Source organism: Epinephelus lanceolatus, chromosome 11 (assembly GCF_041903045.1).
Source record: "Epinephelus lanceolatus isolate andai-2023 chromosome 11, ASM4190304v1, whole genome shotgun sequence".
NCBI classification, from domain to species: domain Eukaryota; kingdom Metazoa; phylum Chordata; class Actinopteri; order Perciformes; family Serranidae; genus Epinephelus; species Epinephelus lanceolatus.
The window spans coordinates 23277642-23421820 of record NC_135744.1 but is presented as its reverse complement, the minus strand read 5'-3'; the positions used below and the strand labels follow the sequence as shown (position 1 = coordinate 23421820).

At 39.8% G+C, this 144179-nt stretch overlaps 8 protein-coding genes and 1 long non-coding RNA gene across 10 annotated transcripts in view; 4 read left to right on the top strand and 5 right to left on the bottom strand.

Annotated features, from left to right (window-relative positions):
- gusb (glucuronidase, beta) overlaps nucleotides 1–6481 on the top strand; it is a 16145-nt gene extending 9664 nt beyond the window's left edge. Inside the window, exons 10-12 of the mRNA XM_033610466.2 lie at nucleotides 2570–2746; nucleotides 2941–3076; nucleotides 4499–6481. Coding sequence (XP_033466357.1) covers nucleotides 2570–2746; nucleotides 2941–3076; nucleotides 4499–4650 — 465 coding nt within the window. The 3' untranslated portion in view covers nucleotides 4651–6481. The remainder of the gene's footprint in view (nucleotides 1–2569; nucleotides 2747–2940; nucleotides 3077–4498) is intronic.
- Nucleotides 6482–16036: 9555 nt separating this feature from the next.
- vkorc1l1 (vitamin K epoxide reductase complex, subunit 1L1) lies at nucleotides 16037–26790 on the bottom strand. The gene is made up of 3 exons (XM_033643308.2): nucleotides 26528–26790; nucleotides 20355–20464; nucleotides 16037–16405 (listed from the first exon to the last, which is right to left on the bottom strand). Exons 1-3 carry the CDS (start codon nucleotides 26716–26718, stop codon nucleotides 16179–16181), a joined length of 528 nt encoding a protein of 175 aa, XP_033499199.1. The 5' UTR covers nucleotides 26719–26790; the 3' UTR covers nucleotides 16037–16178.
- A 12127-nt stretch (nucleotides 26791–38917) lies between these two features.
- Nucleotides 38918–41408, top strand: LOC144464659 (uncharacterized). Its single transcript, XR_013492327.1, has 2 exons — nucleotides 38918–39249; nucleotides 41122–41408. It is a non-coding gene; the product is annotated as an uncharacterized LOC144464659 (long non-coding RNA).
- A 6958-nt stretch (nucleotides 41409–48366) lies between these two features.
- On the top strand, nucleotides 48367–50607 carry znhit3 (zinc finger, HIT-type containing 3). The gene is made up of 5 exons (XM_033651342.2): nucleotides 48367–48549; nucleotides 49106–49137; nucleotides 49253–49318; nucleotides 49477–49554; nucleotides 50240–50607. The coding sequence occupies exons 1-5, from the start codon at nucleotides 48482–48484 to the stop codon at nucleotides 50434–50436; spliced, it is 441 nt and encodes a 146-aa protein (XP_033507233.2). The 5' UTR covers nucleotides 48367–48481; the 3' UTR covers nucleotides 50437–50607.
- A 95-nt stretch (nucleotides 50608–50702) lies between these two features.
- myo19 (myosin XIX) lies at nucleotides 50703–72269 on the bottom strand. Its single transcript, XM_033651329.2, has 24 exons — nucleotides 72039–72269; nucleotides 69159–69306; nucleotides 67489–67637; nucleotides 67241–67354; nucleotides 65597–65729; nucleotides 65439–65508; nucleotides 65259–65361; nucleotides 65081–65177; nucleotides 64351–64427; nucleotides 64150–64240; nucleotides 61044–61209; nucleotides 60728–60801; nucleotides 59143–59264; nucleotides 58914–59027; nucleotides 58590–58766; nucleotides 58221–58358; nucleotides 58017–58124; nucleotides 57855–57925; nucleotides 56586–56665; nucleotides 55179–55342; nucleotides 54936–55065; nucleotides 54592–54677; nucleotides 53121–53444; nucleotides 50703–53034 (listed from the first exon to the last, which is right to left on the bottom strand). Exons 1-24 carry the CDS (start codon nucleotides 72084–72086, stop codon nucleotides 52921–52923), a joined length of 2898 nt encoding a protein of 965 aa, XP_033507220.1. The 5' UTR covers nucleotides 72087–72269; the 3' UTR covers nucleotides 50703–52920.
- A 3314-nt stretch (nucleotides 72270–75583) lies between these two features.
- pigw (phosphatidylinositol glycan anchor biosynthesis, class W) lies at nucleotides 75584–79293 on the bottom strand. The gene is made up of 2 exons (XM_033638805.2): nucleotides 79155–79293; nucleotides 75584–77269 (listed from the first exon to the last, which is right to left on the bottom strand). Exon 2 carries the CDS (start codon nucleotides 77264–77266, stop codon nucleotides 75794–75796), a length of 1473 nt encoding a protein of 490 aa, XP_033494696.2. The 5' UTR covers nucleotides 77267–77269; nucleotides 79155–79293; the 3' UTR covers nucleotides 75584–75793.
- A 1361-nt stretch (nucleotides 79294–80654) lies between these two features.
- ggnbp2 (gametogenetin binding protein 2) lies at nucleotides 80655–91460 on the bottom strand. Of its 2 annotated transcripts, none has more exons than XM_033633526.2 (14): nucleotides 91348–91460; nucleotides 90474–90603; nucleotides 88373–88453; nucleotides 88032–88285; nucleotides 87679–87777; nucleotides 86079–86192; nucleotides 85779–85988; nucleotides 85500–85674; nucleotides 85201–85389; nucleotides 84979–85099; nucleotides 83600–83725; nucleotides 83364–83512; nucleotides 83066–83278; nucleotides 80655–81419 (listed from the first exon to the last, which is right to left on the bottom strand). In XM_033633526.2, the coding sequence occupies exons 2-14, from the start codon at nucleotides 90564–90566 to the stop codon at nucleotides 81216–81218; spliced, it is 2028 nt and encodes a 675-aa protein (XP_033489417.1). In that variant the 5' UTR covers nucleotides 90567–90603; nucleotides 91348–91460; the 3' UTR covers nucleotides 80655–81215. The 2 variants fall into 2 exon arrangements, with proteins under 2 accessions (XP_033489417.1, XP_033489425.1); XM_033633534.2 differs by having other exon boundaries at nucleotides 85785–85988.
- A 1455-nt stretch (nucleotides 91461–92915) lies between these two features.
- dhrs11a (dehydrogenase/reductase 11a) lies at nucleotides 92916–128741 on the top strand. The gene is made up of 7 exons (XM_033644277.2): nucleotides 92916–93301; nucleotides 119695–119904; nucleotides 122465–122559; nucleotides 123111–123240; nucleotides 123972–124064; nucleotides 124162–124227; nucleotides 125426–128741. Exons 1-7 carry the CDS (start codon nucleotides 93170–93172, stop codon nucleotides 125465–125467), a joined length of 768 nt encoding a protein of 255 aa, XP_033500168.1. The 5' UTR covers nucleotides 92916–93169; the 3' UTR covers nucleotides 125468–128741.
- On the bottom strand, nucleotides 128178–143169 carry LOC117271540 (sodium- and chloride-dependent GABA transporter ine). Its single transcript, XM_033649770.2, has 13 exons — nucleotides 142970–143169; nucleotides 141051–141185; nucleotides 140753–140957; nucleotides 136861–136993; nucleotides 136626–136760; nucleotides 135470–135573; nucleotides 135254–135378; nucleotides 132294–132406; nucleotides 132061–132201; nucleotides 131856–131955; nucleotides 131117–131217; nucleotides 130833–131000; nucleotides 128178–129111 (listed from the first exon to the last, which is right to left on the bottom strand). Exons 1-13 carry the CDS (start codon nucleotides 143115–143117, stop codon nucleotides 128959–128961), a joined length of 1761 nt encoding a protein of 586 aa, XP_033505661.2. The 5' UTR covers nucleotides 143118–143169; the 3' UTR covers nucleotides 128178–128958.
- Nucleotides 143170–144179: the final 1010 nt, after the last annotated feature.

Here is a 144179-nt window from a genome sequence, read left to right as displayed (position 1 = left end):
AACGTTTAATGCGGAATTTATGCTTCTACATTGAATCGACACTATAATAAAATGTTTGTTTTGTGCTTGCTTGTGCTTATAATGTTAGCATGTTGTATTTGTCTGGAAAATGTGTTAAGTATAAGACAGTTGTTTTGTCAGTGAACCTTGTGAGTTGCAATTAAGCCGAATTATGTACCGTTACCTTTGTTAAATGTTGCTGTTTTCCCTGGTTTTATATGAGAAGAGGAAAAGATTGCTAGCTGCTAGGCTGTAGACTGTGTAAAAGAAGAGTGGCACAGTAGTGCAGTGGTTAGCATTGCTGCCTCATAGCAAGAGGGTTCCTGGTTTGAACCCTTGGGCGGGGAAACCCCTCTACAAAGACATGCAAAATTTGCCTGTAGGTGTGAATGTGAGCGTGGATGGTTGTCTGTCTCTATGTGTTAGCCTTGGGATTGTCTGGTGACCTTTTCAGGGTTAACCCCACCTCTCGCCACAATGTTAGCAGGGTTTACTGGGTTTGTTTTGTTTTTTGGCGCCAGAGGGGACCATGTTTGGGCGGAGAAAGTGGCGAGGAGATCAAGGTAGCTAGCTTTTAACAAAGTGCTTTCATAATCAGGATGTTATTTTGGGTAGCGAAAACAGGTTTTAAAATGAACAGCTGACTTCTGAGAGTGAGTGAGACCAAAATATTACAACTAACATTGATGACCTGAGAACACACTGTAAAAGGGTCAAAGCTGAAAGACAAAAACAGGGGCAACACCCAAAAACAGGTTCACAGCTGTTTAAATGTACACAGTGCCATGATAACACATTGCTACGCCTCTCCTGAATGACAGGTCGCGACTTGTCAGTCTCAAGGTTATGTAGGGTGAAGAAACATTTGCAGAAAAGAAGAGCAAAATTGTGTCTCTCAGTACAGCAAGTCAGATCATGACACTCACCATGACTGTATGTTAATATAACAGCCTGATGAAGACTAAAGGAGGAAGAGTCAAACTGTCAAACTGTCTCACTGAGCTTCAGAGGTTGTTGACTTACTTGTTGACATGCCTCACATTCCTGTGCTATGTGGAATCTCTTCCAGGGCATACTTTGCGGCTTAAAAGTATTATTTAGTTTACAGTCCCCGACTACCTGCAGCCACTATTTACTCACCTGAGAGCGAAAGACTGTGGAACATGTGAAAAGTTACTGCTGCTGCACTATTTCATGGCCTAATGTGAGAAAACTCCATTGCAAGATTCTAAAAGTCTTGAATTCAGTTAGTTTTCTTTTTATTTTAGTTGTAACTTTTCATTTTAGTTTGGTTTTAATTGGCTTTCAGAGTGTTTGCTAATTTTAGTTTAGTTTTTCAGAGGGATTTGGTTTTTAAATATTTAGTTTTACAGTTGTTTTAATTTATTTTTTGTTAGGGCCAGGTGTAATATCTCAGAAATACAACAGCATCATGTCCTTGAATGTTAATTCTGTTCAGTTTCTTTGGCTTAGTGTCACAAGAGTTGATAGGAAGTCATGCAGTTTCCTTTTTCAGTTGCGATGTATCAGGGCTGTCAACATATATTTTAATTCAATAATATAATCTAATTGTAAATAAACAAGACATTTAACTGTGGAGAGAAAAGCAGCACTACAGTGTCTCTCTGCCTCACAAGTTCTCACTATCCAGGGTTCCCACCGTCATGGAAAACCTGAAAAAGTCATGGAATTTCACAGGCCTGGAAAAGTCATGGGATTCTGTTGTGTGAAATTAATTTGTCACAGTAATCTTCCGGGTATAACTTTCCACCCAATTTAAGATAACGGCAAATTTGTTATCTGTAGCTGTTGAGATAACGTAGCTCTAATATGCGTCAGTGTGTGACGTGTCCTGTGTCTCCCTTGAGTTTTGCCAGCTAACTGAAAGTATTATTCCTGACAGCTGACAACAAGAGGTGAAAACAAAAATCCTCCATCATACACAACCATACAAACGCCAGCCCCTACACAAATTAAGTGACACAGGATTATGTTAGCATAAAATAAACTTATAAACAGCTTAACAGCGCTAAAACACACAAAATATTACGATCGTACTGTCGCTTACCTCTCCCATGGAGCACAACAGCAAAAGGGGGAGAGGTAAGGCAGGAGACACCCCTTTATAGGTGGGGGACCCCCCAAGGTGAATGCAGGGGTGTAGGTCAGCCCTGTGATAGTCTGGCGACCTGTCCAGGGTGTACCCTGCCTCTTGCCCAGTGTCAGCTGGGATAGGCTCCAGCCCCCGTGACCACTAACAGGATAAGCGGTTACGGAAAATGAATGAATGACGATAAAGACCCTGCTCTATAGTTCGTAATATTGGAAAATACGGGGGAAAAACATTCACTCTGGTGTTGTGGAATGAATGGTTCGCATTTAGCCCCATTACGGGTGATTGCTGCTACTAGAAAATCTGATGCTTCACTATGAATTAATAAATTAATCAATAAAACGGATTATTAGCACAATCTTTTTTTTTAATGTATACTCATAAAGAAATGTTCAAACTGTGTTTACCAACAAGAATGTCATGGGTTTCATATTTTGTCTCTTATGTGGTCTCTAGGCTCCCTATGTGGATGTAATCTGTGTGAACAGTTACTTCTCCTGGTACCATGACCCAGGACACCTGGAGGTCATCCCCATCCAGCTCAACTCTCAGTTTGAGAACTGGTATGGAAAGTACCAGAAACCCATCATCCAGAGCGAATACGGAGCAGACGCAGTGCCGGGACTCCACAGTGTGAGGATTCACACACACACACACACACACACACACACACACGCACACACTCATACACACACACACTCTTCAATTAACTCCAGATTTTTCTAAACCTCAGCCTTCCCACATCAGTCTCAGTGTTTCTGATTGCAACACATTTCCCCAGAAACGTGTTAACGTCAGGGTTAAGAAGCTCTCTGTTCACTCTCCAGGATCCACCTGTGATGTTTTCTGAGGAATACCAGAAGGTCGTGCTGCAGAGCTACCACAGCGTGTTGGACCAGAAGAGGAAGCAGTATGTCATTGGTGAACTCATCTGGAACTTTGCTGACTTCTTGACTGCACAAGGTACTGCCTGCATCTGGAGTTCAACATAACCTGTAGAACCAGAATGGCTGTCGTTGACCTTACTCTATACAATGAATCCTGTTAATGTGCTGAGTGAATTCTGCCATTTATTTCCCTGCAGTATATTGAGGGTTCTGTTAATGATACAGACAGGGCTGTGTTTTTTGGCGGTCACCTACAGCGCCACCAGCTGGAGTGAGGAGCCTACATCTCTGTGCCAAACACACAAGCACTGTAGCTTCAGCTAAAGAGAAAGTTATGACGTCACTCACAGGACTTTTGGACATGTAGTTGTTCTAATTACATATTTTCACAGTCCTTTACCAGATGTTACAACAAACTGCAACTTTTTTGACTTGCAAATTACACAAATGTCATCTTGCACTCAAGAATAAAGTGATTAGAATTTGGTGGTTGAAGGTCAAATGCCAAGGTCACTGTGACCCCACGTATGTCTCATTCTTGTGAATGTGATATCTCAAGAACAGCTTGAGTGAATATCTTTAACATTGGCACAAATGTCATCTTGCACTCAAGAATGAACTGATAAGAATTTGGTGGTCGAAGGTCAATGTCACTGTGACCTTGCATCCGTCTCTTTCTCCTGAACGCAATGTCTTAAGAAGGCGGTGGTCGAAGGTCACTGTCACCGTGACCTTGCATTCGTCTCTTTCTCCTGAACACACTGTCTTAAGAAGGCCTTGAGGGAGTTTCCTAAGATTTGGCACAAATGTCATCTTGCTCTCAAGAATGAACTGTTTACAATTTGGTGGTCAAAGGTCAAGGTCACTGTGACCTCACAAAACATGTTTTTAGCCATGACTCAAGATTTCCTCCGTTAAATATGACAAAAGTTCACACAGATGTCTAATAGGATGTAATTAATAACTTCATATCCAAAAGGTCAAGGTTCAACTTCACTGTGACATCATAATATTCTGCATAAACACTTTTCTGGCCATCTTTCAACGTCATAACTCAGGAACAGAGGGGGAGACATTTGGTCAGACCTGAACTGGTGACACTAATCTTGGGTGTCCACCTTGAAACTGTGCTGATTGTATAGATCTTTCATGCTGCTGGGTGGAGGGTGTGTGGCTAATGCTAAGATTAAATAGAGTCTGACTAAATCCTGTTCGACCCCCTATAGCAGATTCTCACTGAACTCCTTTCTCTATGGATATTATAGGAAATACTACACAGAAAATCACAGGACACAATGCAGCACAATTGAGCTGTAAAACATAAAAAACACAAGTCAAAGACACTCCTGCACCGAGGATCAGTAACCTGATAATGTTAGAATCATACAGGGATAATTATTACCAGGTTTCTTTTGTTCCATAATATTTTAAAAGGCTCCTCTGTATTTGTTCCCCGTGCATGACGAGGTTTTCGTTGATCCCGCTTGTGTCTCTGCAGGGATCACTCGTGTGGTGGGGAACAAGAAGGGTGTATTCACCAGACAGCGGCAGCCCAAAGCAGCAGCATTCATCCTGAAGGAGAGATACTGGAGACTGGCAAATGAAACGAGGAGACTACCTCCGTGGACCAAGTACCCCTGCCCACTCTGACACCCGCAGGTTGGAGCGCCCATCCCAGGACAGGCTTGATCCCATGTAAACAAACACTGTGCCTCATGGAAAAAGGTTGTTAATTTCTCGAGGCAGTTCAGCACATTCTGAAAAATTCCTTTGAAGACACTTCAGTGTGTATACATATGACCAAACTACCATGTAACACCATTTAGTTTTGCTTTTCTTATGGTCTACAAATACAAGATAAACTACAAATATGGAATATTTTCAGAATATAAAAGCAATTTTTTGGTGCTGATCAAATTTGGTGTCTAGTGCCTCATCATGCTGCATTCACAAGGAATCAGACAGACTGTAGACGACAAACAGGATATCAATTTAATGGACGAGAGCAGCGTGATAGGTGAGGCTGGCAAAGAATACTGGCAACAACAGCAGACAGCATTGATGTCCAAAGTTTAAATATTTTAACTGTTGTCCTCCACAACAGAAATTACAAGTGGACGTTACATAGCTCCCTCATGAAAGGCAGTGACATATGATGGATTTACTGTTTCTCAGACTACAAGTAAGACAAAAATTAGCAAGCGAGCACAGCCTGATACCCCCTGCCTTACTCCCGGCCACAAGGACACTACATTCCTGGGAGGAGAGTGAGCAGCAGCTCAGACTTAAGCTGCTGTAGGAACATGAATTCAGCCAACTCTAAGGTTCACAGCAAGCCGGTGGCCAGCGGCCTATCCCATGTAATGGCAGCAACAGAAAATTAGCTGGTCAAATCCCCGCTGCTCAGTCACGCTCTGGCTGAATTTTAGTTGCTACAAGGTACTAAATGAAGATCCGTCTTTGCCAGGCCGCTGCTGCAAAATTGCTAAAATGAAAACATAGCATGTGTGGACTCTGTGTTTTGGTGAGTGCCAGCCGTTTATTGACGTTAGCACACTTCATTTCTTAGCTCACATTAGTGCTGTAGCGGAGCTGAAGAGAGTTAAGACACGGGAACGCGCATAGATGTCACATCGTTTGGATTTTCCTGGAAAATCTGTCCCGAGTCCTTTACATAGAAGTCAGTCTTCAGGTTGCTATGGGCAACAAAGAAAGTCTCGTTTTTTTAAGGTCAATAAAACCTGTTCACCCATCAGCAATAAAAAACAAACAATACATATAAATAATTACATACAGAACCTTTAATGATAATATTCAGTTTGCAATATAATATTAACAGAAAAATAGAATAAAATAATAACGAAATAATTTAATTTAACCTGATATATTTTATTTCATTCTTTGTTAACAATACATCATCATAGCAACATATCGTCACGCATGTTCCGTTTTGTCGTTTATTCCATCCAGAAAGGGTTCTCCATCTGCCTGAATTCATGTGAATGCACCATCAATAGTGAAATCCACATTTTCTAATAATAATCATACTTGTGATATGGCTTCCAAGGATACACCTGACTGATGGTGTCACACTTTATTACAGGACACTCTGATACACATCTGTGAGGCGGTGCTTTCCATTGATATCATAAAAAGGTCAAGGTCACATACCAATCAAATTCCTTCATAGGTGATTGGCTGTCCTCCAGTTAGCTGATACGAGTTACACCTGGCACAGACAGCACATCAAAATACAAAGACACTGTACTATTTTCCTTTCCTCCATATGTTTGTTTGAGGGATTATTTTCAGTGTTTTAGTAGTTTGATATAAAAACTGTTGGGGAGTTTTAGTGTTTCCCAAGGATACTTAATACATGTTGATGTGAATCGCAATGCTGAACCTAATCATAGAAGTGTTTTATTTTTATATGTGAAATTTTGATATGAATCAAGCTATTAAAGACAAAACATGGACCCAATATGCAAACATTTTTTATTTTTCAAAGCACTCCTGACGTTAGTTTTGTACTAAGCAGCCTTTGTGCTGTTCCTCTAAGTCACTGTGACTGAATGTTCTCAAAAACTCAGCACGCACCTAAAGGGTTAGGTTCGTGTTGGTTGTTGATGGTGGCGTGACTGTAATCATACAATTTTTTACTATCAGTGACTCTGCATGCTCCCTCATCACACCACCAACCTTCATGTAACAGCTGGACGAATACTGAATAGATTTATTGTTGACATACAGTAGCCACCAGAGCAGTAAACATTCACAGGATGTCACTGACATTTTAAAAGCAATAAAAACAGTCCTTTTAGTATTTGTGATGCTTTTATAGATTTGATCCAGCTGTACTCGCCATTTACACAATAACTGTTGCACAACTTGAGATTAATGAGTCATTTAACACACAGTGCTTTGAACAACTTCCTTAAGACATTAATCTAATGAACTGAATCTGTATCAGTCACAGTGACACAGGGTTCAGACACATGGTTCACTTGGCAGCCGGAGAGATACTGTGTACTTAGTTTTAATATCCTCTGTCACATATGGTTGGTGTTCAATAGCATTTTATTGCATTTGCAGCCAGTAGTTTTTCCTGTTGATGAATCTGATTCCTTCAGTGCCTTATTAAATCTATATGGCTTAGGTTTCTGAAAATTCGTAGATGTAAATAAGTGTAAAAATAAAAACTTAAATAAATGATATTCAAAGTACTAAAAACCCAAGCATTGTCTGATGTAGGGGGTTACTTTAGCTAAATTGCTACCTAATTACAATTTTTGAAATAGGTCCGGTACTGAGGGAAAACACTGCAGACTGCAGCAGCTAAACAGGCTGCAATGTAACCACTTGGGGCATGTTTGCATCATCAATTTACATCCACCAAAAGTATTTGTTTTTGACACTGACAGGCTTAGACATAGCCCCGGGGCCTCCTTGATTTACTAGTCCATCTACGTCCCAATTTTTCCCAATTTCCAATTTACGTCCAGTGAAAGTGCTCCGTCTTCACCCGGTGCAGTTTGTCAGCTGACAAAGTTATTGAAATGGACAGTGTGTAAATAACCAACAGACTGCTGTTACGCACAGACAAACACGCTGCTCGCACAGCAGCTCAGCACGGCACTCATGCAGCGCTTGTGTTGCGTTCAGGTGTTGTCACGTAAATAACAACTTCCAACACTTAAATAGGTCATAGCACAAAACAGCAGCATGTCAAGTGTCTTTTTACTTTATTATATTAAATAAAATTGTATGTTCCTAAATCTTGAGACACCTCATATGTAAGCTAGACAGACATTTCACCTGCTCATTACTGTGCACACATGTACTGTATGTACTTAGTCCTAAAGAGCCCTTCTGGTGCCAGCAGATACATAGAAACATCCCAACAGGCTGTGCTTTGCAAGCATACAAAAAAGTTTCACGCATGTGAAAATTATTTTTCATGCGTGTGCTTCACCTCCGCTGCTACAACTCCATCCTAGGGGAAACACTGCTGTGTGCGTTTTGTGCAACAGGTGGATGTGGTAGTCTACTGGTAGAGTAGAGAGAGAGCAAAGTAGCGTTGAAGTACAGTAGAGCAGTGCAGACAGATGGAAGCAAAAATATATTAAACCCGGTGTTAATACAGCAGAACTGGAAAGAGGGGTGAAAAATAAATAGAGGTGGGCATGGCTCAAGTAGGGCGCAAAATTATAGACGGGGAACGATTGACAAATTTTTCACTTTAAGCCCTTTTTGTGTAGGAATTAAGCTACAATACATGACATATGTTGTTTTAATTAATAAATACAGTGTGAATAAAGATTATATAACATAAAAATAACTGCAGTCTTTGTTATTTGATAGCCGCTTAAATTAAACAATTTTTATAGGGCAAGTAAAAACTGACTTCGGGCAAGTAGATCTCTGACCAACTTGCCCGACCGGGCAAGTGAAAAAAAACCTTAGCGTTGAACTCCGTTTTGTTTGTTTTTACAAATTTGTTTTGCCTAGAGTTGGTTCGTGTTCTCACAGCAGCATTTACAAGGGACCAGTTTAAAAGCCTGCATGAGAAAGCTGCTCTTGATGAAGTAAACAAAACGTTGAAGAAGAGTACACTTGAAAGATAAATGTGACACTTTCTAATGTCACAATGGAGGGACAACTATGCAGGTTGATTTTAGCGCTGCTCATCGTGGACTATATTTCTGTCATTGTTCATTTTAGTCAAAGCATACAGTTTGAAAACGAGGCGCGGCTCCAACTAGAAAACAATGTTTTGATGCATTGGATGTGCTGAATGTGCATATTAAGGCAGTACAGGAGGAGGTGCACATTAATAATCCTCCAGGACTGTAACATGTTCATGTTTAACCCAAACAATGTGTCATGTGACTGCAGTTGGTTAAGATCGAGGTCGCCACAAACGAACCGCACCAGAGTTCGCTTGTAATCAGACCACCTCCACAAGAAAGTCTCGGTCCGGTTGTTTTGGAGCTCACCCGAGTGCGATTGCTGTGTTCACATCTGCCCAAACAACACACTTAGGGGGCAAACTAACTTGCATTCAATTGAACCGAACCAAAGAGGGCAGGTGTGAAAGCACCCTTATATTGTTTCTGTTGACTTTGAATTAAGTGTTTTATGATGATAAAATTGCTGTTTATTTAGATGGAATCTGATTTTTTTTTTTTATTCGTTTATTTTTTTTATCAGGGACCATGTACAGAGAACATTGGACTCAACAGAGTAAAGATGCACTGCACCAGATTATAGCTTTTTAGCTAGTTTCCATCTGCAGTCCCTGAGGCAGGCAAAAGAAGAAATAACAAGAGAAAAATTAAAATATTACATGATGGGATTAATGATAACGGGGCTGTTTCTGGTCAAACAAAAAGGATTTTACTCTCACAAAAAGGTCTGTCTCTGTAGGGATCCCTTTCATAATGTTGTCACTTAAAGTAACAATCTAAGTCTGTCAGTGACAAAACAAGCACTTCTAGAAGATGTAAACTGATAGTGCAAACATGCCCTGCGTGGTTACACTGCAGCATGTTTTCATTGCTGCTGGCTGTAGTGCTCTCGCTCAATATTGGACCAGTTTCAAAAATTGTTGATCCCATTAGTCAAATAGACACAAAAACACAGGGAAACAGGATCCAGGTTGAAAAAATGTCAATTACATTGTGAAAACTGTAGGATGTGATGGTTTTTGACGCTAGAGTCGCCATATGTATCTTGAAACTGTTTTTTCATCCCTCTTGTTCTTGCTGGCCATTGCAAGATGGCATGTTCCCAATCACAACAAAATTGTTCCACAGCAGTGGTACTCGTTCAGTTTAGTCACTCTACTTTAAGCATTTCATTTAATTCAAATAACGTAAAATGACAGGTAGTTTCAGAGGGAATGTTTTAATGGTAGATCATTTTTCACATGACAATGACACAATTAAAAATGTTCTCATGTCAACCTTTTCCACAGTTTTCCCTTAAGGTAAGATGGATTTGAACAGATTAATTTTTTTGCACCCTCCTACCATTCATGTAACACTTTTCCATGTAAGAAAATACAGCATTTTAAAACATATTTGGCAATACAGAAGCAAACCCAGTAAGTTTTCCTCCACAAAGAAATTTAATAAACATTTGATGCTGACACATGGATTCCTAGCCCTCCAACCCCTCAACTTTTTAAGTTTTTTTTTTACTAAAATAACCCAGAATGTTAACAGTCTATACAGCTAAAGGGCATAATTAATGATGAAAAAAGAACATTACAATCATGTAGTTTGAACAGAGTGTATTCTCAACTAACAAACATGTCCTAGCTAGACAAAATAATTATATGGTGGAGTTCAGGAAGGAAAAAAAGGGAATGACCATTGATTTTAACAGGGCGTTTTGTCTGGTTACTTCTGAATGGATCTTTGCACCGATATATACTGGACATCAGATGTTTGGGAATGACCAATTTATCAGATTACATTTTGAGGAAGGCAAGCAGAAGTGCCTGTTACAGTTACCATTCTTCATTTTACAAGGCTATCACTGTTGCTCGTCTTTGGCTCAAGGCCTAGTGATCAAACAGAAGGCACTTTTGTTGGCATTGGTGATGCAACTAACATGGCAGTTATACCTCAGGGCCTAAATGAGTATTTATGAGAATGCATTATCGATCGTTTTGACCTTCTTTTTCCACATTAAAATCGTCAACACAGCACGTGTTACCAGCCAAAGATTTCAAACATTTGACTCGACATCCAAATTCCTGAACCATTTTCTTTAAAGTAACTGCACACAGCTAGTATAATAGGCTTGCATATGACTGGACTCATGAATGATAGGCTACCTACTGTCGTCAGTTCTGTGGTCGATACTCACAGGAGGACCCAGAGCTGTTGCCACAAAAATTATGTCAGTTTGACTTGTGCAAGTGAATCCATAGGAGACTTGTCTTGAGTGCACAGGTTTTCCCAGACAAAGGACAAAGACAAAACAGTTGTTAATGTCATTAGACGAAAAAGAACCTGATGTAAGCCCGACAAGGCAATACTGTATAATGAAGGTCTTAACTTGCTAAGGAATGATGCAAACATTTAAATTATTCAATACAGTCTGTTAAATAGGACTGTACTGGTGCGCACATGTTTTTGCCAGTTTACTACCAATCATGCAGCTTAACTGTTAACCATTTTCCAAAGCAAACCTTAGTGTTTTAAATGAGTTTTTCTTCCAGGCAGCCATTGGTTCCCATTCATTTCTGTATGACATAAAAAACATAGACTGTATAAAAAGACAGGCAATGTGTCTCCACAAAATGAAGCCAAATATCCCAGATACAGGCACTGCCATCTTTGTCATTTGGAGCCAGAGTCTGCACAGTCATGATCAGGAAGTGGTGCAGCCACTTTGGTTGCAACCTGTCCAACCCAATCACGAGTTGCGCCATTGATCATGAGCCCACCAGTTGGCACACACAGCTGTCAAACATGACGCTGTACCCACTTTTCATTGCATCAAATAACTAATTAAAACCAAACTTACAAGAAAAATGAACACTTGAACATATATCAACGTGAAAATGACAGGAACCATCTTTGGGGGAAAAAATTTTACAGCCTGTGTCCCATCTTCTAGCACGGAGGGGGCGGGGTTATGACCTATACAGCCAGCAGGGGGCCACTTTGATTGCAGTTACAATAAATTAAATTACATTCTGTCTATAAGTGCCATTTTGACTAATCTCTTGTAGGTATGTACAAGCTGTGTTTTGGCAAGAATCTGGTAATGCGATACATATGATATAGCACTGAATACATTTTATAGGAGTGTATGGTAAATTAGTGGACTACTCCTTCAAGTAAGAGTGAAACTGAAGTCTAGGCTTGGCTTGCAGGCTGCCCAACTTTATTACATTTATCAGTTAATCTGTAACCCAATGGTCAAGCACTGACATAGGGATAAGAATCTAATACAAATTGCCCAATCCACCCGAATCATATCCCTCCTTATCAGCTCCTTTTATTGATGCCGGCATGTTTTTTTTCTGACAGTTGCACACAGCAGAATAATGACCTCAAACTTGTGCATCTATGCTGCTGGAAACTTGCAACAGGGAGTCGTATCAGAGAGGAAGAAATGCTCCAAAGTGTGGCTTTATTTCACGAAGACAGATGACAACAGTGCTGCTGTCTGTAAAATTAGACTTTCAAATAAGGGTGGAAACACCAGCGCAATGCTGAAACATCCTTCGATGCAACATGGGCTTGAATTACAGGAATCCCACATATTTGACACTCTACGCATCAGTGCCACTGCTTCCCAACCGAGGAGCACATCCGTTACCGAGGGTAAAAATCCTGTTATGATAGTAATATTGGCGCCAGCAGGAGGGCCAAGCAGATTTTTGGTTTATAAATTTACAATAAAGCAGTTGTGTTGATGCTGAAAACCTGTAGAGGCCTCTTTTCCACACAGAAGACTGATCAGGAATCAGTAAGGGAATCCATAAAGAACCAGCTCAATAAGTAGAATCGATAACGGGATTGGTATCAATGAAATCTTATATGAATGGAAACCATTGTGAGCCTGGTATGTAGGAAAAACAATATCAAATATACAATGCACATTATGCTTTGGAAAATGGGTAATAATAATGTAACACAGCCTTTATATGATAAGTAGTAAATTGGTTACAACACGAATGAACAGACAATTTCATTTTGACATTATCCTGGGGAAAAAAACAACTAAATTTCCATTTTCATAGACAAGCAGTGACTTCATATGTTATCACAGGAAGCACGATGTCACTTCTTAGATTACTTTCCTGGCAGTTGCTATCGTCAATACTTTACCAACCCTCACCCCACAAAGAAAACTGTCAGGGAGAACTTCTATTTAAGTGAAAGGGCATGGAAACTAGCAGTGATGGAAACTATTAACAAGCTGGTTCAACACCACACATGAATCACATTATTACAGTTATTATACCAAGACTGTTGTGGATCTTTGACAGTGTGTGTAAGATTGTCCGATGGCCAACATACGCTTAAAGCCAGGAGATAGTGTACCATGCATCTGGATGCTTTAAAGGGTAACTTAAGTTTTTTTCAACCTGGACCCTATTTACCCATGTTTTTGTGTCAAAGTGACTGATGGGAACAACAGTATTTTAAATTGGTCCAGTATTGAGCGAGACCACTGCAGCCAGCAGCTGCGAAACAAGCTGCAATGTAACTACTTGGGGTATGTTCCTACCATCAGTTTACGTCCACTAGAAGTGCTTGTTTTTGCCACTGACAGGCTCAGGCTTTTGTTCACAACATATGGAAAGGCTCTCTAAAGAGAATTTACATTTTTGTTAAAGCGTAGGGTCCTTTTTATTTAACCAGAAACAGCCCGAAATTGCTGTTGCCAAACACGCCAGACTCCATTTAAATAAACAGTCATTTGTTCTGTGATAACAAAAAAAAATTTCATTCAAAGTTGACAGAAACAAATTAAAACTCACAAAAATGTCTTGGTTTATATTTCCCGTTCCAACAGTCAATCAGCTCTGGTTTGGTTGAAATGAACCCTTAATTCACCCAGTTAGATGTGAAAATATGCTGGCTCTATACACGCTAAAATAACTATTTCTTTAAATGGAGTCTGGTGGGTTTGGAGATGCCAATGTCAGGGCTGTTTCTGATTGGGATTCTTTCCATGATGTCATATTTATGATAATAATCTGAGCCTGTCAGTGGCAAACACAGGCTGCAATGTAACCACTCAAGGCATGTCTGCACCATCAATTTAGGTCCAATAAAGTGCTTGTTTTTGCCACTGACAGGATCCAATTTTTTTCATTCAAGTGTCTGACAACATTTATGGAAAGGATCCCAACAGAGATACACTTTTTTTGTTTAAGATTTTTTTGTTTAACCAGAAACATCTCCAAAATTGCCATCGCCAAACTCACTAGACTCACTTTAAATAAAAACATTTAGCATTTTAGCATGTCTGATAGTCTGATGGGTTTGGTGAAAATGCTTTCGGGGCTTATTCTGGTTAAACAAAAAGGTCTATCTCTGTAGGGATCCTTTCCATAATGTTAACAGACACTTAGAATAACAATCTGAGCCTGACATTGGCAAAACAAGCACTTTTAGTGGATGTACACTGGCGATGTGGGTTACACTGCAGCTGTTTCGCAGCTGCCGACTGCAGCGCTGTTGCCCAATACTGGTCCGATTTAAAAATTGCTGTTTCCATTGGTCACTTGGTCACACACACGGGGAAAACAGAGTCCACGTTGAAAATACTGTAGTTACCCTTTAATAAGTGTATTCTGGATGCAAAAGAAACAATGGCCCTACTCTGTCACTAAACTGACAATACTGTGGATTTCCAGCAAAGTCACTACAAGCTGTGGTTGCTTTTTCCATACTGTGATCTACCTCTGTACAAACCCTTCCATGTTAGATCAAGCGCGTCATGAAAAGCTTCAGCATCTGCAGCTGTTCGCCTTAGAAAACCATCACCTGGACATCTTTCCTGCCGCTGCAATAATCCCACAAACTCCACATATGGCTTGACAAACTATTTTTGTTTTCTTACAGAATCTTACACTTTGTAACGCCTCTGCTGCTCATGTCAACATAAATAAAGCATGACATTTTCCAAGTTTTGTTCACATCCTGCAAATGAACTGTAACTCAGCTTGGCAAGATCACCGTTACTGTTCAATTGACATCAAATGTATACAGGCTGGACGGTGAACAAAAGCCAGAGGAGCATTTTAAAAGAGCGAGATGAGGAGATGCCTCTGCCACCAGGCCACTTCAGCAGACAATCACAGTGTAGCAGCCTTTGCTACCTCATGAGGGAGAAAACACTTCACTGGTATCTTAATTTACAAAACTGTGATCATAAAAATAAAGCCTCGGACCTGTGACAATAAAACAACAAGCGGTGTTAACATGACATTACTCCCCGCCCGCCCACCCACGCCCAAAACATTAACAAAAAAAAAAGAAGAAGAAAAAAAAAAAGAAAGATAATTCACCTTAACACTCCTTTAGGCACATAAGTCTTTATGGATCCCACTTGTGTGGTGGTCAGGAATGCTTTTCACACAATAACCAAAAACAAACAAAAAAAAGAGTGAGGGTGCCTTTTATGCAAACTTGGTGAAAAGAACCCATGTTTTAAAAGACTTGTGTCGGTGGCTTCAGATGAAACAATAACCACTTACAACAACACAACTCTGAACTGCATGCCTGACCAGGATTACAGGACGGAAGATGTCCCGAGCACATCTTCACCCACCTAACTGTGACCTTTACCACATTTTGTTCCATGTTTACTGATGTTTTCTCCTGTTTTGTTGGTGTTATTTTTTGTCCTTAAAAGATTTGTGTCGACACTAAAATCACAATCTAGCCTGGAGTATTGCTCAGCAGCTATTTACAGAATTGCAAAACAAACAATCTGACTGATCTACACACAATATCTCACATTGTCCTGTGTTTATTTTTAGTGGTCCTCTTCATAAAAGAAACGTACTACAAAGTGTAAACATGAAAAGAAACTACTCTGTATAAATGTTAATCCTTTTGCCCCCCCCCCCCCCCCCCCCCTTTCCACCCCACCCAGCCATTGAACCTTATCTGCAAACTGTACGATGACCTAATGAGTGTTTTTTTTAATTTTTGGGACCCTTTACTCATTTCCAAGTTTTAAGTGCAGATCCGCTGTGCAGTAAAAGGACCTCTCTAACCGTTTCAAGTAAACCCCTTTAATGTCCTGTGTTCTTCCATTCTGCGATCCTTTTTGTTCAAAAGAGAGCTGTCCTCCGTCGGTCTGTTTTGTGGCCTTCTGCATCTGCTTGCTCGGGTTGACACACACACACGACACACTCACTCACACACAGCCCCTTCCTTAAGTGAATAAAATGTTAAACAAGGAAAAAGAAACTAAAGAAAATCACCTTTCACTTACAAATCCTTCCGTGTTTGCAACATTGAGATGTCAGGCCCCAACATTTAAGTTAAATTTCTTCATTTTTTTTTGAACACACAGCAGAATAAACATTGTTTGGAAGCAAGGTCTCCTGGTGGCAAGTCAAAATGTTCAGAGGTCACATTTCTTTTTTTTCTCTTTTGTTTGTTTATCTTGTTTTTCTTGCCGTTCTCGACAGCTTAGTCCTGCTTGGCCTGAAGCTGCTGCTTCCAGGCCTCGTTCAAGTAAACCAGTCGCTTGTAGTTGAGAATAAAGAGAATGAAGTTCAGCGCATATGTGGTGATGCAGATGATGCAGAAGTCCTTTAGGACAAAGTAGAGGATGTAGCCCAGGTAGAGCGAACCCACCACCGACAAGATGGATGTCGTCATGAGAATAAGGGCGGCCATTGCACTGACAGTCATTCCTATGGCAAGAAACACAAACTAAAGCTTAAGGGGAAAAAAGGCACAACCTTAGAACACACAAGTAACCTGATGAGTCTGCTCTTTCCTCAGACAGTTCTCTATTTATGTGACCAGCCTCCTCGTGATGACTTTCAGCTCAAACACTGAACAGACTGGGCTTATTATTCTGTGGTCACATGAGGTGCAGTCAGAACTCTGACGCTAAGTTTCATCAGTGTTTGTGCTTGTGATATTTCATTAGTCCTCTAACAATCTGGCTTTCTAGACCTGAGATGTAATGGTATTGTATCCGGCAGGTGGGCAGTGCTCGGTGCATCGCTCAGCGCATCGCTTGACTGTTTCCAACATGGTGGTCAGGTCATAAACGTTCTCAGTTTTACAGCTAAACAGTACACTACAATATGTTTCTGGAAACATTTGGGGTGAGAAATAGGCAAAGCAGTGACAGAATTTTGATTAATATCCAAAACATAGGACCATTCTGCATTATGCCTTCTTTTACCTTGTATTTTCGTACTTAATTGAACTTTGAATGCTTTCTACATTGTAGTAGAGCTGGGCGACATAACGACCATGTATGATATATTGATATATATATTTTCAAGCAAGATATAAATTTCGACAACATTTATACTGATATAGGGTCAAGTTGCGTTACATGATACGCACCACTGTGAATCTCTCCATCTACACTCAGAGAGACACAGAGCTGCTCCTCAGTTTAATCTGTCTGTTCATTAGTCTACAGTGCGACATCGGTCTATATGTTACACATGCTACACTAAATCAGTCTGTGAGATGAATGAAATTAATGCAGCACGCGTGCATCCAGCGCTGCGCTGCTAGTTTGTGTGTGAGGTGGACCATAGTGTGTCGCCGTTCTTCTTGGTAGTTGTAGTCTATTGTGTGATATGGAGACAGTGCCTGGATGCAGGTGACAGATCTGTTTTTATAAAATGCAGCAACAACACAGACGTTTTATATACAAGACGTTTATAACGAGGACAAAGTGTCTCTTGCTCCTTCCCTCCCTCGGCCTCTCTGATGATGCTCTGTGCATAAATAAGATTAATAACCTAAATAGATAAAAAGATTTAAATCATTTTCCAGCACTAGATTAATTTAAAAGGCAAAGAATTATTTCAGACTCTAATGGGTTTAGGCCTACTTGATACTTTTATACTCATGTCATAGTTTAGTGTCCTGTGCTGCAAACCTTTAAACCTCTGTAGCTCCAGTGCTATGTGCAAAAATTAACGTACACTGTAAATAGATATGAACTTCTGTCCATATCGCCCAGCCCTACATTGTAGTATTACAACTTTTTACTAAGGTACAAGATCGAAGTACTACTGGGGGTGTCACACAGATGGTACCATCCATCACTACCACACATTTAGACAGTTGTGGCAGTACAGGAGAAGTCTTTTATCATGGGAAATAACCAGGATGATATATATATCCTAGTATATACCATGAGGTGAAATAAATGTGTCAACTGTCAAAGATTTTTCCATAACATGTGTGCCGTGTAACTATTAATACCTCTGGGTGCATTAGACCAGTGTGGGCAACGTCGTAAATCATTGAGCAGAACTGCATCATGAACAGATTGTACTTTTTATCTCGACAGTTTTCAAATGGATGTTAGGTATTTTTGTGTTGTTTACGTGTTTTGATGTGTTTCATGTGTCTTCTGCAGCTGTCACTACGCCGACCCAGAAACGCACAAACTGGCACATTTACAGAAATGTGTCTACAGCTATCAGACACTTACATTTTATGCTTTTTTAAGACCTATTAAAGATAATTTTTAGCCAAATTTGAGACAGATTTTTGGACAAATCATGTTCTTTTATTCAAGTATAGCAGGTATTAATAAAGGTTAGTATAAAGGTAAGTATGTGGTCCTGTGCAGAGGAAGGTTTAATGTAGAAATGTGGTTATTATAATGAGTTACATTAATTTACATTTTGTCAACAGGTAAGTGCATGTGTAAAGTAAAAAGACACTATTAGGTTCAGTGTGAGGGTTAAAGATGTGTAACATTAGAAGTGTGGACTTTCACACAGAAGAGCTCAACTTTTTTTTGACAAAAAGAAGTTAAAAGAGGTATAAATAAAATTATATTAAAATATCTGTGGCAATGAAGACTTCACAGATTCAACCTGCACTGTCCCTGTAACTTTAAACTGTGTTGACCGGATTACTGTCACGTTGAGCTAAAAACAACTCTTATTTTTCTTTTATCATTTTCAGCTGTAACTGTAACGTTTAAAGATATATAGTTAAACACGCTGGTCCAAACTAACTGATGTTTCTGCTGTGCTAATTTTATGTATCGTGTTGCTCTGCTAGCATCCTTGATAAACACACAGCAAACCGTGTTTTAACCACCTAAAATAATCAATATCAGTTTAAGTGTATGCTATATATGGAATATTTTCTTTACCTTAGACACTGCCCGATAGAGGCAGTGTCTAAAACTCACGTGTCCCGTGAAGTAAAATTACTTATAACGTCTTCAGATCCCTGTCGGAAAAGGCTGTCTGACAACAAGGTATAGTGGCAAAAATATTCTAAATATTGCAAATACTTAATCTGATATTGATTTGTTGTGGCTAAACAATTGAACATGGAACTGTTTCTACTGGCACTTTATTCATATTAATTAGTCTCTTATAGCCTTAAAGCTTTAGCTTATTTATTATTGCTCTTATTTATTCATTTTTTTGTTTTGTTTTTTTTTGCTTTTATTGGTGGCGTGTGTGAAACACTATTTTGTGTTTATGTGGAGCATAAAAATGACAAATAAAGAAATCTGAATTTTGCTCTGAAGTTTGCTCAGCACCGTTTGATTTTATGTGCGTGACGTGGGGATTTTCAACTCTAAGCTACTGTAAAAAAAAACATTGAGATTCTATCTATAAATAAAGTAGTTGGTTTTTAGATACTCCAGCAAATTCAATACCAGAAAATAGAACATTATTGGTGGTTATTCTGGTTATTGAATTAATTTACAGTTTCTCAATTGGATTTTATATCATGATATTTTGACATGAAGTGTGACAGAGGATTTTATCCATATAGCCTGCCCCTACTGTCTTCATAACACTAAATTAAAATAAAGGAAAATATAACATGAAAAGGCAAAGCTTCTTTCCAACATTAAAGTGTACAGTCAAGTAGTCCCATGCTGCACAGACTCTGCAGACTCTGGAGTCGTCCTAGCTAACAAATATTAAACAGTCCGAGGCTGTGAGAATAATGAAACTCCTTAAACTGAGTGATCTTGCGTTTAATATGGAAATCTTGACCCGCTGTAGCAGTTTGGCTAAACTGGGCTGCTATTGTGTTAGTCAAATGAGTGGTAACTGCTGTGGCTAAAAGGACCTCTTGTTCTGAGCCAGCGCCAGGTGGCCAGGCGAGCCTACAGGCCACTCGGCAGGCAAACATGTCAAACCAGCATGACTGAGTCAGCAGCGACATCGACGTACTGAGGGGAGGAGAATGTGACTGTGAGTGTGACCCAGTTAAAACAAGTCACACATAAGGAAAAATACATATGATTACTGAGAACTATCAGTGTCAGATTACACTGTGATAAACATAAAATAATGACTCTGTAGAAACATTATTGCTTATTATAACTTTTACTACACTAAATCTCTGCAGAAATTAATTTAAATCAAGCCAAAACAACCCAAAATTCTGATTGCAGTTGAGTCAGTTGAGCTTTAAATACAAGCATCCTGTTTAACTGTAGAATTAAATTTAGACATGGTGACGAAATATGATGTCAGTGTCATGTGAGTCAGGTTTTGGCAAATACAGCAATGTCAGAGGAAGGCAGAGTGTTGAGTCAGCCCTAGGTGCTGCTCGTGCAATGGCTCGGGATATTTGTCACCTGAATCTGCGACACTGACCCCGAACAGAGTGACAGCTTACCTAGAAGGAGCTGAAAGGCATAAAAGACAATTCCGTAGACACTGTTGGGTTGGTTCAGTGCGCTGTCATTTCCAAAAATTGAGCCCAGGAGTCCAAATCCTTGACCCCACCTAAACCACACGGAAACATCAGCAAAGTTAGAGGAAACCAGTGGCAGACTAAACAGACTGAATCACAGCTGAAGACTATCGAAACCAGAGTCGGACTGAATAAGTGGATATAAAAATAAACAGTACACAGCAATCAGGCCCAGATCTTCTTAATGTTTGTTTTCCAGGAACCTGTGGTACCTGCAGGGTGAACTGCTTTTTAGCTGATGGGCGGGCAAATTATAACTTACAGAAAACTATTTTCGTGTTTGTTGAGCTAGAGCTATAACGAATAATCAATTTTCTCATTTTTTTGGTACACAAAATGTCACAAAACGGTTAAAAAATGTCCATGACAGTTTGCCAGAGACGGAGGTAACGTTTTAAAATGTAATTTTGTTCAAAGCAATGGTTCAGATTTAATTTTCTGTCGATCAAATAATCAATTACAGTGTTTCCCACTCAGCACAATGGAGGTTAAATTTCACCTTCACTGTGCCTGGCTTTTTGGGGCTCCTTCTGTGCCTAGAGTATGCTCTGTGCTCCGAAAGAGTGGTGAAGTGGCTATTCAAATGGCGTATATATTCCAACAGCGCTGCTAATGAACCAGCTCCAAAAATAACAAATCAATACGTGTCAGCAGATGTTGATATAGTGGCAGGCCACCACAAATAAATGACCACTTAGAAAATCCTGAATTAGTTTAGTTGGACTTTTCGGAGGAGAAAACAAACGTCATCAAGCCTGAGTTGTCCCACCAAGTTCTTTTGAGCATGTAAGACATGAGAGCCCGTAAAAGGAAACTCCTGTATTAAGTTTGACTGGTTTTCAAGCAATCATGACCTGCTTATTCAAGATAATCCACAGACCTTGTTGTGAGCAGTTTTATGCTTGAACTATTTTCTTTCTACCAAACTACACCCGCCAACCGAATCACTGTGCAGGTGGAAGTGTGCATGTACTCATGGACAGGAGGCATGCGCAGGATGTAAACATCTTCCTCAGCTGAGCTGTAACGTTAGTGGGAGTGGGGGAAAAATCAATATAGCATAGGATTGTGATACTTTGTGCAGTAATATTAGATAAATGATTAACACGGCAAATACAAATTGAACTTTTGGTAGCCAACTAAAACAACAAAATCATTTGCTTTTTCAGTTCACTAGTTACATTTTGCTGCAATACAAATGACTGAAGTGGGAAAAAAAACATATTTTATTAGATAAAACAGGTGTTGACATAGTTTTCCTTTAGGGACATAATTTAGAGTTAAAATAAAGTGAGTAAATTGCAATATATTGGTATTTATGTTATCACAATACTCAGTATAGAGCAAAACATTAAAATTGCAATAATATTTCATGACTAAAGTACCATTAAAATATTTTATCGCGTGGCCTCTGTAGATTTCCACCCCTAAACGTTAGCTAGCTCAGTGGTACTAGGTGAGCTAGCAGCAGATGCACGCTTACTTGGCGGGTGTAATTCGGTAGAGAGAAAATAGTCCTGAGATGAAACTGCTCACAACAAGGACTGTGGATTATCTTGAGTAACCGGGTCATGATTTCTGGAAAGAGACATTGCTGTTGAGTTTTTCATATGTATTTTTGCCACTTTGAGCACCACAAGCTGAGTGACATCTAGTTCCATTATATTGGAGAGAAGGCAGACATCTCTACGGCTTATACCTTTAACACTCTGCAACTCACACCAAAATGATCTTGATTAATAAATAGCACTACAGGCACAAGGAAAAATGAGTACTTCTGATTTTTGCGATGAACTGTCACTTTAAGAGCTCTGTCTCAAAAGGGGGACATTTAATTTATCTGTATTTCTGTGGCACAGACGCTGGTGTGGCGGAAATATTCCCTCGCCCCCACCTGTTGTTCACCACTAACTTCAACCTCATTTCAGTTTGTGCCCCAGTAAAACTGCTATGAAGAGGTTTGTCTTTAGTTTGTTTCTATTTATGGCAAATTTCAACATCACTTTGACGTGCCAAGAGGTTTCTTCAAAAGAAAAACCTCAAACACCAGTGCAGCAAAAGATAAGAAAAATGTGCACTTTTTTTTGTTGAATCAAAAACAGTACAAATGTTCAACATGTTCAGTGAACATATTACTGCTTTTCACAGAGTTGGAAACGGTCTTTCTGCTCTGCCACAAACATTTCAAGGATGCATTTCATTTCTTGTATGATCTCAAAGAATGTGATCTTGTTTAGTTGGATGCTACTGTCATATGACCCTCAATATACACTGATCCATTCGCTGACGATTCAAAGTGTAGTACAACTACACAGGTATATTCATACATTAATTATTCCTTATCATATTTTTATTATGTTTCAGTAAACATTAGAGTGAATTCAATAAAGTTTTCCATGACTCATTTGAGGCTATACAGCAGGAACATGGAGATAAGATGCTGGTTTAATAACTCAGACCTTTGTTTGATTTCTTCTCATTTACTACAACAATGTGTTCAGCCAGGCCGCAGTCGACTTCTAAACATCATGCTGTAAAATACTTGGGAATAATGCTAGTAGGAGTTGGGGATAATATCAGTATAAAAACCTCTGCGCAAGTACATGACCATTTTAAATATTTCTATGCATCCATTAGTGTGCAATAAATTAAGCAATCTCATTTCATTTACACTTTGTGGAAGCTTATGCACCTTGTGTATAATAAATAATGTTTTCCCACACTGCAGGCGTCCATGCTTTCCATTATTTTAAGACTTTCTGGTTAGTGTTTCAAGGCTTTATCTCAAAAAGATAAGCATTTGAGGAGGCATGCAAGGATACATAACAAACACAATGATATGCATCACCAAATATAGTGTTTTTACTCTACAGCCCTTGATTGCGTTAGACATGATTAGACTACTGGAATCTGAGCTTGTTTGGCTGAAGTAGAAACTGTTAACTTTCCTTCAGTCATTCACTATCATTTATAAAGACATTCAGTCACTGATGGTTCACAACTCATTTTAGCTGACAAAGGCGAGACTGTGTCTAATACTCAGACAGTGAATTCACCCACTCATCTTACAAATATGTATTAAGTCCTAGACAGGTTACATTCCAGCCATGCTGTGAGTATCAGTCCAAGGCCTGCTAAGACTCTCATTCGATGAGATTCAATAGGTCAAGCTGGTATGGGAACTTCACAGCATTGCTTTTATACAAGCGCTATCAGTGTCAGAAATTAGCAAGGGCCATGGGCCATTTGGCCCGCAATTTATCCAAGAATGCCCCCAAAAGCCACGTTCCAGGGGCCAAAATTGCCCCCAAGTTTTCGAAACAACTATATGTATTTATATTTTTAACAGTATTACAATCTGACATTAAAGTATAATTTTATTTTCATTAAATTAATTTACCGTCACGTCTACAACTCATTTTCCAGACATAATCAACGAAATTGCACTGATTACGTGAGAGTAATCTGACAGAGAAGGGGAGGGGGCTTTGCTGTACCATAAGTATAAATTAACCATTTCTTGGGTGATCTGTGTCTACACAATGACAAATTAATGAAAAATTAAGGTAGAATGAATGTTAAATTTTAAATTAACTTACTTCCAGGATTGCATCTAAGGAATTTATAGTAATTTGGCCTTTTTAACAGTAAAAGTAACCGTAATGTGGTCAAACATTAGTACTGCTATCAGTAGATTAATGGTTAAATCATCACATTTAAACTGGTTAAATTATAGGAAATCTGAGTGATATTTTGCAACCATAACTTTATGTAACCCATTATTTATTTCATTTATAGTGGTTTCTACTGAAGAGTGAAGACACTATCTTAGTTGGTTTTTCTTTTCATGTGCTTATTGTTAAAACATAATTACAATTTTTTGATGGCCCCCAAACATTTTGAAAATGCCCCCATTTTTTAGACCGTGGGGGCCATAATTGCCCCCAAAATATTTTTTTAATTTCATACCCTGAGCACTATGATTGTAAGACTGTGAATGGATGATATTCTCAATGACTGATTGCTTGCAAACGCGTCCTTGTGAGTGAACCAACTCAGATATATTTCTGATGATCACATGGCTTCTGTAAAACTCAGCAGCTTTATTTGTGAAGCTGTGGGAATTTAGCTTTAGTCCCCTTTGCTGACCTATGGAGCAGCTCTGTGCACTGCACTTTAGGCAGCTAAGGTGTAGAGTTAAAGCCTGTGGGCTGACTGATAGCTGCCTGGTGACATCTGCATGGCAGCTAATGACAGCAGCATGAAAGCTAACATGAGTGCTGGTGATAGGTTAAAAAGTTACACCAGATTATCAACATTGAGCAAGCTAACCACCAAAAATAATTTTGGTTGCTGGAATGAGTGGACTAGGGCTGCAACTAATGATTGTTGTGGATTATTTTCTCCAATAATCAATTAATGTTTTGGTCTAAAAATATTGCAAAACGATACAGCCATACTGTAATTCAATGTTTAATGTGCCTGATGAAAACAGTCCCAATAGTACCAGTAATGCATGAAGTAAAAGATGCCAAACCTAGTGGCTAATGTGGCAACTTTTGTCTAAGTTGTTTGAGAATAGTTGCACCAGCGATTATACGTTACAGATTAATTTGTACATTATTTTCTCGATTCATTGTTTCGATCTGTTAGAAATCAGTGAGAAAAGCCTGTTGCAATATCCAAGAGCCTACAGTGACATCATCAAAAGCTTTGTTTTATCCAACCAACATTTTCAAACCCAAAAACATTAAATTTACTATAATGTAAGACCAGGGAAAGCAGCAAATCCTCACATTTGAGAACCTGGGCACATTTTTTGGGGTCATTTTTTTGCTTGAAAAGTGACTTAAAGGTCATCATGGCGGACTCTGTAGAAGAGGACCCGCTCTGTATGTAGATACAAACGACTCACTCTGCGGTAATGAAAACATGACGGTTTTTATTATAAGATAATTATAAATGCCATATTCTATTTCAGCCAATCACTCAAGACCTTTAAAAGTTTCCAATTAATTTCCTGTTGATTCAACATTTCATTAACTGACTAATCGTTGCAGCTCTAGAATAGAGTAATCCCGCAACAACACACATGCAACCATAACATGAGTCTGAACAAGCTATTGTCACCTTTTGTGCTGAAGTTGGTGTTACAGATGTGTTACCATTTTATAAACAGAGAGCACACAGAGGACCACTCAGTAACTTATCAGCTGATTTAATTTAACAATGCTGACAACCACTGATAGCTAACTGGGGGTCACCCCTGTGTTCCCAGGCTCCTGTGTCTCTTGATATAAACAAACAGTGGCAAAATTTTGGAGTTCAAATGGCAAAAGGAAGAAAGAACATAGATGTTTCAAATGCAACTGGAATGGTAAACATCTGTTCAGCCACTGTGGAGTTATCAGTGTCTTGCCCATACAATTGAGGGCGTAACATTTGATTTCAAGGAGGAGCTGAAAACATAAAACCTATTGAAAGGTTACCTTCATGTGTCATATAAAGGGGACACTGTGCAGAGGAGCAGAGGAGCCTGTAACACAGCAATGCTCAGGTTTGTAGGTTATAAAGTTAACCCAAAATTATCAACATTCACCCAGCTAACTACCAGATATCCTAGTTTTGGTGGACGGAATGAATGGACTCATCCGTCAACACACAACAATACTGTTAGTCTCAACAAGCTAGCGCCAACTTTTGTTAGCTTAAAGTTGGTGTTAACAGATGTGTTAGCTTTTCCAACACAGAGCGCACACAGTGTGATCGATAGCTATCAGAAAGTCATCGATTGATTGAATTTAACACTGTTGTCGGCTCAGTGTTGATAGCTAACTGGCTGAGAAGTGTATCAAATGGGTTGCGTTAGCTAACGGTTAGCAAAGATAGCTCCATCGAGCTACATAGCTAATATTGTACTTATTAAATGATGAGCTAACAGTACAGTTATCCCACTCAGGTTATTAAGCTAACCGGCAGCTAGCATCGGGCCGGCAGTCACAGTTAGCAGTTAGCTTGGGAGCATCTGACAGTTTGAACCGCCACAATAGCAGCACAGCAGCTTCATTGAGCGCTCTTTGCTGAATTCAAATTACCTTGAGCTGAACACTTTTGAACAGCTGATGGAGCTGCTCACGTCGCACATAGCCTTGTAACTGGGGTCCCGGGCCTTTTCCCTCTCGACGTGGAAGGCATATAGAGACAGCAGTATGCCCAGCAGGCAGACGAGAAGCCTGGCTATTCTTTCCCACCGAGGGGTGGACACTCTCAGGACGGGCGCCGCCATCACTCTCTGGCCTAGCTGGAGACACGCATACACACGCAGCGAGTTCGCCTGTGAGACGGAACTGCGACGTGGAAAAGCGTCAGGACGTGACACACCGTCAGGGGCGGGCCGGCGCGAGCTCCCAGGAACACAACATTAGACAGGAGATGTCATAAAAAATATTACATGTCTTTAGTCTGCCTTATACAGTGGGAGAGAGCATGGAAAATTGGTTAGAAATACTGCATCAATAACAATTTAATGAAGTGCATTTTAAGATATTATAAACTAAGCACAAAATGTAAGGAAATTTGTGTTTGGTAGATTGTTTCATTGTTGTGACAATGCTTCTTGGCAATAAATCTTATACTGCTGGAAAAGCTGTTTATTTCCCCTTTAAATGGTGCCACATTTGTAAGGAACATGCATTTGTGGGATGAGCAGCAGAGCTGAGTATGTGGGTTGCGCCCATGAAAAATTTGCCAAATCTTTCTGCCAATGCCAAACAGCTTTTTTTGGCTGTTGCTACTGACTCTTGTTTTGAGCTTCTGGGCCCTGCTACAGTGGTCAGTTGGTGTCTGCTCCAAGAATCGGCATGCCACGTTCGACTGATCTGGATAGGGTCCGTACGATAGGGCAACTTCAAGCTGGTGTTCCGCAAAACCAAGTTGCGATGTTATTTGGAGTGAGCCCTACCATCTGCAACCTGAAGGCCAAGACGACACCCCAAGAAGACTGTTAACTCATTCTGTCAGCGCTTATGCACTGGCAGTCTTCTACAGATTTGCTGTCAAGGTTTTCAGGATGAAATGGCTGACGGCTCTCTGCCTAGACAATCCAGAACAGACTGCACATAGTGTGACTAGTGTCGGCAACACGTGCACTGGAACCTGAACATGTGGAGAAACGTTATGTTCAGCGATGAGTTCAGATTCTGCCTACAGCAGTTGGAGCGTTTGAGAACGCTTTGCTGATTGCTGCACCAATAGAGTAGCATCTTTTGGTGGAGGCAGTGTGATGGTGTGGGGCAGCATCTCCCTCAAAGGGAAATTCAGCTGTTCAGCAGCTCATAAAAGACAAAAAACAACAACCACACTTCCCCTCATCAACAACAACACAGTGGTATTAAAATAGACAAAAAAATAAAACAAGTCAAAAAGGGTGCATAAATAAAAATAGTAAAATACAAGTACAATAATAAAATAAAATGAAAATAATAACATTGTCCATTCCACAGTCCAGTCCAGTTGTGGTTAATATGATATGTGTGAGTGTGTGTGACGAAGGATCTCCTGAGACGCTCTGTTCTGCAATGCAGTAAATAAAACACAATAAAACTGTGTTAGAAAGATTTAAACAAAATTAACACATAAGGTAAATCACAACAATACATAATAATAATACACTGTGATGTCTGTGGGCCATGTATTTTTTCACTGTATACAAGAATATTGTGGATTGATGTGGCAAACTTTCTGAAAAGGAAACTTCAGATAAATGTTGAAATAAATCTGTTTCATGCTATAGCAAACTTTGTGTCGTCTTTTATTCATGTGCCTGATGCATAAGCAGAACATACGTATTGTAATTTACTGTCAATACATACAAAATGATATACACATAGTTTACAGTACCTGTAGTACTGTAGTACCTGTAGTATGTTTAACCTGCAGTATGTAGCACCTGTAGTATGTTTAACCTGCAGTATGTAGTACCTGTAGTATGTTTAACCTGCAGTATGTAGCACCTGTAGTATGTTTAACCTGCAGTATGTAGTACCTGTAGTATGTTTAACCTGCAGTATGCAGCACCTGTAGTATGTTTAACCTGCAGTATGTAGCACCTGTAGTATGTTTAACCTGCAGCATGTAATACCTGTAGTATGTTTAACCTGCAGTATGTAGCACCTGTAGTATGTTTAACCTGCAGTATGTGGTACGTGTAGCATGTTTAACCTGCAGTATGTAGTACGTGGTATGTTTAACCTGCAGTTTGTAGCACCTGTAGTATGTTTAACCTGCAGTATGTAGTACCTGTAGTATGTTTAACCTGCAGTATGTAGTACGTGTAGCATGTTTAACCTGCAGTATGTAGTACGTGGTATGTTTAACCTGCAGTTTGTAGCACCTGTAGTATGTTTAACCTGCAGTATATAGTACCTGTAGTATGTTTAACCTGTAGTATGTTTAACCTGCAGCATGTAGTACCTGTAGTATGTTTAACCTGCAGTATGTAGTACGTGTAGTATGTTTAACCTGCAGTATGTAGTACGTGGTATGTTTAACCTGCAGTATGTAGCACCTGTAGTATGTTTAACCTGCAGTATGTAGTACCTGTAGTATGTTTAACCTGCAGTATGTAGTACCTGTAGTATGTTTAACCTGCAGTATGTGGTACGTGTAGCATGTTTAACCTGCAGTATGTAGTACGTGGTATGTTTAACCTGCAGTATGTAGTACCTGTAGTATGTTTAACCTGCAGTATGTTTAACCTGCAGTATGTAGTACCTGTAGTATGTTTAACCTGCAGTATGTTTAACCTGCAGTATGTAGCACCTGTAGTATGTTTAACCTGCAGTATATAGTACCTGTAGTATGTTTAACCTGCAGTATGTAGTACCTGTAGTATGTTTAACCTGCAGCATGTAGTACCTGTAGTATGTTTAACCTGCAGTATGTAGTACGTGTAGTATGTTTAACCTGCAGTATGTAGTACGTGGTATGTTTAACCTGCAGTATGTAGCACCTGTAGTATGTTTAACCTGCAGTACGTAGTACCTGTAGTATGTTTAACCTGCAGTATGTAGTACCTGTAGTATGTTTAACCTGCAGTATGTAGTACGTGTAGCATGTTTAACCTGCAGTATGTAGTACGTGGTATGTTTAACCTGCAGTTTGTAGCACCTGTAATATGTTTAACCTGCAGTATGTAGTACCTGTAGTATGTTTAACCTGCAGTATGTAGTACCTGTAGTATGTTTAACTTGCAGTATGTAGCACCTGTATTATGTTTAACCTGCAGTATGTAGTACCTGTAGTATGTTTAACCTGCAGTATGTAGTACGTGTAGCATGTTTAACCTGCAGTATGTAGTACGTGGTATGTTTAACCTGCAGTTTGTAGCACCTGTAGTATGTTTAACCTGCAGTATGTAGCACCTGTAGTATGTTTAACCTGCAGTATGTTTAACCTGCAGTATGTAGTACCTGTAGTATGTTTAACCTGCAGTATGTAGTACCTGTAGTATGTTTAACCTGCAGTATGTGGTACGTGTAGTATGTTTAACCTGCAGTATGTAGTACCTGTAGTATGTTTAACCTGCAGCATGTAGTACCTGTAGTATGTTTAACCTGCAGTATGTAGTACGTGTAGTATGTTTAACCTGCAGTATGTAGTACGTGGTATGTTTAACCTGCAGTTTGTAGCACCTGTAGTATGTTTAACCTGCAGTTTGTAGCACCTGTAGTATGTTTAACCTGCAGCATGTAATACCTGTAGTATGTTTAACCTGCAGTATGTAGCACCTGTAGTATGTTTAACCTGCAGTATGTAGTACCTGTAGTATGTTTAACCTGCAGTATGTAGCACCTGTAGTATGTTTAACCTGCAGTATGTAGTACCTGTAGTATGTTTAACCTGCAGTATGTAGTACGTGTAGCATGTTTAACCTGCAGTATGTAGTACGTGGTATGTTTAACCTGCAGTTTGTAGCACCTGTAGTATGTTTAACCTGCAGTATATAGTACCTGTAGTATGTTTAACCTGCAGTATGTAGTACCTGTAGTATGTTTAACCTGCAGCATGTAGTACCTGTAGTATGTTTAACCTGCAGTATGTAGTACGTGTAGTATGTTTAACCTGCAGTATGTAGTACGTGGTATGTTTAACCTGCAGTATGTAGCACCTGTAGTATGTTTAACCTGCAGTACGTAGTACCTGTAGTATGTTTAACCTGCAGTATGTAGTACCTGTAGTATGTTTAACCTGCAGTATGTAGTACGTGTAGCATGTTTAACCTGCAGTATGTAGTACGTGGTATGTTTAACCTGCAGTTTGTAGCGCCTGTAATATGTTTAACCTGCAGTATGTAGTACCTGTAGTATGTTTAACCTGCAGTATGTAGTACCTGTAGTATGTTTAACTTGCAGTATGTAGCACCTGTAGTATGTTTAACCTGCAGTATGTAGTACCTGTAGTATGTTTAACCTGCAGTATGTAGTATGTGTAGCATGTTTAACCTGCAGTATGTAGTACGTGGTATGTTTAACCTGCAGTTTGTAGCACCTGTAGTATGTTTAACCTGCAGTATGTAGTACCTGTAGTATGTTTAACCTGCAGTATGTTTAACCTGCAGTATGTAGTACCTGTAGTATGTTTAACCTGCAGTATGTGGTACGTGTAGTATGTTTAACCTGCAGTATGTAGTACCTGTAGTATGTTTAACCTGCAGCATGTAGTACCTGTAGTATGTTTAACCTGCAGTATGTAGTACGTGTAGTATGTTTAACCTGCAGTATGTAGTACGTGGTATGTTTAACCTGCAGTTTGTAGCACCTGTAGTATGTTTAACCTGCAGTATGTAGCACCTGTAGTATGTTTAACCTGCAGTATGTGGTACGTGTAGTATGTTTAACCTGCAGTATGTAGTACGTGTAGTATGTTTAACCTGCAGTATGTAGTACCTGTAGTATGTTTAACCTGCAGTATGTAGTACGTGTAGTATGTTTAACCTGCAGTATGTAGTACCTGTAGTATGTTTAACCTGCAGTATGTTTAACCTGCAGTATGTAGTACGTGTAGTATGTTTAACCTGCAGTATGTGGTACGTGTAGTATGTTTAACCTGCAGTATGTAGTACGTGTAGTATGTTTAACCTGCAGTATGTAGTACGTGTAGTATGTTTAACCTGCAGTATGTGGTACGTGGTATGTTTAACCTGCAGTTTGTAGCACCTGTAGTATGTTTAACCTGCAGTATGTAGTACCTGTAGTATGTTTAACCTGCAGTATGTTTAACCTGCAGTATGTAGTACCTGTAGTATGTTTAACCTGCAGCATGTAGTACCTGTAGTATGTTTAACCTGCAGTATGTAGTACGTGTAGTATGTTTAACCTGCAGTATGTACTACGTGGTATGTTTAACCTGCAGTTTGTAGCACCTGTAGTATGTTTAACCTGCAGTATGTAGTACCTGTAGTATGTTTAACCTGCAGTATGTTTAACCTGCAGTATGTAGTACCTGTAGTATGTTTAACCTGCAGTATGTGGTACATGTAGTATGTTTAACCTGCAGTATGTAGTACCTGTAGTATGTTTAACCTGCAGCATGTAGTACCTGTAGTATGTTTAACCTGCAGTATGTAGTACGTGTAGTATGTTTAACCTGCAGTATGTAGTACGTGGTATGTTTAACCTGCAGTATGTAGCACCTGTAGTATGTTTAACCTGCAGTACGTAGTACCTGTAGTATGTTTAACCTGCAGTATGTAGTACCTGTAGTATGTTTAACCTGCAGTATGTAGTACGTGTAGCATGTTTAACCTGCAGTATGTAGTACGTGGTATGTTTAACCTGCAGTTTGTAGCGCCTGTAATATGTTTAACCTGCAGTATGTAGTACCTGTAGTATGTTTAACCTGCAGTATGTAGTACCTGTAGTATGTTTAACTTGCAGTATGTAGCACCTGTAGTATGTTTAACCTGCAGTATGTAGTACCTGTAGTATGTTTAACCTGCAGTATGTAGTACGTGTAGCATGTTTAACCTGCAGTATGTAGTACGTGGTATGTTTAACCTGCAGTTTGTAGCACCTGTAGTATGTTTAACCTGCAGTATGTAGTACCTGTAGTATGTTTAACCTGCAGTATGTTTAACCTGCAGTATGTAGTACCTGTAGTATGTTTAACCTGCAGTATGTGGTACGTGTAGTATGTTTAACCTGCAGTATGTAGTACCTGTAGTATGTTTAACCTGCAGCATGTAGTACCTGTAGTATGTTTAACCTGCAGTATGTAGTACGTGTAGTATGTTTAACCTGCAGTATGTAGTACGTGGTATGTTTAACCTGCAGTTTGTAGCACCTGTAGTATGTTTAACCTGCAGTATGTAGCACCTGTAGTATGTTTAACCTGCAGTATGTGGTACGTGTAGTATGTTTAACCTGCAGTATGTAGTACGTGTAGTATGTTTAACCTGCAGTATGTAGTACGTGGTATGTTTAACCTGCAGTTTGTAGCACCTGTAGTATGATTAACCTGCAGTATATAGTACGTGTAGTATGTTTAACCTGCAGTATGTAGTACATGTAGTATGATTAACCTGCAGTATGTAGTACATGTAGTATGTTTAACCTGCAGTATATAGTACCTGTAGTATGTTTAACCTGCAGTATGTAGCACCTGTAGTATGTTTAACCTGCAGTATGTAGTACGTGTAGTATGTTTAACCTGCAGTATGTGGTACATGGTATGTTTAACCTGCAGTTTGTAGCACCTGTAGTATGTTTAACCTGCAGTATGTAGTACCTGTAGTATGTTTAACCTGCAGTATGTTTAACCTGCAGTATGTAGTACCTGTAGTATGTTTAACCTGCAGCATGTAGTACCTGTAGTATGTTTAACCTGCAGTATGTAGTACGTGTAGTATGTTTAACCTGCAGTATGTACTACGTGGTATGTTTAACCTGCAGTTTGTAGCACCTGTAGTATGTTTAACCTGCAGTATGTAGTACCTGTAGTATGTTTAACCTGCAGTATGTTTAACCTGCAGTATGTAGTACCTGTAGTATGTTTAACCTGCAGTATGTGGTACATGTAGTATGTTTAACCTGCAGTATGTAGTACGTGTAGTATGTTTAACCTGCAGTATGTAGCACCTGTAGTATGATTAACCTGCAGTATATAGTACGTGTAGTATGTTTAACCTGCAGTATGTAGTACATGTAGTATGATTAACCTGCAGTATGTAGTACATGTAGTATGTTTAACCTGCAGTATATAGTACCTGTAGTATGTTTAACCTGCAGTATGTAGCACCTGTAGTATGTTTAACCTGCAGTATGTAGTACGTGTAGTATGTTTAACCTGCAGTATGTAGTACATGGTATGTTTAACCTGCAGTTTGTAGCACCTGTAGTATGTTTAACCTGCAGTATGTAGTACCTGTAGTATGTTTAACCTGCAGTATGTAGCACCTGTAGTATGTTTAACCTGCAGTATGTCTAACCTGCAGTTTGTAGCAGAGATGGGGACTCGAGTCACTGTGACTTGGATTCGAGTCGACTTGAGTCGCTGTTTTGATGACTTGTGACTTGACTTGACAAAAAATAAAAGACTTGAGACCTGACTTGGACTTGGAAGTTAAAGACTCGGGACTTGACTTGAGACACGATGACTTGAATGACTTGAGTGTTATTCACATCATGTTTTCGGTTAGAATATAAAATTGATCAATTAATTTAAAAAATAATGTTGATTACCCGGTAGGAGCGCAGGCTGAGAATGGCGTTGTCATGATTGGATCACTACCCTGTCAATCAGTCACGCCCTCTCTACGTACCTTACGTGTTTATTGGAGAAACAGGCCCTCTTATATCAAATAGGCATCAACATGTCAGTGGGAGGGGTACCGAGAGTCATTGTCTTCGGCTTTCGGAATTACCATTATTACGGCAAAAGACGAACAGCACAGTGCAAGACATGCGGCATAAACATCTCGGACAGCCAGGTGACAACTTCAAGCTTTGTTCGTCATTTGAAGAGCCATTCTGCCCAGTAAGTGCTTGTCAATTAGCTAATATTATCTGGTTAGTCGGTAGTTAGCTAACCTTAGCTTGATACGATAAGGGGTGGGGTGGGGGGTTGGGCCGGTTTGGTGGAACTTGTTTTTTAATTTATTTGCTAACATTAACCCGAGAAAACGTGAGCAAACATTCCGACTGGTTCATCACAAGACCGGCTGTACGTTTTATGAACGAGCAACCCAGGGTTAAATGAGCTAAATGGGTGATTTTGGCTGCTGCCTTTGTTAGTGTGTGTGTGTGTGTGTGTGTGTGTGTGTGTGTGTGTGTGCGCATGCGCGCACGCATGGGGGTCATCCCTGCAAAGTAAACATTGCAGCGATGAAGTCAGTGTTTACTGACAGTTACTTATATCTTGTCTTTTCACTTTATTAAGATCAGATTCTGCAGGTAAAATTACAATAATAAGGTGACTTGACTTGGACTTGACTTGACTTGCCCAAGAAAAAATGACTTGGGACTTACTTGAGACTTGAAGGTTAAGACTTGAGACTTACTTGAGACTTGCACATGTGTGACTTGGTCCCATCTCTGGTATGTAGTACGTGTAGTATGTTAAACCTGCAGTATGTAGCACCTGTAGTATGATTAACCTGCAGTATATAGTACGTGTAGTATGTTTAACCTGCAGTATGTAGTACATGTAGTATGATTAACCTGCAGTATATAGTACGTGTAGTATGTTTAACCTGCAGTATGTAGTACGTGTAGTATGTTTAACCTGCAGTATGTAGTACATGTAGTATGTTTAACCTGCAGTATGTGGTACGTGTAGTATGTTTAACCTGCAGCATGTGGTACGTGTAGTATGTTTAACCTGCAGCATGTGGTACGTGTAGTATGTTTAACCTGCAGTATGTAGTACGTGTAGTATGTTTAACCTGCAGTATGTAGTACATGTAGTATGATTAACCTGCAGTATGTGGTACGTGTAGTATGTTTAACCTGCAGTATATAGTACGTGTAGTATGTTTAACCTGCAGTATATAGTACCTGTAGTATGTTTAACCTGCAGTATATAGTACCTGTAGTATGTTTAACCTGCAGTATGTAGTACATGTAGTATGATTAACCTGCAGTATATAGTACGTGTAGTATGTTTAACCTGCAGTATGTAGTACGTGTAGTATGTTTAACCTGCAGTATGTAGTACATGTAGTATGTTTAACCTGCAGCATGTGGTACGTGTAGTATGTTTAACCTGCAGCATGTGGTACGTGTAGTATGTTTAACCTGCAGCATGTGGTACGTGTAGTATGTTTAACCTGCAGTATGTAGTACGTGTAGTATGTTTAACCTGCAGTATGTAGTACATGTAGTATGATTAACCTGCAGTATGTGGTACGTGTAGTATGTTTAACCTGCAGTATATAGTACGTGTAGTATGTTTAACCTGCAGTATATAGTACCTGTAGTATGTTTAACCTGCAGTATATAGTACCTGTAGTATGTTTAACCTGCAGTATGTAGTACCTGTAGTATGTTTAACCTGCAGTATGTAGTACCTGTAGTATGTTTAACCTGCAGTATGTAGTACATGTAGTATGTTTAACCCGCAGTTTGGCCACTGTGATATATCATTGGCTCCTCTGTTATTGCTCCACTTATATACTAAATCCCCCTGTGGCCTATAGGCATACTAAGGATGAAACAACAACAACAAACAGGACATCTTCCTCTTCTTCTTTGGAGTTTTACAGCAGCTGGCATCCTCAGTGTTGCAGTGCTGCCACCCTCTGGATCTGGTCCATTTCTGCACCATCTTCAGTTTAGATCCTTTTCTAGTCCAGAGTCTCTCCAGAAGACTTGACTTGGACTTGACTTGACTTGCCCAAGAAAAAATGACTTGGGACTTACTTGAGACTTGAAGGTTAAGACTTGAGACTTACTTGAGACTTGCACATGTGTGACTTGGTCCCATCTCTGGTATGTAGTACGTGTAGTATGTTTAACCTGCAGTATGTAGCACCTGTAGTATGATTAACCTGCACTATATAGTACGTGTAGTATGTTTAACCTGCAGTATGTAGTACATGTAGTATGATTAACCTGCAGTATGTAGTACATGTAGTATGTTTAACCTGCAGTATATAGTATGTGTAGTATGTTTAACCTGCAGTATGTAGTACGTGTAGTATGTTTAACCTGCAGTATATAGTATGTGTAGTATGTTTAACCTGCAGTATGTAGTACATGTAGTATGTTTAACCTGCAGTATATAGTATGTGTAGTATGTTTAACCTGCAGTATGTAGTACATGTAGTATGTTTAACCTGCAGTATATAGTATGTGTAGTATGTTTAACCTGCAGTATGTAGTACGTGTAGTATGTTTAACCTGCAGTATGTAGTACATGTAGTATGTTTAACCTGCAGTATGTGGTACGTGTAGTATGTTTAACCTGCAGCATGTAGTACGTGTAGTATGTTTAACCTGCAGTATGTAGTACGTGTAGTATGTTTAACCTGCAGCATGTGGTACGTGTAGTATGTTTAACCTGCAGTATGTGGTACGTGTAGTATGTTTAACCTGCAGTATGTAGTACGTGTAGTATGTTTAACCTGCAGTATGTGGTACGTGTAGTATGTTTAACCTGCAGTATGTGGTACATGTAGTATGTTTAACCTGCAGTATGTAGTACGTGTAGTATGTTTAACCTGCAGTATGTAGTACATGTAGTATGATTAACCTGCAGTATGTGGTACGTGTAGTATGTTTAACCTGCAGTATATAGTACCTGTAGTATGTTTAACCTGCAGTATGTAGTACCTGTAGTATGTTTAACCTGCAGTATGTAGTACCTGTAGTATGTTTAACCTGCAGTATGTAGTACATGTAGTATGTTTAACCCGCAGTTTGGCCACTGTGATATATCATTGGCTCCTCTGTTATTGCTCCACTTATATACTAAATCCCCCTGTGGCCTATAGGCATACTAAGGATGAAACAACAACAACAAAGAGGACATCTTCCTCTTCTTCTTTGGAGTTTTACAGCAGCTGGCATCCTCAGTGTTGCAGTGCTGCCACCCTCTGGATCTGGTCCATTTCTGCACCATCTTCAGTTTAGATCCTTTTCTAGTCCAGAGTCTCTCCAGAAGTCACACAGTCATTTCTGCTCCTGTCCTTTCCCTCCCTGCTCTAAAATGCTCCTCACTGATATTTCTGTAAACCCCAGCTCCCTCATTTCAGTTAACCACACTTCTCTTTCAGCCCTGCACCTCCCACATGTCTCAGGTACATGCTGTACTGTCTCTGCGCTGCTGGCACTGCCTCGCATAGCCCAGGTGGGTGCGTCTCATTAAAGCTGATCCTGACTCGTCTGATCCAAAAATAAAAAATAAAAACATAAAAAAGATTCTTCTGATCCCTTAGATATTCAGCTATCCCAAACACATTTCAGTCACTAAGGGTCAGTAAATTACTTACATGTGCACTAACAACGACGTTATTACAACAATTTAGACTTTTATTTTTCCAACAGTGATTTGATATGAATGGAGTTTAGTTTACCATACATAACACACTTGTTCATATACAGAGGAAGAAAAAAGACTTCGGAAACAATAAATACATGAATAAATATATAAATACAGGAATGAATGAACAGAAACTAATTTTAAAAATAAATAAAAGTTGAAACAAAAATGCAAATAAATAAATAAGATAAATAATAAATCAATCAATCAATCAATAAATAATGAAAAAATAAATATAGAATAGGGAATAAGGGAATAAATAAATAAATGTTGAAACAAATATGGAAATAAATAATTAAATGCATGAACGCAGAAATAAATGCATATTTAAAAACAAATAAATACAGGCATTAGAAAATTCAAAAATAAATATAAAAAGACAAAACAAAAAATAAATGTTGAAACAAATATAGAAAAAATAGATACATTCATTAAATTAAATAAATAAATAAAAGTTGGTAATAAGAAGATATTAAAAAATATATCTTAAATGTATATCCACTTCTGTACAACTACATTTATTTATTTATGCATTTCTGTGTATTTCTATATGTAAATGAGGTAGGAGGGCCTAATCTCTCATTTATGTATTTATCTATTTATTTATTCCAGCATTTTTTCCGTATTTATTTATTTCAGCATTTATGTGTTTCGGTAATTAATTATTTCATTTCAGCAATTACATATTTCTGTATTTGTTTAATTATTTATTCATTCATTCATACTTATGACAGTTGTCCTTCCTCCATATAAAAATGTTCACGAAATACAAAAACAAAGGTTCACGCGAGGACACGAATGCATACAAGATTAGGGTTAGTGAAATAACATAAACATCAATATCCAGTATCCAGTACAACAGTAAAGCACACAGCACGCATAGCAGGTATTAAAGCACATAGGCTCGCGCATGTTTCCTGAGTCAGAAGTGGCACAGCCGCGGTCACGTGACTCCGTGTATATAAACACAGAGTGACCTCATCTGTTTACTCGCTGAGACTCGTCTGCTTCACTAAACTGCTGCATTCCGTCTCCAAATGGCGACAGACATGGAAAGATTTGTCTCCTTCGAGGAGGCTTATTATGATCAATACGACTATTATAACCTGCTCGAGTACTCGTGTCACGCGTGTGGAAAAGGCAGATCCAAGAAGGAGATCGAGCTGAACACAAACCGCCATTGCCCCGCAGGACACGAGAGGAAGATTGCAGAGAAATTTCACAACAGCCAAATGAAGCGCAGGAGAACTAAGAGCGCTTCTTCTTGATGCTTTGACAGGTAACAGTGAGGCTCTGTAGTCTGAATATAATCTTTATTTATCTCTGCAACGAGCGGCCTTTGTGTTGAAAACACTGCCTCCCACTTGGATATTTGCATAACGAGATCCTGCAAGATTACAGCCATGAATGTCAGGTGAACAACGCCTGCTTGTGTGATCGGTGTAATCTGTGCTCGGAAATTCATGTTTACATACTGGGTCACTCTCAGGTGGAGACATGTTGAGCAGACTTTTTTTTTGCATGTTTTTATTCACCTAATCTGTTGCATTAAGCAATTTCGCCCAGGTGGAATAACTGCTTTGATACTTCTGATATCCTAAATTGTATTATTATTATTATTATCATTATTATTGTTCCACTTGTTAGTCTTGTCTGACCAACAGTCTAAAGGCCAAAGACAGTCAATAAAATAAATCTGGAAACAGTGAATGTGCTTTAACCATCTGAAACCTGGAGCTACATCACTTTTCTGCTACTTTCAGATGCCTTTCGCAAGTATTTTAAAACCTTCGAACCCTGAGCACAGTGGTGTGGTTTCTTTCACAAACATGGGGGGGGAAAAAGGCAATGACCAACTTGGTACAAAAATGGCCCTAAAATTGCAAATAATAAATAAATTAATTAATTAAGTTAATTTAATTTAGAAAAATTTAAAGAAAAAAAAACATGAAAAAGGTCCACAAATTGCAAAAAAAAATAAATAAATAAATAAAAGAAAATAAAAATTAATTTTGAAAAATATATAAAAATCTTTCTTTAGTTTTTAACTTTTTTTTCCTACAAATTTTCTTCTTTTTTTTTCAAAAATGTTTTGTTTTTAATTTTCTCTTTTTACTAATTTCCTGCTAATTTGTTCAGGTCATTTCTTCTTTTATTGCTCACTGCATTCTTTTTCCAAGTGTTGAATTATGACACAAACGAATAATCGATTATCTAAATTATGGACGATTAATTTTGCTGCGAGATGACCAACTGAATTGATATGTTTAGTGAGGACGCTAATACATAATAGAAGATAACAGTGGAAAGAAAACAACAAACAACAAACAAAAGAATACTCAAAAAAAAAAACAGCGTGCACATCCAAAAATAAATACTGGGAGCTGGACAGAAGAACAAATACAAAAACAAGTCCGCACCCCAGAAACTGCTCCTTTTGGAAATGTAATCGTATCACCACGTGACATTTCATCAAACAACAAACAACAACAGCAATGAAACATACATATACAGATAAATAAATGCATTGATAATAACCACATTACGAAGCACTGGGAGGGCTTTAAAAAGAAGTCGTCGACATAACTCAGACCAGCATAGCCTCAAAAAACAACAACAGAAAACGATTAATTAATTAGTCAACTGACAGACAATTAATCAGCGATAAATTAGGTAATCGATAACTGGTTTGTGTCTTTTTTTTTAAGCAAAAAATGCCAATCATTCACAGTTTCCAGCGTCTCAAATGTGAGATTTCTTTAGTTTTTCCTGCTGTGTGTCATTGCAAACTGACTATCTTTGTTTTTTGTTTTTTTTTAAAGATATTTTTTGGTTTTTTTTTTAGCCTTTAATGTATAGGACAGACAAGCGTAAGGGGGGGGGGGGGCAGTGACATGCAGCGGGGGGCCACAGGCTGGAGTCGAGCCCCGGCCACTGCGGCAACGGCCTTGTACATGGGCCACCTGCTCTACCACTAAGCCACCGGCGCCCCCTATCTTTGGTTTTTAGACTAAAACTAACAGGTGGAAGATGTTAACATGCACTGAACTAAATGAGTAATTAAAAAAATAACCCACAGATGGATAGATGATGAAACTAGTACAGCAGGATGAGATTTGTGACGACCCTTTACATTCTGTTTTCCACACAGACCCGGACACAAAGTTGGATTCCTGATGTTGACTATGGCCAAGGTTTTGTTGTTTTCCCTGACCCAGTGAGCGGAGCGCTGTGACACCGGGAACGTGCCCAGCGATCGGTCACCAGACGGCTCCCCATTCCAAACTCTGTAACAAGACCTGCCCCGATCAAGTTACAGCTGTGCAAGAATAGTTTATGTTGAGCTATGTAGGTCAGTGGTGTGTGTGCTTGTCATTTCTCTGGGTGCAGAAGATATTATACTGTATTTTGATTCAATAAAATGTGATGTTAACTAAAGCAGCTTGGGTTTATTTTTATTTTTTGTTGTTCATAACTGAATACAAATTGTATTTGAATACCGCTGGCTTAGTTCTGTTAAGTAGGCTGCAACAGCAGATGTTATTCCTCCATATAATCAAGGCCTGCTCTGTTTACTTTTTGTATTCCAAAGGAGTGTCATGCACATCCGGACACCAAGGTCGATGGGCAGTTCCTCTAAAAATGGCAAAGGACACAGCCTGCAGCCAGAGAGGAGATTCGTTTGTGCATTTTAAACTGCATGATCATTTTATCTATTATGAGCTATTTGCTGTCACTTCACTTAATTGCAGAAACTGACTACAAACCACATTTGCTTCACCCAACAAGGTTCCTAAATCCATGTCTTTCACTGCATGATGAGCAGTGACAGTTAATCTGCATCTGCAGGTTGTGGAAAGTACATCACTGATAAAAAAAAACCAGAGGCTCACCACTATCAGCATTTGGGTTTAATTAGTGTTTGACTACTGGCTGAACTGTGAACGCAGAAAAAAATGCATGTTTAAATAAATAAATATAGTGATAAATAAATTCATAGATAAATAATAAAAAAAAAAATAAATAAATAAATGTTGAAACAATTATGGGAATAGATAAATGCATGAGCGCAGAAATAAATACATATTCAAAATCGATTTTTTTTTAAAGTTCCTTTACTTGTTTATAAAGCTTTAAATGACATCACTTCCTCCCTACATCAGAGATTTTCTTTCATTGGATGCTCCAGCCAGATCACTGAGGTCCTCCACTGCTTTGCCTTTAAATGTTCCTTATGTGTCTCAAAAAATTCCCAGAAAATCCCAGATAATTTGCACTATTTCCACGTCAGGTTATACATACATATATATATATATATATATATATATATATACACGTACACATTCCTAATCATACTTAATTACATATATACATACATATCCATATTATTTATATTTATACTGTGTGACATAGCTGTGCAATTCGTACTGTGCAATATTTGATCTCTTGCAATAATATTTATAGGCTGTATTTCATTACAGTAAAAATACCACACACCATGTGTGTATGTCAGTCACCCTGTGCAGCTATCAATCATGGACATACAGTATCCATATGTGTGTGTAAGTGAGTGTATGTAGTGTACAAAGATTACATATATTTCTTAATTTTATCTAGATCTAATTTATATTTATTGTAATTTTTTAAAGCAGTTTTTAGCACTCATCACTTTTTTGTTTCTTTCTCGTGCTTATGACTCTTGTGCTGCTGTTATGTGCACATTTCCCTGTTATGGGATTAATAGTCTTTAAGTGTTCACGTTATCATTTTGATCTGGTTTTTAATTTGGAGTTATGTTATAGCCCTTGTCTTTAAGCTCAAGTCAGTTTTTTGTTGGGTTTATGGTTGTTGTTGTTTTTTTTTTTAAATATTATTTTCATCTTCATCTTTTTCTATTTTTTTCTCTATATTTTGTTTTATTGTTGTACTTTTTAGTCGCGATACATTTTTTATTTTATTTTATTTTATTTAGTCTGTGTTGATTCGGGTATGTTTGTATGGAAATAAATTGAAGTTATCTCAAATGCTTTTATTTTGAGAGGCGGAACACCACGTTGGTTAGTGAGCAGGTTGGCGACGTTGGAGAGAGTTGCGGGAGGTTTGAATTTTGTTACGGTGAATTTGCGGACTGTTTTTTTTTTTTTTAATATATGTATGACTGAATAACGACTTTTGACTTCGGATTTGCGGACATTGGGACTTGGTAGAAACAGAATTAGTTGTGGGGGGGGATTTTGTTGGAATATCGACCGACGGCCTGTATAGGTCCGGAACGGTATTCTTGCACTGTTCCTCTTTGCAAAATCTGACAGGATGTCAGACAGGGAGACAGAGAGGGACAACATGGAAATCAATGAGGGAGAGGAATGGACAGAGGAGGGTTGGGAGTTTGCGAAAGAGAGGGGAGAAAGGAAGAGTCGCCATAAGAGAAGGAAAGAAAATCAAAGCTCAAGTGGAACAGAGAGTGAGAGGAGGGATCGAAAGCAGGAGTAGGACTAATCGTAGTAGTGAGATTTGAGGGAGAGGGAGGAGTAAAGAAAATTGATCCATTGAAACTAACAAAAATCATCAAAGGACAAGTCGGAGACGTGAAGTATGCGAGAGTTTTGAGTGATGGAAACTTGCTGATACGATGCAGTAATCAAGTGCAGATGGAAAAGGCAAAGAAAATGAATAATGTTGGAAAAGTTAAAGTATCCAGAATAATAAGAGTGGGAGAGAAGAGGGCTGAGGGTGGATGTAAGGGGGTGATTTCTGGAATACCTCTTTCAGTCAGCATGAAGGATTTGGTGGAGAACTTGGGGGAGCATAATAGTCTAATCAAAAGTGCTAAAAGAATGACTAGGGGAGCAGAGAAGAAAGAGACTGAGACCATCTTGATAGAATTTAAAACAAAGGTTATTCCAAGTGAGCTACATTGTGGATTCATGAAATACAGAGTTAGGGAGTTCATTCCAAAGCCAATGAGATGTTTTAATTGCCAGGAATTTGGGCATGTGGCAATGGTGTGTAAAGGTAAGAAAAGATGTGCTAGATGTGGAGGGGAACATGAGTATGGGAAGTGTGGAGAAGGAGTGAAACCCAAGTGCTGTAACTGTGGAGGAAATCACAGTGTGGCCTATTGGGGATGTGAAGTGTTGAGAAGAGAGGTGGAAGTGCAACAGATAAGAGTGAAGGAAAAAGTCTCTTATGCAGAGGCAGTTAAGAGGGCTGGACCAGGAAAACAGAGCAGAGCATATGGGCAAAATGAAGGGAAAATTACAGTGAATACAGAGCAGGAGGATAGAAGGAAGAAGTGGGAAGAAAAGAAGAGAATGGTGACATTTATAGCAGGAGTGATAAATGCCACAGCGGAGATCAAATCCAAAACTGACAGGATTCAAATAATTGTGAAAGCAGCTGTGCATCATCTTGAAATAAAGGGTTTGAAATGGGAGGAAGTGAGAGACAGTCTCAGTGAAAAAGCAAGTAGTGAGGCATCATGTGTGGGTTAATACTAATCATCATTTTAATACTCCAATGGAACGCAAGGAGTCTGATAGCTAATGGACAGGACTTTAAGCAATTTATAGGCAGTAGGAGGGAGAAACCAGATGTATTATGTATTCAGGAGTCATGGCTGAAACCCAATTTAGATTTCGTCATGCATGGATATGTGGCAGTTAGGAGGGATAGGAAAGATGGGGTAGGAGGAGGCTGTGTAACATTTATAAAACAAAGTATTCCTTATAGAGTGTTGGGTATTGGGAAAGAACTGGAGTATATAGTAGTGGAAGTATGGGCGGGAAGAAAGGAAATAGTGGTGGTAAATTATTATAATCCATGTAAGAAACTAGAACTAAATAAGCTAGAAGAAATAGAAGGGAAAAATAGAGCAAGCATTGTGTGGTGTGGGGACTTCAATGCACATAACACATTATGGGGGAGTGAAAAAACTGATGTTAATGGCCAGGTGATGGAGGAAATGTTAGATGAGAGGAGTCTAATCTGCTTAAATGATGGTAGCAAAACAAGAATAGATGTAAACACAGGAAAGGAATCGAGTCTGGACCTTACAGTGGTATCGAATAATATTGCTCCCAGGTGTGATTGGAAAGTGTATAATGAGGGAACCATTGGTAGTGATCATTATCGGGTTTTATGTAAGGTAAACATTAATGCAGAAATGAATGAAGGGGCCAGGGGCGGAAAATGGGTGTTTGGGAAAGCTGAGTGGGAGAAGTTTAAAGAAGTAAGTGATCAGTATCTGAGCCAGATTAATGCTGATATGAACATAGAAACTTTGGAAAAGGAAATAGCTAGTGGTATTAGAGTAGCTGCAATGAGATCTATTCCTAAGAGTAAAGGTGAAGTAAAGAAGAGGGCTGTTCCATGGTGGGATGAGAAATGTAAAGAAGCTGTTAAAAATAGAAACAAGGCATTTAAGATACTGAAAAGAACTCATAACTTTCAACATATGATAGAATATAAAAAAGCTCAGGCTGTAGTAAGAAGGACGATAAGACAGGCAAAAAGAATGTACTGGAGGAAGTTTTGTGACTCCATTGGGAACACAACCCCAGTGGGAGAGGTATGGGGGATGATAAGAAAGATGAGAGGAGATAGAAGGGACTGGAGTTATCCTGTGTTAACAGAGGACAATGAAATAGCAGTAACGAATAAAGAAAAAGCTGAGATGTTGGCCAACACGTTTGTGAAGGTACATAGTTCAAGCAATTTGTCTGAAGAGGGAAAAAGGGGTAGGGAGAAAACAAAGTCTGAAAACATGGAGGCCTTAAGGAGAAAGGAAATAGATGATACCAGAGATGAGCAGAGTGTACCGTTTAATATGGGAGAGTTAAAAAGGGCACTGGATAAAGCTCGTATGACTGCGCCAGGGAAGGACGAGATATGTTACGTGATGATAAAGCACTTAAGTGAAGAATGTTTGGAAAAGTTGTTATTGTTGTATAACAAGGTGTGGGAGGAAGGTAAAATACCAGAGAGTTGGAAGGAGGCAGTCATTGTTCCCATAAGGAAACCAGGGAAAGATGCTAGTAAACCAACAAGTTACAGACCAATAGCATTAACATCAAATATCTGCAAACTCATGGAGAGAATGGTAAATGAAAGACTGATGTCTTTTTTAGAGAAACACGGTTTAATTGCAGGATGTCAAAGTGGATTTAGGAAAGGGAGGAGTACTTTGGATCCAATTGTGAGTTTAGAGGATGAAGTAAGGAAAGCACAAATCAATAAAGAAATAGTAGCAGCAGTGTTCTTTGATGTTGAAAAAGCATATGATATGTTATGGAAGGAGGGGCTTTTGATAAAGTTACATAAAATGGGAATTGGGAGCAGAGTTTTTAATTGGGTAATGGACTTTTTGAATAAGAGAACCATACAGGTGAAAATAGGGTCAGAAATCTCTAATTAGTATGAGATAGAAAATGGAACACCACAGGGGAGTGTGATTAGTCCTATATTATTCTCTATTATGATAAATGACATATTTGAAAATGTAACAGTAGATATGGGAAGATCATTATTTGCAGATGATGGGGCTATGTGGAAGAGAGGGAGAAATATAAACCATGTTGTAAGGAAGTTGCAGGAAGGAATAAATCAAGTTGAGAACTGGGGAAATAAATGGGCTTTTAAGTTTTCAGTTGAGAAAACAAAGGTTATGTTTTTCACCAGAAAGAGGATTCAAGAAAATACTATTTTGAAATTGTATGGTAATAATTTAGAAAGAGTTGAATCATTTAGATTCTTAGGAGTATATTTTGATACCAGACTAACATGGAGGGAACATATTAAAAATATTGCTGACAAATGTAAAAAAGTTATAAATGTAATGAGATGCCTTGTGGGTTTGGACTGGGGAGCAGATGTGGCATCCTTGAAATATATTTACGTTGCATTAATTAGATCAAGGATGGATTATGGAAGTGTAGTGTATGGTTCTGCTGCAAGAACTGCATTGGCAGTATTAGATGTGATCCAGGCTCGGGCTCTTAGGCTGTGTGTTGGGGCAACAAGAACATCACCTGTGTGTGCCTTGCAAGTTGAAGCAGGAGAAATGCCGCTGTCTTTACGTAGGAAGCAGCTAAGAGCTAATTATTGGATGAATTTAAGAGGACATGAACAAAATCACCCAACCAGAAAAGTGTTAGAACAATGTTGGGAAAGGGAGAGAGCAATGAATTTAAGTTTTGGATGGACAGGAGATGAAACAGCAAGAGACCTGGGGGTGTATGAAATGGAGTTCTGCCCGACAGTATTGTGGCCTACAACCCCTGTGTGGATGTTAGAGGGACTGACGGTGGATTTAGAGCTGCTTCAGGTTAAAGCAAGAAATAAAAATGTAGATTGTGTACATGAATTTTATAGATATACAGAAAGTAGTTATATGGGTTATGTTCAAGTATTTACAGATGGTTCCAAAAATCCATCAACAGGCAGCACTGGGGCTGCTGTTGCAGTTCCTAGTAGAAGAGTGGAAGTTGGTAAAAGAATGTCAAATGATTTAAGTGTGTATACAGTTGAACTGTTTGCTATTGTGATGGTGCTAGAGTGGATAGAGCAAGCCAGACCAAACCACGCGCTTATATGTAGTGACTCAGCATCTGCTTTGTGGAGTTTAAAGCGAGGTACTTCCACAAATCGACAAGATATATTGTATGAAATTTTGAAAATGCATTCAAGAATAATAGGACAAGGTATAGTAGTTAAATTTATTTGGGTTCCAGCACATATGGGCATTGTGGGTAATGAGAAAGTTGATCTTATAGCCAAGCAAGCAGTTAAAAAAGAAAATATAGATATCATAATCAAGTTATCAAAACTGGAAGGAAAGAACATTGTACGGAAGAAAACAAGTGAAAAATGGCAGCAGCACTGGGAACAGGAGGTGAGAGGGAGACACCTATATGCACTACAGAAGAGAGTGGGCGCTGGGAGACGCAGGGGAGGAAACAGGAGAGAGGAGACAGTGATGACAAGACTGAGAATTGGACATAGTAATCTGAATGGGACACTTCACATTGTCGGGAAACATGTAAATGGATTATGTGACTGTTGCCAGATATCAGAAACAGTGGAACATGTGATTACCAACTGCAACAAATACAGAGAGGAATGGAAGGAAATGCTGGAGGAGATGAGGGGAGAAGGACTCACAGGATCAAGCTTAAAGGACATACTGGCGTGTGGTGAGACTGGGAAAGGCAGAAAGTGTTTGATGTGTTTTTTTAAAAAGAACTGGACTGATATGGAAGATATGAGACACTGGATAATATAGGAGTCAAATAACTCCAGAAGAGGGCGGTAATGCAACGTTAAGGATGCAAGCTGCCGTTAAACCCCAGAGAAGAAGAAGAAGAAGAAGAAGCTTTTATTTTGAAGGACGGACAAGGACGGACATACCAACCGGAAGTACTATCATTCACTTCCTGGTCTTTACGCATATCCGAGCTGCTAGGATTTTGACCACTTTGTACGTCCTATATTTATATTTTGTAACCGCCAGGATGCAGATTTGCAGCGTGTGCAGCGAACATCCACCGAAATACAGATGTCCAGCCTGCAAAATAAGATAGTGAGTAACTTTAAAGAGAATAAATACTATATTAGCTTTAGCTGCCGAGAGCTAGCGGCAAAGCTGAACTACGACTCAGAGATAGTGCTGTAACTTACCTTGTGTTTGGTTACTTTAAAACATGGAAACCCTGACAAATAAAAATCCAAATGTGCTCATATGTACAGACAGTGCCATTATCCTAAAGTAATGTCCTAAAAGTTACACGTGTAAACAAATGTGGACATCAACACCACATGGGATTGCAGCCTATTAGGAGCATTAGCGCCACCTTCTGGTCCGGAGTGTGCATCACATATTAAATCTTATACATAAACCCTGTTCTTCCCATAGTATAAAATATTAAAAACTGCACTCCACTTTACCAGTTCATTTATGATTTTATATTAGCATGGCGTCCATTGCCTTTCTTGTTCACACTGAATGGCTAAAACTAATTATTATTTTCAATATTGATTTATCTACCCATTATTTTCTTGATTGATCATCAGTAAAATGTCAGAAGACAGTGGAACACGCCCTGTGTTATTAATTACTGTGTTTTTTCCTCTCACAGTTGTTCACTCGGCTGTTACAAGAGGCATAAAGGTAAGTCTGATCTCAGTATTGTAATGAAGTCATAATGTGCTGTTTTGATGAGATATGATCATACGTAGATGACATATTAGACGGATCCACCATCTAATTCTTTATTTGTCCATAGACACTTGTCTTCCTGTTGAGCAGCCTGCACTGTCTGATCCTGAGACTAAGGAGCCTTTCAGCACTGGTATGTTAATATGTCTCTGAAGACTCCTGTGAGTCTGGTTCTTAATTAGCGTCAGTATCAGCCAGCATGAGCACTAATAATGTAACATAATGTAAAAGGTGGTGAAAGACTGGTGATACTACACTCAGGAATGTCTGTGTGCTTCACTGTGTTTGCAGAAACGTGGACTGTTGATGATCTTCTGCATGAAGATGACATCACTGACAAAGTACCTCTGCAGAAGCTTCAGCTGCTAGGTATTAATGCAACTGTACCTTTCATCTGCTCTTTAGGGATAGTTTGGATTTTTGAAGTGGGGTTCTATGAGGTTCTTATCCATAGTCAGTGTGTTACCTACAGTAGATGGTGGTCGGCACACCCCCAGTCTGGAGAAGCAGGCAGGAGTACTGACACAGAAGCTAAGCAATGTACTGCTGTGGACGGGGGCAGCAGCAAAACAAATTTTTCAGTATAAGGCCCTGTCTACGTGTATAAAGATATTTTTTAAAAAGGATATTTTCTTCTACTGTTTGGCTTCATGTCTTCACACACAAAGTGTTAAGTCACTTAAATTGAGATTTTTTTTTAAAACAACCTCAAAGTGCAGATGTTTCAAAACTCTGTTCACTTTGTATCTGTGCAGAAGTGTAAAACGGAGTGTTTGGAAAATGATTACGTAATTTTCTCCATGTGCTCATGTCAATTTTTGCTTTGTGTAGTGAGTGAACGCCAGAAATGACAATGGTGGATTTCTGGTTTGTTTAAGTGTTGTCAGCCAGCTAGTGTTTTGGACGTGTAACTGCAGAGTGACACAGACACACTACCGCACAAGTATAAATGCTCACAACGGCGTAGGGTCAGCCGCACAACTACATATATCCCGCTTAAGTTTTTAAAAAAAGTCAAACGTGGATCCTTAATATTTTCCTATTTCCTCTACAGGTCAGTCAAAAGAGCTCAGAGATCTTCTCTGTAACCCCCACCTGAGACAGTTACTGCGCTCCGTTGACAGCGCGGACAGCAAAGCCGACGCGATGAAGGCCGCCATGCAGGAGCCTCTGTTTGTTGAATTTTCAGACCAGTGTTTGAAAACTGTAGAAAATGAAGCGTTAACATCCAGTGAAGCGGGTGATTTGTAAAATGGTGCCTGCATTAGTTTTCTATCAGATCATTTTTTTTTAATATTTTTGTATGAAGTTTTGGAATAGGCATGTTGTGCAATTATTGTTGATCTAAGTTCCTGTCCCGTGCCTTGTCATGCTACAATATGTATATATATGTTCAAATAAATGCTGAAATGTTTTATATCAGCTCCTGAGTCAACGCTAAAGTTTTTACAGTCTAGTTAAAGAAGTCACTTGAGAAAAGGCTGATCATGCAAACAAAGTTTGAGTTGTAAGGAAAATGTTGTAACACTGACATTTATTTCAACAAAACATTTAAACATGTTTCAAGTTGTACATCGATCCCGTAGTATCCCTGACAGAACAGTATACAGATTTCAAATCAGTCATAATGACTCAATGACACATTTCAGTCAGTCTAAAGCTGGCAAATGTTAAATATTTAGCGAGCAAATGAAGATATGCAACAAATCAACAGAGCTGTCCCTGTGGGTAATGTGTTGGATCAAAAGCTAAAACAATAAACATCAGTGTTGAGTTACATTAATACATTTTTATGACATCACTTATTACAAAGATAATAAAATCCGATGGCTATAGTGTTTGTTCTCCCACAGAAAACACTAGTGTCAAAATACTTTGGTATGTTTTACAGTACTTGCTTAATGCTTTGGACTGCAGCAGATTAAATCCACACAGGAAGTGGTTTCTTAGAACGACCCTTTATCAAAACAAAAAGCAGCAATTTAAATAAACCTGGCTTCATCATTTCCCTGTTTCACATGAGTGTGTCTTCATGTGTCTGTTGCTGTGTGTGAGCAGGTGTGTGGTTTTAATGTGCAATATGTGCTTTACATGTGCAATACTTGCTTAATTTCTTTTTTTCCTCCGGCATAAATCACACTCAAAATTATGGAAGCCAGTTTCTGCAAATGTGTTGAAAAAAATCTTGTGAGTCATGATGAGAAACTTAGAATAATTATGATGTAGTATCTGAAAATAAGCAACTCTTTCATACAGCATACCAGAAGAAAATGTTGTCATTGTACATTTGTGGCATCGTATTATCCTCCAAACATGGGTTTTGTTTTTAGGGACTGTTACTGTATTTCCAGCTGCTTTTTCAGCCTTAAAATGCTGTTGTGGTTTTCAGTGAACCGAGGCTGGTTTTCCAGCGGTTTTTAGCCCCCAAATGTGGGGGTATCCTAGGGACCCCTAGCTGTTTTCCCAGCGGCTTTTTAACCCCTAAATGTGGGTTGTGTTTTTTGAGCCCCCCATTGCTGTTTTTTCAGCTGCTTTTCAGCCCCCAAATACAGATATTTTTTTGGTGACCCATAGCTAATTTTTTAGCAGTATTTTGCCCCCCAAACGTGGGGGTAGTTTAGGGACCCGTGGCTCTTTTTCCAGCAGCTTTTCAGTGCCCAACTGTGGGAATTGTGAACAAACTGGCTGTTTTTTGAGCGACATTTTACCTACCATCAGGCCTAAATCAAAATATTGAGAAAGTCTAAGACTAAGTCGAATTTTGAGATACTTTTTTTTCATCACATTGGCAGAAATGGGCTTCCATACTAAATAAATGGTGGATGTTGTTATAACATCTGCAATCGTATCTGCATCTGGCCCACTTGTTTTTACACCCGAAATAAGTCTATAAAATCACACATAAATAATCACCCTTAAATAAATACATATACTAACAGCCCATTTGTGATTTGAGTGTAGATTCAGAGAAAGGCACTCGTAGTTTGATCAACAGTCAGACATTCGAAAAAGGGAACAATAAAACAAAAACCTGCAGTCCTCTGTTTATGAAGGTGCTGAGGCTGTGCAGTGTCATTTCAGCTCTCCAGACAACACTAATTTTAAACATTTTTCCGTCTTGTTCTTGTCCTACAGTGACATCATTGTTTTCTACATGTCTATTCTCAGATGTGGCAGCTTAGTGGTCAGTGTTTCTGGACAGTCTACTGACTGAGATTTTAGATTAGAGATGATTTTTTTTTAGTTCATGGAACCTGAACACCACTAGAGATGATTTATGATGAGAAGGTCAGGTTCACATTGTAGTGCATTATTACAGAACTCCTCAAGGATCATGGTAAGATTTTTTTTTCCGTTCCCTCACATTACGTCTTGCATTCCCTTGCAACAGTTTATAAGGTGAAAACAGTGGCAGTTGGCAGCAAGGGGAAAGAAAAGGGAATGCAAAGAAATAATCTCACTATGACACTTGTATATCATGTTACCTGGCCTCCTCATAGGTTTAAATATTTTGCCAGGGTGCAGGTCTTTGCACCCTTGTATAACAGAACAAGGTTAACTTTGGCATTCTAAGTCGGACCTGAAAATAATCACTTCAAACACAAAATGGCAGCATAAAACACCAGGTTTGTTCCCTCTGTGTCAGATTATGGAAGAGCAGCTGCTTCACTGCAACACCTCGGTGCCAGATCAGTCTGTGTCCGTGAAATCAACATTTAGTGTTCTGCATAACTCTTACAAAGTCTTCTCTAGCAGGATGGCGTTGAACCCCGTCACGTCGCTCTTAATGCCTGGTTGCCTGTCAGCGTAGAGGAGTGGAGATCGCTGACAGTGCAGCTTTACAGATCCCTGAGTGGAAAAGAACACCTCAAATGACCGATCAAAAAAATCATCCACATGATTAAAAACCTGATGGTAGATTTAACAGCCCTCACCTTGGGTTGAGCCCGTATGGAGGCGAGCTCCTCCGAGTACTGGTTGGTCTTCACCTTGTACTCCCCTCTCCTGGAGGGCAGGTTGAGGGAGGCCATCACAGACACCATCTTCTGGAAGCCTGTGGCCGTCAGAGACATGGTGATGGACGGGGCTGAGGCCAGAGCCAGGCCCATGGGCCACCCTCGCACTGGAACAGGCTCTGGGATGGAGGAGAGCTGCACGGAGCCCCGCTCCCTGATGACGGGGTTCAATGGCGGCACTTCTTCCTCCGCTAGGTCCTTTGCATCATCCAGTTCTGCGTCAGCCACGGACTTCAACAGAGTCTGACAAGAAAACAGAACAGACTTTAAAATCCTTCTCCTAACTTGCAAAGCTCTAAATGATCTTGTTCCGTCATATCTTACAGAGCTCATTGTGCCCTATTATCCCACTAGAACACTGCGCTCTGAGAATGCAGGGTTACTCGTGGTTCCTGAAGTCTCCAAAAACAAGAACAGGAGCCAGAGCCTTCAGCTATCAGGCCAGGAACCATCTTCCTGTTTCAGTCCAGGAGGCAGGTATTCATGGTGTATATGGAGGAAAGCAGCTCTCTCGGGGTGTCACGGTGAAGACAGCAGGTGGCAAAGAGTGATGACAGTGTCAAGATGAGCTCAGAGCTACTGTTCAGAGTGCTAAACCAGAAGTAGCCAGCTCAGCCAGCGATAGTTTCTAGTGCGCTTGCTCTATGGGCTCAATGATGGAAGCAGTGCCAATCATCTAGGTAATTTCATACCACGGAAATAGAGCTTTTTTGCTTCATATGCCACCGAGCAACTTTGATAGGAACAGGCCTTCAGCTGTATCCAAGTCTCTTTATGCATCCACATCTGAACCTCCCCGGCCAACTTTAGCTTATCAACGGTACTGTTGTGTGTACGTCTTTAATCCTGTTACCTTCTTGAGAGCAGGTGGCCTGTTACTGTGGAGAACCAATGAATTACAAGAAAAAGAAAGAGCTAGACAGAGTCACGACAGAAGATCATAGACTGTACTTGGTTTTTGGAGCCAGAAGTGACCATATTTGGGTGAGAGGGTGGAGCTACGGAGGAGCGGCTCTGACTGAAGCTGAGGACATTGTCATCAGACAGCCTGTCACTGAAAGCGGCCTGCCCTTAATTATGCGTAACTTTAAGCCTCAAATGTAAACAGGTTTATCAGTTTATCAGTTCTGAGTCGCATGTCTTTAATTGGTTTATTCTTAATCTTCAATATTATTTCATGAGGTTTTGTTCTTAGTTTTAATGGATTTGAGTCACTTTTATGGTCGGTTGCTGGCTTTGTTTCGTGCCTGTAACTTCTACCTCGTACTGAAATGTGCTGCATAAATAAAGTTTTGCACTGGAAGGCACTCGTGCATTGGCTCTGGAGGCTGCGTCCACCTCTTTTATACAGTCTTTGGCAAAAAAAACATGTATTCTTTCCAAATCTCACCTTCCACTTCCTCCAGGTGTTCTGGATGGTTGAAGCTGCTGTGTTCCACTTGTGCACCTGCCTCCTGACCCGCCAGGACCGCACCGCTGCAGGAGGCATAAAAACACATTCAACATCTGACCAAGCCATTCATCCTGCAAGTTTAATCTGTGTGTATGGTGGATAGGAAGTGTTTACGTAGTCCCATTCAGAACAACAGTTAATCAGGTATGTGCTCGGCAGAGATCAACAGTGTCAGTCTACAAACATTGTGTTCAGACTCCACCAGCTGGTTCCTGTTGGCCAGACACTTAGGTCAAAGCCACGGAGCTCAGCACTACCTGGCCAGGGCATTAAGAGTTTACCTGCTTGGATCAGGGTGGCAGACTGCTGGCGGGCGTGGCGTCTGCGGCGCTGGCGCCTCCGCCAGCAGCACTGGATGGAGAAGGCACACTGAGACAGGATCTTCTTCCTCTGATCCTCCAGTAAATCTAGCTGTGAGACAACAGACAGGAAGGTCAGCACCCCTGAGAAGACCAGGTTTGCTTCACAGGCCTGAGAAGTAACTGAAACATGTGTGAGGATGTGTGTGTGCATAAATGACTGACCATCGACTGGGTGAGAAAAACTTTGGTCCTCCCACAGTGCACCCATGAATTGCGTTTGTCACTGTCGAGGTTGTGCAAGGTGTCAAACGCCTTCTGCTGCAACATGACGCTGAGGAGCTTCTCCACCTCTTGCCGAAGAACATCATTGCTGTCAGACTCCACAGCTACAACAGAGAGGAGTTATAGTGAGGCACTTGAGAGACAATTCAAGTTAGGGCAGAACCGCAGAGATTTACTTTACTCATTTTTTGGCAGTCAGTGAGGTGAAAACTGTTCAGTGGGTGAAGCGTGAGAGCACAGAGAAATCCATCAGAATCAACAGCACAGTTTGTTCAGACACTGATGATATTCAGCGGCAGGTTCCTCAAACATTCATGCAACAAGAGACATGCTAGTGGCTTTATGAGGCTAAATGCTAACAACAACGTTAACATGTTTATATTTAGCAGGTGTAATGTTTACCATGTTCGCCATATTAAACTAAGCACAAAAAGTAAGGATATTTGTGTTTGGTAGATTATTTCTTTGTTGTAACATTGCTTCTTGGCAATGAATCTTATACTGCTGAAAGCCAGTTTATTTCCCTTTTAATGGTGCCACATTTGTAAGGAACATGCATTTGTGGGATGAGCAGCAGAGCTGAGTATGTGGGTTACGCCCATGAAAAATTAGCCAAATCTTCTCTGCCAATGCCAAACAGCTTTTTTTGCTGTTGACTCTTGTTTGGTGGCCAAGAAGCATTGTTACAACAAAGAAATCATCTACCAAACACAAATTTCCTTACTTTTTGTGCGTAGTTTATATAGCTGTTTGGGGCTCAGGTGTGTTACAAAGTAAGCACAGTGTCGAGTGTGAAGTCATTTGTACGAGCAGTTCTGTAGAAAGCTGCAAGCAGCGATACCACAGGCCAAACAATCTGCACTAGTTTCATCAAAACCCTCGAATGTCTGCCTCACGGTGGTGCTACACGACAAGTCAGGTGATCACTACAGTCATTAAGTTACATCCAGTAGTTGTTGACACATTCAAGTCTGGAACGAAGAGGCAGACAGACTGAGAGAGCAACATTGCATGTTTAGCTGAACTTTAGTTGAAGCATGCACTGAGCAGGAATGAGTAATGAAACATGCAATGACATGCAAGGCACGCTCTGAAAGTCAGAGGTGCATGCATTTACCTGGAAAGTTCATAAGAAGTTGCAAATTTTGTTAGAAAGTCTTGTTTTATTAACCAAATGGAAAAGTTCCCAGGACAGCAGAGAGCTGAGGTTCACAGTTACTAAGAGGGCTAACGAAGGAAAAGGTGAATAAACCAGCAGACCTGAAGAGAGGAAATAAAATCACTCTTTGTCCACAGGAAACATCCCAAAATTAACCATAAATTGATCCCCCAACAAACTGTACTTACCAACATGATGACTTCCTGACTTGAAATTTGAATGTTTTAGAATCAGGCCGTAACGCTGCATGAAGCCTTGGAAAGGAATTCTGTACAACAGCAATTAAAAGTCAATCGAAATCAAAGAGAAAGAACAAAACATTAAAGAATAACTTTGATATTTTCCAGCCTGGACCCTATTTTCCCATTTTTTCTGTCCAAGTGACAAATGAGAACAACAATTTTTTGAAACTGGTCCAGTATTGAGTGAGAGCTCTGCAGCCGGCAGCTGCAAAACAGGCTGCAATGTAATCACTCAGGGCATGTTCATGCTGCTACTACCAAACACACCAGACTCTATTTAAATAAACTGTAATTTTAGCATGTATAGTGTCAGCATATTATCATATGAAACTGAGTGAGTTAAGGGTTTATTTCAACCAAACCAGAGCTGGTGATTGTTGGGACAGTGAAAAGATGAACCAGGACAGTTTTTGTGGGTTTTATTTTGTGTCTTTTGACTTTGACCAACTGGAGTCTGGTGGGTTTGGCAACAGGGATTTCAGGGCTGTTGCTGATTAAATAAAAAGGATCTTACTCTCTAACAAAAAGGTCTATCACCAGACTCCATTTAAATCAACAATAATTTATGACAATAATTAAATAAACAATAATTCTATCATCGTAAAACACTCTTTATTCACTTTATTTGTCACTGACAGGATCAGATTTTTTTTTATTCAACTGTCTGACAACATTTATGGAAAGGATCCCTACAGCGATAGACCTTTTTGTTTATGAGTAAAATCTTTTTTGTGTAACCAGTGACATTTCCAAAATTGCCATTGCCAAAGTCACTAGACTCCATTTACGTAAATTAAATGGTTCTAACTTAAGTAAACTCACAAATCTAATGTGCACTTTACAAAGATTCTTTTCTCACAAACTTCTAACTTCTAATGCTAATCATTTTAGCATGTATAGTCTGGTGGGTTTGGTGATAGCAATTTTGGGGCTTATTCTTGTTAAACAAAAAGGATCTTACTCTCTAACAAAAAGGTCTGTCTCTGTAGGGATCCTTCCCATAATGTTGTCAGACAATTAAGATAACAATATGAGCCTGTCAGTAACAAAAGCAAGAACTTAGTGAATGTACACTGATGAACAAGAACATGTCTTGGGTGGTTACATTGCAGCATGTATTGCAGTTGTTGTTCCCACTTTGACACAAAACAGGAAAGAAGGGTCCAGGTTGTCAAACACTTTAAGATTAGGAGTTAACAAAGGAAAATGTTTTACCTTATTGGGAAGCCAGCAGCACTGATATGAATCGTCTCCACGATCCCACAGGCCTCCAGCTGCATGATGACCTGACAGCAGACAGGAAATATCCATTAAAGCATTTTGTAAAAATAGAAAGCACTGCCTCTCGTTGTCAGTGCTGTTAAAGAGAACACCCACCTCCTCCTTTTTGAAGGTCAGCGGTTTGCACTCTGGGTTGGGTTTGATGCAGCGGGTGTAGTGAGGAGTGGTGGTGTGCAGGATCTTCATCAGGCTCTCCAGAGAGTTCTACAATCAGACATTAACATCATCAGTGCTGTGATGCTACGGTCCCCAACAAGCTACTATAACCCTGTGGACAGAGGCTTCAGTTGGCTCTCGCACCTTGAACTTGGAGACCACGGTGACTTTACTGAGCCCCTTGTTCGTTGGGTTCTCGGTTTCCTTGTCGGTGAAGATCTGTTGAAGCAGCGGGTCGTCAGACTTCTGGAGCAGGTCGATGAGCTCTGGTGGCACTGGGTCCTAAAACACAGAGTCAAGATGGAGATGAGTGGGTGGACCTGTGGTCAACTTTCAAAGTTTTTCTTAGGCTACATCCACACTGATATGTTTTCTTTTAAAACACATAACTTTTGCTACGTTTCACCTTGCCCCCACACTGCTCCACCGTTTTGGAACCCCTAAAACTGAGACATTCGCTTTGAGACAGTTTTAAATAAAAAAAGATATTAGTGTGATGGTAGTCTTACACACCTTGTTTTTCTCCACCATCCCCTGGATCTGGTAGTTGACTTTGCCGGCATAATGCGCCACAGTGAAGTGAGGCTCCTTGCTGAACTTGTCCCAGCTGATGTTGGCGTTATCACGGAGCTCCTTCTCCAAACGAACCCTGAACGTCTTCGCGTCGGAGACTCGATTCAGACGACTCTCCTTTAGGACAGGTGCGGAAAAAGTTGTCATCATCCAGATACTACAGATACATGTACTTAATTATAAATCAATGATTAAGCAAGAGAACGATCACATGGAAACAAAGGGTTAAAAGGAGTGGAGGACAATTAACAACAAGTAAATTACCTCATTAAGAAGAGAGAACACACTGACGGGGCTTCCCTCTATAAGATCCAGACAGCTCTGATTGTCTTGGTATTTGACGAAGGACCACGCCAATCCCTCAGTCACGTATTCCTCCTGGGAAAACAAACATGAATATTATTATATGTAGAGGTTTCACGAAGCCTCCTGGATGTCTGAGGCCAGCAGAGACACCGTGTCTCTCCTGAGATCACTGCATGGAAACTGATACCTGCTGAGCTCTGAGGTAATGAGCCACAAAGTGCTGCTGCAGCTTCTCATTGGCGTAGTTGATGCACAGCTGCTCCAGGTTATTGATCTGGAAACACTCAAAGCCGTACACATCCAGAACTCCTGCAGATCAGAGAGAGGAGAGGACGTTAACATGAGTCTCTGAGTTACATTAACAGTAATACAGTCCATGAAAGATGGAAAATTTCTCAGAGAGGAAAAGCTTTTTAATTAAAGGTACTGATTGGCAGTGGGCAGGATGATTACCATATGAATTCTGTTTGACCAATAAGAGTAAAGCAGCACACAGCTAAATCACACACAATATTTAATAAGCAACAAATCGAAATTACTCCAAATTCTTAGATACTGAAAACAAAAGCAATTTTAACTGATGAACAAGCATTTATTTTAACATTGTATTAGGGCTGGCACGATATCAGGTTTTCACTACATCAATGTCATGGTCAAAAGAATTCACAATAACGATATTATCGTGATATTAATATAAAAAATTGAAAATGATAATAATTATTGTGTGTTTTGTCTTCTTCTTCTTCTTCTTCTTTTTTTTTTTTACAAATTACACTCAAAATTCAAGTGCAGGGAGGCAAAGTGAGAGCGGAAAGAAACTGAAATGGTTTAAGAGACGCTGGATTATTTACTCAGTATCATTAACATGATATCAATATTTCATTTTCAAAATATCACAGTTATTCAAACAAAGTATTATGTGTGTAAAAATGTCATACATTTTAAATATAACGTTACATTATGATATCATCATCATATGAATTCATTATAAACTTATTGATTATATGTTATCTTTCACATACATCAATGACGAAAAAAAAAAGTTGACCCCAGTCTCTCTGGATTTTTATGTGAATTTAAAAAATAAATCAAGACTCTCAAATTTATTATCATTAAAAACAGTAATGAAACTGTTTAACTGTGAAAGAAAAATAATGGTGATCATTATCATTTTTTTCTTCATTTTTATATATAATTTTCTTGTTTTTTAGGGCAGCAAACGTCCTTAAAATTATTAAAAACAAATCTCTTTAATCTGGCTTTTAATTTGGCTTTATAAATATAGTTATTATTACTAGAATTTTATATTCTTGAAGTTGTTTCAAATCCATTTTTTAAAAATGTATTTATGTATTTGTTTATTTAAATTCCTATTCTTCTTTCTCTGTGCCACAATGTTGAGAAGAGTTACATAAATCTTTTAGACTGTTATATCTGATCTATCTATACATATTGAGACTGATGATTTTATATCATTTATAATTATGAGTTTTGTTCAGTCGTTTCATGAGCGTTTATTGCATATTGTGGAATTGTTGTTTGATTCTATGATCTATGGATACACTGCTTGTTGTTTTGTTACACTGTGTCTAATAAGGTGCCCTTGAGTGCTTTGAAAGGCACCTAAAAATAAAATGTATTATTATTACTGTTATCAAAACACCAAAGCAAATTCCTTGAATGTTAAAATCTACGTAGCAGCAAACCCTTCTGATGAAAAGAAACTGGGGAAAATATTACAAATATATTCATATTCAATGTCAGTTTTTTACCTATGAAGTTGCACCACATGGATTTGTCTGCACATATGCTGTTGTTGATGAACGTCACCAGCCATTCAAATAATCTGTTGGGAAAAAGACACAAACTCTTACTCCTCCTCTGAGAGAGCCTGTAAATATAAAGAGTGATTAACAGACACTGTTTATTGTAAACAGACGAACGTGATGGTTTCACATTTGAGTGTTTATGTGGAGTGTTTGACGACAACAGAGACAAAAACAAGTTCCTGCACGGCCGGTCTCCTTCCTCCTTTCCACATACTATTATCACACTGCTGTTATCTGACGATCAAATCCTGGTTCTTACTGGGCGTAGATGACCTTGGCGAGGCAGTCTCTCCTCATGCTGCACTCTGCCTGGGAACAGGGCTTCAGCACGCTGTGCTTCCCCGCCTTCAACGTCCTCACTTTTAGACAGGCCTGAAGCTCCTCAGCCGGGACACACAGCAGCTCAGCAGCCCTCTGCAAGAAGTCTGAGACACAGGCAGGAAAGGAAGGCTGTTAACTACGTTGTTCATGTTTGAAAAAACATAAAAATAAAAAAACTTTATTTTTTGTTTAAACTACATTTTAGTTTCCTCTTTTTCATTAACAACAACCTGCCATCTCCAACGAACCTCAGCCAGTGGCCCTACATGTCCCCTCTGCACGTCTCCAGCAAACCTAAAACACATTCTTGTTGGCTGCGAGACAAGCCTGACACAAGGTCGTCACACCTGGCAGCACACAGCACAGTCAGGTGCTGAAGTGTGTCAATGCCCTGCCTCCTCCATCATCCCATCCCGCATTTACAAGAGAGTTTGTCTGTGAACGTGTGACTCAATCCATGGCCTGTCCAGTAAAATCAGGCACCAGCCAGCTAGAAGAGGCACGTGACCAGAGGTTATTGGCAGATCTGAATCAGCGGCTAAGCTTCCTATCTGAGATTGCCTCTTATAACTTCAGACCAGACCTCGTGCTTTGGTCCTACTCACTGTGCCTTGTCTACAAAATAGAGCTCTCTATGCCCAGGGAGGATGCTGTGGAGGAGGCCTAAGAATGCAAGAGCCCTATGCAATGTGCCTGGAAAGAAAAGGTTTTCCCAGTTGAAATTGGCTGCAGAGGCTTCATGGGCAAGTCAACTACCAGGCTGCTTAAGGGAATGGGAATTCGAGGGCAAGCCCAATGTCAGGCCATCAAAGCCCTCTGTAGCGCAGGATTAAGAGACACCACTTGGGCCCCGAAATAACGTCAGCATCAACATCTAGAGGGAGTAAGACAGACGTTTCTGCTTGGCTCTACCTTCCCTGTGCTCTTCCTTACTTTTCTATCCATCTAGTCTTAATTCGACAGCTCGACAGATGGAGAACCGTCCTATTGACAATATTCCAGCTGTTATTTGGGGTTAGTGACATGGGGAAGATTGGGATTGGATTTCTTGCTTTGTTCCTTGTCATTTACATCGATCAGCCAAAACATTAAAACCACTGACAGGTAGGGCCGTAACGGTACATGTATTTGTGTCGAACCGTTCGGTACGTGACTTTCGGTTCGGCACGACCCTGTACCGAATTATTGGGCGCAGGATATTATTTTATTTTATTTTGTTTTATTTTAATTCAGTTTTTGCGAGCCGAACCATTTAAAATATCTAGTTCCCCGACGGACATAATTGAGTGACGGACTGAGTCCGACCATAAATCTCCGCTTTCACTTTGTACAGCGCATTCTCGCATTTTGACAACATGGCAAGTGAGCATGACGAACCTGAAGACCCACCCACAAACCTCCGTTTGGGAACACTTTGGTTTCAGGGTAAAATACGAAGATGGAAATAAACAAGTTGACGAGACAAAAGCAGTGTGCCGACACTGCAGAACAGCGGTCGGGTATGTACTTGGAAACACGTCTAACATGCTAACGCATCTAAAGCGACACCACCCGAGTTTGAACGCTAACCGGCACGACTAGAAAGAGCAATCTGGTGCAAACTACGATATCGTCGTCATTTTAAAAGAAAGAGCATTTCCCTGACCATCGCGCTAAAGAAATAATCAGCGCCATTGGAGTTGAGTAAAACTGTTCAAGCTGCACTTTAGATATAAGTATGTTTTGTTTACTGCACTTTAACAAAGTGGGAAAGCTAAGTAAGTTCCTAGTAAAACTGAATCTGAGCAGGCTTTAAAGCTGACCAGCTGCACTATACTTTTTATTTTAATTGAGTAAAACTGTTTAAGCAGAAATTTATATTTTTATTTTTCATTCAAAAAATGTGTTAAAAAAACAGCAGGATTTTATTTTTCACTTTTATATTTCTATTTTCATTCAAACAATGTGAAAAAGCAGGATTTTATATATATTTGTTTCATTCAAAAATTGTGTAAAAAGAGTTAACTGCTGTGGTGGTATGTTTTAATAAGGTTACCAATAAGTAAAAGATATTTAATAGTTGTCTATTTTTTTCATTACTGTACCGAAAAAAAAAACAAACCGTGACTTGTGTACCGAGGTACGTACCAAACCGAGATTTTTGTGTACCGTTACACCCCTACTGACAGGTGAAGTGAACAACACTGATCATCTTGTTGCAATGTGATGTACTGTTGGGAAACCTTTGGCTCTGACATTCACGTGGATGCCACCTGACACGCGCCACCCACCAGTGTAGACCATGTACTTCCCCCTTATGGCAACGGCACTCCTCAGAAGAAGTGGCCCCCCAGAAGGACAATACACCACGCTCCACCACAAAAACTGCTTAGGAATGACCCAAGGAAGGTGACAAAGTGCTAAAAGTGTCAACCTGTTCTTCAAATTCCCTGGATCCCCATCTGATCAAACATCTGTGGGACATGCTGGTACCCCACCTCACAATGCACAGGACTCAAAAGATCTGAAGCTAACGCCCTGGTGCCAGACACCAAGGGACACCCTCCAGAGGTCCTTTCTCCATTCCTTGACAGGTCAGAGTCAAGTCCGGTCCAAGGAGCACATACCATGGATCAGGGGTACCTCTGGGGTACCAGCACGTCCCTGAAATGTTCGATCAGGTTGGGATCTGGGGTATTTGGAGGTCAGGTCGATGCCTTGAGCTCTTTGTCCTGTTCCTCAGGTCATTCCTGAGCAGTTTTTGTGATGTGGCATGGTGTATTGTCTTGCTGGGGGGCACTGCCATTGACAAGTGCCGTTGCCATGAGTTTATTTTGTCTGCAACAGAGTTTTGGTGGGTGGAGCACATCAAGTAGCATCCACATGAATGCCAGGAGGTTTACCAAGGTTTACCAGCAGAACATTGTACTGTTACAAGATGATCAATGTTATTCACTTCACCCACCACTGGTTTTAATGTTTGATACCTATTGTGAATATGCATTATGTAAACCTGTTACAATTGAATAAAAATATTCTTGATAAATAATAATAATATCCAATACCTTTGGACTGTTCGTCAAGGTCACAAGGTTGGGATTCACTCGTTGGAGAGGAGAAATTGAAGTTGCCCAGCTGCAGAATCCCTGCTAATATCTGTAAGGCATCACAACAGACAGAGAAATTAATTAAAGATAATAAAAGAAATGTTCATGGGGTTTAGAAATGCTAAATACAGCGGGTTAAATTTATGACGAGTACCTTACCCTGAATATTTGTTTCTGCCTTTCTTCATTAATGCCCAGATGAACCATCGCCTCGATAGTCTCGTGAAAACAGTCCTCTGTAAAACATAAAATGAGGAGTAGTTATAAGTAACAATCACAAAAATCCATCCATCCATCCATTTTCAGCCGTTTATCCCAAGCCAGGTCGCGGGGGCGGCAGGCTGAGCAAAGCACCCCAAACGTCCCTCTCCACAGCAACGCTTTCCAGCTCCTCCTGGGGGACCCCACGGCTCTACCGGGCCAGATGAGATATGTCATCCCTCCGGTGGGTTCTGGGTCTGCCCCAGGGCCTCCTACCAGTGGGACGTGCCAGGAACACCTCCAACAGGAGGTGCCCAGGAGGCATCCTGTTCAGAAGCCCGAACCACCTCAATTGACCCCTTTTGATACGAAGGAGCAGCAGCTCTATGCCGAGCTCCCTGCGGATGTCTGAGCTCCGTACCCTATCTCTAAGGCTGAGCTCAGACACCCCACGGAGGAAACTTGTTTTGGCTGCTTGTATCTGCAACCTCATTCTTTCAGTCACTACCCAGAGCTCATGACCATAGGTGTAGATGGACCAGTAAATCGAAAGCTTTGCCTTCTGGCACAGCGCCTCCATCACTGCAGACGGCACGCCCACCGCCCATCACAATATCACACAAGTCACACAGAGGTACAAAAGAGAATCACAAAAATGTCCAGAATAACTGTCTAAATAAAAACCAACCTTCAACAGTTTTTTCAGAGTTCGGCAGCCACGCAAAACTTTGGTCACCTGGCATCTTCCACTCCTTCCTCTGCTCATCCGTGGCTCCTTTCATCATCTGAAAAACAAATATCAGCGTTTACACCTGCTGTACGTATCATTGTGTTAATATTAAAATGAGGTTTTGTGCAGCTCTCACCTGGTAAAAGATGTGGAAGTTCCTCTCGTTATCCGGCTGGCAGGCCACCCTGGTCTTCTCAAGCAAGTATGTCTGCACAGATGCCCCCACCAGCAGCTGATTCCTTCATGTGAAAGTAACACGTTAAACAAACTGACCATCAGCAAGCTCACATGATGAAGAAGAATCAGCTGTAAGTACCTGTCTAGCTGGAGCTGGATGTACTTTCCAAAGCGACTGCTGTTGTTGTTCCGGAGCGTACAGGCGTTGCCTACACGGAGGACAAAGTGTTGACTGAGTGACTGTCCACAGTAGTTATTATCACATTATCCAGACACCAGCGATCAGTTATCAGTTACCAAAAGCCTCCATGATGGGGTTGGAGTCCAGCACCCTCCTCTCGATCCTCTCCACTGTGTCCTGACTCTTCACCACAGAGGAGGAGGCCGCCACAGTCGCGTAGTATTTCATCAGGCAACGAGATGTCCATGTCTGTAAAGAAACAAATCACAGGTGAAGGTCAGAAGGTTTGTTTCTGCTCATACTATGACACAATTTACAGCCATCACCGTGTTTACAGCTGCAACTAACAAGTATTCTCCTTATCAATGAATCACTTGAGAATTTAAATGATTAATATTTTAACCGAAAAATGTCAGAAAAAACAAAAAATGCTCAGCAAAAGTTCCCACAGGCTAAAGTGACATAACCATAGCTTAAATCTCAAAGACTTAAGATTCTTGAAAGCAGCCCGTTTATAAACACATAATCAGCTTTTCCTACATACTGTAAATTAGCCAGTACTCCAATCTATGGCACTGTACGTTAAAAAGCAACTGATAGTTTGAACCCTGGACTGATGTTGTACGTTACGTTAATTATTAACACACTATGTCATCAAGTAAAGTACATTTTTTTTATATAATCTACTATTTATCACTAATTTGCCTCCAAGGGTTTACAATCTATACAGCATACGACACCCTCTGTCCTTTTTAACCCTCAATTCAGATAAGGAAAAACTCTTAGAAATATGGAGGATAGAAGATACCAAAATAAAAATTAACTGAATAAATGTCGCAATAATAATTTAAATACCTAGACATATACCAAAAATAAAATCAAAAATAACTGTAGGCATTATTAGATGATAATGCATGTATTTGTATTTATTTTAAAGTTATTATGTTTTCAAAAATGTATTTATTCATGCGTTAATTAATTAGGCTTTAATTAATTAATAAATGGGACATGAAATGATGTTTTAATTTACTTTTTTGTTTATCTTTATGTTAATCCCCCCATCTTTTTATTTTCCTATTTAATTTAAATGTTTTTTAATTCTGTTTATTTAAAAATACGTATATATATATTTATTTGTGTATTAATGAAGTAGGCTTTAATTAATTGATAAAATGGTACATGAACTGATGTTTTAATTAATTTTTTTTAACCTTTATATTAATTGATTATTTATTTTCCTATTTAATTTGCCAGTAATTACATTTTACATGTATGTATTTATTTTTGCATGTACTTTCCATTTATTTTAAATTTATTTATTCATGTATTTAACCATTTATTTTTTTCCCCTTTGCATTTTCCCCCTATTTATTTTAGTATTATTTTCTTTATACATTTCTTCATGCATTTCCTTCCCATTGTGCAAATATGGATTCTGTCATTCAAGGTGTGTCAAGAGATCAACTTTACCAACCAATTGGTTGATCGACATCAGAGTGCATAGATTGACTATCGTACATATAAATATATAATACAAAGGTAAATAAATATACAAGTGAATTAAAACATAAATATCAATTCATGTCACACTATAAATTAGTTACAACATTTATTTTTTTTATGTTATTTCTGGTACATTTGATGGCATCAGACACGCTCCAACAGGGAAAACAATGGAAGTAACTTCAGGAAGAGCAACTGAGGAGAGATCACTGTCGTTAAATGTGCAACAGATGAAGAAGATGATGATGATGGTTTACCTTTCCTGCTCCGCTCTCACCGCTGACCACCAAGGATTGGTTCACCGGCTCCAGCTGGCCCTTAACATTCCTGTAGGCTTCTTCTGCCACTATAAAGATGTGTGGTTTGAACTCCTGTTGACAGTAGAAAATACAGATTTGTTAAGATGCTGGCGGGGAGAGACGTCAGTGCCTTCAGGAGGTTCCAGAGTTTAATGATGTTTGACTAAAGCTGACAAAAGGATGATTTACGTTTGACCACAAAATACCTGCGGCTGAGGAGCACAGTGATACTCCTTCATCACATCCAGAGAGTAGAGGTCTGGGATTGGCTGGAAGGGGTTGAGAGCCACCAAGGTGCAGCCAGCATGGGTGTAAAACACCTTCACACTGTACCTGGCCTGCAGGCATTTCAGCACTACCGGAGGAAAATATTAGATATTATAATTAGGCATAGACGGTGTTTCACAGATGATAACCACCAGAGACACAGCAGCAAAGATATGTTTGCCTATAATAAGATTATGTGACTACATAAAACAACACGATTCATTTACCAGAAGAGCTTTCAAAGAAAATATGCCACATTAATTTCATGCTGTTACCCTGCCTTCTACTGTTATGGAATGCCATTTAAGTCAATATTTAATAAAATAAAAATCTTTTTATTTATTTATAATTTATTTATTCATTGGCCTGTACAATAAGTTACATGTTTATGTTTACATTTAACTGTGTATTTATTGCCTTATTTATTTTTTCAGGACTTACTTCATAGCCATTTTATTTATTTCAGAGGCATATTTATTTATTTTTTAATACTGACACTGCCTTGCTAAACTAAAATCTTCACAGATTATTACAAACACTGATCTTTTCTCACATAATGCTGGTGACATTTCATTTTTATGTCAAGAAAAACATAGGGGAATAAAAATGACTGATGATTAAAATAAAAAAAGTCCATAAGAAACTTTAATATATTGAGCTTCATATTAACATGCAGCCCTGACGTATTATAAATGTATAAGGAATACAAGAATTATTTTTTTTATGTTGGAGGTTTCTGTCTGCCAGCTAAGTAATTCATGCTCTCAGTTCAGTCACTTGAGTGAAACTTGTTCCGTCTCGTGCAGCATGTTGGTAGCAGAGCGGTCATTCATGCATTAATAGATGTTTTTTTATCATCCCTGCAGATTTTATCTTTAAGTGGTTAAACAGAACACAGCAAATACTGCAAACCAAGGTGACATAAGCTGGAAAACATTGTGCCATACTGGCTGTGAAGCTGAAACAGCAAGCACTAAAAGTATGGAGGATGGAAGCTGCAAAAATTCCTAAATAAATGACTTTATAAATAAATTGATATTACTTTAAAGGTACAAAATAAATAAATATATCATGAAATATATAAAATAATATCCATATATGTACAGTCAATCTATGCGCTCTGATGTTGATCAACCCATAAGTTAAAAGTTGCCCCTATATATATATTTTTTAATTACAGCCCCCTCATTTGCATTATGAAGAAGAAATGCATAAAGAAATGTATAAAAAAGTAATACACAAATAAATCAGTTCTTTTTTTAAAAAAAAAATGCAAAAAATACATTTAAAAATAATTTAAAAAATAAATATTTTGAAGAAAAAATTGAATAGACAAGTAAATAAATAAGGGAAATAATAAAAATGTAAATAAATTAAAAAGCACATTTAAATAGAAATATCAGTTCCTGTCACATGAATGCCTACATTTCTTATTTAAATTTTTACACATGTAGTGGCATATTTATTTATCTATCGAGTCATTTATTTAATTCTGAGTCTGGCAGCTTTTGACCTCCATACAGAAGCAGCGAGCGAAGTGATAAATAATCTTTATCAAGTGATTCAGAGACTCCACGGGGCCCAGCGACATTTAAGCCCCATTTGTCACCTGTTGATGGTGTCACTGGGTTGACTTTGGTGAGGTCATCACAGGTGTGGAGTTGGTCTTCATCGATGAGGAAGGCCTGAATTTCTCCCTCCAGTGAATCATTTAGGGACGGGTGAGGAGTGTGGACTTTCTGGACAAATCCTTTCACCTGTGTGAACAAGACAAAACGCAATCATGTGTTTAAAATATGAACTGAGACCGTTTAAATTATGGCAGAAACCCCACCTTGCTGGCTATGGAGGATGAAACTGCCAAATTAAAAAATAAATACACAGGTAAATGATTCAATGAATGAATTAATAGGCTGTTACATATTCCGAAAATATTAAAAAATAAATGTTGGCAATAATCAATTTATAAAATGTGACATAAATGGATATTTGTTTTAATCAGCTTCTTTATTTATTAAACATTTTTGTTAATTCCCCTATTCATTTACTTTCCTATTTAATTTTTTAAATCTTTATTTAGTTATTTAGTATTTATTTATTTTGAATTTTATTTATTCATTGTTTTAATGTATTTATTTATATAGTATGTGCTCTTTGCATTTTCCCCCTATATTTTCCCCCAAACCTTGATATTTCAGTATTTTTTTTAAATTTATTTCTTAATGTATTTCTTCTTCCTCTTGCAAATTAGGGGTGTGTGTCATGGGATCAACACCTTCATGCACTGATTACCTATATGTACACATAGTTAATGCAAAGGTAATTTTAAAAAAAAGTAAGTAAAACACAAATATCAATTTATGTTTTTTTTATACATTTATTGGCATATTAATTTATTCATATAGTCATTTATTTTTGATTTAGGCAGCTTCCAGCCTCTATAACTGTCTTTATTTTCAACTTTAAATCCTACCTAGACCCAGTAAAATACTGCACAAAATCAAAAGCTAGAAACTAGAGGTTTATGTAATTAATTTTATTTTTAATTTACTGAATTTAGGTTATTTGCTTTTAATTTCTTCTTCTTAATATTATTATTATCATTATTATTATTAATGTATAATGTTCTGTGCACTACTTTAAGCTTACACTGCCTTGTTGCTGTTGTTGGTAAATCTGTTGTAAGTTCTGTCGTGCAAATAAAGCTTGGAGGAAAAAAACTAAAAGATCACATGGCCTGCCGCCTGCCTGACAACTGTCACCGGTCTGAGCTACTAAATTTGTGCAGACACATTTAATCCAATAGCAGGTAGCCTACATCCTATCATTCTGTAGGGTCACGTTGATCCATGTAAACAGTCTTAATGTCATTAATGCTACACAAATAAACATCCGAGGACACAATGACATATCAAACACATGCAGCACATTAAACACCAGTCATGTGTTATAGCAGTATGTTATACTACTAAACAGTACATAAATACTGCATGTACCGTACATGAGTAGATGATGATTAACACATTGACAAAGTGATTTCTGTAATTCTGTGACACCTGTTTGAGTGACCCTCATCCTGTCTTGCTGTTCTCACACCAAACTCAAGTCCAAAATCTGTCAAATTGGCTCCAATATAAAGCATCATCTATTCAATATTTTAAGGCTACTGATGTACACAAAATGTCACAGCAGCTACTGTAAGGCACGCATATGCTGCAATTTATTGTCTGTTTATTATATTCTGCTTCCTTTTGACGCTTCCTTATTATACTGCTCTTTGTTTTTGAACAGTTTATTTACTGTACGTACTTAAATATATTGCTGAGAACTTTATTTTTTTCTACTGATGCTTCCTGTTTGCACTATCTATCCCTTTGCTGCTGTAATGCTGCTTTTTTCTGCAGGAACATTAAAGGACGATCTTATCTAATCTTATGAATAATTTTTTTGCTTAGAACACAATTAAAAGTGTCACACAACAACTGTACATCAGTCATGTTCCTCATCGTGTATGTGTGTATATGTAACTGTTACCTGAAGCTGCAACAATAAGTCAATAAATTCATTATTTGATTAACAGAAAATAAATCAGCAACTGTTTAAATCATTTTTTAAAAAGCAAAAATACCCAAAATATTATATTTTTAGGTTCTCAAATGTGAAAATTCTCTTCTTACATTATAATAAATTTAATATTTTGGTGTTTGGCAATGTTGTGTGGACAAAACAAGACATTGATGAAGTCACTGTTGGGTTTAGCTGCCTTTTCTCACTGTTTTCAAACATTTTGTAGACCAAATGATTAACTGAATCAAAAAATTCAGTAACAAATAATCATTAACTGCAACTTTTCTCAAGGAAGGTAGAAATATATTACCGTATTTATTATTCATTCAATGTTCAATTTCATTTAAATGTTAAACTAAAACAAATAAGCCACTAAATTTGGCCTCATTTCCTTCATTCAGTCAAGGAAAATGTAAAATATTTTTTTTCTTGCATGCACTGTAGAGACTATTAAAGGTTAGATTAAGGTTTTGTTATTGGGTTGAACATTTATAAAACATTTATATTTTCCATTTAAATGCAAAGCCTCTGACTATGAACCAACCAATGAAGACAGAGTTACACATTGACAAAGGTGCTCCAGGGCAAGTTAAACTTCATTTACATTTTATAAAATAAAGAAAGGAAAACCTACAAAGCCCGTACATGTGCTATTTTTTTGTTTTTTTTATCTATTACCTCAAGTTATTATCCTGTGCGCATGAGATAAGTGACTTATAGTAATCAGTTTATTATCCTGTGCCTACAGTTATGATCTAATTATCTTATTATCTAATACCTTGTGGGAACATGATGATAATAACTCACATGCACAAAACAAACAACATAAATAACATGTCGCCTCTGGGCACCTCAGGGACTCCATAAAACCTGTTATCCGGCAGCAGAGACCCTGTGGCCGGGTGTCCTGGTCCTGACTTACCGTCCCCCCTCCGTGTCTGTGTCCTGCTCGGCTGTCCGCAGAAGTCATTGATTTCACCGTTACCTCCGTGTTAAAGTCAGAATAGAAACACCGCCTGAGTTTTAACTGAGAAAAGTCGTGGTTATTCTTCAACGCAGACTTGAAGCTGAGTATTTTCCATTACTGTCAGAAATTCCTTCAGGACGACTTCCCCCCTCCTCCGCCTGCTGTCCCAGCTCCTAACCCACACACTTGTTCCCGCCCTCTTCCTGCGCTTCTTCTCTGGGTGTTAACGGTAGCTTGTACACGTAATGTCGCGCTACTGCCACCTGCTGGAGGTAGTGAACCCCTACAGTGTCCACTCTGTCATTACCCAGAAAGTCTGTCTGAGGAGCAAACTTTAGAGCCTATTATCTTTAGGACATGCTTTTTTAATGACACAGTTATTTTATATTTTTACACACACACACACACACACACATATATGTATATAGATGGCCCCAAAGGATGAGCTGCCAAGAAACCTGAGGGCAGAGAGGTGGAAGAGCAAACAACACGGAGGGACAAGCCCCTACATGGTACATACCACCGTCAGATAGAGGAAGTGGCTGGTATCAAGAAACCTACTGGTGGCTCGAGAATGCTGGACTGACAGAGAGCACAGAGGCAAGACCAGGCCCTAAGCACAAGGGCCATTACATACATAGAGGCCAGGGTCTACCACAGCAGATCAGACCCGAGACAGTCCAGCACATAGTGGCAGGGTGTAGGATGCAGGCAGGATCAGTGTACATGGGAAGGCACAACCGAGTGGCTGCGATAGTGTATAAGAACATCTGTACCCAGTATGGACTCTAAGTACCCAAATCCTGATGGGACACACCAGCATAGGGATGCACCAAAATGAAAATTTGTGGCCGAAGCCGAAGCCAAATACAATTAAACGCTTGGCCGAATACTGAGTACCGAATACTGAATATCATTGTTTAGTTTTTCATTAGTTTTTTCAGATGAACCCCCTCCAGATTAGTGTTGTCACGGTACCAAAATTGGATCCCACTGTACGATACCAGTGAAAATATCATGGTTCTTAGTAGTATCACGATACCACAGCAAAAATGAGGCAGATGTGCCTTTTGTCATTTATAAAAAGATAAATCACTTTTCTATAATACATCAATGATATTTCAATGGAATAAATTACTTATTGACTTATTCATACTTCAGCATCAATCAGTGATTAACATAGGGGGGATCAAAATAAAATAAATAAATAAAATAAAAATCAACCAGCCACCCTCCTCCCCTGAAAAGTAAAGAGCAGTCCCTCCATAAGTAAAGAACAGTCCCTAAAGTGCGGTGAGGTTTGTGGACCGTTACCTGCCACAAAGAGAGAAATGTGAACGGCTCGTTTCTCCTCTGACACGTCACATACCTGTGTGCCGCCACGGCTCGGCTGTCCAGGTATTTTTGGGCAGTCATGACGCCAAGAAGAGGACATTATTGGAGCTGGACTTCTCTGTCGCTGGTAAGCCTTATATCTTGCGCTGCGGAGCACTATGGCCGCCGTATTTGACAGGAATACATTCCTGTCTGTGTCTGTGACCCCCGTTCAACCCACAACCGGCGGGATTCGCCTTTCGTTTCTGCTGCTGGTTGAAATCTGTACTCACACAGCGTGCTGAATGATTTATTTTGCTCGCACAAAACTATTTTTAGTCGCAAATGCGAGTGCGGTGACAGACGGAGTAAAATATTGCCACACTGCCGACATTTTACTCCATCCGTCACCGTACGCTGTTTGATTGCATTATCAAAACACAGCGCTATTATTCGGCCTTGCTTTTCACTTATTCCACCGAATACCGAATGTGTTTTTTTTTTTGCAATATTCGGCCGAATATTCAGTGCATCCCTAGTATCAAGGGTTGAAAGAACAGCTGGAACAGCGTGGAAGGTCAAAGTTGACGTGGTCCCTCTGGTAGTAGGAGCACTCGGGGCACTGACCCCCAAACTGGGAGAGTGGCCTAGGCAGTTTCTAGGAGCAACATCTAAAGCCTCAGTCCAGAAGTGTGAAGTCCTAGGAACAGCTAAAATACTGCGCAGGACCCTCAAACTCCCAGGCCTCTGGTAGAGGATCCGAGCTTGAGGATGATACGGATACCACCTGAAGAGGGTGAGAGGGTGATTTTAAATATATAAATGTATATATATGTACAGATACATGTCGATGGGAGATGCAACCAATTGGTGCAGTGGTTAGCATTGTCACCTCACAGCAACGGGGTTTCTGGTTCAAACCAAGGGTGGGGGAGCCCTTCTGTGAAGAGTTTGCATGTTCTCCCCAGGTCAGCGTGGATTTTCTCCGGGTACTCCAGCTTCCTCCCACAGTCCAAAGACATGCAGGTTAATCGGTGACTCTCTCGGGGGCTAAATTGGCCGAAGTTGTGAAAGTGAGTGTGAATGGTTGTCTGTCTCTATGCGTCAGCCCTATGATAGTCTGGCGACCTGTCCAGGGTGTACCCTGCCTCTCGTCAGCTGGGATAGGCTCCAGCCCCCTTGTGACCCCCAACCCCTTTGATCCTTTTGATCTAACAACCCTTACGAACTAAAGGAATACAAATAACTTACAGGGTAATTGAGGAACAGACACGTTCTTACTTTATGACAGGTTCAGAGGAAGGGAGTCACTACTTTTTCCCCCCATCCCTCTTTGTTACCATGCCGATAAATCTGAATGAAGACTTCTTTGGTGCTCATGGTTTCAGTAAAATGAACTGAACTATTTAATTGTGGAGAATGTAACCAATCTAACAAAATGTAGCATCTCCATATTGACAAAAGTTCAAACATTTATATTTGTAGGCCTGATCTTAACAGCTAATTAATGTTAGCTCAAGTGGGTAGCAAAGAACCTGGTTTTATACTTCCAACGAACTTCTATAAAAAACAGACCAGGCATCTATTTGAGACAGGCTTTGTTTGTCAAAATGTGCAGCCACACTGGGCCAGTAAAAGGGACTGGGCATTTAATTGTGTCGGTATACTGGGTGCCATAATCCTTGAGTGCCGTAACTCTATCTCTGATGAACCCTCATTTTCATACAAGTTATATCCATCTTTGCTGAGCAACAGTTTTGTGTGAAAGGAATCAAAGGCCTGTTGATTTCAGCGATTTAAGCAAATAATAGCCCAGGTTATAAATTGAAGTTTTACAGTATATATGTTTACTTTATGCACCAATACCCAGATTCCACTGAATTCTACCTCCTGAAATGACTCATGCTACAAACATAAAATTACTTAAGACTCTTATATCTTTGAGACATGCAGTATACAGATACACAAAATAACATACTGCAGCTCACATTACAGTCTACATTTATTTGCTGCATATTTTTAAATGCTGTTTTCTCTTCCATGAAAAACTCAGATGCTGACCCGAGCCAGTCTTAAATCTCAAGTACAATGATGTCAGTTCAACAGGCCAATCCCTTATAGGCAGAATGCATTATTTAACACTTTTTTTTAAAACATAGATACATGCAAATAATTAAAGAACATTGTTTGGTTTCACAGTATTTTTTTTTACTTATTTGGACACACCCTTCAAGACATGCACTCATTTGCATAAACGCATTATGTACAACAGTATCATCAGCATGACAGAATATATCTTCTTTTTTTACTGTCTTGACTTTAAAGGTTCGTCACTGCAGCCCTTCAAAAACCTTAAAAAATACCCAAATGAACCCTGTCCTTTATTTAATCAAATTTTACCAAAATTTCACTGTAATTCCACAAAGATGTAAAACATGTATCACAAGGCAATTCATCAACATGTACAACAGCAAGACGCACACTGACAACGAGCTGCCGCAGGTCAGCGTGTCCACCACTGAGTTGGTCAGTCCGGTCATGACATTGGCAAGCAAGAAAAACAACAACTGATTCCTGCTGACGGCCTGGACGAGACAGTGTCTCTCAATTTCACCCGTCTTTTTCTCAGAGTCTGATGGTTTTTTATACAAATTCCACGATGAAGGTATGAGTTGACAGCCGGATGATCTTTTGGAAAACAGTAGAATCATATCAGCTACGCCGAGACAGCACATAAAGAACAAAGACTGAGCAACACTCCAGAGGCAGAAAGGTAAGTTAGCTAAGCGGCGAGACACCGGCTCCACGAGTGTCTGACACTGGTACAGAGATGTGTACAGAACAAAACTTCCCAACAAGAGGTTAAAAAGTGTTTTGAGCCACTGTCTAACATTTGATCTTGGTTTCATCACATAGAGCCCAACCTGAACTCCTGCCATGTAGACGGCTACGTAGCCCACTACAGAGAATATGCCTTCCTTGTTGGCGTGCAGAAAGTCCTTGTCTCTGTCGTTGTTGTGGACAATGAACCCCTTCAGCCCCGTTATCTCCAGAGTGAGCTGATACAATCCACTTATCAGGAGGGCAACGAGCCATGACTGACTGGCTGGTAAAACGGACAAAATCACAGAAGCTACGACTCTTACAATGGCTAGCGTGAAGAAAAAATTCCAGTGGACCCCGTATTCCGACACATGCTCGTGGTAGCCGGACATTTTGACACTCACTAGTCTTGCCATGCCAAGTACAACCAGAGGCCAGACGGACAGCAGCTGCTTTCTGATATGGTTCATCTTGGATCCTGAGACATTCTTCCCCCGTGCTTCTGGACAGACGAGGGCATTTGCAAAGACATACGCTCCAACGCCAGAGTCCATAACCCCCGTCCCATAAGTTTCAGTTTTAGCATATCGCCTCGGAAAGACAATAAAGTCTACGGCGAGAATGCTGATGGCTGTTTTCACATTTACAAACACTCGAAAGATGGTCACAAAGGGAATCTGATCGAACTGAACGTGACTCTGAAGGAAGGCGCTGATGGTGTTCTGGGGTTGACTGCTGACACGGTAGATGTAGCAAAACACACAAGCCGACACAACAGCCAGGCCCAAGATGACCTGGTGAAGAATGTCGCTCAGAACGGTGCATGACAGCACGAGGGGAAGGATGAGCACACAGAAGTCTAGAAGCAGATGAGAAATCAGTGGAAGTGGCAGTGGAAGAGTCCCTTTGGCCTGATAATAGAGGGTCAAAATCAGTCCTCTGTTGATGAGACACACTGGGGTGAGAAATGATCCCAGCGCCACCTCTTGCAGACTGGTCCCATTGAGATTACTGACAAACGCTTCCTTCAGGTCCCTCTGAGACATGATCTGCAAACATTAAAATTTATTAGCTTTACTACATGAGAGAAACATGACTATTTAGAGCCAAATATAAACATATTTAACAGACACAGAAGACTGAACAATATTTAGAACATTATTGCAGCACACACGGTGAATATACAGGCCTCTTGGCACTCTTTTGACCGGTGTCCCCTGATTGCATCAATTATTGATGATGCGCAATTTCAACTAAAGCAATCTTTGTTCAGCCCAGTTGCCAGAATAAATGTTGGCAGTGAACGTTTATGCAAACCATAGATACCCTACATTTGTTATGTAGCAGATATGTTGACACTTTGTGTTTCTTTACGTTTCAACAACAAATAACATGTAGTTATAGAAACAAAAAAAAACCATTTTGTCTGGCTAGGATAAGTTAAGGATAGTTTAAAATTCTTGACTTTGGTGGCACAATTCTGGCTAAAAATGCAGCTATTTCTCAGTACAATACAACCTCTTTTTGTGGCACCATCTTAGCAGGAAGTGCAGTGATGTCTCGATAGACATAACCGCTTTTCGTGACACTTTCTTGGCAGGGAAGGTAGTAATGTCTTGGTTGAAAACAACCACTTTTCGTGGCACTATCCAAGCAAGAAATGCAGCAATGTCTCGGTATGAAGCAACCAATTTTCATGGCACTATCTCTGCCATGTCAAAACACAGCGACAGGCTTCTAAAACACAACCATGTTTGCTGTCTAAATACCTGCTGGAAATGCAGTGATTTCTCTGTAAAAAATACAACTGCTTTTAGCTGCACTATTCTGGCAGAAAACACAGCGATGTCAGGTATAAACAACCTCTTTTTGTGGCACAATCCTGGCTGGAAACACAGGAATGTCTCAGTAAAAAACAGATGCTGGCTAAAAAGCAGGTGGAAATGCAGTGATGTCTGCTTATCGTGCTCTATCTGGCCAAAAAATGCTTTGTCTTGGTAAAAAGCAGCCACTTTTTGTGGCACTATCCCTGTTGGAAACACAGCAATGGGTTGCTAAAACCCACCCATGTTTGCTGGCTACAAAGCCGCTGGAAATGCAGTGATGTCTACATAAAGAACATCTGCTTTTCATGACATTATCCTGGTAGAAAACACAGTAATGTCTCAGTAATAAACAACCGCTTTTTATGGGACTATTCCTGGTAGAAAAACAATGATGAGTCCCTCAAAAACACCCATGATTGCTGGCTAAAAAGCTGCTGGAAATGCTGGTCTCAAGCTTGGCACGCCACCTGCCATCCCCTCCACCTCCTAATGAGAGTCAGTTCACATACTGTGTCACTTTAGAGACGTCGATATGATGGTGTGAAACACGCAGATTAATTCATGGTTTGCAGAAACGTACAATGCACCCATTTTGTCCTGGCGAAGTTCACTTTACAGTTTGGGCTGCAACACATGAGAATGATATGGAATAAACGTTGCTCAATATTGCCTTAACAATATTACTTGAGATACATAAAAGATAGCAATGTGTTTTCAGTTCTGCCTTCCTGCTGCTTTCAGTGCAGTGCTGAAATACAACAAATTGCTTGTTCAAATAAAAAAATCAAAGGAAATTATTTCCAGTAGTTTGAATGAATTGAACACTGAACTGAACACAAAAGGCACAAATATGAAACAGAATGTTATATTTTAAAGTGCGGGTTTCTACTGATACTACTAACCTAGCTAAAAAAAGAATCCCTCAGTGCGTTTGCGCTGTTTTATGGCGCAAGTTCACATACTTCAAATGCGCTTTAAACTGCTCCCCAGGATGAACCGTCACTTCCTCAGTGATTCACCAGCACCAACCCCCACTCATGAAGTCATGGTTAAGTTCTGTACTGCGACGTTTAATACGTGACCGATGTGTCCAGTTGTTTGTACTTACCAAGGATTTGTCTGTGTCGGAAATGCAGAGTCATTAGATACCTGTCTCACAGCATACCTAACCTGTGTACGGTTGTTCAGTCTCGAGCCCTGTGGGTTCATCAAACAGAGCTCTGCTGCCTGCTTCCGGATTCAACCCCATGACACATTCAGGATCACTCGGATTTCTGAAAATTTATAATCTAACCGCTTTTAGCGTGTGAAAAATATTCTGAAAAATAGTATGAGACCAACGTTAGTTTACGTATATCGTGAATATGACCGTTACACCACCGACTGGAAGTTTTCCCCAAACGTTGTTTCATTTGCAAGTGTAATTTGCTCAAGTGTGAAAGCGTATTTAAGCAAGTGGGACAAAAAACGACAACTAAACAAATAAAAATAAAAATAATAAATTAATAAAGTGAAATAAATAAACAGAATCATCAAAATCAATCATGTAAGTGGTGAAATAATGACATAGTATCTAACAATAATGGAAAAACATCCTCAAAAATAATGTTTTAATGACATAGTATCTTGGAATAATCAATTATTTATCAAAAAATAATCTCAAAACAACGAGAAACTATCAAACATAATGAGTTAATATCTCAAAATAAGGAGAAACATCCCTATCTCAAAATGATTCGTCTCAAACACCTCCTAAAAAATGACATACCTGTCTAAAAAAAAGTTTTTGACTCAAAATAATGAGTTAGTATCTGAAATTAATGACAAACTTTATAAAAAATATGACTTAATATTGTGTCTCATTATTTTGAGATATTAAATCAATATTTTTGAGTTTATTGTTTTGAGACACTAACACATTATTTTGAGAAAAATATTAAACTAAATTACTAAACTAAATTACTAAAATTATTACAAACAAAACTAACTTATTTTCAAGTTTCTCATTATAATAAAATACTAACTTGTTTTCAAACTCTCAGTCACTAATTTGAGACATTACGTCTTTATTTCGATAAAGTTTTTAATTATAACGACTTACAGGATCTTTTTTTTTTTTCACCTCACTGGCAGGAATGGACTTCAATACATGTGTCGAAGATCATCTGTGAGCTCCAATCCCCACACTACCATACTATATAGTGTGCCAGAAAAAAGATTTAGTATGTCCCAATACATAGTTTGTCAGATGCAGTATGCCAAAAATGCCAGGATGTTCTGCTACATCCAAGCCAGCATGCTTTTCTGGCTACTCTTTGTGTCTGGGGAATTCGATGAGTGGTGTTTGTTTTATCTCCAAAGTTGTCAAAGTTCAGTGTATAATGTTATGAGGAAGTAGAAGGGCAGCTGCAGTACATACTTTAAGTAAAAAGACAAAGTATGCAATTTGGAGCAAACCCTGTGTCAAACTTCAACAGATATATTCCTTGAACAACCATCCAAACTCAAGACTAGGCTGACATCTAAAGGTAAAGGCCATAGTGGCTCACAGAAGAACTCCCAAAATGCACATGACCTTGAACGGTTACAAAAAAACAACACATTTATAATGCATATTAATAAATATTCTTTATTTAGTAAATTTTGCACATTGCGCTCTTAACGTCACACCCAAATCCTTATTACAAATGGATGTTTATTCTCTGTAAAATCTTTATATTTAGAATTTCTGTACACATTTAATGGTACAACCTTTACCACTACACTGAAGTGTCACCAAAGAGAAACAAAATAGAAACAAACAAAAACAGAAAATAAGACTCCTACAATGTAACCCTAATGTCACAGCTTGCAAAGCTTGATTACTGAATCCACTGTGCCCTTACCCGACGACCCTACAGGAGACCAACAACAGACAGCTAGGCTTGGTCGAAGAGAACAATTACAGGTGAGAGAGCGCCCCAGAAATGAGATGAAAAAGTGTTTGTGTGTACAAGTGAGAGAAAGAGGCAGATGATCAACAGAAATAAGAATCACATTTACTTTAAAGTAGATTTGACCGATCAAGACACCAAATGTACTTCAGAACTGTATCTTTTCTAAAAGATATTGCAGCAGTGGTCACAAGTGTTGTGTTGTGTTTTCCCCAGGGGAAATTAAATTAGTGCAGTTAGTTGACACTGGTGGTGGTGAACCACTTCCCACAGACGGGCTTACTCCGCTCGGTGGAGCGGCAGTAGTTGGTGAACTTCTCTTTCAGGAGCTGTCGGTACTGGTGACGGTTGTTGTAGAAGGACTGGTTTCGTTCCAAAAACGCCTGGATTTCATCTTGTGTCAGACAACTCTCCTCATCTGAGGTCACTTCTGAATCATCCTGTAATGAGAACACAACCAGAGCTCTTTAACTCTTTTTAGGGAAACGTGGAAAGCACTGTAGTTCAGTGGCTTGGCTTACTAGCAAAGCTGAAGTGGAGAGCTATCATTATTGTTATTGGTTAAAGGGACACTGTGGTATTTTTTAACCTGGAACCTATTCTCTTAATGGGAGCAACAGTCTTTTAAACTGGTCCAGTATTGACGAGACGGCTGCAGCCAACAGTCATGAAATTGGCTGCAATGTAACCACTCTGGGCACGTTTGTACGGTCAAACCGACAGGCTCAGATTTTTATTATGAGGCGGGGTCTCTACAGAGAAACAAAACATTTTCTTTACCCCTGCTTGAGCCAGTCTGTTTGTTAATCCCTGTTCTCACTGGACAAATAACCTACTAACACTTGCTAACTTCTGGCTTTAAGTATTTAGCGGGCAAGGCTACAATCGGCATGAATTCCCCGGACAACTGACTGTGCCGTAGTCACTTGTATTTATCACCTTAAGCTGCGATTGGCTCTGATCAGCATTTATAGAAATATGACACCAGCATGACACAGTGACACACTGAGGTCATTTGATGTGTGTGGAGATGTTGACTATGTTCTATCACATGGTGGTGGCCAGTGCACTTTTCTACGCTGCAGTGTGCTGGGGAGGCAGCTTGATGGACAAAAACGTCAAGTGATTGGACAAGCTGGTTTAAAAAAGCTGGCTCAGTGCTCAGCAGGAGATTGGACCCACTAAGATCTGTGGTGGAGAGGGGCACACTGAACAAAGCTATAATGGACAATAGCAGACACCTTCTCCACAGCCTCCTGGAGCTCACCTCACTGCGAAAATATGTGGTCATTGTTCTTTCACTGTCCTCCAAACTGCTTTCTAATGTTTACTAAAAAACCTGCATATATGTACTTATTGTGGTGTTACTGTGTGTAACCAAGTCTCACTCAAGGAGAAGTCTCAAACTGAACTCACTGACTTTTCCACATTGCTGAAATCGAATAAATATTTGGTCATGACATTGAAACAAACTCTTCCTGGCGCTCCTCTCTCCAACTCCTCTACGATGTCTCTACTGTTGTTTTCCTGCAACACGTCACCTCTTACGAGATTTCAGAACAAGACTTCTCCTTTTTATTTATTTATTTTTTGGCCATTTTGCCTTTAATGGACAGGACAGGTAAGTGTGAAAGGGGGAGGGGGGGGGTCGGGAGTCGAACCCAGGCCGCTGCGGCAACAGCCTTGTACATGGGGCGCCTGCTCTACCACTAAGCCACCGACGCCCCACAAGACTTCTCCTTGAGCAAGACTTGACAATGACATTAAGATCAGATCAAGCTAAAGCTAAAGAAAGCTTTGTTCTCCTCTGTGGCGTCCTTCACATAAAGTCAGACACTTCTAATAATAATCTGAGCCCGCCAGTGGCAAAAACAAACACTTTACATCAATGTAAACTGATGGTGCGAACATGCCCCGAGTGGTTACATTTGCAGCCTGTTTCACTGCAGCACTCTCGCTCAGTACTGGACCAGTTTCAAAAATTGTTGTTACCATTAGTCGCTTAGACATAAAAACATGGGAAAATACAGTTAAGGCTGAAAAATACTGAAGTTTCCCTTCATTCTAAAATATATTTCTTACTGACCAGAAGTTCCATGAGACTTGCATTTGCCTCTGGAGACCTTGCATCAAGGCCAAGGTTGTTTTGATGTGCTGTCCACGGTAACCGCAGTGCAATGCTGGCAAATGTGTCGCCACATAAGGAGGAAAAGATTTCTTTGGTTCGGCAAGTGTGCGATGACGGTGGACTGCTGCCCGTTGTGTTCCCACCTGACATACAACCGTCACCTTTCTGTCCCTGTGGAAACGCGCAGACTTTAGTTGATACACAGCGTTAAATATTCTGCAAAGAGCTATGTGAATTCTACAGTCTGTTCTCTCACCTGATCGTTGCATAAACCTTTGCCCTTCCTTTTCTTCTTTTTACTCATGCATTGAGTGTTTTCCACAGAGTGTGGCCAGCAGTCCAAACAGCTGTCTATTCCATCCTCCTCTTTGTCTTCAGCACAGTGATGGGCGTTTGAGTCATCTCCTGCAGAGGGTCAACAAAGACACACAGTGAGACACTGTAATGTTTGAAATGTTTCCTGTTGTAAGGACTGAGCTGCTCGCACCGTACCTGCATCGTCATGGTTGCATATTCCCTCAGAGCAGAAAATATCAGAACCTTCCCGTGATCCCGTCTCACTGCCCTCCATACTTGAGGAGTAGCCGCAGTCACTACCATTGCTGTGGGGCGACAAATCTGCAGATACACATGAATAAAACATCTATAAACACATGTTCAATGGCTCGTAGTGATGACTGTGTTAGAGCTTCCACTTTGTATTTAAACCTTTGTTCAAACTTGGGAAAAAAAACAAATACACAAACTGTTCCAGATCTTTTCAAATATACAGACTATTAGCGCCAACAGAATGTCTGAAGTAGTTCGTCTTGTGGTCCAGCAGAGGACCACTATCAGCTATCACTATCACTATCAGCTTGATCTACTGCAAGATGAATCTGACTAAACTGTCAGAAACAGACTCCATGAGGGTGGCATGAGGGCCCGACGTCCTCCAGTCGGACCTGTGCTCACAGCCCAGCACCATGCGGTTCAATTGGCATTCGCCAGAGAACACCAGAATTGGCAGGTCCACCTTTGGCGCCCCGTTCTCTTCAGATAAGAGCAGGTTCACACTGAGCACATGTGACTGGCGTGAAAGAGTCTAGAGACGCAGTGGTGAACGTGATGCTGCCTGTAACATCATCCAGCATGACCAGTTTGGTGGTGGGTCAGTGTGGGTCTGGGGAGGCACTTCCTTGGAGGGTCACACAGACCTCCACGTCAGAGCCAAGAGTACCCTGACTGCTGTTAGGTACCGGGATGAAATCCTCAGAACGATTGTCAGACATTACGCTGGTGTGGCTGGCCCTGGGTTCCTCCTGGTGCAGGACAATGCCCAGCCTCATGTGGCCAGATTATGAAGGCAGTTCCTGGATGATGAAGGCATTGATACCACTGACTGGCCCTTTCATTCCCCTGACCTAAATCCAACGGAGCCCCTATATGACGTTGTGTATCGGTGCCACCGGTACCATCAAGCACCACCACAGACTGTCCAGGAGCTCAATGATGCCCTGATCCAGGTCTGGGAGGAGATCCCCCAGAACACCATCTGCCAACTCATCAGGAGCATGCCCAGATGTTGTTGGGAGGTCAAACAGGCACACGGGGGCCATACACACTACTGAATCAGTTGGAGTGTTTCTTTAGAGGGTTTTCAGGATCATGACAGAGCTGGATATAAAATTCCAAGTAGCACCATAAAATTAAGATACACAGTCACACAGTTGTATGACACCACACAAGAAAATACATAGACTATACTATACTGGGGGCAGGTCTTTCACTATGTGGGTTGTTTTTGGATTAATTCAAAAGGAATTACATGTTGGTTTGAATTAGTTTGAACTTGACTGTTTGAAAAAGTGACAGCCTGTGTGCATTTTTACCCGGCTTGGTGTTGTCTGGGCAGCTACAGGAAGTGCCTCCATTGGCAGTGACGCTCTGATCCAGTCCGGCCTCCTCCTCCTCATCGTGGCTACCACACACCTTGCAAGATTCAAGAGAACCCTGTGACACAGCAAATGGGACAGGCTTAAATAAATACAGTTGAACAGACAGCGTAGCTAAATGTGAAGACATACAGCTTAAATAAAGTGTGACAGGATTACCTCGTCCAGATTCTTCTCCTTGTCCTCTCCCTCCTGTTCACATGCATCAAAGCCACACTTGTTTTTGCGACGGTTTTTTCGCTTTTGCCTCTTTTTCTCCTGCTTCAGCTCTTTGGCTCTCTCCTCCTCGGACAGCTCCTCGACGAACTGCTCAAGCCGACTGATCCCCTGCATCTTCTCCACTGCCATCTGAGGGTCATGTTCGTCAGTACATCATCACACAGCCGCAATGCATTTAACATCCGATATATCAGTTTAAAATAATATCGTACACACACACTGTCTCAGGAGTTGTGTACCTCAAAACTTTTGCGTAGTGCATCGACTCCCAAATGGAACAATATCTGCCAGGTCTGCTCCTCTGCTCGGAGTTTCTGCCAGATCCTGTGCAGCCGCTCATAGAGGTGAATACCCAGACAGGTCAGGACTTCTTCTTGTGCAATGTCAATGGTCTTGGCATGTCGCTCTCTGCGTCTAAAAAACAAAGACAAAATCAACTGAATGCAGAAACACATGGAAAGCATGAAACTCAAATGAAACTGAACTCTGTAGCATTCACTGTTTACACCTTTACTTACTCATACCCTCCTGCAAACTCAGGCTCTGCCCGGCCGAGAAGGTGAGCAATGAAGTCAGTCTCGCAGCACACATGGATGTGGCGTTCATGGGGGCAACAGCATAGTCCCTCATACAAAGCGGCGCAGTACCCTTTCTCTTTACTGCAGTCCAGCTCCCCCACCAGGATGTTGTACGCCCTCAGCACTTTGTTCTTGCAGTCAGTGCAAAACCTGTGCACAAGAAAGTACCACGCAGTTAGCCCAGTACTCTTTACACCTCTAACATATCACATAATAAAGGCTACGACAGTCACACATTACCTGTGTTTACGCAAGTATGTCTCCAGTGTCTCCAAGAGACAAGCACTGTCAATGAGCACCACCTCGTCCCTGCACTCCTGAGACATCAGCTCCCACACATCCATCCAGCTTCCCCTGTAAGCAAGAATACAACTGTTAGAGCTTTGCCATCACAATGCACAGTTAACAATAACCTACAGTATTTACACACCCAGCAGATATGGAGCGACGTTAGCGTTCATTAGGAGTCGTGTTTCTGACCACCTGGCAAATATGAGTCTGATATACACTCTTTTAAACTCTGGTTTTGGTCTCCACTAGCTCTTGAGGGAAATATCTGGCTCATGCTGTCCAGTGAAGCTCAGCACAAGTTCTATCAGGAAGACAATCTTTATGCTTCCTCCATTCACAGTTCTCTCTATACCATTGCTTCCTCTAATCAGCTGCCTATGGGTGTTCACTCTTCTGGTTATCCAATCAAGCTTTGCCACGATCTCTCTCAGCCAATTAGGGCGCCACTGCAAAACTTCAAATATGCTCTCTACTCTGCTGCTGTCAGCCCTCATTTTAGGCAGAACTGTCATGCCCTCCTCTACCCCGTTCACCTCCAGAGTCCAGGACAAGCTCAACAAAGGCTCACTCCTCCACTCATCCAGATCATCAGCACTTCTTCAACTTCTCCACATATTGTTCTCATCTCATCTTCACTACCTCTACCACCACCAGCATCTGGACCCTGGGGGGTTCCCTATGCGACTATGGATTCATCACCCCCCTTAAATCATACCATCTCTGTGGGGTCTGATTTTCATTCCTACGTGCACCTTAATAAATATTCTTTTTACTATAAAAACAAGTCTCTCCTGATTAAAATAGGGATGTTTCTAAATAGTCGACTAGTCTAAAACACACACTCAGAAAACAGTCAAAATTGAGCACAATTTAATCCAGAAGGTTAAACACCGTCTCCAAAGCTCCAAATCACCGAAACCAGCCTGAAAATGAAATCTGAAATGACTGCATTAGAGTCAATGGAGCACAGCTGTGTTATTGTAGGACCCTGGTCTGAGCCAGCCCGATGCTACGTTATGATTGGCCAGTTTGCGCCTGGGGGTGGGACATAGTAAAGGGTCAATTCTGTCATTTGTAAGTGATTTTGTTAATAACCCATATGATGCAAGGAGCAGATAGCCCCCAGGTATTTTCACGTTCACTTATCGTTTGTACACCCCTGGTATATATCATCAACTATGCAGGGAAAAAAATGACAAAGCATCAAATTATGCACAGTGATGACTGACCTACAGCAGAGACCTTGTGGAGACGGGAGAAAGAGCTGTAACTCAGTCTTTCCTGGCTTGTTTCTACATGACAGGGACGCCACAAATTGTCCAAAGGGAAGGAAAGTGTTGCATATGTGGTCTTCTAATTCTCTTTGTGTCCCCTTCACTAGTACGGTTGGACAGAGGACAACTTAAAAACACTGGTCCTGGCTGCTGGGAAGAGTTATTATTCCACTCTTCAAACGCATCCTCTTAACACTAACATCCTGAATGTTGTTTAGAGAATGACACTACAACAGTCTGATGAGGAAAACAGATAAAATGGTCACATTACTCACCCCAAAGGTTTAGGTTTGTGTGTGTCTAAGGAGTGTAACTGGCAGCGTTTGTTCTTTTTACTTTTGGGAATGGCGTCAATCATGTCATTCAACTTTGACCTGTTGAAAAAAAAAAAAAAAAAAAACCTTATCAGAATATCCCAGCACTGTCAACAGTTAATAAAATATAACAACACAAGCTGGGTATTTGTTACACCTGACACTAAATAAGAAAGCATCAGTATCTTTACATAGTATTCCAACAAACCCAGCAAGCATTTCTTTTGAAATCACAGATTCATAATCAATGATAATAATCAATTTGGCATTGAAAATAAAATAAACACACTTCTGTGTATCTCTCTGTGTCTTACCCGTGAACGTAGAAGAGGGTGTAGAGCTTCTTTACGTCTGTTAAACAGGCTTTGGTGACGGACAGCATGCCCGTGGGTTTCACTGTGAGCGGCTCCAGGGCTGGGTTCCCCGACTCCACTAAATGCGAGAAGAGGCGCTCCACACTTCGCCTGCAGCCCACGCATGGAACCAGCTGAGCTAATGCACCGTACACCTCTCTGGATGTCACCATCAGGGCGATATTCAAGTCCTGTTGCTTCAACTTGGAGTGATACTAAAGGTCAAGGAATCGTACATCTGTTAGCACTTTGTTGACAAGTGACATGAAGACAAATGACAGACTAAAATTTACACTACACACCTCAGAGAATTGTTTCCAATGGGACGTGTTTATCTCTTGGCTGTCGACGTCCATGACACTGTCAGAAAATTCCATCACCATCTGACAACAGTAGATAAAACACAACAGTTAATGTATGTAAAGAAACAGTCACAAAGCATGACCATGTCTCTGAGATTATTTTATGTTAAAGGGACAGTTCCTTTTACCCGTATTGCTATTTATCGGTCTAGATTGTTTAGATGTGAGGTGCCGGATGTTGGAGATATCGGCCACAGACATAAGTTGATGACCTTGCTAATGATTTTAATGATAAATTAAGAGTTGCTCCTTCACAAATTTAAAAACAGCCATTTAATCTGCAAATCACCATGGAAAGCGGCTGCAATTCAGCAGCGTAAAAGAAACTGTCGCAAAGCTGAGAGGTGATGGAGGAAAACCAAACTACAAGTTCACTTTGGCTGTTTTAAATATCAAGTTTCAATTTACAGTAATGCAGTCAGGAAATAAAGACAAACCCATTCCTCAAAGATTATTTCAGATAACCAAAATAATCTCAAGGTGCTTTTTTCCACAACTGACAGTCTTCTCAATCCATCACCAGCTCTTAATCTTCATAACAATTCATCAACTCTTAAATGCAGCAAATTTGCTTCATTTTTTAAAGAAAAAATAGGTACTTAGCTTGTGGAGCTCATTTGAAAAACTCAACAGCAATGTCTCTTTTCATAAATCACGACCCGTTAATGCAAGATAATCCACATATTTCGTTGTGAGCAATTTCATTTAGGAACTATCTTCTTTCTACAGTTTCTACAGAACTACACCCATCAACCGTATCACTGCGCAGTAGGAAGTGTGCATCTACTGCTAGCTCACCTAGCACCACTGCTCTAGCTATTGTTACAGCTCAGCCAAGGAGGACGCCATTACTGTTTACTTCCCGTGCTGTCACGAGCATGAGCATCTCGTCCATGAGTACATGCATGCTTCCTTCTGCCCTGTGATTCAGGGCGCATTCTGTACTTTTTCTTTTTGCTTTTAATAGGTAAGGCAGCTGCTCTAAAGAAGTACGTACTGTTACATGTAGTACGCACACATTCAGGACGTACTGCTTTCTCATAACATTACGCCCTGAAAACCATCTTGCTTTCATATCCGTTACTTTAGAGATAAAACAAACGCCACTTACCGAGTTTGCCAGAGATGCAGAGATCTGCTGTTGTTACTTTGCAATATATGTAGTTTAATTTTAAAGTTATAACTGCACAGATTGTAGATTCTAACATTTTATATTTGCGACAGTGAAATTACAGCTCCATTTTTCAGCCATTGTTATTTTTATAGTTATGTATTAATGCTGTTTGTAATATTTATAATTATTTTGTTCACTTCAACAGTCAATATTCCTGTTATTACTATTCGACTGGTTATCCGTTTTTTGAATGCGCTGTCATCCGTCATAGGGACCTCAGACAGCTGTCAATAAGCTGGCATCTGTTTGTGGCTCAGTCGATATGATGTATCATCCGCTGCGCAGAGGACTGTGGGTCAGAATAGCCAGAAAAATCATCCTGGCTTTCATACTGCAAAATCGGACCAGATGTAGTAGAACATCCTGGTATTTTTGGCATACTATTTGGTGGGTGTAGTTCGGTTGGCAGGCAATACTTCCTACATGAAACTGCTCACAACAATGTGTGTTGATTATCTTGAGTAACCGAATCATGATTCCTGGGAAGAGACAGCTGTTCAATTTTACAAATGTATTAATGAGTGCTTTGAGCACCACAAGCTGAGTGCCATCTAGTTCTATAATACTGACGAGAAGGCAGACATCTCTACAGCTGATATCTTCAACACTCAGCAACACTTCAACACTGAACAATATAGACTGATAAACAGCACTACAGTTAAGAGGAAAAATACATACTTTTGATTCTGGGGTGAACTGTCCCTTTAACATTTGGCTTGGCAATAACAAAGCCTTTACTTGAGGTGATGAAATCAGTCAGAGACCTGATGTAGAGTGTAAACACCTGACCCAAAGTGGCTTATGACTGAGTCAACCACAACGCTGTCCTTATGGTCATGTACAGTACATATGGGAAAGCCTACTAACCGTGAGAGTATCATCAATATACAGGGGGATCTGCCTGGCGAGGAATGGGTAGTCCTCTTCCCCTTCCCTGCAAACTGCCACCAATCGAGCCATGACTCCTTCCAGTTTGGCGTTTCGTGGTGCAGCTCGCCTGCAGGTGACACACAGGAGAGCAACTCAGACAGGCTACACCAAGCTAATGCTAATCTCCAGCAGGTCATTGGGGGCTAACTGCAACATCTCCCTGTCACTGTGAGCTATTACACAGATTTAACAGGCAGTAAAACACAATAATAAAAGCCAACCACGCACCGACGTTGACAACATGTGATTACTAACACGGTTGAAGTAACTTACACACACATTTGTCTTGACCCAGATTTAACAAGCTAACGCTAAGTTAGCAAAACAACCCTGGAGCCGAGAGCGCGGAGGGAGAAACTGGTATGATGTTTTAGTTTGTCAAACTTATCTGTAGCTGTAAAATTATATAAGTTATGTCGACAGGTTGATTCAAGCTAATATCTAACATATGCTGGGCACGATAAAGCAGCAACCGGCGGCTAGCCTGTTAGCCTGCTAGCTAATTTCCTTTGCCAGTAGAAATTGAGGAAGCCAGTCAGCGCGTGCTTTGGACAGTATCCTCAAGCGGTTAATACATATTAAAGTTAGTAACACCTCCACCAATAATAAATATAGTGCAGTGGTGATACAGTTTGTCTACGCCCTGTCGATGCCACCAAACTTAGCTAACTAACAAACTGGCTACTTAGCAACTGTCATTTTCATCAGTGTTTCTGATTGACGTTTTAAATATTGACCATAATCTGTCACCTTTACGAAATAAAGGGACACTTGACTAAACGTTTTGACTTAAAGTGTTGTAATTACTCACCTGCTTCGGTAAGTTCCCCTTAAAATATAATAGAAAGCGCGACACTGCGTGAGTGAGGCTGCTACGGTGGCGGAATCTTCATTACTGATTTAACCTTTGCCCCTGAACGTAGCAGTTGACGTTGTAATGCGTTAATGCGTATGGCCTCCAGGGGGCGCACCGTTCATATGCACACCTCATGGCCACTTTATTAGGTACACTTTATAAACTGTATTCATAAGGTTTGAGGTTTTATATGATAACTTTACTCAGAGGTCAAATTTGAACGAGCTATTCCTTTACCAGCTGCAACATTAAAGTGATTAACGCATTGATTCATCAATAATTATAATTTAACAATATTTTATTTAAAATACTAACTTGACATTGATACTTTTGTACTTTTGAATGTAGGACTTTTACTTGTATTTCTACACAGTGGTACTGCTGCATTTACTTAAAAAGCATGTCCTATAGATGATGGGTTCCAAAATGTACTCCTCCTAAAAAAATTTAAAAAAATAAATTACCTGGAAAAGGTGCTTAAATATTATAGTAATTGTGTAACATCATTTTTAAATGTAATAATAATAATAATTATAAATATAGTTTTCCCTAGCTTTTTTCTTTTCCCCTAGTTTTCTTTTTTTACAAGTTCTTTTTAAAATTCTAGGAGGAGGAGCAAATTTTGGAACCTATCAGCTTTAGGACATGCTGTCCTAAAGCTGATCTGCTTTTTTTTTTTTTTTTTTTTTTTTTAAAGTCCGACAGATGATTCCAAAATGTACTCCTCCTAAAGAAAAAGTACAGAAAAAAATAAGAAATCAAGCCAATTTGCATAAAGACATAAAGTTCAAAACAAACAAATTACCTGGAAATGGTGGTAAAAATTATAATAATTCTGTAACATTATTATTTTTAAATGTAATCATAATAATTATGAATATTTCCTAGCTTCTTTCTTTTTTCCCTAGGTTTTTTTTTTTTTTTTTTTTTACAATATTTCTTAAACCTTATTTTGAATTATGTTTTTAAACTAATTTTACTGTTTTACATTTTCTCTTAAATTTCTTGCTAATTTATTGGGTTATTTTCTACTTTTTCTTTGCTCATTGCCTTCTTCCCATGTTTTTAAAGGAAGTCAAGCGAATTTGCAAAAATTTGTTAAAAAAAAAAAAAAAGCCATAAAAGCTAAAAACAAAGAAAGAAAGAAATTACCTGGAAAGGGTGCTGAAAAAAATATAATAATCTAAAATCTTTTTTCCCTAGGGTTTTGTTGTTGTTGTTTTGTTTTTTTTTTTACAATATTTTATTAATATTCATTTCTTAAACTAACTTTCTTGTTTTAAATTTTCTCTTAAATTTCTTGCTAATTTATTTCTATTACAATATTTTTTTTAAATCCTTTTTATTATTATTATTATTATTATTATTATTATTATTTTTTTAGGAAGATTAAATTTGGAACCTATCATCTTTAGGAACTGGAGTACTTCTTCATCTCACTGGCTCCAGTAGGCGGCGGTATGTACCCACACACGGAGGAAACTCGTCCAGGCCCCGGGGCTCAGAAACAAAGTGGGAGGTGATGTGAACCAAACATTTACTCACGCCACGGCTCTTCATATTTCATCCAGAGGAGCGCATGGATCCGGGCTCAGGCACACTGCCCGCCGCTGTCCTGGATGCTGCTGCACGGACCGAGACCGGAGGTTGCTGCATCCCTCAGTGTGAACACACCGTACAAACACCGACAGCAGTGACCGTGTGAGGAGCCGAGTAGGCGGAGGAGCAGCACCGTGTTCCGTGTACAGTACCGGTGAAGGCAGACAGGACGGTGGAGATGGAGCGGTGGAAAGGCAGAGTGGCCCTGGTGACCGGAGCCTCGGTGGGGATCGGAGCGGCTGTAGCCCGGGCACTGGTCCAGCAGGGCATGAGGGTTGTCGGCTGTGCCAGGAATGTCGACAAAATAGAGGTGGGTAATTTAATTTAATATCATTAACAGCTCTGACATAAGTCGGTGCGACTCAGAGGAGAAGCTAGCTCCGTTAGAGCAACAACAAACTAGCTAACTAACGTTAACTGTTAGCTAACGTTAGCTTCACAAGTTCAGCTAGAAACCTTTAGACCCAACGGTGAGCCGATATGGACACTGGCTGGCTGTCTCTCTGTCTGTCTGTGTCTGTGTCTGGGTTTGTTTTATTTGTATAGATCTCCATTAACTGATACAACAACAACAACATCAGCCTGTGGTTCTCATTATGTATTTATTATACTTCAATGAAAAAACAGAAACACATGACATACAACATCCAAACAAGACTCAACAAGACTCAGAACAAACACTGAGACACAACACATGATGAGTCATAACTGACAGCAGAAATAATAATGATAATAATAATTATAATAGTAATAATAATAATAATAATAATAATAATAATAATAATAATGATAGCTTTATTTGTAAAGCACAATTCATACAAGAATTGCAACTCAAAATGCATGAAAATAGATAGAAAATAAATATAGAAACAGGGACAGAATACTTCAATTAATGTAAAATGGATAGACAAAAAACCCCACTTGATAATAATATTAAGAATAACATTAAAAAAAAGATAAAAATAGAATGCATAACATAGAAAAAAAAATCAAAGCCACAGAACAATAATAATAATAATAATAATAATAATAATAATAATAATGATGATAGTATTTAACTTAGAAATAGAATGCATAAAATGCATAGCATTAGATAATAATAATAATAACATTTAAGTTAAGAATAGAATACATAAAATGTATAACTTAATTTATAATAATTATAATAGTAATAATAATAAAGGGAAAAAAATAGATTACTTAGAATGCATAAGATAGAAAATAAAACCCACTTAATAATAATAATAATAATAATGATAATAATATCCTTATTTGTAAAGCACAATTCATAGAAAAATTTCAGCTTAAAGTGCATGAAAAAAGATATAAAATAAATATAAGAATGGACAGAATACTATAATTGATGTAAAATGGATAGACAAAACCTCCACTTAATAACAATAGTAAAAATAACTTAAAAAAAATAGGATGCATAACATTAAATAAAAAAAAAACACTGAATAATAATAATGATACAAAATAATGAAAAAATACACAGAATTCATAAATTAGATAAAAAATAAACTCCACTGAATAAAAAAATATATATAAGTTAAAAAATATAATACATAAAATGCATAAGATAAAAAAACACTGAAAAATAACTAATAATAATAATTAAGCTTAAAAAATGGGATACTTAGAATACATAGGATTTAAAAAGCCCACCGAATAACATATTAATAATCATAAAAAATAAAGTCAAAAAAGAACATGAAATAATAATAATAATGATAAAGTTTTAAAAAAAAAAGTACATAGATTGCATACATAAGATAAAACACATTAAACTGTTATAATAAAGTTTAAAAAAATATTTAAAATGCATGACAGATTTACAAAACAGAACCCACTGAATAATAATAATAATAATAATAATAATAATAGTAAAGTTAAAAATAGAGTAAAATATACATGTATAACATAAGTATAAAAAAAATTATTATTTTTTTATAAAGAAAAATAAAATTCACTTGATAATGATAAAGAAAGAAAGAAAGTTAAAAAAAAGAATAAATTGAATGCATTGAAGTTTGAGTCCTGTATAAGGAAAGTCGTAGTTGCTGTAGGCTGAAGTGAAGAGATATGTCCCTGATATCTATACCTGCATAATTCTACATCATTTCAAAACTACTTAGAGATTTAAAGTACTTAAGAAGCAACACACCTCCACTAATTACAAATAAATTAAGTTATGCAGCTCTGAACAATATTTTACCTTTCGGGGGGGGGGGGGGGGGGGTAAGATATTTGTAATATTATTCTTCCGTTACAGAAACAGTGTGTGTCTGAAAAAAAGTGTCAGGTTTCTATAAAGTATCTCAGAACACTCAGTTATGATCAGAGCTGATAAATATCACAGTGATGTCACTGTACACTTGATTTCTGCTCCACACTGAGAAAGTATTTGATGATATACTGTACCACCCACCAGATGAGGCAAATGTCATGTCCCTGCATATGTCACATCCACCAGACCTCTATTCTGTAATAATCTGTTATTAAAATTCACCTTCTTTTCTTCAACCTGCTCCAGTGAGGTCAGAGGTCAGCATCAGCCGCAGACCAGCATTTACAGAGCTGGTTGGGTTTTGGTTTATCTTGTTAAATGACACTTCAGTGATGAAGATACCTGCTAACAACTGGCTATCATGTGGGACAGTAACCAGTGGGTCACCCTGTCATCCTCACTGCTGTTCAGTTGTTGCACTCCTTTATTTAAATGTCCTTACTTAAACTTGAAATACACGAAAAACAAAATACACGGGACAAATAACGGATACACATCACATTTTTTAGGTCAATGCCCAATTAGCTGTGTAACAGGGAGTGTAAATCACACCCACTGTGATAATAAAAGACAAGTCCGACCTGTATTTAAGCCCTGCTCTCATCATGATGATTGAAGTAATTAGTGCTGGTGGTGATTATGTTTTAACTGCATGTGAGTTTGTTATCCGGATATTAAACCAGTGAATTTATGGCTTTAATTAAAAGATGAATTAATTCTCAGAGTATCGACTGGAGGGCTGACGTCTCCTCCCTCCGGGGCAGGTGTAGGCGGCCCCACCCGGCTAACTCTTGCCTAACCATAAGTCATAAGGCGCCGCTGCACCTTGCTTATCTGGTCAGCAGGTAATTAAGCCTCACTCCACATTGTCACAGCTTCCTGCACAGACTGAGTGTTGTAGCTTGGCAGCCCTGTAATTGTTCTCCAGTGGTGGAATGTAACTAAGTACATTTACTCAAGTAGGCCCACTGTTCTTAGTACACATTTGAGGTACTTGTACTTTACTTGAGTATTTCCATTTTATGCAACTTTATACTTCTTCTTCACAGAGGTAAATATTGTACTTTTTACTCCACTACATTTATCTGACAGCTTTAGTTACTTTTCAGATTCATCCCCTTCCTGTTCCTGCCAGTGAAAACCACGTGTATGCAGATGATTTTAAATGTTTGTCATAAACTAAAGGTTAAGTGTTGCTTTTTACGTTAAGAAAGTTCACCTACTTCTCAAATGGATAGTTCACCCCAAAATCAAAACTACACATTTTACCTGTAGACCAGAGGTGTCAAACTCATTTTAGTTCAAGTGCCTTATTCAGCTGTATTTGATATCAAGTGGGCCGGACTAGTAAAACCATTGTAGACCAAAATCAAACTTTTAGTGTAAAGAAGTATTTAAAAACATTTAACAGGTGATGAACCGCCTGCGATATCTTAGGAAAAAAGTGCAATTTCAACAGTGTGTCCCAGTTTTTCCCCGTCTAGTCAGTCTACGACTCGCTGTCATTATATTTTTCCATAGTGGAAGCTATTGAAGATGCAGGTGAAGTTATCTGCGCCTCACAAACTATTTACATACTCCCCTGAGACCCCGTGTCCTCCTCATATGAGGACATCACATTTTGGGTTTACCTGACCTAATACTTCTTTCTAATTAAAGGGCCAGTGTGTAAAATGGGTTGAAAACCGTTAAACAGTGACATCAGTGGTCAAATTCTAGATTGCAGGGCTCACTCGCTCACCCCTCCCGTCGGGTAAATGATGGTGGCCTCGTAGGGACAAAAAGCCTTGCACACGAGTTTTTCAGGAGTAGGTCTATCTAGCGACGAGGTGAATGTTTATTTAGAAATCTAAACCATGTTATGATATTGTAATGAATCCCTCACGAGCAGGAGACCAGAAGAGCGTTCGGGAAAAGGCCCGTTTATTTGAGCACTCCAGAAACTCTGGTAACACTCCACTCCATCCCAAACTCTGACTCTTCTGGCGTAACAGACACACTTCATAACTTTACACACATACTCGTTTACGATACTAAGTGGGGACCAACCCCCCTCCCCTCTCTGCTCAATCTCCAGCCCGCACACTGACTGACAGGGTAGCTGGTAAACAGTGCTCAGCTGTTTATTTAGCCTAGCAATATCTCCGGACTATAGTAGCTGCAATGGGCGACTTTGAACGCGATTTTGAAGAGTTTCTTGTAGCGGACACAGACCCAGAGCCATACCTGTTTGAGCCGGAGCACACAGATGAGGAACTCCATGTGTTTGATGCTGAGCGGGTGAGAAGAGAGGCTGAATGGGATTCGGTGCTACTGCTGCCATTGTTGGGGAGATATCACCAGGAGGAAAAGCGCCGCAGAGAGTGCATCACAAGGAGTGAAGTTGTGTCTTCTTTTCCTCGCAGATGACGGTTCGGGTTCATTCTCTCCTGTTGCGTGGTAAGTGTGGTCCATTCGCAAACTTTTTAACTAAAAAAACTTTTCACTACTCTCTATCGACAAACTACTAACACTCTCTGCTGTTTCCTCCTCCTTCTTCCTTCCTTCCGCTGTCTTCGTTGGTTCATTTATACACGCGAAACGCGTTCTCTGGCTGGCTGGATTGTCCACTCAGTCTGCCGTACATACATGGCGGCGCAAGATGGCGACTTCTCTAAAGCAAGGCCCTTACTATATATATATATATATATATATATATATATATATATATATATATAAAAGCATAATTATAAGGCTACAAAAACCAAACTTATTTTATTTTATAGCGATCATACACTTGTATAAACATATTAATGGGTAGAATATTCAGATTCAGATTCAGATTGACAATAAACCATGCCAAATATTACACACTGGCCCTTTAACTTAGACCTGTTGTCCTCATCCGTGGACACTTTTTTTGTGCCATCTAGTGGTGGTAAGAGCACAATACACTTACCCATGTAAAACAAGATGGCCACCATCTCTGCCAACTCAGTCTGTAGCCAACAAGGTCCAAAACCTGATCACATTTTATGGTTGAAACTTGTTTATTTATGATTAATAATGTTTGTAGTTTGATATGTAGTTCTTTTGAGGACATTGGGACTTAATTATCATTGACAGTGTTTAGTTTTTTTATACTTATCTGGTCCTACTGATCCAAACTAGCTAGGAGAAGTTAAAGATGCTTACCAAACAAAAGTTCAGGTGTCAGAAGGATATCTAAACTTTTGGCCGCACCTTAGCAGTAGGATTCCACCTAAAGTGTTTAAAGATAGACGTCTGATACAGATCATTTTAAACTGGAGCTGCTGGTTGACAATAGTTTGCACAGTGTTCAGTATCTTTAGATATGACCACAGTAAGTATTTATTGTTTCTTCAGAGAACAGGGAGGAAGAGCCTCTGAAGAAGCATTTTACATGAAGTAGGCTACTCAGTTAACTTGCTCCCAATCTGGAAATCCATCGGTTAAAAAAAAAATAAATAAATAAATAAAAAAAAACTTTTTTCGCTCACGCCCTTCACTTCCGGCGGTGCCCCCAAGGAACTGCCGTGTTGTTTACAAATACTTCGGGTAGAAAACCAGCAGAGTTTAGCTATATATATCACATTTTTCACGTCACTATATCACTGTATAGACTAATCTGATGTTTGTTAAGTCTATAAACACAATGATTGAACAAACGTTACTATTTCTGTGTGCACGTTTTGTAAATAACATGGTTATCGTAGATTAGCTGGGCTAACCGTTAGCTGTTAACGCTATCCGTTAGCGGTGTCTGTAATAACCATAGATTACAACATGATTGAGCTATCAAAGCAGTTTTGTGTTGCTATGTGTGGTATTTATTCAGTTATGGGAAATCACAATGTCTAGAAAGCATCAGTGGCTCCAGCTGACAGGGACAGTTAGCAAAGCTAACATCAGGACATCGTTTGTTAAAAGCCTCCCGTTGTCGGATACGACATGAAACTATTCCAGTTAGCTCAATCATGTTGTAACTAAGACATCTGCTGGAAAATTTTTTTTTTTTTTTTTTTTTCACGTTGACAAGACGGCGTTTTGGGTGGAGCGGTCGCTATGGACCTGGAGCTTGCTGTTTCTGTAGGTACACATTTCCTGGGGACACCTGCACGTCTTGGCCACGCCCCCTCCATTGTGATTGGCTAAAGCGCAGCATCGTTCAAACTCAAAGCCCCGCCCTGCCCCCCTCTCTAGTCATCTTTCACACAGGGCTGCCGACAGATTCTACAATGTAAATTGCAGAATCTGTCTTGAGAGATTAACTTGCTCCTGAAAGCTGCACCTCTTAGCCTTCACAACTGCTTCAATATTAGGTGTGCAAAGTCATCTCGTGGGCCTGATTGGACCCTTTGGTGGGCCGGTTCTGGCCCTTGGGCTGTATGTTTGACGCCCCTGCTGTAGAACTACACCCACCAACTGCATTACTGCACAAAAGGAAGCGAGCATCTACTCCTGGACAAGAGGATTGTGCTCGTGACAGCATGAGATGTAAACACAAATGGCGTCCTCCTCAGCTGAACTCCTAAAGCCCAGTTCAGACCAAAGATTGGCGATGAGATGAAACTGTTTTAGAACGTTGCAGAGAAAAGTTGCAGTCGTGTGAACTGGCTGTCTGAGCTCGACTCAAGGCGGCTGCTGGTGTCACCTGCAACTCAGCTGGTCAAATCACTAGCAAATGGTTTTAGAACGTAAAGCACGTCACCTGCTTCAACAGCCAATTGGGCTGCAGCGGCAGATGCGCCCTCCCTGCCAAGCTCTCTGTTTCCGTCATCGTGTGTGTCGGTGTTGGACAGTGGGTTGCTGCATATTATTGTGGCGTATTTATTATGAATATAATCCATCTGATGCCCATTTTCTTTGTGTTTTCCATCGTTTCATCACAAGTACAAGTGCAACTAAAATAAACCTGAAAATCTGGAAATCAGAACCCAAGCACAGAGAGTTGTTGCATAGAGATGATATACCGTCCAGTCTAGTTGTATTGGTGTGAACCAGCAGGTTTTTAGAACGCTGCAGTACGGCACATTGTAAGTAGTTGCCAGTTTCAGCTCATCTTGTCGCCAGTCTTTGGTCTGAACTGGGCTTAACATTAGATAGCTCAGTGGTGCTAGGTGAGCGAGCAGTAGATGCACGTTTGCTTCTGCGCGGTGACACAACTGGTGGGTGTAGTTCGGTAGGAAGAAAATAGTTCTTACAACTGCTAACAGAAAATGAAAATGTCTTGAATACACCCTTTGATTTAATTTAATATATGTTAATAAAAATCCCTAGACACAGTTAGGCCAAACCTGTTCCTTGTATCACTAATTTTAAATCTAGCGCTGCACTCTTTGACTGTTGAAGCATCACCAGAATCCCATGATTGGGCTTACAGCTAGTTGGCGGCTTTTGAAAGATAAATATAATACATGACTCATTAGAAAGGAAGACCCTTGTCACGCTGGATGTGCACTCTGCATGAAAACCTTTGACATTATTGGCAACTAGGGTTGCAACAGTACGAGATTTTCATGGTACGTTAAGCGTGTCAAAAATACTGCTGTTTAATACCATCACAGTGTTACAGAATTTCTGTTATTCTCAGTCAGAATGATCCTGAAAGAAATGAAAACAGAATGGTCATTGTTGGTTCATCAAACATTTTATTACTATAATTAAAACCTGAAACCATTTTGTTAATGGAAGTTTGTGTTAAAAGCCTCTCCTTTGAAAATAACTAAAATAAAGGGGAGATTCTCCATCCAGGAAATGTACCTGTAGTATCCATCATTGTGCCCTATGATTGCTGTATAGGCCTATTTTAAACTACTTCAATAAAGTCATGGAAAGGAGGTAAAATGTTATGGAAAAGCTTTGTAAATTCCGTGTTTAAAATATGTGGGAACCCTGGGATTACCTTGAGCCAATTTTTATAGTTGGCCACACACTAATGGGCGAAAATAGAGGTCTATAAATCTGTGGATAGATTTTTTTTCCCTTTTGTAGCATCTAGAAGAGCCACACGATTGAATTATTTTATCCCTATTCAAGTTAACGGGGCGCTAAACCAATAGTAGCGGGCTCGGCCAATGGAAGCCTCTAGTGCGCCACACAGTGAGAAAGCAGCACCAATCATCTGGGTAATTTTATACACGGCAGTAGAACTTTTTTGGCTTCATTTGCCACTGAGCAACTCTCATAGGAATAAGGAGCGGTGCCCCGCCTCAAACGCTGTATCAGTTCTCTTTAAACATACATAGCTATACCTGTTTCTGTTGCTGCCCTGTTTCAATTTGTAGTAACATAGTTTGGCGTTGGACCAATGGTTTCAGGAACTCTGTGGATGATGGTGTCGTGAAAGCATGAAGCAGGCGTGTCAGTCATTTCAGAGTTTTTTTATTACTAATGCTAAAAAAATTCTTCCCATGTTTCAATCAGCTCTTGTTTCTTACATGCAAGCATTTTCCTCACCTTGGCTACACACACACGCCCATGCCTACACATGCATGCAGTGTGTGTGTGTGTGTGTGTGTGTGTGTGTGTGTGTGTGTGTGTGTGTGTGTGTGTGTGTGTGTGAATTGCGCAATAGATAGCCTCCCTCCATTCATACTCTGGTCACATGGCCGCTCCTGTCAATAGTTAACTGCAGTCAGTCCCTGTCTGTGACTTGTGCAAGACTTAAACAAGGTCACAACATTTAAAATCTTTATAGTACTTTTACATAATGGGAACGCCAGTCAGCATTAAGGAGCCGACCACATCGCAGCCACATAACTGTTCTTAATTGTGACAAATGAAACCAAAGCTTATATTCAACTAACTAAATATTAGAGATAGATATAGGGTTGTACAGAGTGACAGATTAAATCTTTTGTACAAGACCTTAGAGAGCTGTCTGTGTGAGTTGAGGCACAAAGCCGGTATTGTGCTCTCTGCAATGTAAACTGCTGTCGTTGTGCCAAACCTGGCATGCTGCTAGTGGGGGATGTAAGTGTCCATCACCACGTAATTGTTCTTGACTTCCCCTTGTGGTGTTTATTTCTTTACCCTGGAAAATAAAGGTTTTACGGTCAGTATTGTCCAGCAGCAGCATTCACACTTAAACTCAACGACAGTCAAGTGTATTTAAATGTTATAGATTTCTGTTTTTCTGTGTAAACACACTGCGGAGAAAATGTAGAGTCGTGGCTGCCGTATTGTTGTGCTGTCTGTGAGACTATGGAGTTGGCAGTGGGGGAGCAGTGAGCTGAAGGGAGACGTGTGGTCACCATGGGCTCTGCGCAGGAATGGAGACGACAGGGACGCTTCCAAGTAGCAGCAACACAGCTTCTCATTAACTCTTGTGAAACCCTGTTAAGACCGGTGGAAGACGCTTTTATTTCGCTGGAGGAAAATTCTCCTCTCACAATGTGTTCTTTACGGTTATAAAAGGTTTAAAAGTGGCCTCTGTGTGGAGGACAGCGCGGTTTAAAAGTGTGCTGCTGAGAGCAATATATTTATGCACATTTTCATTACAACCAAGCACTGCAGGATTTGATTTCAGCAGTGAGATCACCGTCAAATCGAGGAAGGACTAATATAACTATGTGCATGCTGTTTGTGAGAATGCTTCCATGAGCTCATATCTGACTCAGAAGAAGAGGAGTTACTGGTTCATTAGAGCGTTTTTCCTGACACGCTGTGGCCCACATAGCCCATATGTTGGGTTTGTTGTATCTGCTTACCTAGCACAAGGTGATACAGGAGTACATGCACAGTTATGGGAATATAAACTTCAGTTGCTGATTATCACAACTCAAATAATCCCTCATGTAAAGAGGACTTGTTCTGCTCATTTTCAGGTTCATACTTGTATTTTGTGTTTCTACTTGAACTTATTTATATGCTTTAATCTTTAAAACATACTTTATTGTCTTTATACTGTCTGCACCGAAACACCTGTATTTACCCTCTCTGTGAAACAGTCCGTTTTAGCACCTGTCTGTGAAAGCCCTCCTCCCAAAAAAGCCCAGTTTGCTGTAATTGGTCAGTATTTCCAGAGGCCTGTACTACGAAGCCAATTCAACTTACACAGGATATCTTGTTGTTATCTTGCCTGACCAACCATCTGGATAACCAGTACTACAAGGCTGGTTATGAACTAGTTCAGTCAACTCTGGGTTTTCCTATCCAGCCATGAGCACATTCATGTGAAAGACGAGGGGGTGTTGATTACGAGCAACACCACCATACTGAAACTGTCTGCGACTACGCAACTGTACAATGTCAGTGGCGTAGGATGTAAACCATACTCTGAAATCTTATAACGGAAATGTGGAAATATTGAAAATGCTATCCAAAAAGTCAGTGTTGGCTGTTTCTTTAATTACGTGTAGGTATCACAGAGTATTTTTTTGCTGTTTAGTTGGATGATTTTGTCACATAAAACACTTTGAAGTAACACCATACTGTTTCTGCTACTTAAGTAAAACATGGAAAAGTAGTTAATGACTAATGAGGTCTATCTGATCGAAATGTCTCATTTTCTAATAAAATAATATATTTTTTTCCCTCTTCTCACGACACGTGACCTGTTATTTTGAGCTGCAGTGATGAATCAGAGTGTAAAATAATAACACTGTCACTGCAGACTAAAATAAACTGCATAAGTTAACATTCTGTTAAAATGATGTGTTTGTGTAAATGATCTCTGTTTTTGTTAGTAGCTCTGTTTCAGTGATTTGATAGGTTAGAGGTCGGGGTGATGATGGGCTGTGATCTGATACTCACACATAACCTGCCCTGGAGCAGGTTAGATGTTCAACATTAGTTACCACGGTGATTTATCCCAGTAAAAAAGAACCAGCTTTGTAGTACTGAAAACCCAGAGCTAACCTGAAGTTACCTTGCTAACTCCAAATCCTGCTTCGTAGTACAGGCCTGTGGTCTTCATATCTGCTCTCTCTGCAACTCTGCAACTCTCAACCCGACATGTTCCAGCAGGAATATGATCCCAAAATGTGGGATAAATTAACAACATTGGCAACCGAGATGACATGTTGTATATCATGTAGCAGTGTATGTATCTTAACGCTTGTAGTAGTTTGTCTGGAGTTGATGGCTACATAAAGAAATTTGACATCAGCTTGTCTCGAAACTAGAAAGAAAAATGTTGGAGGCTGAGTATTCAGAGCGGCCTGGAGGTTTTTGCTCACACGAATTACTTTTACTTACGTCTACCTCATTACTTGAAACTTGATGACAGCGAAGGAAAATACAGTTATCAGATTTAAGACTTGTATTGGTTTGTTTTGTTTTATACCACATTTGATAAGGCACCATCAAGCTGTGAATTAGATAAAAGTGATTTTACATGGATTTGCTAAACTTGGTTTTGCAAACAAAACTTGTTGAGATGAAATTAAACGTAGGCAGGCATTTTTCATCTGAATATCCCAGAACCCGGTTGCTAATATGGGTGTTATAAAGCCTAGATAGATAAAAAAGATAAACATAACTTTGTGTCTTTGCAGTATCTGCAGGTCAGGGCTGCTGTAGAGGAGATTAGTGTCAGTGCTGCTGTCGCTCCGGGGTTGCAAAGGGGTCGGGTCTGTCACATAATCAATCAAACACAATGGTCGCCTGTATGCATTCAGTCATTCCTGAAAGGTTTGTCTCTTGGCTGACAAGACGCATCATAAACTCATTCTTCATTCTTCAGAGGTCAATAAAATCTCATTATGGCATGTCTCTGAATGATCCAGTGTTTTAAACAAACATCAATTTAAAAGTGTGTATTTTATTACTTATCTCTCCTTGCTGCAAATAGTCCCATTTGTTTTCACCCAAGCTAAATGCAGAAAGAACATCTGCTCCTAGATAACAAATACATCTATTTGTATTGTAAGTCCATTTTCAAACTGCGTAAGTGAAACTGACATTTCCTGGGTGCTTTCAGGCTGCCCACAATAGAAGCATCTGTCAAAATTCAAAGCTTTGGCTGCTGCAATTTTAGATCAGATAAATTTAGCAAATATAATTTTGTGGGGTTTTGGTGCTAAACAGATTTGTGGCTGGCGTACAGAGAGACCGTGAGCAAGAGATCCTGCATGAAATACGTCCAGAGAAGATAATTTATGTTAAATTATTGTGCTCAGCAACAAACGGTCTGGTGTATAAAAACTCAAACCAGAAATCTGGGCACTTGATGGCGGATGGCCTTTTGAGACATGACGTTTCAGTGCATTGATCATTTTCAGTTTGCTGTTAATGCAGCTTTGCACAAAGCAGTCACCTCTGCACTCTTTTTAACCAGCCTAAGCATCTTTAATTTGAGTGAGTGGATTCTAAATTAAAGTTCCAAGCCTTTGGCAGGTGAGCCAGAAGGTTAATTTAAGACTTTGGCTGACCAACTTCGATTTGGTGCCCATTTTTAAAGGAGGTAAAAGGTGCTCAGTCATGCTTCAAAAGCTGAGGTGACACAATAAAGTCAATCAGAGCCTCTGTGTGTCTGCAAATCTGACGCTGTCTCAGCCACCTCCTGGTAGGTTGTGTCTGGACAGCCCGACCTGTTATTTCACAGTGAATAGATTTCAGTCCAGAAAGGATTTGAAGTGGGTCAGGTCAGACAGCTTTAGTGTCTTTGTCTCATTACCCTCTGCCTCACTTTGTGGTCAGGGTTTTCTCTGGATTATTTATTTATTTATTTATTTGAGATGAACGTGGCGAAGGCTGGAAAATGCGCGTGACATGCACGGCGTACATAGCTCAGTCGTCACAATAATGTTGGCATTGCACATTTCTGCAAACCACAGTTATATTACATGTGTGCATTTTGTACCAATCATATCAACAGTTCTAAAGTGGTGTAGTTCAGATTACATGTATGTGAGCCGAGCTTCTCATTAGGAGGAGGTGGGGATGGTGGGCAGTGTGACACCTCAGTGAGATGGCTGCCAAGTAGGTGGCCGAGCAGTGACATTTCCAGCGGTATTTGTGGCGATGAAAAGGGGTATTTTTAATGAGATGTTGGAAAATTTCCTGTTGTGTTTGTGGTGATGAAACCGGGTATTTTTAATGAGAAAGCAGGTATTTTTTACGAGATGTCGGGAAATATCCTGCAGTGTTTGTGGCAACCAAAGATGGCTGCAAAGCAGGCGGCTGAGCAGCAGACTTTTGTGGCGACAAATGTCCATGTTTGTGGGAGACATCCGTACATTTCCTCACCAAATGGTGTTTTTAACAAGACTTCAGGACATTTCCAGCCATGTTTGTGGCAACATAACTGAGTATGTTGCCACAAACGAGAAAGTAACGAGAAAACTGGTATTTTCGACAAGTTGTTGGGAAATTTCCAGCCATTTTTATTGCGACAAAATTGGGTATTTTTTTACGAGATGTCAGGAAATTTACAGCCCTTTTTGTGGCAAAAGCAGACATTTGTGGCGACAAATGTCAATGTTTGCGGGGCCAAAACTGCAAAGTTTTCCCAAGACATCAGGACATTTCCAGTTGTGTTTATTGTGTAAAAAAAACTGGGTATTTTAACGAGATGTCAAGCAGGTGGCTGAGCAGCAGACGTTTGTGGTGACAAACCCGGGTATTTTTAATGAGACATGGAGAAATTTTCAGCCGTGTTTATGGTGACAAAACTTGGCATTTTTAACGACACATCAGGACATTTCCACCAGTGTTTGTGGTCACCAAATGGTATTTTTGACAAGACTTCGGGACATTTCCAGCCATGTTTGTGGTAACAAACCTGGGTGTTTTTAACGAGACATCAGGACATTACAAGCAGCAGACTAAGTGGGAACAAATGTAACTGTTTGTGGAACCAAAACTGGGTGTTTTCAATGAGACATTGAGACATTTCCAGCAGAGATTTGGGGCAACAAATCTGAATATATTTTAACAAGACATTGAGACATTTCCAGCCGTGTTTGTGGCCACAAAGCCAGGTATTTTAAGCCAAATCCTGATCTTTTCCTGACCCTAACCAAGTGGTTTTGGTGCCTAACCCTAACCGCACATTAACCACAGCGTTGTCACAAAATGAAGTAGAAAATTGAAATGTAAATATACGTAAAGATGGTTCACTTGACTTGTTTAATATTGTAAAACTCCATTTAGCTTATGTACATTAATTACAGTATGAAGGTCGTCCAGTGTTTATGTTTTAACGTTGTGCTTTTTGCTGCATCACTTGTCATCAGCTGTAAGAGAAATCACCTCTCTGCTGTCTTCACCTGCACAGCCGCTGTTTTATTTCCCGTGTCAGTTTTCTCCTGTGCTCATCGAGTTACCTCCCGGCTTCTTCCGGCTCACAGACGTTTGTCTTACCCATGCAGAAAGGTTTTCCACTGACTCCACATTTTCCACTTGAGCTGTGAGCCGACGAAGACGTATACCTAACTAATAATCCATCACGTTTCCATGGATCCTGCCCCCAAGAGAAGCAACATTCTCAGCCAACACAACAAATAACATCTTTCCTCATATATGAGTTGTCCTGAAGCAGCTGGCCAGATTGTTCTGAGGATATCGATGACACATGAGTAAACAGAGATTGAGATACAGATTTATGATTTAAAGGGTAAATGATGATAAGAAGTCAGTCTTTTTCAACTCAGTGATGTTCCCAAGTATGCAAACACCATTGACCTCAGTGCAATGTCACCTTGACATTAGTTTGGTTTTTTTAAAAGATATTTTTGGGGCATTTTTAGCCTTTATTTGATAGGACAGACAAGTGTGAAAAGGGGAGAGAGAGAGGAAGTGACATGCAGCAAAGGGCCACAGGCTGGAGTCGAACCCGGGCTGCTGCGGCAACAGCCTTGTACATGAGGCGCCTGCTCTACCACTAAGCCACCGACGCCACCTTGACATTAGTTTTAACCTCACCTTCACCTGTTTCAAAATGACCGTCTTATGTGCAGCACATGCAGCCAAAATTCTCTTTGTGTAACACTTCAGCTTAGAAATAGTCAGTACAATAGGCAGATGATTGATGATACCCCCGCAAGAGCAGATGTGATATCAAGATCTAAAACATTTATTCATATATTCAGACTTTGGCTATAGACGAGATAGAAACTGCTATGTTATGCTATGCTATGCTAAATGATGGTGAATGGTGAAAAAAAGTTAATTTCCAACCCTGATGGTTACGCATCAGTGTTGACTACGGCCCCGATCACACTAGGGCATGTCACTACATGTGCAGCTGCTTCATAAATGCCTTGGCAAAGCGTGTAGGGCAAAACAGTGTGATGGGTTAAACACAATCAAATGTGTTTAACAGAAAAACACGTACAATCTAATCTCTTGTAATCTCCCCAATGCCGGTAGCTCTTTCACAGTCCAAGAGCTGACTAGCTAGCTAGCCTATTTATTGGCATAGTTAACAGTGTTATACTCACAAAAGAGATTCACCTGGCTGCTCACCCGACGTTGCCGATTAGTATTTGAAAAATGGGGTGACCTGCATTGTAATTAAAGGAAATGACCCCTAAGAATGAAAATACAGACGGTACTTACTCACCCTCATGCCGACAAGAAGTCCAGTGTAGTTTTTTAATCCACAAAACTCGTTCGAGGTATCGGAGTATAACAGCTAGCCGGATTTTTCCATACACTTGACATGCATGGAACCAACGTCCAAAAAATGTAATAAAACTCCGCTAATGCATTTCAAAAACGTCAGAGCAGCTCGTCCGTCGTAATCCAAGTGCCCTGAAGCCGCGACATGCAAAATTTACTCCACTTTTCTAGCATAATTTTTCACCTTGGTCAGTTAGCCTGCAACTTGCGAGACTCGAGAACAAGAACGTCTCTGAACATTCTCGAGTCTCGCGCAAGTTGCCATGTAAACACAGCACGCCTGCATGCTAACTGACCACGGTGAGAAATTATGCTAGACAAGTGGGGTAAATTATGTCTTTTCAAGTCAATTTTGCATGCTGTTATCCTCTGATACCCCGAATGAGATTTGTGGATTAAAAAACTACACTGGACTTCTTGTCGGCATGAGGGTGAGTAAGTACTGTCTGTATTTTCATTAAAGTGGTAATTTCCTTTAAATACCGCTAATATCAATCTGTCTGCATTTGCCATTGTCCCGCTGTTCCTACCACATCTACCAGCATCAAAACAGTAGAAAATCCCGCCTCTTGTTTGATTTGATTGCCTGCCAGAGCCACTGCTGTTGATGAGCGGTGTGATTCTGCAACTTGCGCTGATGCACTTCTATGTACATCTTAAAACTGCAGAAAAAAACGCAACGCACAGCACAAGAGAGGAACACACGGCAAGCACGCCTTACCATAGTCATACCATTGCTAACTACTCAATGTTTCAAGCAATGCGACTGGTTGTGATCAGGGCCTGAAAATGCCTTTACATTCAGGCGGATACATCGGTGATTGGTTTGGTAAAATTGAATCCCCTTCCCCCACGAAAATCTTTTAGAGTGGACACAGTATCAGACTGAAGATGGAAATGGGGTGTAATTAGTTGACGTCAGGCAAGTAAAACACTTACATCAGTTAAATTTCTTCTCACCACTTATGTCAGGAGTGTTTTTAATTACTTGTGCTAAATCACCGGGGCCTCTTACAGTTAACAGTCTGATTGGTCCAGACAGCTCAGTGACCCCTGTGAGCTGTTCTCCCTGCACCACCACTGTGCTGTCTTCTCTGTGCTTATCATCTTTCAAGGTGCAAGTTTTACCAACACTGATGTTCCCTCTGTGAGCCTCCTGCTATGATAGGTGGGGCGCTTCCTGTCCTGTCCTGCCCTGTTGAAGACTTGCTGGGAAGCTCTTCTCTGCAGTGAACACTCTGTGAGATGTCTGAGTATATGAGAAAGCCTGATGTGCCAGGGAGGAAGACATCACGTAAAATGCTAAGTGCGAGAAGCAGGCCAGCACTTGTTATTGAATGTATATTTGTGGCAGAGAGAGCAGAGTGCAAAAGAAAGAAAGCACTTTGTAGTGAAAGCATTTTATGAATCTGCAACACAAACACAGACACAACTCGAGTTCACCAAGTTCAGTGTTTCCAAAAATGAGGAGGGGGTTGATGAGAAAGAATGCAAATTGGATTGTTTTCGCTTCAACAGCGGCCAAATTGGGTTTGTTGCTGGGTGTTTGTTTGATTTTGGAAACATTTTATGGCTACTCTAAGCTCACATGCTGAATAGACCGAGTTCAGGCTGGCCCAGTTTGAAAGGTTTCCATTCTGGATGCGTCGAATCAACACTGTCTCCATGAGACTGTGTTTTTGTTGTCTGTCCCAGGCTTAAGTTATCATAAACGTAGCATGCATAATGATGTGGCTCATAGATAGCATCAGGAGCTGCCCCCAGGCCTGTGGTGAGAGCAAAGTCATTGTACTGATGGCCGGCATCAGGTGCAGGAATCACATGAGGTGGTTGAGACACGTGATGCATGCTGGTTCACTAGATGCCTCAGCATGTTTCAACTACAAACAACAGACTTGGAGAGCCTTTTTCTTTAATCATATGAGGCCCATGTGAATATATGACCAAAGGCTGCGCTCAATCTACTCCTCAAGTATCACCGACAGAAATGCCATCCTCACTCTGTTTTCTGTCTGATTTGAAATAAATATGTGCTGCTCCCTCTTGCAGATTTTTATCACTTTGTTTAGGAAAATAAAAATGCCACCACACTGGTTGCACCAGACTGTTACACAACACCTGGCTGCCTGCTCTGTCTTTCCTCTATCAAGGTTGTAAAAGCCTTTTTTCATTTGAGCCAGTATTTATGCACTTGTTATCAAAAACAATTGCAACATTTACATGCACAAAATACTCTGGTTTTAGCCCTTATTCCAAAAAAGACAACATTCCTGTGAAGTTGTTTACATGGCTAATGAGACTGAATATATTCCGTGAAAACTCCTGTTTACATGCAGCCCTGCATACTTGAATTTACTTGCCCTAACATGTTGTTTTTCATGGCAAAATATTGGAAAGAAGAGCAGCTGAAGCCACTTGTTCTCTTGCTTCTTTACATCAAAATAGGACTTTTTCAGAGTTTCCTGTCAGTGGCTTCATCCTGGTATTTCATAATGTTTTAAAGTAGGTGTTTACTATAGGGCTGGGCAATATACCAATATTATATCGATATTAGACAAGATATCCTGTTAGATATTGGATAGCCTAATATTGCAAGTGTTGTCTTTTCGTAGCTTTAAAGGCTGCATTACAGTAAAGTGATGTGATTTTCTGAACTTCCCAGACTGTTCTAGCTGGTCTATTATTTGTCTTTACCCACCAAGTCATTATACAGTATATATCCACATTATTGATGATTATTGATCAAAAATCTCATTGTGTGAATATTTTATGAAAGCCCCAGCAATCAACCCTGCAATAGCCTTAAAATATTGATAGCGAGGTATTTGGTCAAAATATTGTGATATTTGATTTTCTCCAAATCACCCAGCCCTTGTTTTCTCCTTCTGATCAGAAAAGGGGGCTTTTATTTTGGGCATGCATCTCTACTCCCCAGCTTTGCAAACTGTTGGCTAGTTGGTTTATGTACAACGTATCCATGACAACCCACAGAGCTGACTGTAAACAGACAAGAGGCCATGTGTCACGAAATTGAGCATAGCGTTAGTTCAGGCAGGACACGATGTCAAGCTCAGCTCACATCCCAGCTACATCAGCCGATCTCAAACAGCCCAATCACCTGATGGAGCAGCTGATTGATGGAAGGGAGTCAGCTGATAGATCACAAATAGGCGAATCTCATTCAGGGCGCCCTATTTAAACTGCTCTGGCCTGCCTACTGTTGCTGCTTACCTCTGCGAGCTGCTTTGCAACCTGCCTCCACCCCAGCTCCTCCTTTTCATGCTGTGTCTGACTTATGCAGGTATGTGGAAGGGCGGAGAGGTGTGCTCCACCGCTTCCCATGCAAAAGTTGTGATCTGTAAAAACAGACTTGATGGGAGAAACTTTGACCCATGCTAACAAACATTATGTAGACAGGAAATTGGCAGCTTAGATGGTGAGGTGGAAGCCTGATTGTAGGAATTATTGACTATTTTTGCTGCACACCATTTTTTTGCTTTTGACCGTGTGTACATTTTTAGTATGGATCCTACACATTGTTTTATTAATGAGACCCCTGGTCCGTTTGTTTTGGAGAGGAGGAGACTTCTGCAGATAATCTGGCTCACAGTGAAAACCTACTGAACGTCTGGATCTTAAGTTATCAGAGACAAAAGGTGAACACAGATTAGCAGGTGCTGAACTAGTGGCCCATCTCTGACATGCCAAACTGCATTGGAGGAACACTGATTTTTAACGCAAAACTGCTTTATTCAGTGTTTTTACCGGTTTAAATCACCTGGTGGGTTTGTTATGGAGAGGAGGAAACTTCTGCGGATAATTCAGCTCCAAAACGATGATCGCTGAAGGGATCCTAATTGAGAGAAACTTACTGCGATGACATCATTGCAGCGTCTTTTGTCATTCTTTTGATTGAGAAACCCTCAGCAGCAGAAAAATTACATATTATACATTTAAGCAATACATTTAGAGTTCTTTAGGGGTAGAACTTCTTCCCTGATTGTAAGTTTCCCAGAAGTCTGTCAATGAATAGAACAAAAGAGTAATTATTTTTCTTATCTCTTCGCCTGGATGAGACTGCCCTGAAGGAAGTGCAGTAAAACCACCCTGTTCAACCTTTAGACCTTTTGGTGGCAGTCTCTGAGAGATAATCACACCACTATCCCTTCTACCCCGCTGCAATCCTATTACACAGCCGACTGTCACCTTTGACCCACCGCTCAGTACGATTGTGCTCAGGCTAAACATAAAAGACTCTATTTTTATGTCACACAGTAGTAGTTCGGCTGGATAGTGAGTGACAGGGCTTCACAGAATAAAGTGTCTCAAGTGGACGTGTTCCTCAGAGACATCCTTGTTAGTTTTTTCAGAAAAATAAATCAACATCACCTACTTTCTTTGTGGAGTAGCTCCTGGTGAGATTTCTTGGTATCTCTAGACACAGTTGTGGCTCTCTAGTTAATGGCTTTAGGGGCGAGTGTTTCTCAAATTTCCAGTGATAACACTTGTAAAGATAAAAGCACTAAATTAATCTTTTGTGAATTTATCTTTTGGGTGGATTTTCTCTTGAGGCTGTGCTTGTATGACCCGTCCTGTGCTGCTGTTCTTCTTATAGAGTAAGGCCCCTCAAAACAGAGTTACAAGGTGTTGTTGAAATCTTCCCCTATGAAGTGGGACAACCCATCAAGACCCTGATACGTCATCGGTATCATCATCAGTGGCATTTACAGAAACAGCCGCAACTATGTTAGTTATGGTATTTCCACAGTGACATTTTCCGTTTATCCGATGGGTATTGAAAAAAAAAAAAAACAAAACATGGATGCTTGCAATCATTTACAACTCGTGTCACGGTATCAATCGATCAAACAAGTCATTAAATAGAAACAAACAACGCTTCATTACCAGGCCATTAGCGGTGTTCTGTTAGCAACCTGTGCTCCTAGCCTGCCAGTCTGCACTGATATTAGCGAGGTGCAGCAACTTCACTGCTGGACTTTAGTAAAATTTCAGGTGTTGTATTCCATCAAATGGAGGGAATGAGACATGGGAATATGGCAGAATGCGAGACTATCATGCAAAAATCAGCAATAACAATGCTAACGTTAGCTAGCAAGCTTAGTTAACTAGCAAACCAACGTTAGCATAAGGTAAACTAGCAAGCTAACGCTAGCGCTCGATTATCATTCGCAGTACCAAGTCATCACAGACCCAACAAACACTACTAACGGCTTTTATTTCACAACAGTTGTGGCACTTGGTGCAAAAAACGTGCATAACTAACAGTCTCCTTGTTGTCCTCAGACGCCATGTCAAAAGTTGAGAAGTTTGATACGTTGCAAAGATGGCGACCGATGAGAGTGAGAAGACTCCATCATTCCACACTCAACTTTTGGACCGTTTCAAGCGTGCCAGTAGTACACTGCATTTTCCTGTACTATGCAATGTGAACGCGCTTAGCACAATTGTGCACTCAAAATATTAAGTGTTTATTACAGAAGTATGTGAGTTGAGACACACTGATGGTGTCCACATTCCGATCTCGCCCTAGTGAGTAAGCGGCTTCATTTTGAGCCACGAAACGGCTTTAGCATCGTTAAATATGTTAGCACCACTAGTGGTGTTGACGGTGCTAACAGTGGTAACACAGTTATCAGTGCATAAGGGGATTTATGGATCAAAATTAAGCCACTTACTCACCAGGGCGACTGGCACAATGTTTCCATGGCATCGTTGCTGGGACAGCATTACAAATGATAATTGCCAAATGAACAGCGATGCTAGTTAACATTAGCTCCCACCAGACCAGGATGGTGCACAGTGCAGTAAAGTGAAGAGTAGCAAATTTAACCAATAGACTGACACAAGTAACCAGTCAGAAGTTTTCTCTGCAGTTATTCGATTAATGGTTAAACGTTTACATTCCTGCTAGTGAGCTAGTTAGCTAACAAGACATCAGTGTATTACTAAGGATTTTTTTTTGTAATGCTTGGACCACAATATATTGAAATAAAAGTAAACCATAATCATTAGATAAGTAGTAGTTATTGTAATTTTTAAATCTTTACAAACTAAGGATGCACGATAATATCGGCACATCATCTATACTGGCTGATATTGGCTGCTTTTTCTGTTGCAAAATGTATGAATATTACAGACATTGAAGGGCATTATATTTCATGTCTCCATCTGCTGGTGGGCTGTCATGATAAGAGTATGCATGTATAATATGATGTTAATTCCACTACAGAAGAGACTTGATGATTACTAAATTTAGGTTGTGGAAAAAAGTGGATATAGGCTATCGGTATTGGTTATTGGCCAAATGAGTTGTTATATATCAGCATATGGGCAAGAAATCCAATATCGTGCATCCCTGTTACTAACGGAGAAAATACATTTGTGGGTTTCTGTTGTTGCTTGTGCCGATGATCTCTTATAACTCTTTGTTTGGCGTATGCTTCTGAAAAACCTCTGTTTGGAGGGTCATCTAGCCCGAACACTTCACCCTGCCCCTAGACGTGAACGTGTGAAACAGAGGGGTAAGAGCTGAGAGGTAGGGGCAAGAGGTGTATGAGGATTGAGCCTTAAACAATCTGAAATGGCACTGTGTTTTAGTCCACTTTAATGCTTCAGGTTTTTTGTGTTCTCACTGTCCTTCTGTTTCACTTTCTGGCTGCCAACCCTCCCTCCCTCCGCTCCTCCCTCCGTCTGCACACTTTTTTGTGTTCGCTGGACAACAGTCTCAGTAATGAGGATGAAAATGAATTATGACAGGCAAAATAGTTTTGTATGTCACAGGTACTAAAGAGATGGGGCAGGGAGGATTAAGAGAGGAGGGGTTACTGGCTAGAGTCTGGCTGCACTACATCTTTGCATATTTTTTTTAACCTTAACCACCTACCAGTCTTTTTAGGGAATAAGAGGAGGCACAGTGGCCTATAACACTATCCATCTTTTGTCTGCGAGGCCTCCTGAGTCAACCTGAGACAAATCTAATTTCTCAGCTCTCTCTGCTCACGGCTGCTGCCTTGTGCTATTGATCTGGCTCACCACTTAAAAGCTTGTCTGCCTTTAGCACTTTGGCATCTTTATTTTTATCTCTTTCCTCCTCTCTAGCGAGTTGTTTTGCTGGTCCATTTACACCAGTTCCACGTGAGTGGGTGAATGATTGATGAACATGGTGTGGGACAGTGATGTCCCTTGCATTGTAGACCTTATATAACAGCCCGCTGCAGGGGTTACTGGCCGTGAATGTGACGATGTAGGCATGTACACATGTGTCCGAGAGTGCTGCGTGGGTGTATGTACACCCATTACTGTAACACGTAAAGGCTTTATGACCTGTTATACTATCATCTGTCTTTTGAATTGTAAGAATTTTTATCGTTCAGTGTTGATCTTATCAAGATTGTCTGGGTAATAGCAAACAGCGATTTTATTTGCGTTTCAGAGCTCTTTGTGCAGTCTTCCATAACCACCCACAAAACCATATGAAAACAACTGATAATACAAATGATATGAAAATAGGCTTGTATGAGGATTGTCCAAAGAAAGGCTGTTGCCGCAGCGGCCTGGGTTCGACTCCAGCCTGTGGCCCTTTGCTGCATGTCACTCCCCCTCTCTCTCCTTTTCACACTTGTCTGTCCTATCAAATAAAGGCTAAAAAATGCCCTAAAAAATGTCAAAAAAAAAAAAAATTATAACTTTAAATTATAAATTTGCAACTTTTTTTTCTTGTAAAATTTATAAGTTTTTCTTCATAAATTTGCAACTTTAATCTGAGAGAATGTCCACATTTTTTTAAAAATGTAAATTTATTACTTTTATTCTGAAAATTCTGAAGTTTTTCTGTGAATATTGTGCACATTTTGGCTCACTGGAATCTGATGCTGCATTTAATTGATATGGGTGTGTATGTGGACGCCTCGTACACCTCACCCTCAAACATACTTATCTTCAGTTTTATTCTGAGGCTCCTTTAGCAGCACTGCTGTGTGTTAGTCTGTCTCAGAGACGTGTTGTGTGGTGTTCTCACTCTCATTTTCTATCCCTGCTTTAAAGGTGTGAAACCAAACATTTTTAACATGCGGATATCCAGTTTCATTTTGGATCGTGATGAATGAATCGTGTGCTGCTGCCACATCATTCAGGCCTGGCTGCTTATCTGTGGGACGGCGTGCTATAGTGCGATTGCTGTAGGCGTGGCCAGTTTGAGGGCTGGTACTGGCCATGGCAGTACAGCTGGTGCCAGAACTCACCCACACACACACACACACACACACACAGAAACACACAGAGAGATTCACAGCCTGAGACTTCCTGTAGTTGGACCAAGATCACAGCCTGTTTGCTCCCACTTAAACCTCAGTAACACAACTCATTCTCCCCCTCTAACAGCAGACTGGCATGGCTTCCTCTTTATGTTAACCTCCTTTCTGGATAAAGACAAGCCTCTCCACCAGTCTGTCTTCCTGTCCCTCCAGGGATTCAGGCAAGTGTGAAGTAAAGATCTTTGGTCTAAATGCAGTTCAGATACTTACGTTTAAAGGCATCACAACAGCTTCACATGGACAAAAGGGAATCATTAACCTGTCTGCAACAGAAGCAGAAGAGCTGGTTTTAGTCTTTACAGATGAGACAAGTGTTTTCAGTGTTTTAGCATTTTGACAGCTTTATGCGGGTAATGCCTTCTCTCTGGATAATCCCAGTTAAACAGCTTAGAGGAAGAGCAGGGAAATCTGCACACTCCAAGTGTGAGAGAGGGTGCATTCACTCTATTACGTATTTGTTCAGAAAAAAAAGCCCAAATGATCCCTCAATCCAATTTCATCCTAATTATAAAAAGCAGGCTTCACAAGTTGGTTCCTTAAGGAGTGGCTGCAGTAGCCGATCAGCAGATATACTGAACGTCCAGGTTTCAGACACTTAACAGAAGATCCTACTGTAGTCACCTTTCTGTACATGTTGCTGCTCCTTCATTCATATTCAGACTGTTAACAGTCATGAAATTTCAGATGGAAACCTATGAAGCATTAGGTCATGCTGCCTCTTGTCTGGGATTAGTTGCATCACCAAAGCCCTGCTCAGCATTGTGAGCTATGAACATGTACTTATTATCTTTACAATGTTCTTCACATTGCTTTTAAAGTAGGGTTCAGTACTCAACATCCATGCACAGAATGAATGTGTCATGTGTTGCGGACTATAAGAAATAGTTGAAAGAGTTGTGGAGTTTATGTGAGTCTGTTAACTGTGTGCCTGGCTGGACTGAAAGAACCAGCCCAACCCTCTCAGGTACTCAGGTAGATATCATGTCACATGGCTGCTCTAAATTCTGGTCTGTTATCACATGTCACATGTTGTGCACAAGATGTCCACTGGTGCTCTGATGGATGAATCTGGATGTAAGACCTTGCTGTTTCTTTTTTGTGGGACTGAGACCAAACCAACATTAATTTGTTGGTTGTTTATATTGTTAGTGATTCCCAACCAGGGGTACCAGGAGACGCATGAGACACTAATTAATTTGATGAACTAGGGCTGCAGCTAATGTTTATTCTCATTATCAATGATTGTTTTCTTGTAGATGAATCGATTTGTCTATAGAATATCAGAAAAAAATATGAAAAATGTCCATCCCATTTTCACATCTCAGTTTGCTACGTTGACTTTAAACAATGACCAGCACACAGAAGAGGAAGTCTTGGCCCAGATATGTTATCCAGATATCTGCTAGCTGCACCTGAACCCTGAACCTGAAATATTTACCATTGCCCCCAGAAGTTAAATCATCGTCAGACTGAAGCTCTGAGTCTGACCTCATCTGAGGGCTCTGTGGGAGTACATCAGACAAAAAATGCCATTGTCCATCACCCATGTCATCAACCACTGTCTTCACCCTGACAATTGTGCTACTCTAATGTACATAGATGGCAGTTTGCAGTCAGGTTCAGGTGGTTGATTAAGGCATATTGTTTGTGGGTTGTGCGGTGCGGATTGGCCCTCGTGATGGGTTGGGTAGGTGCAGGTAGCACATTACAAAACCCTGACCCCCCGCTCTGGACGTATCTGAATGCAACTTCATGTATTGAATAAGACCAATACACCAAAATGTCCCATCACAAAAGTTCAGTGGGTCAATTTTACCTTTAGTGCATCTACATGTTGAATTCCTAAATATTTTGTCCCTCTGGCTGCACAGACGCTCACACAGCTTAGTGTTAAAGTGCTGCGCATCATCACCAGCCCCACCCTCTTCACCCACGCCCCCTCCTGTCTGACTGGCACCCAGAGCAAGACATCAGGTGACTGGTGCAGCTGTGCCTGGCAGGGGATCTGTGTCAGTATGTATCAGACCTCACAGTAGTGGACGGCCAGCTGACCTGGTTGGAGTGCAGCCTGCTCAGCCTGCAGCTGGCTCAGGCCAGCTGTGTCCCGAAGGAAGAGGCAACCCGTCAGTGCAGAGCTTGCTTCTTCTCATCTCGGGTCCTGATTTAGATATTTGGTAGAAAGTGGAATTTCAGTTACCATGCTTTTTATTATCAGGTAGAGAAAAGACACTGGAGTGATTTTGCCTTCACTGTAAGGTTGTTCTGTAAGGTTGCCCCCGCTGATGTGCTGTTGATTTTATGGCTGCACGTTCTCGCTGCTTCCTCAGTGTCTGAGTGGGTAGGGTGCTGCAGGTTAATCATTTCTAGCTCTTGCCTAACAGTGTCTCAGTCCTGATGATAAATGTATGGCAACCCATAGTGTTAAAATGTTGTGTTTATCATCCTCGAACAAATCTGTTAAGTATGTCGTCAAATTGGCTCTGATTTTTTTTTCTTCGTCTTTGTTTTCAGAAGCTGGCAGCAGAATGTCAGAGTGCAGGCTACAGCGGCACACTGATCCCTTACAAGTGTGACCTGTCCAATGAGGAGGAGATCCTGTCCATGTTTTCAGCTATCAAGACGCTGCACAAGGGTGTGGACGTGTGCATCAACAATGCTGGACTGGCACACAACGAGCCCTTGCTCAGCGGAAAGACCGAGGGCTGGAGGAACATGATCGACGTGGGTGGATCACACAGACACACAGATAGGGATTCTTAGGTTGGAACAAGCTGGAGAGAAACATATTTATTTAGGATTTAGAGATAGTCAGAGGAATTATCCCCCTATGTTTATGGCATATTGATTTTATGGCTGTGCTACTCAAGCAGAAAAGCAGAAGGAGTAGCTGATATGGCTGCCCAGTGTGAGTCTTCTGTGTGGTATGGAAGCCCATTTCTGCCATTGTCATGAAAACAAGATCCTGTACCTCATTATAATGAGACAGTTTTTTTAAAATAATGACTCAGTATCTCAAAATAATGACTTAGTCCCTCAAAATAATGACTTACTTTTTCAAAATAACAACTTAGTATCCCAAAATCATGATTTAGTATCACAAATAATGACTTAGTTCCTCAATAATGTCTTAGTATCTCAAATTAATAACTTATCATATCATAGATAATGACTTGATTCCACAAAATAATGACTTACTATCAAATGATAAATGAGTTCCTCAAAATAATGACTGAGTATCACAAATAATGACTTAGTTCCTCAAAATAAGACTTAGTTCCTCTTAATAATGACTTAGTATCTCAAAATAATGACTTAGGTCCTGACAATAATGACTTTGTTCCACAAAATAATGACTAGGTTTCTCAAAATAATGACTTAGTTCCTCGAAATGACTTAGTTCCTCTTAATAATGATTTAGTATCTCAAAACAGTGACTTAGGTCCTGACAATAATGACTCGTTCCACAAAATAATGACAAAGTATCTCAAAATAATGACTTAGTATCTCAGAACAATGACTTAGGTCCTGACAATAATGACTTCATTCCACAAAATAATGACTAAGTATCTCAAAATAATGACTTAGTATCTCAAAACAATGACTTAGGTCCTGACAATAATGACTTCATTCCACAAAATAATGACTAAGTATCTCAAAATAATGACTTAGTTCCTCAAAATGACTTAGTTCCTCTTAATAATGACTTAGTATCTCAAAACAGTGACTTAGGTCCTGACAATAATGACTTTGTTCCACAAAATAATGACTGAGTATCTCAAAATAATGACTAGTTCCTCTTAATAATGACTTAGTATCTCAAAACAATGACTTAGGTCCTGACAGTAATGACTTCGTTCCAGTTCTTCTTAATAATGACTCGGTATCTCAAAATAAGACTTAGTTCCTCTTACTAATGACTTAGTATCTCAAAATGACTTAGTATCACAAAATAATAACTTAGTGTCACAAAATAATGATTTATTTCCTCAGAATAATGGCTTAGTTTCTCAAAATAATGTGGACTGAAATAATGACTTAGTATCTCAAAGTAATGACGCAGTATCTAGACATAATGACTTAGTATCTCAAAATGCCTTATTTCCTAAAAAATAACATCTTAGTATCTTAAAATAATGACATAGTTTCTCAAAATGATGAATTAGTATCTCAAATAAAATGACATAGTTCCTCTGAATAATTATTTAGTTTAAAAATTAATGACTTAATATCACAAAGTATTGACTAATTTTTCTCAAAATTATTTAGTATCACAAGATAATAAGAAATTCTTACAATACTTAGTATTGTTAAATAATGATAAACTCTTGAAATATGACTATATGATGAAATAACGACTAAGTATCTGAAAATAATGACTTAATTGTGCCATAGTGTCTCAGATGAATTTGAAACTTTCTTAACATAACAACTTGGAATCAAAAAATAATGACATGGGGTTTTTTTCAATGATGAGAAATTTGCTTTAAATAATAACTTCTTATCTCAAAATATGCCTAAATCAAAATATTGAGTTTTTCATTATTTTGAGATACTATATCATTATTTTGAGAAGGTCTTTTTCATTATAACCAACAGTATTTTATATCTTTAGGTCACATTGGCAGAATTGGTCGTCCACAGTTTGTGAGCTTGTGTTGTTGAAAGAATAAGAGTGGACACATGGGTCTCCCTCAGAGGTCCCCTCCCCCTCACAGAGGCTGCTTCATTGGCTCTGAGGAGACGCTCTGGCACAGCAGAGGCCCACTAATGAAAGCCAGCACTATTTCTCTTGTTTGGATGTTACATTCTGATTCATTGAGCTCTTGACCACTGAAGACCCCCCCTGCTCTAAAGTCTCTGTCTCCAGAGTCCCGCATTCGCAACACTCGTCCATCTGTTGTCATAGCAGCCCACATTAACGTGTGTACAGCAGTGTGTATTTTTAGCCTGTGTTTAATCTCCATGCTGACCTTGTTTGGTCACTTCCCCGTCTTGCCACCACGATGGCTTTAACCTGACGTCTATCAGTGTCACTACGGGAGCAGCTTAGAAGCCGCACGCTGGATGGGAACAGCAGGTTCAGCTGGTCTAACACAGTGACCCAGCAAATATCAGTCACCTGAGCTGATACAGTTTCATCACACGGCATTCTTGAATATTGCAAATTCTGCAAATGATATCAACTTACTAATTTTTTTCCACACAGCATGAATTTTGGGCTATTTGTACTTATAGTTTGTCTGAAACGTTAATGACACTGCTGTCTTCACCTTCCCTGCAGGTGAATGTCTTAGCCTTGTCTATCTGCACCCGTGAGGCGTACAAATCAATGAAGGAGAGGAATGTGGACGACGGCCACATCATCAATATTAACAGGTAAGCCATACAGATGACCTTTGAATCCAAGAACAAATGTATAGATTAATCTGAAAACACCTCAGCCAGTATGTTCAGGGTGGTTTTGGCCGCTTGGCGAACTCAGTGCATATGCTTGATGTTTTCTACTCAGGTGATGTAGCATTGAGGATGTGCTATTGTGGTATGCTAACTCCATTTTACAATACACACTGAACTGTTTTTGTTTTAACTTGTAATGATCCCACACTCTACACTTTGTTGTATTCTTTGGCATGTCTCTCGCTCTTCTCTTCTCTTGTCCCTCTTCCTCTACATGCACTGAACTTGATGCTTTTCTTTGTCATACATGATAATAAGCTGAATATCTTTGGATTTGGACTGTTGGTTGGATAAAATGTATAATTTGAAGACGTCACCTCGGGCTCTGTAAGAAATCTTGCCGTATAAATGAGCAAGTGGAGGCATTTTAAAAAACATGACACGTAAACAGAGGCTGGGGTTTGATCAAGTCCCAGCTACAGTATGGGGTTACCAGCTTGTGCATCTGTTTCTTTATCTCCCTGTTGCAGTATGGGTGGGCATCGAGTGGTGCCGAGTGCTGATGAGCATTTCTACTGTGCCACTAAATACGCTGTGACTGCTTTGACTGAGGGGATACGGCAAGAGCTGCGAGAGGCAAACACCCACATCAGAGCAACAGTGAGTTGGTTATTCACCAGCAGAGTGTGCAGGATTTTCTTTTGCCTGTGCCGCAGCTCGCATATCAGACCACATTAACACAGGGGTGGAATGTAACTAAGTACATTTAATCAAGTATTGTATTTATGTACAAAGTTGAGGTACTTTTCATGTTATGCAGTTTTATACTTCCCCTCCACCACAGCTCAGTGATCTATATAGCTGAGCTTCTCACACCATACCATCCAAACAGGCCCCTCGGGTCTGCTAGTCTGGCTCTTCTAACTGTTCCAGAGTCCAGGTTAAGACAAAGGGTGATCGAGCCTTTTCAGGTCATGTTCCTCGGCTTTGGAACAGGCTCCCACTGAGCATCAGATCAGCTGACTCTGTTTACGTCTTTAAATCTCGTCTGAAAACTTACTTTTACAGATTGGCCTCTCCTGACAGTTGATAGACTTCCGGTGTGTGGGGGAGTGTGTGTGTTTGCAGCCATGTGTTTATGTATGCATGCTTAAAGGTATATATATATATATATATATATATACATATGTTTAAGTGTATATGTTGGTGTAGCAAAGCACTTTGCTTTTCAGATCGAAAAGTGCTCAACAAATAAAGTTATCATTATTATTATTGTTACTGTAAGTAGAGGACCTAAATACTTTTTCCACCACTGTATAAATGGCTCTACATACAGTATGCACTTACCCTTTTTCTTATGTCCGTGTGTAATGTGTTTTCCTGCCCTGCAGTGTATATCTCCTGGAATAGTGGAGACTGAGTTCGCCTTCCGGCACCACAACAGCGATCCAGAGAAAGCAGCTGCAGTGTATGAGAGTATGAAAGTAAGCATTTGACTGAGAGTCACAAGATGTATTTCACAAAGTGAAAATATCCGAGCGCTGTTGCATCAGTAATTCCTCTTTTCTCCACTTGTTCCAGTGTTTGAAAGCAGAAGACATAGCCAGTGCGGTCACATTTATCCTCAGTGCCCCTCCCCATGTCCAGGTATCGCTCTCTTATCAGCCGGTCACCAGAATAAAATGTTGGCATTGTATGTTTCTGCAAACCATCGATGTTACATTTGTATGTGTTATCATGTATCATATGTGTATCATATTAGCATTTCTAAAGTTACATAGCTCAGATTACATGCATAGTTACATCAGGAGGAAGGGATGGTGGATGGCGTGACACCTAGGCGAGATGGCTGCCAAGCAGGCTGCTGAGCAACAGCACGCTGTTTGACCAGTGACATTTCCAGCCATGTTTGTAACCACCAAACCAGGTATTCTTAATGAGATTTTGACACATTTCAAGCCATTTTTGTGACAATAAAACTAGATATTTTTAGCAAAACATCAGGACATTTTCAGTCGTTTTTTGTAGCAGCCAAGTAGGATATTTTAGCAAGACATTGAGACACTTCAGCTGTGTCTATTGTGACCAAACCAGATATTTTTAACGTGACGTCAAGACATTTCCAGCCGTGTTTGTGGTGACCAAACAGGGTAATTTTAACGAGATGTTGGGACATGTCCAGCCATTTTTGTCGCAATAAAACCAGGTATTTTTAACATGATGACAAGAAATTTTCAGCCGTGTTTGTGGTGATCAAACCAATATTTTTGGTGAGATGTCAGGACATCTCTAGTCATTTTTTGTAACATTCAAATAGGATATTTTAGCAGGACATCAAGACATTTCCAGCTGTGTCTGTTGCGACAAAACCAGATATCTTAAATGAGATGTCAAGACATTTTCAGTGTTTGTGGCAACATAATCTTGTATTTTTGGTGAGACATTGAGACATTTCCAGCCGTTACCGTTGTGACCAAACCAGATATCTTTAATAAGTTGGGACATTTCCAGCTGTATTTGTGGTGACAAAACAGGGTATTTTAAACCAAAACATAATGTTTTCCTAACCCTAACCAAGCATTTTTTGTGCCTCAACCTTACCACACACTATCCACAGCGTAGATACATGTATAACTGAAAATTGAAACATGAAGTTTAAAACATACCTGCTGCATGTGAAATGTACAAATTTGCATATATGAGTCAGAAACGTACAATGCCAACATTTATTCTGGGGATTTTGTTGCTCTTTCTGTGTCTGTCTGGCTTTTATACCATCAAATGCATCAGATGGAGGTGAGTGGCATTGGTGTCTGTAATGATCTCCTTTTATTTGTGTCATCAGATTGGAGACTTGCAGTTGAGGCCAGTAGAGCAGGTGTCATAGCAGTGCAACAGGAAGCTGCAGGAGGAGCAGACAGACAGCAGCCATGGTGACTCCTTAGTGACCTCTGCTGGGCGAGGGAAGAGGGTGGTGGGGGGGGGATACAAATCAACTATAGCTGTGTTGGATCTGCAGGGACGTGGTCAAAGAAGGCTGGAGTCTTGAGGAGGCTGTGTGAGGAAATGAAGGGCTTAGACTTTGTAAACCACTACAGAAATACTACTGAATGCAGCGACCTGGTATTTGTGAATCGTCGAGCCCGGTCCTGAACTGAGCTGAGTCCAAACTACAGTCGGAACAAATAACAGAGGAGAGAGTTGCTGCTGCTGTGCTTTGTGGTCATCTGCACGACCATCACTTCAGAGGGAAGAGTATGCCATTGATTGCACGTTTTTTGTTTTTGTAGGTCATACGACATATCTTTTTGAAATTAAATGGAAAGAGTAATTGCTGTTTATACGATTTTTTTGTTTATTTTTTTTTTATAAATATTTTAACTTTTGATCATAGATAGATGTGGTCTCACACTCATTAACCATAGACGATACTACCCACTGTAACTAACCATCGACAGTTTGTCCACCCTGCAACCTTTACTCACCATATGTTCTCACAAACACTTTCAGTTACTCTTGTTTGGATCGACCAAGGTTTCAGGAATCTGGAAAAGTGCAGGAGCCGCTTTCTGTTAAAGGAATACTTCATTCCCCAAATGATCATGTTTGTCAATGACTCACCCCATGTGTTATGTTGAATCGGTGAAGAAAACTGTGAAGAAGGGTCACAAGGGTCCCCATTTAAAGGGGTACTTTGCTGATTTTCAACCAGCTTTGTATCAAAATAATGTGGGTAGTATCAAATATCAATAGTATCACCCCCACCCTCCGCCAGATGAGGCGGGTGGTGCACAACAGGTCATCTGGCAGCGTTTGGCTCACTCTCCAGGCCTGTTGCTTGAACTACAGACTGTACTTTTGCATTTTCATATCAGTTGATGCCACAACCACAGACATAAAGAGTGTAGAAGCAGATAAAGCGACATGACCCGCCCCTCCTTGTCTCTCTCCCAAACTCAGACCTAAATCTGATCAAGCGGTGAAACAAGGCAGTGCTGATCGAATATAGATCAATATTATGTCACAGCACTGTCTTTTTCTCGCATAAAATGATTTCAGAAACATATTTCAGTGCTGTGTATGGCTGTAGTAGCGAGAGTTGGTGAACAGGAAGTGGGTGCCATACTGTTTCCTGCACAATGAAAGCAGAGGCCGAAAAAACTGGGATCAAATGGTAAAAATAGGCAGCGTTGATCAAATATGAACCAAGATTCTGTAACTGAGTTGTTGGCATTGTTCTCGCCTCAGTTGTTTTCAGCTTACCGTTTAAACGATTTGTGTCATTCATTCATTCATTCATTCATTTTCCATAACAGCTTATCTTGTTAGGGGTCGCGGGGGGGTGGAGCCTATCCCAGCTGACACTGGGCAAGAGGCCAGACTATCGCAGGGCTAACATATAGAGACAGACAACCATTCACACCTACGGCCAATTTAGAGTCACCAATTAACCTGCGTGTCTTTGGATTGTTGGAGGAAGCCGGAGCACCCGGAGAAAACCCACGCTGACACGGGGAGAACATGCAAACCACCCTGGGGTTCAAACCAGGAACCCTCTTGCTGTGACGCAACAGTGCTAACCACTGCATCACCATGCATTTGTGTCAAACAGACAAATTCGCATTATGCCACCTACCTGTGCGGGTGTTTATTGGTCTGGTGCGGCGCAGTGCATTCTGGCAGTTGGGGTTTTTCTGCCTCTTGAGCAACAGCAAATGCCACAGTCCTTTTTCTCGTTTTCTTTGGTCACCAATATTAGAATTATTTGCATCTTTCCATTCCATAGACGGCCCAGTTTTCCTCTTAGCAGTGAAATACGTCTTCAACAACAGAGGAACTTAAAAAAGTCTGTTTATGGACTCTCACACAACTCTGGTGTAATAAAGGGTTAGTTCGGATTCACCATAGTCACAATAACAGAAACAGACTAACTAATCAAGGCAGCGCTAGACCAGGAAGTCCTGTGATCAGCGAGGTAAAATTACTTTGTTCGTCAATGGAGTCTGGCTTTGAAGAGAGCATGGATAAGTTTCACTTTCTGTTTAGTTCCCTGTTAGAAAGGACTGTCTGTTTGGGATGTACTGAGCATACAACTGGATAAATGAGACTTGATTATACTGCACAAGGTGTGTGAGAGTTTGTAAATGGATTCTGAAAATGTGGACCCCTATGGGTTCAGTTCATCAATAATTCTCTCCTATTTTTGGGTTCTTGGTTCACTGTGGAGGCTTGCGAGAAAAACAAAGGTTTTAGTGCATTCAACATAACACAATGAGAGTAATTGATATACAGATGGTCATTTCGGGGGTGAAGTGTTCCTTTAAGCAGGAGTTTCTACGGTCCACCTTTTTGCCTGTGTAATTTAACTTGTTCTGCACTTTGGATTCATTCATGAGGAGGAACTATAAGAGGGAAACACTGGCAACTTATGCAGGGGAAGAAACTAACTCTGTGTACATGCATACCCTAGAGATGTGTACCTTTCAGTGGAAATATCTCCTTTAATGAATTAATAAAAACAATTGCCCAAAAGTAAGTAATGGCCTGTGGTAATGTTCACAAGAAAACCTGATTACACAGAAAGAAGACACGAGCTGTGGACTTTGTGACATGTTTTTATTACGCCTTACATGACATGACATGACATGACATGACATAATTGCATGACCCATGTACTACTTTATTTACCACCTGTGTATATCAGTATATCATATATATCAGTTTTATCAGCAGTGCCCTGTTGCATTTGACCTAATAAATGAGTCAGCCACAATGAATGGGTCCACAGTGCTTTATGTCTTTAAGGGAGGTTATTCAGTAGTCTGCTAAAGTTCAGCTGTGTGACCTATGAGTGTGAAATAGTGGCATGACTTTGTCATTTTACAGGCTAAAATGTATGTACTAAATTTACTGATCTGACATTTATAAAAACTCCAAACTGCATCAACAATCATGGCCAAAAGATGGCACCCTTTGCAAAGTTGAGTCCAGAAATGAGGCTGGTGAAATGTGTGCAGTGTCCTGATCACCACATGAGGAAGTGCTGGCCAGACATTAAGATGTACTGTACATTCTGTCTTTCCACATCTTATCACATTAAAAATCTGCTAAACTGTTATAGAAGTTAAACTAAACATATTTAATCAGTAGGCTCACAAAAATTGGCCATTTTAATATATCTGCATGGCAGATATGCAGCAATAGATTTTCACAACCATGTAAATAATTTTTTCAGTCGACTTCTGTTTAACTTACCAGAAGGTTGTTTAAGATTTATGGCAAAAAAAAAAAAAAAAATTGTGATTAACTTAAACTTACTAATAATCTACCACTCTTGGTGGCTAGCTGGACATCGGGATAGTGCGAAGCACAGAGGTATCACATGTTTGTCTGAGTAGGAGGTTTTTCAGGTAGATGGATGTTGGAGCTGATGACGGCTATGTCTGGACGTCCAGCTCCTCCTCCCCTCTCATAGTACGGCATCTTTGATATTTCATTCAGGGTGTATGGTGTGACGGACAGCTTAAGTTTCTGTGGGAGAAATGTATGTAACGTGTATATTAACATACAACTTGATTTTATATGAACATGACATGGCAAGCAACCCAGTCGCTAAACTAGATTTTGGCATTGTACTTTTCTACAAACCACAAATATATTATGTTTGTATGTTTCATATGTAGCAGAAATGTCTAATGTGTGGGTAGGTTTAGGCACAAAACCCACTTGGTTATGGTTAGGAGAAAATTATGCTTGAAATACCCAGTTTGCTCGCCACAAACACGGCTAGTAACCTCCTCACGTGTCATTAAAAAATACCCTGTTTTGTTGCAACAAACACGGCTGAAAATATCCCAATTTAGTTTTAAGAAAAGGTCCTGTGTGTAGGATATATATTGGCATTCAGCGATGATGTTGCAGAACTGCTGTAAAGCCCTGTGAGGCAAATTGTGATTTGTGATATTGGGCTTCATAAATAAAATTGATTGTTTGATTGATTGATTGAACTGAAACTTTTTCTGTGTGCCAGATGTGTGCGACTCCAGTGGCAGATGCAAAAAAGCGAAAATGTGAATGACCCTATCTGGAGCTAGTGTTTAGTTTGTCAGTTCTGGGCTACTGTAGAAACAACATGGCAGACTCTCTGGATGAAGACCTGCTCCATATATGGATATACATGGCAGATTCTAAGGTAATGAAAACACAATTCTCAGTTTCAGGTGACTATAAACTAACGAGTTATATTATTAGGTTACGTTAATTATAAATATTATATTCCATTTCTGCCAATAAATGCCCCTAAATCTGACACACTTTAAAAAAAAAAATACTAAGTTTTGACACACCACACACATGGCTGGAAATGCCCCAATGTGTTTAAAAAAATACCTGGTTTTATCACAATGGCTTAAAATGTCCTGACGTGTCTAAAAAACAATACTCAGATTTGTTGCAACAAACACAGCTAGAAATGCTTCAACATATGTTAAAATTGACCTGGTTTTGCCACTACAAACAAAGCTGGAAATGTGCTGGCATAATGTTAAAAATACTCACATTATGTCACAACAAACATGGCTGGAAATCTCCGGGCGTCTTTAAAAATAACTGGTTATGTCGCAACAAACACGGCTTGAGATGTCACAATGTGTCATTACAAATACCCAGTTTTTTCGTCTCGACATGATAAAAAAATTATGTCACAACAAGCTCAGTTGAAAATGTCCCAAAACTCTTTCAAAATTACGCAGTTTTGCTGCAACAAACACAGCTGAAAAGGTCCCCATATGTTGCTAAAAATTCCAGATTTTGTTGCAACAAACATGGCTGGAAATGACCTGACCATTCATAAAAAAAATACCTGGTTTGGTCGCAACAAATACGGTTTTGTTGCTACAAACACAGCTGGAAATGTCCTGACATATTGTTAAAAAAAATACCCGGTCTTGTCCCCAACGTGTTTTTGAAAAATACCCAGTTTTGTCCAAACAACCATGACTGGAAATGTCCCGACGTGTTGTTAAAAAGGACCAGGTTTGGCTGCAACAAATGCGGTTGGACATGTCCCAGCATGTTGTTTGAAATACATGGTTATGTTGCAACAGACATAGCTTGAAATGACGATGAGTCATTAAAATTAAAAAACCTGGTTATGTCACAGCAAACATAAATGCCCTGAAATTCTTTAAAAAATACCATGTACCACCTTCAGTGTCTTGGGTGGAGAAAAGCAAATGGTAAATGTGTATCACCTGCATCAATGAGCCAGGCAGCACCCACAGTGTGTGAACAGCACCCAAAGGAATCCAGATGATGGAGCCCATGGCAATGACCCAGCCGACCCCCTGAGCCCAGGGAGGGAAGACGTAGTGCTCATAGCGGGCTGGTTTGAACTGAATGATGGAGAAAATCAGGATAACCTGTCAAAAGAAGAAACATATAACGTTAAATTGTGACACTTTTGTATCTCAGTTTTGCTTTGGGGTAAAAATAAATCTTGACTCTAAATGATGTGATGTTGATCCTGTTGACTCACAGCGACCAGCCCAGGAGCAACTATCAGCCAACACAGCCTGAAGTAGATGTTTGGTCTTTTTCCAGTCATCTCCTTCAGGTTGTCTGAAAGTCGAGTCACTCCTGCACATAGAGCGCTGCTTCAGTTAACAGCCATGACATTTTATTTGCACGTTGACAGACTTTTACAGCATCTATTTGGCAACAAGAATAAAAGCTAGATAAAAGTAAAAAATACACATATTAGACTGAAAAGCTGAGAATATTTACCAGCCCAGTGAACGGTCGTGCCTTTCAAACATAAAAGTGGCAGTACGAAAGAACAAGAGAGAAACGAACAGGAGGAAAAAGTAGCAAAGCGTGTGTGTGTGTGTGTGTGTGTGTGTGTGTGTGTGTACACCTTGTAACTAGTAACTAGTGTGCATTAGTGTCCGTTGTAACTACCTTACGCCACTGATTGTGGTATTGCTTTGACCTTTAGAAGTAAAAAATCATAATACATCTTCCACCACTGCATCTGACCTTTATATGTATTAAATGTGTGTACTTTTGATGTAAATAACATTAACCATCACAGCTGCCATTGTTAGATTCATCTGAATCATATCAATGTTGCTAAAGTGATGTAGTATATGAGCTGACTTTGTCATTGGGAGGTGGAGGGGACGGTGGATGGCAAGAAACCTGCCAAGCTGCAGACCACTGTTGGAGACCGTTGTATTAACTGGCCACTGTGAAAAAAAACACAACTTATTGCTCACCGTAACTCCAACAGATGGCTACAACCTCAAAGAATGCAAGAAACATAATGGACACTATGGCAGTGTAATGGTCCATGAGCTGGAACACATAGATGCCCACCTGAAAGGAGACACACTCTTTAGATCTGCAGCTAAAATGAGACTAATGATTTCATAATCTGAATATAATTTGGTTAAAGTTCATCCAGTACATCAGAGTCTTTACCTGCATGACACAAGGAATCCCGAGAAGGAACGCTGCACTACAAACAGCAAGAACAAACAGCTCCTTACGCTTAAAAAACTTAATCAGATGTGAATAAAATTCGTCCATGAGACTGGTCACCATCACTTCAACCATTGCAAACTGGCAAAAAAGAAAACAAAACATCTCTGTAGGATTGCTGCAAATAATCACACTAGTATCACTGATGTTGTGATGTTTTCCCCATTAACTACCTCACTGTCCAGTCCGAGGCAAAGCAGCATGAAGAAGAACATCACAGCCCAGAGCTGAGGCACTGGCATGTTGGCAAAGGCTTGTGGGTAAACAACATAAACAAGTCCTGGACCTGGATAAACAAACAAACACACAAGATGTCAGTGTAGCATTAATGATTGAAAAAATGTAGTTATGGCTTTTCTAAAGACGGACACAGAGCGATATGTTAAGAATTTATCAACATTTGTATCACTAAGTGAGACTATGAAGGATTAAAAACCAAAATGTGTCTCTGGATTGTGAGTTGTTAATGCCCATATAAATATTAGTGGTAAGTTTATAACCAGTGGTCGAATTGAGGGGGGATGAGGGGGGGATGCCATCCCCTTTGTTAGAAAATTGACCAAAAAGCATCCCCCTTGTTAATCTAGAATCTGTGTGTGCAGGTATGGACATAATTTGAGGGGGGGCACAGGGGACATGTCCCCCGCACTTCCTGTATCTGTGCCCTCCGTCCCCCACACTTTTTACAGTCGTTACAACCCTTCAATTCGTTTTTAACATGTGGTAACATGTTTTTCCAAGCATTCTTTAAATGCACCATGAGTAGGCGATGCCAGGCGGCATACACGCGCTGTCATGTTGTGATCAGAATCAATTGCTGACAGAGGAGAGGTGTTCTACTGGGCAGTGCTGCTGTGTGTTAACTATGTTCAGCAAAGCAGCCAGCAAGAAGCAAAAACCTTGCACAGTTTCTTCCAAACAAACCGTGTAAGTTGAGTAATGCTGTTGCATATAGATAATGTTAGCTAAATGATGACTAATTAATAGATGCCAATATATTAAGATAGTTAACAAGAACACTAATGTTAATTAGTAGGACTGTAGGACTATGTAAAATCACTTGCTAGCTAGTTTCACGCTAGGAATAAACTCCTCCACTCCTCCTTAATAAGAACTTGTGCTCACTATTGCTTTGCACATATTTTTTTAATCTTTATTGCTACAATAGAAAGAGCAGGGTCAGGGAGGAGACAGTGGACCAGAGGCCAGCAAGGATTACCATGCAGGGTCTTCACAGGTGAGGAGAGATTCTAACTGTCTGAGAGAAAATATACAGCATAAAAGTGACTGTGCGATTAATTTCCACAGCTATGTCACCACTACTATTCCTAATTCTATTTCTAAATTTTGCTTTGCACATTTATTATTTATATTATTGCAATGGATAGAAGAGGGACAGGGAGAAACCAGGCAGGTATCAGGACAGGGATCTGACAGCAGCACCAATTATCAGCCCAAGGCTTCACAGGTAAGGAGAAATTATAACTGGCTAAGGAAATGTCTATAGGATAAGAGTGACTCTAAGATTAATTTTCACAGCCATTTCAGAATTACTCTTATTTATACTCTAAAATGTTTTTTGTCTGTATTGCAATAGCAATACTAGTGCATTATTTGTGTTTTTAAAGGCAGCAGGTATAGGTCATGTCATTTTTCTTTATCTTGATTAATTTTGCACAACTGTGCTGTCATATTTGATGGTGTGCACGCAAAAAAAAGTTACATTGCATCCCCCTTGTTAAAAATTAACAATTCGACCATCGACCACTGTTTATAACCAGACTTCATGCACCGCAAGTTAGGAAACTTTCTTGGTGTATGCGCCAGGTAGGGCCCCAGGAAAGCAGCTCAGCCTAGCAGCACATTCTCCCCAGTGGCCACTCACGGTATTGCAGCAAAAAAACATCCCCTGCAGCAAAAAGCATTTTCCCCATAGGCCACCACTGTGAAAGAGGCTTCTGTCAAACTGTTGACAGGACATTTCAAACTGCAGTCAAGGTCAAATGTGACTCTGTCTGTTCTGAAGTTTTGAGCCATGGTGATTTCGTATTCGTAATACTTTCTTCAAGCTGGGAAAAGCAATTTAAAAACCAGGACGTCATCACGATTTAAAGTCTAGGAGCTGAGCAGGAACTCATGGGCGGGGCCAGTGGGAGAAACATTACTGTGCATGTTCAGTCGGCAGCATACCGCGGAAGTAAACCCAGAAGCTAGAAAACTTTTTGCATATGCCAGGCGAGCAACTCCATTGGACTGAATAGGCGACATCTTGGCGTCCGATATCTAGTTAATATTAAAATCTATGGTTTTCCCCGTGCTGTCCAAAAGGTGATTTCTGTCCGCCGTCTACCGTCTGCCTAATTCCATCTAAACGCACCATAAGAGGACACATTTATATCAACTCGCCTTTTTCCTTTGGTCGAATCATCATCGCTTTAATTCCCTGTTATGACATTTTTCATTGGGTTGTAACTCTGCATTTACTTTCCCATAAAAAATGATCCATCACAATGTACAAGGAGGCAATACACAACCCAATCGCCATAATAAATCCTGGCACTGAACATCTCCACAAACAAAGGATACCATAAGACTTCAATTAAAAGCCTAGTCCCTTTTACTAGCCCGTTGATTTTGGTGATTTAAGCAAATAAAAGCCTGGGCTATTAATTGAGGTTTTACAGCTATGTTATATTTGCATGTTTTTGTGTAGTGATAGTTTGAAACTTTATGTTTCAACGACGCTGTGGTTAATGTATAGTTAGGTTTAGGCAGAAAAAACACTCAATTATGGTTGTAAAAAATCATGTTTTTTCATAAAATTTGGGGCACAATCCCCGCTGGAAAAGCACGGGTCACTAAAAAATACCCACATTTGGTGCCTAAAATGCCGCAGGAAAAACACAGACAGGTTGCTAAAATACACCTACGTTTAGGGACTGAAAAAGCATCTCACTTAGGTGTCTTGCCCTGCAGCATCCTCTCCACCCCAGGAGTAATTACACAGTCACACACAAGTATTATTAGGGTAAAAAATGTGACACTCTCCGAACCCATATTAAATCAAACCAGCTCCCCTGAAGCTGAAGAATATTCATCAAGACTGTTTATATTACTTGTTTTGCTCTCTTACCATCCACAGCCAGATCGCTGACAGGGATGCCCTGCAGGTAAGACATGTATCCAAAAGCAGAGAAAATGACAAAACCTGCCAGGATGCTGGTGAGGGAGTTGATGATGGCTATAGTCATGGTGTCCCTGTGGGGAGAGTAGATGTTTAACTACTGCGCAGAGATCATTACTGTCACTGCTGAGGGAGAAACTGAGTGTGAGAGTTTTGGCTTATTACTTCAGAATGTTGTTGTTGAAGGAGTTGTAACTGGACATGGCCAAGAGGGAGCCGAAACCGATCCCGATGGAGTTAAAAATCTGAGCTGCAGCATTCACCCACACCTGCAACACAGAGGGATGATCAGCCAAAACCACTGATCACTGACAGTAACAACCATCAATACTCATACCAATATCAGTGCTACTGTAAATCTACCAGTATCAATGAATAATACAGAAATAAATAAACACCTGCATATATACTGGAATCAATAAATAAATGCATAAACAGAGAAATAAATTCAGACGTTAGGACCTTCTATCTCACTGACATACAGACACAGAAATTTAAGTAGTTGCACAAAAATGTAGAATTGTTTAATGCCCTGTTTAATTATCAACTTGTATTTTATCTATTTATTTCCATTTCCATTCATTTATTTATTTTTAAATTTCTTTTTATATTCATTTATCCATGAATGTATTTATACATTTATGAATTTATTCCCATATTTACTTATGCACTTATTTATTTATTCCCATATTTATTTATTTTCAAATTTACTTATACACTTATCTATTCATTTATAATTTATTTTCAAATGTCTTTATATAGTTATTTATTCCTGTATTTATTTATACATTTATTTATTTATTTATTCCCACATTTACTTATACACTTCTCTATTTATTTATTCCCATTTTTATTTATACATTAATTTATTTATTTTCAAATGTCTTTATATATTTATTTATTCATGTAATTATACATTTCTGTATTTATTCCCATATTTACCTATACACTTCTCTATTTATTTATCCTCATTTTTATTTATGCATGTATTTATTTATTTTCAATTTTTTTTATATATTTATTTATTCATGTATTTATTTATACACTTTTTTGTTTATTTATTCCCATTTTTATTTATACATTTATTTAGTTCTTTTCAAAATTCTTTATATATTTATTTATTCATTTATTTATTTATTTATTTATTCCCATATTTACAAATAAACTTATTTATTCATTCCCATTTCTGTATTTATGAATTTTGTAATTTATTTATTCATTTCTGCATTTATTGATACTTAAGTTATTTGTCGTCCTCCATAGTTAACTGCTCCCCTGTGTCTGACAGAAGTTCCTTGTCTCTTTGTTTCTTTTGTCTCACCTCCACTGAGAGCAGCTTGTCCCATTCCGGCATAATGAAGAATTTTATTCCATCTATAGCTCCGGGAAGCTGCGCATTATTGACCAGCAGGGCAATCAGGATAACATACGGGAACAGGGCCGTGAAGTACACAACCTACAAAGACGAACAAGGGTTGTTATTCACTGTCTGTCCACTGTCTGTCCACCTGTCTCGCTCCATCCTCTTTTCTTAATTTCTTGCTCTTTTCACTTACCTTGCCTGTTGATTTCACGCCCTTAAAGATGCAAAAGTAAATCAGGATCCAAGCCAGAAGGAGAATGAGTAAAAGCTCCCATCGGAGCACTCCTGCTTCTTCTATTCCACTAGTCTGCTCCAGCATCTTATATCTTTAAAGAAGCCCAAAAAAAAGGAGAAAATGTCATTAATACTATATTATGATTACATTTCACATTAATCCTGCTACACATTAAAACTGAACACACTAGCCATTAACAAAGTTTCACAATTCTTTCCTATTGTAATAAATGTTTCATTATAATCTAATGGACAGTGGGCAGGTAGGCATTAACATATGGCATTCCACAGGGTTCCATATTGGGTATATTAATGTTTCTGTTCTGTACTGGTTGCTGTGTCGTCATCATCTGACCACTTATTACTGACGTTTTTTATCAACCAAACACTATCTGTGTCCCCTGTAAGCATTTAATTAATATCAATACACTTCAGTTTTCACAGGAAGTTTCCCATTTACATTCAGTCTCTTTCAAAATGAACGCACTACATCTGTACAACACCGCAAATTTATTTTTTTCCCCACAACAACTGCTGCACGTTGTTGAGTTTAGGCAACAAAAGCAGGTGGTTAGGTTTAGGAAAAAGGAGTTTAAAGCGTTGATCAGTCAGTTACACATTCCATTCCCACATTTATCAGCCAATCACAGTTAAAAAAGTAAATGAGTAAACCAAAACTCAAGGTTTCTCTCCACTTACTAAACAGCAACATACTCAGAATGAAAGATATGGGTTCTTCTTCAGCATGACACCATTTCATATTGAAAGGCTATTCACAATACTTCCCCAGTTTATCCACATTAAAATCAAAGAACCAGCATATGTTTGACTTTTAAACAGAAGAAATACTTTAGAACATTTAACAGAAGACTAGTGATGAACCTCAAGGTTAAAACATTTTTAAAGGTCCAGTTCGCAGGATTTAGGGGGATAGAATGGCAGTAATGGACGATAATATCATATATTAATATTAGTTTGAACCATTTACGTCTACATAGGGAGCGGGTTGTGGTATTTTTTACCAAGTAACCAGGTAACCGGGTCATAATTCTCAAGAGACATTGCTGTTGAGTTTTTCAATTTTGATTTTCTGCCATCTAGTTCCATTATCAGTAGCACAGTGTTGCAGTGGTTACCATTGTCGCCTCACAGCAAGAGGGTTCCTGGATCAAACCCAGGGTGGGGGATTTGAACCCAGCCCCCTCTGTGCGGAGTTTGCATGTTCTCCCTGTGTCAGCGTGGGCTTTCTCTGGGTACCCCGACTTCCTCCCACAGACCAAAGACATGCAGGTTAATTGGTGAATTGGTGTGAGTGTGAATGGTTGTCTGTCTCTATGTGTCAGCCCTGCGATAGTCTGGTGACCTGTCTAGGGTGTACCCTGCCTCTCACAACAATGTCAGCTGAGATAGGCTCCAGCCCCCTCGCGACACCCAACAGAACAAGCGGTTACAGAAAATGAATGAAAATGAATAGTTCGATTATATTGGAAAGAAGGCAGACATCTCTATGGCGACTATCTCCTACACTTGGCCACTCAAAACAATCGAGACAAGCGTGAGGAAAAATATGCATTTCTGATTTTTGGGTGAACTGTCCCTTTAACATTTTCCACACATTCTTATGATAGATATATAAAGAGTTAGAGCTGAAGCCTCTTACCAAACTACAGGGATTTTGTAATCCTGCTATAATCTAATTGCTATCTAGTCTGATTTTATAATTTGGCCACTACGAAAGCTGAGAACAGCTGTGCTTGCAATTAATTATTATTTATTTAAATGCCGTTATCTTTAGATCACGAGTTAATGATTTCGTTATCTTGAAAAACAAGCACACACACACATTTCTCTGGCAAAGGTACAGAAGCCGAGATCAGCAGTGCTTGCAATTTTTTTTAAAAACCCATCTCTAAATTAATTATTTTATTATCTAAAGAAAACAAGCTGTTTTTTATATCAAGATAATAAGATAATCAACTCCTTATCACATGAAAATAAAAGGTAATTTCCTCTTATTAAGTTAAATATTTATCAGAGATCAGGAGTACCATGCAAGCATGTGTACATGGCGTCTTGACAACTGTAGCAACTGATTTAAGCAAAAAATATCAGATTAAGGAGGAAGGAGTACTCATTATTGATCGACACATCAGATTATACTTCAATCAAGGTCTAACACAGGCAGAGATTGTAATGTGTCTTGCTGTTGGAGATCAAATTTAGATCAGTTGTCGTTTATGAATCCCCCCAACAATCATGAGACATGACAGTGATCATGAAGGTTAAAGTCAGGTGTGATCTAACATATCTGCATACAACAGTTGGTACGATATCCTACGAAAATGCACACATGACATGAAGTATTTAACATAACGTCAAGCTAAAGTTACTGTGGTTACATCTAGGAAAGAAATGGTTGGGTCTCTTTAGGTTTAGGCATGAAAAATTCACTCACAGTTCAATTCCAAACACAGGTCCCCTGGGGAAAGTCCCACAGGTAAGTCCTGTGTTTTGTGACCCATCTACCACCCCAACCCGCCACATAATGAGCCCGCTTCCAGCTTTATTCTTAACTCCCTTCAGCACAATGGTCACGTGATCACAGCCTTCCAAATCAACACATTCTCACTCCGACTTCGTCACATATTGATGTTTGGTCAAGGACTTTCCATGTCCACATATGACATGAAATGTACCCTGGGTGCGTTCGTTGTTGATGTTCTGGGGCGCCGTGTCAAGTTCAGCCTGTTACATGCATTGTCTTGTTTAAAGATACACTTCGGTTTTTACGGGAAATTTAAGGTTTACATTGTAGTGTATTATGATCTACTCTGAAGCTTTGGAACAGATGACCAGTTAGGGGCCCAGGGTCAAGAAGTATATATGGTCAGGGTCAAGAAGGTATTTATGGCCCAGGTCAAGGACTGGTGAAGTCCAACTAGAATATTTCTCTGTCGTCTGTTTGACTTTGTCTCACATTTCATAGACATGTCAGTCTATATAAGCAGGGTTTTTGGGGCTGTTATTCAGAGCAGTTCACATTGGCTTCGAACCCTCTCCAAGCAATCTAGATGCTTGATAGATGCTGTACTTCTTGTAATAAACCTTTTCTTCATGCAAGCAAGACGGTGTCATCGGAGTCTCCTTCATCACCTTCACATCATCGCTATTTAATAAACAACAACATACAGTCTCTTTCAAAATAAATGCACTACGTCAGTACAACATCGCAAATTGACATTTTCTTTCCTTTGATAACAAACACGTGGTTGGGTTTAGGAAAAAAGAACAGGGTTTAGAGTCTTACGGGATGCGAACACCGCTCTCTTGGGTGAAAGTTGGTGTTTGTTGGACCCATCCACCACTGCTCCCGCCCACCCATGCTGTCAAACCATAACGGCAACCGGCCATCCTCTGCTGACGTTAAAGGATGCCTTTTTTCATTGGTTTCTTATGCCCAAGCACTGGATTTCAATGACTTTGGAGTGAGACCGGGCTGTCCAAATTATGTGGGTTATGCATGAATTACTGGCTCATCATTATGTGGGATATGCACGAATTTTGGTGCATTACTTTTCATACGAACAGTGCATGAGGAAAGCTTGGATCAAATGAACCAGGTACTCATTTTCAGGTTCTCCATACAGTAATGGTAATGCAGTCTTGAGAAAGCGGAAAATCATTTTCTCGTGATAAACTGTCTTGGCATCTCGAGAAATTGGCTTTTTGTTTTCTCATGGAATGGAGATAGATTACTCCATTATTACTATTATAAACGAGCCCCTGAAAATACAACTAAAAGCATGGCAGTCCTTGGCCTCCGTACACTTCTCCCACACAGTAAAACATACTTGAAGAACTCCTGGCTAGCTGTGGAGGAGAAGCTGCTGTCGGTGGCATGACTGGTACAGTTCGGTGTGTTCCAGGTGTTGTTGCAGCTCTGCCATGGTAGCGGTGCCTGGAAGGAACTGAAGAGATAATAGAGGGCCCAGGTGATGACGATATTGTAGTAGGTGCACATGATGAAGGAGATGGCCACTGATGCTATGCCCACTCCTGAGGAGAAAGAAATAATGTCAAAATAATGTCCATTTTTCAGTTTTTTTCACCTTTCAGTGGCTGGAAAAATTACTTAATGCCACGGAGTACCTTTTAACAGAGGGCAGACGTTAGCCAGAGCGTGGACAGGCCCTCTCCTCATGTACTGACCCACAGTCAGCTCCATGTAGAGCAGAGGGATCCCCAATACAAACAGCATGAGCAGGTATGGCACCAGGAAGGCACCTAACAGGAAGTGATGGCGAGTCAGACGTCACACACAATTTGTAGGCAAAGGTATGGTAGCCCAGAACAGCTGTGCTCGCAATTATTTTTTTAATGCTAAATCTCAAGATCACCACTTAACTATTGAGTTATCTCAAGAAAAACAGCGGCACTGTGCATTGTTCTCCCTGTGTCAGAATGTTTTTTTTCTGGGTAATCCGGCTTCCTCTCACAGTCCAAAGACATGCAGGTTAACTGGTGACTCTAAATTGTCTGTAGATGTGAATGTGAGTGTGAATGGTGGTCTGTATCTATGTGTCAGCCCTGTGATAGTCTGATGACCTGTCCAGGTTTAGGAGTACCCATTATTGATCAACGCATCAGACTGTACTTCAGTTAAGGTCTAACAAAGGCAGATATTAAGTCTTTCTGTCCAACAGTCATGACCGTGATCTTGAAGGCTGAAACCATGAAGAGGAAGAGTACCTTTTAACAGAGGGCAGTTGGTTAACGGGTAACCACCAGGAATACGGCTCAGCTCATCGACTTGACATTGTAATGAAGTGACAGATTTTTGAATCGCTTTCCTCAGCTCCAGGAAAGTTTTACATATATCCTTTTTACACATAATCTCCATAAATCAAAAATTCAGAATAGAAAAAGTCATAATTGACTTTGTTTTTAGTTTAAGGCATCCTGTCAACAGTTTTACAGATATCTCTTTTACAGTGGTGGTCTATGGGGAAAGTGCTTTTTGCAGTTTTGCAGTTTTTTTTCACTGCAATACCAAAAATTTGCTTCAAGGCTGAAGGGCTTTCCTGATGGCCTGGCCTGGTTGGATGGGAGCTAGCTAGTGCGCAGATCATCCACGATTACAGCCAGTAATGCTGTCCCAACCCAACAGCGTTGCTGTGGAAACATTGTGCACAGCCTCCAGGTGACCCCGGCTGGTAAGCGCCTCAATTTTAAGCCGCAAAACCCTTTTAGCATCGTTAAATTAACTGTTAGCTCTGTCAGCACCGTTAGCAGTGTTAAAAGTGGTGGCTTCACCAAGACTTCATATCACAAAACATTAAAATCTCACCACCTCTAAATGGATAGTGCTTTGAAATGCCGTGCTAAAGCTAACAGTAATTGGATTGCCGGACCAAAAGAAAATTTAAAAATTAACCTGTCAGTCACTGGTTAATGGGTGTCTAGCTACTGAAAGCAAAATTAACATAAACTAACACCCATAATCCATAATCATCCAGTGATTTTTCCTGTGATAAATTATTTCAATATCTCAAGAAATTGGTGTTTAGTTTTCCCCAGAATCAACATAAATTAACCCTTTGTCACAAGAGAATAAGCTGTATAATCTTGAGACAACAGTATGTAAAAATCATAGCTGTTCTCGGCTTCTGTACAAATACAGTGTTATGGTGTCCTCTAATATTTAACTTTGTGAATGTCATCCTGTTCTTGCATTGCCCTCCTCCTATCATATCTCTGTATAGTCAGCTGCGGTATCTCTCCTTTGTTTTTTAATTGTAAACCAATGTTCCTTCAAACTGTACAAGCTGAATTTCAGAGTACAGTATGCAACACATACAGGCTGCGTACATGAAATGCACATTAAGGTAAAAGTTCAGAACATTTTCAAGTACAGTCAGCATCACTACAGGACAAAGAGCTCACTAACAACACAGTTTGTAAACCTCTGGACCCCACATTGAGACCCAGTGTATATGTACAGTATAAGCACAGAGGTTGGTTTGGTTTCATAATTCTGTTAAGGGGGAAATGTCATCTTTGTGTCTCACCTCCTCCACTCCTGTAGCAGAGATAAGGGAACCTCCAAACGTTGCCGAGACCCACAGCACAGCCAATGCCAGCCAGGGTGAACTCTATCTGTCTGCTCCATGTTGGTCTGTCGCGTTGTTGCTCCATGTCTGCTCCCAGTGTCACCATTCGTCGCTTCTCTGGGCCCAAACTCCATAGAGAGGTTGACTGGAATTACAGCAGCCCTGGGTGATATCACCTTCTGTTTTATTATCTGTAATGATTAGCTCAGCAGCTCTGAGGGTTACAGAGCAGGAAATGTCAGTTAGGTGTCACCATATCTTAGTGCTGAATAATGAGTGCGCAAGGGTTAAAGATTTTTTAATCTCATTTTGAAGTGGAAATGCTTTAAATATATATATTTTTTTAACAGTTGTTATCTATTGAGTTAGGAAGCAAGAAAAGACACAAAACATAACTATAAATCTTTTTTTTTTTGTAATGAAAAAATATTACTTTAAATATTCTAATATATTTTTACCATTTCATGGGTTCCTCAAGCTTTGCCTCTGTGACACCAAAAACTTAACATCAGTGAGAAATCTAAAGCTCAGAGATATCTCTTGAGTGTTTTATACCTTTTATGATACACACGAGCCACACATGAAATGAGTTTCCTGAGTGACACGTGTTGAAACACAGATTTCAGGTGGGGGTCATCACTGTCAAAGAAATCCCATGCCTGTAGCAATAGCCTTTATGATAAGCACAGCTACGTAAGGCTCGTGGCTCTTTAAATGTGTAACCTTGAAGAAAAAACACACAGCAGTTTTCTAAAGAGCTTTCATCAATCAGTCTTCTTTGTTTGCACTTTTCTTTTTAATTAGGCCTACGTCCCAGATGGATATTTATTGATTTCCTGTATTGTCTTATATCACTCATTGGAGGAACAACATGATCATCACATTGACATTTTAGGCAAAGCAAGGCAGCTTTATTTGCATAGCACATTTCATACACCAGGGCAATTCAAAGTGCTTTACGGAGCATTAAAATACAAAACATAATAAAGGATACTGATTTACAATAAAAGAGTAAGGAGAAATGACATCCACCTTATTCCTGAGGGCACTACTGTAGAAACGATTATGTGCGCAACTTCCAGTGAGATAGTGGAAGTAGCAGTAAGCTAGTTAGTCCCACAGACTGTCTGTGGTTAGTCCCAGTGGCTACTCTTGGTGGCTACCGGCC

Bases quoted from the DNA above. Each gene is read 5' to 3' on its own strand.
- myo19 (XM_033651329.2), bottom strand. From the start codon at position 72,086: ATGACTTCTGCGGACAGCCGAGCAGGACACAGACACGGAGGGGGGACG. The intron at 57,926-58,016 runs GTGGGTGTTCTC...GTCTGCTGTCAG, and splicing joins TGACCTTCAAAAAGGAGGAG to GTCATCATGCAGCTGGAGGC. The intron at 56,666-57,854 runs GTAAAACATTTT...GCTGTTGTACAG, and splicing joins GCTGCTGGCTTCCCAATAAG to AATTCCTTTCCAAGGCTTCA.
- vkorc1l1 (XM_033643308.2), bottom strand. From the start codon at position 26,718: ATGGCGGCGCCCGTCCTGAGAGTGTCCACCCCTCGGTGGGAAAGAATA. The intron at 20,465-26,527 runs GTAATTTGAATT...CGTGTGGTTTAG, and splicing joins TCAAAAGTGTTCAGCTCAAG to GTGGGGTCAAGGATTTGGAC. The intron at 16,406-20,354 runs GTAAGCTGTCAC...TTCTTGCCATAG, and splicing joins TGCCTTTCAGCTCCTTCTAG to GAATGACTGTCAGTGCAATG.
- ggnbp2 (XM_033633526.2), bottom strand. From the start codon at position 90,566: ATGGCTCGATTGGTGGCAGTTTGCAGGGAAGGGGAAGAGGACTACCCA. The intron at 88,286-88,372 runs GTGTGTAGTGTA...CTTGACCTTTAG, and splicing joins ATTGGAAACAATTCTCTGAG to TATCACTCCAAGTTGAAGCA. The intron at 85,390-85,499 runs GTACACAACTCC...CATGACCCTCAG, and splicing joins CACTACGCAAAAGTTTTGAG to ATGGCAGTGGAGAAGATGCA.
- LOC117271540 (XM_033649770.2), bottom strand. From the start codon at position 143,117: ATGGTGACACTGGGAGCAGACATGGAGCAACAACGCGACAGACCAACA. The intron at 136,994-140,752 runs GTATGTTTTACT...GCTTCTTTAAAG, and splicing joins GCTAGCCAGGAGTTCTTCAA to ATATAAGATGCTGGAGCAGA. The intron at 132,407-135,253 runs GTAAGAGAGCAA...TTGTTTATCCAG, and splicing joins CAGCGATCTGGCTGTGGATG to GTCCAGGACTTGTTTATGTT.
- znhit3 (XM_033651342.2), top strand. From the start codon at position 48,482: ATGCAGATTTGCAGCGTGTGCAGCGAACATCCACCGAAATACAGATGT. The intron at 49,319-49,476 runs GTATGTTAATAT...CTGTGTTTGCAG, and splicing joins TAAGGAGCCTTTCAGCACTG to AAACGTGGACTGTTGATGAT. The intron at 49,555-50,239 runs GTATTAATGCAA...TTTCCTCTACAG, and splicing joins GCAGAAGCTTCAGCTGCTAG to GTCAGTCAAAAGAGCTCAGA.
- pigw (XM_033638805.2), bottom strand. From the start codon at position 77,266: ATGTCTCAGAGGGACCTGAAGGAAGCGTTTGTCAGTAATCTCAATGGG.
- dhrs11a (XM_033644277.2), top strand. From the start codon at position 93,170: ATGGAGCGGTGGAAAGGCAGAGTGGCCCTGGTGACCGGAGCCTCGGTG. The intron at 93,302-119,694 runs GTGGGTAATTTA...CTTTGTTTTCAG, and splicing joins GGAATGTCGACAAAATAGAG to AAGCTGGCAGCAGAATGTCA. The intron at 119,905-122,464 runs GTGGGTGGATCA...CCTTCCCTGCAG, and splicing joins GCTGGAGGAACATGATCGAC to GTGAATGTCTTAGCCTTGTC.